The sequence below is a fragment of the Quercus robur genome, chromosome 8 (assembly GCF_932294415.1).
Source record: "Quercus robur chromosome 8, dhQueRobu3.1, whole genome shotgun sequence".
NCBI classification, from domain to species: domain Eukaryota; kingdom Viridiplantae; phylum Streptophyta; class Magnoliopsida; order Fagales; family Fagaceae; genus Quercus; species Quercus robur.
Window position 1 is genome coordinate 56,989,906 of NC_065541.1, and position 144,179 is coordinate 57,134,084.

The 144,179-nt window shown below is 34.9% G+C and overlaps 5 protein-coding genes, 1 long non-coding RNA gene and 1 other non-coding gene across 9 annotated transcripts; 4 read left to right on the forward strand and 3 right to left on the reverse strand.

Moving 5' to 3' along the window:
* Positions 1 to 1,774: 1,774 nt before the first annotated feature.
* Positions 1,775 to 71,783, reverse strand: LOC126697207 (U-box domain-containing protein 14). Of its 3 annotated transcripts, none has more exons than XM_050394097.1 (4): positions 71,210 to 71,749; positions 3,745 to 3,861; positions 3,104 to 3,517; positions 1,775 to 2,998 (listed from the first exon to the last, which is right to left on the reverse strand). In XM_050394097.1, the coding sequence occupies exons 1-4, from the start codon at positions 71,492 to 71,494 to the stop codon at positions 1,916 to 1,918; spliced, it is 1,899 nt and encodes a 632-aa protein (XP_050250054.1). In that variant the 5' UTR covers positions 71,495 to 71,749; the 3' UTR covers positions 1,775 to 1,915. The 3 variants fall into 3 exon arrangements, with proteins under 3 accessions (XP_050250054.1, XP_050250051.1, XP_050250053.1); XM_050394094.1 differs by lacking the exon at positions 71,210 to 71,749 and adding an exon at positions 4,970 to 5,519; XM_050394096.1 differs by lacking the exons at positions 1,775 to 2,998; positions 3,104 to 3,517; positions 3,745 to 3,861 and adding exons at positions 67,762 to 69,304; positions 69,409 to 69,822; positions 70,027 to 70,143 and having other exon boundaries at positions 71,210 to 71,783.
* Positions 24,544 to 27,352, forward strand: LOC126697209 (F-box protein At5g49610-like). Its single transcript, XM_050394099.1, has 2 exons — positions 24,544 to 24,649; positions 25,584 to 27,352. The coding sequence occupies exon 2, from the start codon at positions 25,625 to 25,627 to the stop codon at positions 27,008 to 27,010; it is 1,386 nt and encodes a 461-aa protein (XP_050250056.1). The 5' UTR covers positions 24,544 to 24,649; positions 25,584 to 25,624; the 3' UTR covers positions 27,011 to 27,352.
* On the reverse strand, positions 33,826 to 45,080 carry LOC126697212 (uncharacterized). Its single transcript, XR_007646164.1, has 4 exons — positions 44,401 to 45,080; positions 44,175 to 44,206; positions 42,981 to 43,031; positions 33,826 to 34,626 (listed from the first exon to the last, which is right to left on the reverse strand). It is a non-coding gene; the product is annotated as an uncharacterized LOC126697212 (long non-coding RNA).
* On the forward strand, positions 53,930 to 64,770 carry LOC126697208 (vacuolar protein-sorting-associated protein 33 homolog). The gene is made up of 22 exons (XM_050394098.1): positions 53,930 to 54,103; positions 54,194 to 54,233; positions 54,522 to 54,602; positions 54,868 to 55,062; positions 55,146 to 55,256; positions 55,389 to 55,454; positions 55,652 to 55,759; positions 55,875 to 55,919; positions 56,792 to 56,848; positions 57,282 to 57,376; positions 58,474 to 58,525; positions 58,676 to 58,732; positions 59,166 to 59,228; positions 59,319 to 59,425; positions 60,197 to 60,319; positions 60,472 to 60,553; positions 60,678 to 60,748; positions 61,565 to 61,645; positions 63,417 to 63,474; positions 63,561 to 63,619; positions 63,976 to 64,069; positions 64,416 to 64,770. The coding sequence occupies exons 1-22, from the start codon at positions 54,051 to 54,053 to the stop codon at positions 64,503 to 64,505; spliced, it is 1,788 nt and encodes a 595-aa protein (XP_050250055.1). The 5' UTR covers positions 53,930 to 54,050; the 3' UTR covers positions 64,506 to 64,770.
* A 19,112-nt stretch (positions 71,784 to 90,895) lies between the features above and the next one.
* Positions 90,896 to 91,484, forward strand: LOC126696522 (SKP1-like protein 1B). Its single transcript, XM_050393245.1, has one exon. The coding sequence runs from the start codon at positions 90,896 to 90,898 to the stop codon at positions 91,337 to 91,339; it is 444 nt and encodes a 147-aa protein (XP_050249202.1). The 3' UTR covers positions 91,340 to 91,484.
* Positions 91,485 to 105,289: 13,805 nt separating this feature from the next.
* Positions 105,290 to 110,887, reverse strand: LOC126697213 (ras-related protein RABF1). The gene is made up of 8 exons (XM_050394101.1): positions 110,508 to 110,887; positions 109,960 to 110,036; positions 108,929 to 109,012; positions 108,644 to 108,738; positions 108,368 to 108,473; positions 106,244 to 106,333; positions 106,065 to 106,151; positions 105,290 to 105,572 (listed from the first exon to the last, which is right to left on the reverse strand). Exons 1-8 carry the CDS (start codon positions 110,530 to 110,532, stop codon positions 105,534 to 105,536), a joined length of 603 nt encoding a protein of 200 aa, XP_050250058.1. The 5' UTR covers positions 110,533 to 110,887; the 3' UTR covers positions 105,290 to 105,533.
* Positions 110,888 to 128,411: 17,524 nt separating this feature from the next.
* On the forward strand, positions 128,412 to 128,538 carry LOC126697952 (U6atac minor spliceosomal RNA). Its single transcript, XR_007646324.1, has one exon. It is a non-coding gene; the product is annotated as a U6atac minor spliceosomal RNA (small nuclear RNA).
* Positions 128,539 to 144,179: the final 15,641 nt, after the last annotated feature.

A 144,179-nucleotide genomic window follows, 5' to 3' on the forward strand; every position in this document is an offset into this window, starting at 1 on the left:
AGCAAAACCAACTCGATTTTGTACTTGGAGATCTGAAGAAAAACAGAGGAAGAACGATTTTCAGAGGCACGATCTAAAGAGGAAGCATGATTTGATCTGAAGAACGAAGAGATGATTTGACTCTGATCTAAAGAGGAAGAACGAAGAGATGATTTGAAGAGGCACGATCTGGTCTTCAGATCTGCCGTCAAAGAACGAAGAAGAAGAACGAAGAATGAAGAAGAAGAACAAAGAATGATCTGAAGAAAAACAGAGGAAGAACGATTTGAAGAGTCACGATCTAAAGAGGAAGCACAATTTGATCTAAAGAACAAAGAGACGATTTGGAGAGGCACGATCTGGTCTTCAAAACAGCCGTCGAAGAACGAAGAACGATCTGACACTCCGAAGAACGCAAGGAAGAAGAAGTGAAACTCGAGTTTCAAAAACTCGATTTCCACAAATCGAGACTTTAAAACTCGATTTTTAACTTGAAACTCGAGTTTTAGACACTCGAGATGCTAGTTTTTAACATTATTTTGAAACGTGTCAACTAATTAAATTTTTTAATATTTAATGTTATTTAGAAATAAAATTCTCCTTGGAGAGTTTCACTATGACCAGGCCATCATGCAACAAACTTCCACGGGGAAGGATACAAAATGCAAACCGCCTGATGGAAGTAATATAAGGTGAAAGTGGACGAAGTCATTTTCAAACAACAAAGGGAGGTTGGTATAGGAGGTTTGTAAAACAGGTATAACATGCCTGTCACTTACCTGCAAAACGCTAAGAAAGTTTCAAATTAAGTAGCTTGGATTAAAGATTGTCCTAGTTCCATTTCTAGTGCAATTTCTCTTGATGTAACTAGTTTACAAATTTGATTGAAATTCATTTATAATAAATAAACAAAAACATCAATACTAGATGGAGTTTGAGAAATTTTTTTTTTTTTTTTTTTTTAAATTCTTGAAAATAAAAACCAAATTTGAAGCTCACTCTAATGTGAAGGCAATGGAAAAATTATTTGGTATTTGTAGTTGGCTTCTTGGTCTAGGTTTGTAACATGTTCAAAATAATTTTCTTGGATTTTTGAGTGTTGAAATTTTAGAGATATTATAGCAATACTAATTATGTACCCCCAAAAAATGAGATGGAAAAAAGAATTTAGTGTTCTGGCGTCACCATAACCCACAACAAAGTAAACCTTGCAAGTTGCAATAGAAAATTTAGCTTTTCTAATATTTTCTCACCGTAATAAACAGACACTGCTACCATAAAGTAACATTTTATTTGGTCATTATGAATAGGGTCCAGTTAATGTGTGCCCTATAAAAACTTTTCCAAAATAGATGGTTAATGTGTGTCCTTACACATATTAACCATCCATTTTGGAAAAGTTTTTATAGGGAATAGAAAAAGCTGTCAAAACAGTTAATTACTTATTCGTTTTTCCATACAAAATTTCTTAAAATGATTTACTAATATATGCCCTAAGGGCACATGTTAGTAAATCCTATAACCAAATATGAAACTTAACTCTTTCTACAACATATACAACAGAAAATTGACGAGGCATATAGGTAAGAGTTACAAATGTACACCTGACCACCCGTATGCTATGAAAGTTCTGTGAAAATGTTCATGCCTTGCTGCCCTTTGTTGCAAAAGGCTGGGTCTTGAACATGCTGGTCAGATTTATAAGTGTTCCAGTCGACAATCTTTTCTGCTTTTCATTCCCATATAACTGATACATGCCATTCTTAAGCATATTTCTTTGTAGATAAACACCAACTGCAACGCTAAATTGAACTTTCTTCTAGCATAAATTCTTATATAACAAGATTTCCTGCACAGCTTTCTGAAACATATCTATGAATTAAACTTTCTTCATGCAAAAGATGGCCCCAACAAACTCCTAAATACAGCTAGAATTTTATGTATTAACAGTAGCACCCTCTTCAATTCGGTTGAGGAGCTCTAAAATATTTCCAGCTTTTCTCTTCGCTCTGTCGGTGCCATTCTCTAACAGTTCCTTCAATGCCTCCTCTGCACCAAGCTCCTTTGATAGTTTCAACTGCTTAAAATCACCTGTGCATAATGACCACAATACTGCTGCAGAATTCTCCCGGTTGCGTGGGGAACCAGTTCTTATAACCTCCACTAAGACTGGAATTGGCTCCGCTTGACCAATTGCGGTCTTCCCTTCTGGATGGCTGGCAAGAATGGCCAGAATTGCAAGTGCTTCATCCACCATCCCACCTCCAGCATCCTTCAACAATCTCATCAATGGGGTCACGATACCAGCCTTTACAGCCCTTGCCTTGTTTCCCTGATAGATCGAAAGATTGAAAATAGCGGTGGCAGCATCCTTTTTCCCTCTTGGAGTCCCCTCACAAAGCAATGTTATAAGAGCTGGGATAGCCCCGGCTGCTCCTATTGCCACCTTGTTCTCATCTATTACAGATAAGCTGAAAAGAGTGGCAGCAGCATTTTCTCTAGCTTCCATGCTGCCATTTTTCAATACATCTACAATATCAGGTATTGCTCCTGCATTCACAATAGTTCCCTTGTTACTCTCATTGATGGAAAGGTTGAGGAGTGCTGTAACAGCATGTTCCTGTGTCCGGGGATCTGGAGAGGACAATAATTCTACAAGAAGTGGTATGGCTCCTGCCTCAGCAATGCATACTCTATTATCTGCATTCCTCTTAGCAAGCAACCTGAGCTCACCAGCAGCTGCTCTTTGCTGTTCTGTATTCCCATTTGCTAGTTTTTCCAATAAGGCATCAATAGCAGCAGGATCACAGTCTGAAACACTGCCTCCTCCTGATTTCTTGCTTCTACAATTCACTTGCTTTTTTGGAAGCTCAACACCATTGCTTTCACACCATAAAGCAATCAGACTCTTCAAAACGTAGTTAGGAGTTAGGGCTGTGTGCAACAGTGTCTGCTGTGTCTTAGGACAGGTTTTATGTCCTGCATCAAGCCATTTTTGAATGCAAGACCTTTCATAAGTCTGCCAAAAAAAAAGGCAAATATTTCTTTAGTAATGACTACTGATAGTCTGATACAAATAAACTGTTGTAAACTTAAAACTGTGAAGGCAGCTGCCAGTTTATACCTGTCCAGTAGAGACAATCACAGGATCTTTCATCAATTCAAGAGATATTGGACATCTGAAATCATCTGGGATAACAGGAGATCTGTGCTTAATCAAGCCCTTTTCACCCTCAGAGGTCTCCACTATAGGATTTTCAGTCAGAACCCAGTCCTTAATCTTCTTAAAGAGGGATGACATTTTTTCAAAGCAGTCCCCTGGATCTCCATTGCTTGAGATAATCATATCATGGAACGCAAGTGACTCTTTCTTTATATCATCGATAGTCTTGAGATGCAGCTTTTCAGAAAGTCTTTTAAGTACTGCTGGGTCAGGTTCTTTTTCTTTCTGTGCTGTGGCTAAATCAATGTCCAGTTGTAAATCAAGTGTGTCAATTCTTCCCTTGGCTCTTTGGAATTGAGCATGTACTAGTTCAATCTGAAAGAAATAGAAAAATGTCCCACCAATTGTTAAGACTTTCAAATCAACTAAATGTTACTTTTCGTTAAAATTCATTTATGAACGGTATTTTAGACAACATTTTGACTATTTACTCTTTAAAATTGAAATTAAAAGGGTAATGACTACTGCTGAATTATATGCTGTTGCTTGTAAAAATTATATGCTGTTAATTCTCTTCAAAGTAAGTTGGGTTGTAAAAGTACCTGTTCGCGAACCTCCTCAGATAAATTAAGTTTATCATAGTGAATCTCACTCAATGCTGCTTCAATTTGTTCTGTCACCAGGTGGAACTTTTGAGCAATCTTTTCCCTTTGAAGAGCCTGTGACAAGTAAGACATTTCATACCTCAAAACTAATGATTTAAAATCAACTTGTTGAGAAACAAGAATAGAAATTAAGCCAAATTACACACAGTAAAAGTAAGTATCATACGCCTGGGTGGAAAATGTATTTAACAGTTTGTAGTATTGATGGTTATATTAGTTTGTACTAGACGACTTGAAAAAAAACAAAAATGCCCACATCTAGTTCTAGCTAAGCAAATCACGGTTCAAGTACAGAAGCAACTGTAATCACCATCTCATACCTTTTTCACTGAAATGCAGAACTCATTCATCTAAGAAAAGAAGAATTCATTTCTCATTTCTCAAAGCACCCCACCCACACCCCCACCACCCCCCCCACCACCAAAAAAAAAAAAAAAAAAAACCAAGCTTTGTGGAATTCATTTCTTAACATGCATATGCAAATCCGACTTGATATGACAACATTCTTGTAGATTAAACAGAAAAGGAACTCCAAAATCTATAACCATATCAGTTCTTATTAAAAACAAGGTCTTCCTCCAACCAATTACATGGTGGTTCATAAGACCATCCATGTGTATAAAACTCATTAAATCATTTATACAAGTCACATAACTATTAAATGGGTCATGTGACTAAAAGTATACGCGGATGCTATCACCTAGTGGCTGAGAGGAGATTATTCTAAACTGGTTCATAAGAAACTTAGGTCCTATTTTTAATCTCTTCCTAAATTCAATGGGCACACATGGATTCTTATTTTTAACTCTCTGATCTCCCATATACCAAAATCACACTTTGAACAAGAATATAGACATAAATATCCAACTTTTATTTATGCAATTCAATTCCTCATAAACCACAAACTATAACATATACTCAACTTTTATTTCTGTTCAACAATTCCTTGTGTGTGTGTGTGTGTGTGTTTTGACTTTTGAGTTAAAAACCAAATATAAAATAGAATGATGATTTCTTTGAGGTTGCCTTTAAAAAAAAGTCAAATTCTTCACCATTTTAGCCCAAACAAAGAAATCTCACTTTCCCTCCTCTTTTTCTCAGCAATCAAACAGAAATCAATTCATTTTATTTTTTTTAAAGAGAAAAGGCAAAGAAAAAGTACCAGATAGAGCTTGCTGCCACCGTTGACCGAGTTGAGAAGTTCGGTAGCGGAATCCAAACCGAGTCTGAGCGATTCAAAAGCCTTAACCACGTCATCGTCAAGCCCTTCATCGCTGTCCCTCAATTCCTCAAACAAAGGACTCAGCAGCTTCGCTCTCCGAACCAAGTTCCCATACATCTTCTTAAACACGTTTCGGCAATCCGATAACTCAGAGATCGCCTTCGTCGACTCACTGAGCCGACTCAGCAACAACTCGCCCTCCTGAGAATCCTCCGTCGGACCCATCTGGGTCGCCCCGATTCAATAAGAAGAAAACAAAAAATTATTATTAAAAAAAAAAAAGTTTAGAGCTTGGGAGAATTGGATTGGTTGGGAATATGTTAAGGAATTGAAGGGCAATTGGAAAGAGAAAAAAACACGTGAATTTTTGCAGAGGTTGTCTGAGAATTCTGAAACTGAAAGAAAGATAGGTGTTAAGGTTGTCAAGACTTGAGGTTTAAGAAAGAATGGAACAAAGATTTATTGATTCTTTTTAATAGTAATATATAAATAAATGGAAGTATTTTTAACATGTAATCATAGCCTTTTAGGAAAGTTTTATATAATTAATTATGGGATTATTAGAAAATTTTAGAAACACAAGTTGGGTGATGGTACCAATTTGGTGAGGAAGTTGGAATGGAGGGAGATGGTACCAATTTTTTATTATATTTTTGACAATATTGTCCTCTGCATATATGGTTTTTTTTTTTTTTTAATTTTTTTTTTCACATGTGTATGTTTTTGTTGGTTTGTTTGTCTTTTATTTTGGGAAAAAAACATAGTTTTGGAAACAATAATTTGGACACCATGTATAGAACCTTTTAATTTTTTTTTTCTTTCTATTTTTACCTTTTAATATTAAAAGTACTAGATCTCCATTAAAAATGATAAAAACAAAACTCTACTATCTTTGAGATATATTAAAATTTCCTAAAGTACACAAAGGGTTTCTTTTTGTCAAGGTCATAACTCATCATTCAGAACTAGAACCTTCTAGAATTGATTTTTGTGTTATTTCAATGGAAAGTAGTTATTTGAATTTTTCTAAAAAAGTATATAATAATAATAATAATAATTCTAAAGTTTTCCGATATTCGAGTGATTGGTTCATTGGTTTGAAGTGAGTCGTAAATTTAAATGTTCTAAAATTCAATTCATTACATTACCGGTCCATAGAATTTTTGTGATGTTTCATAAGTAGGAAATAGATTAATCTGATTAAAAAAATGAGACCCACTTCCTTTACACACACACATGTGCACTTAGCTTCTTAATCTAGGTTTGTAACTCTTTTGGACCATGTTCAAAATAATTTTAAATGATATTTTTGGGAGATTTTACAAATATAGCTCTACCAATAATATAGTAAAATAGTTTTTTTACGATCACACATTTTGTCACAATTTAATGATATGTGCAATTATGATTAATGAATTATTATTTTCACATAAATCTACTATTTTTTTAACTATTCACAATCACACAAATAAAGTTGTGACATAAGTTGTGCTCACGTTATTTCTCTTAACCAACAAAAAAAAAAATATAAAGGTTTAAGGATTTAAGCAAAACAAAAGGCAAGAGAAAAAGAAAAAAAGAAGGGTATAATGGACCATATGAGGAAAGCCAATGTTGTGGACCAGGAAGCTTTTGCGTGTTATCATCAGAGTAGTTGCCTTTTCTTCCCGCGCAGAATTGTCAATTGGACGGCTAGGATCTTTCCAGGTACCAACCACAAAAGACTTGGCTACAATCGACTTGAATTTAAGCCAGACCATATTAACCAATAGCAAATTGCCAACTGGACCATATTTTTATCGTGTGGTCTATAATATAATATAATGATGGTCAAAGATACATTTAAAAAGTTAACGGTCATGTTTCTTGCAATATTTAGTTGGGTCCATAGAAAAAGATGAGACTTTATTGTTCATGACCCATTACTCATTATTGTTTAAATTTATTCATCATAAAAATAATTGTGGCGGAAATATTATGCATTGATTAAAAACTAAAACGTAAACAATGAGAGTTTCAAAAAAAAAAAAAAAAACGTAAACAATGAGGGGGTAGTAATTAAATGAATTAATATTGGTTCAACTCTTGACTTGATCAAATGTATATAATATATATCAATGCCGCAAAACAGCCATCAGATAATTTAAAAACTATTTAATTAAACATTTCTGAATTGTTCCAACCATACAAAACATATTAGAGTGTCTTTCTTGTTTTTTTCACAAAATATAAGATATATACAATGAGAATTTAAATACTTGTAACATTGAAAACATAGTATTGTCCTAAACTTGTGGAAAGGTAATTGGTATAATCATTTTATGTAATGTTAACGTAACATGAAATCTAAGGAAATATGATCTAATTACTCATTGTTTATAAATTTCTTTTACTAACCCCACAATTTGAACTATTTTTTCTTTTAAATCTTCAAGAACTTTGTACATTGTAATATGTCAATTAAACTACAAGACTGCTACAAGTAAGTAATATCTCTTTACATTTTTGTTTACAAATACTCCCTCCGTCCCATTTTGTTTGTCCTGTTTGAAAAGTCAAACTTTTTAAGAGAACATCATTTATTGTCCTGTCTACGGTCTACCTTTTAAAAATGTATAAGTTTCCAAAACTACCTTTAAATAAATTTATAAAAAAATTGAATTATTAATAAAGTAGAGGTATAATAGGAACATTAGTAAATTAATGACTTTTATTTTTAGAAACAGGACAATATTTTGAAACATTTCAAAATAGAATAGAAGATAAACAAAATAGGACGGAGGTAATATTTCTTAAGTTTCAGCTTTCATTTATCTTGTCACTTTATAAATGTAAAAGTGAACTTGAATCTTTAAAGTAAAAAATCAAAACGAAAACAAGCAAAAGATTTAGGTGAAAAACAGTATTATAAGTTAAGATAACATATTTGATGCGTGTAAAATGAAAACAATAACACCAAATGATTAAATAAAAAAATAAAATAAAATAAAAATGTGGAGATACGTTAGGTGAGATATTGATCTTTGTAAACAACGACCGACTAGATGGAGCTACAAAAGCCAGGAAGTTCAAACGTGTCAAGATGGGTTTGGTCAACAACGCGTTAAAACTAGCCTTGTTGGCAATGAGGTGGGTGCGCCGGCAAAACTTAACATGCCTGATGCCATACAGACAAACCACAATATGTCAATGTCATGTCAACAGTTAACACACTATCTCACACTTGATTCATTTCTTTTTTTTTTTTGTTTTTTGAGAAGACACTAGATTCATTTCGAAGGAGCCATGCATCTTGCCCAAAAAACTAGCCGTGACGTGGACGGCATATCGGGCATATGGGCCCATGTATATCATCCACCTTGGCGTCTTTTGTTTTAACTTTAAGTAACGTTATTTTATCTAATAACCTTTTATTTGATAAATATTTAAAAAATTTAAGCGTCAAATTATATCTATATGTTTATTACGTTCTTAATACGCACGTCAAGTTTTGTGTCAATTGTTCCTCAAAAAAAGTTTTGTGTCAATTATCACCACTATGATAAAGCTTCTTTTCCTCAGATTATCACCAGTAAGTATCCTCCTCAACACTGTCATCCAAACAAAAGAGGAAACCCACAGGGGTTGAAGTGTTTTTACATAAAATTCTTATAGAAATCATTTTCCTTTACATATTTATTTTGTCCTTTTCTCTACAAATTGCAAAAGGATAATTGAAGGTTCGTTTGGCTGGGAGGATAAAAAAGTGAGGGATAGAAAATAAGGTGAGGATGGAAAAAAATTTAGTTTTCCCTTATGTTGTTTGGTTGGAGGGGTGAAAATGTGGAGTAATGAAAATTTGCATCCAATAAATAAATATAGAGTGATGTAACATAACTTAAAATTATACAAAGTTTAACTTGAATTCAACCACGTATATATATTTTTGAGAAAATATGAGGGTAAAAAAAAATGCTGAATATTCGTGGGGTCTTGGTAATGGCTTGATATGGATAGTAAGTTATAAGTTATATAAATTTCTCAGAAAAAAAATAGTTATATAAAATCTTCACAAAATATTTAATGATAAGTCCTTTTAATAATAGATGATAGATAGGATAGGGCCAAGCCAAGTTTCATGTCGGACACCAAATGGACCAAGATGAGATCTAGTAAAATCTGCTAGATTTAAGTGTTATATTGTTAGAGATATATTAATTATTCAATAATACATGATCAAACCCAATTTTACCTTGTGTACAAGTCAAATTTTTTATTTGTGTTACAAATCTATTAACCATAGTTAGTATATAGATAGTTTAAAGTTTAGGCTTTTATAGATTTGTACTTCAAATATTGCTCTTAAAGGTTTATTTATTGGATGTTGATCATTAGATTGAATTACATAACCCTCGTATTTTTGTGTTACTCTATGATATGATTTCACTTTGGCATCTATTTTAGAATATTTAGTTTAACATATATATATATATATATATATAAATTTATGAAAATTATTATGTTTTTGAAGCATTGGCATTGCTTATATGCACCGTCCAAACATCAATCTGCATTTTTTTATTTGTTTTGGTTGAAAAACAATATCAAAGTCTCAACCATAATCATTGTATGTGTAGACTTTCCGCGTGATGGTATGAATGATTGGACTTGGGAGCCATAGGACAATGTTCGTGCAACGATGGTGGTTGGCAATGGATTAGGATCTGATCATCCGGTGGACGGGGTGCAATTCACCCATCTCTTCTTACAATTTTTTTTCACTTTTTACCTTTTTAATTTTCACTTTTTACTTTTAAATTTTTTTTTTTTTTTGAATCAATGGTTAAAATTGAAAGTTGCTTTTTACAACTATTAATCTTAACCATTCATAAGAATTATATCAGGTGCAATACCTTGATCTCAATCCATCGGCAAACACTTGTTTTGGTTCAGCCTTTTCTTTTGAGCGTAAAAAGATGAAGATGAAGCTATTTCTAAAATAAATAAAAATAAAAATAAAAACCTCTGATGCCTTTATTTAAGAGAATTTGGTGGCAGTTTTTACAACTATTAATCTTAACCATTCATAAGAATTATATCAGGTGCAATACCTTGATCTCAATCCATCGGCAAACACTTGTTTTGGTTCAGCCTTTTCTTTTGAGCGTAAAAAGATGAAGATGAAGCTATTTCTAAAATAAATAAAAATAAAAATAAAAACCTCTGATGCCTTTATTTAAGAGAATTTGGTGGCAGTTTTTGGTCCATGTGCACTGCAAGAAGTATTGGGTTGGTAAGATAGCAATAAATAGTTAATCAATATATGTATCTTAAATTTTTTAGTTTGATTATTTTAGTTTTTGAGTCTTAGTCTAAATTTGTTAGTTAGATTTAATTTGGTATATTGAGACTTTGTTTTGATGAATATAAAAAAGTAGGCCAACCGTACATATAAATTTCAATCATTTGTTGAATAGTGAATGATTGAATTAAAGCCTAATTGTTTTATTAGACCTAATTGAATGGTCCCAATAACTCAGATTTAGACATGTTATCTTATGTAGGTTTTTTGAGCTATAATGTGATTTCTCAACTTGAGTAGGTCATGTTGTTTGTTTGATGGACAAATGTGCTTTGAGGTTGTGTCCGTTTGAGAATTTCTTAACTCATTTGATAATGTGAGACAAAAAATTAAAAACTAGTTTATTTTTAACAAACTGAAAGTTGGATTATTTAAAATAAAATTGAAACAAAAAATAGTGTAAGATTATCTAAAGATGACTTTATCAAGGCGTAATTGCATATAACATAAATTCAATGTTGTGAGAGGTGGCGTGTGGAACTAAATTTTATGAAGTTAAGTTTACTATAACCATGTTAATCGAGGCCAAGTGCAAAATTTTGATTAAAGATAATAGAGGATGAATAAATAATATCCACACTACTTTGAAGTAATACATAATTGTCACTCATTCCTTGATTTTTGGGATAGTTATTCAATTAGGCTCCAATTTCCAATTTACTCAAAATCTTGTCTTCTTTGTAATTGCTTGGTGAGCTGATATATAGCTACCATATAATTCTACACATGCTAAATGTGCATTAGTTTCTCTCTAAAAAACTTGGACACTTCTTGTAGCCCTCACGTCCCATGTATCAGATTGAGTTGAAAAATACCTCAAACTCAACTCAATTTGACCCATACACACTTCTAGTAAAGTACCCAATTTTTATTCACAAGTACGAGCCTCCATAAATAAATGTCTTCTTACAAAATATATAAAAGATATGACAAAGTTCTTGATTATATATGTTTATTTACCTATTTGTAGTTGAGATTTTTTGAAGTCTCGGCATGCTTCACAAACAAGAAGCCATCTTCATTTGAGTCTTGGGGGCCAACAAAATGGGAGTGTTAGTTTGTAAAATGTGATTCGTGGGGAGAAAACTTATAAGTTCTAGAGTTTACACTTCAAAATGATTTTTTTTTTTTTTTTTTTTTTTAAGAATACTAATTATTTTAACACACACATAAGGGAAGAAGGTCTTAAAGAAACTGATAGTAGTGTTTATTCAAAGTGAGATTTTTTGTGAGTATGAAAGGATTGGTTTTGACCAGAAAATCAATATGCAGCAGATTAACAAATTAATTACCAATTAATTAAGATATGTGGTCACAATTGTAACATGTTAATTAATGAAACTAGGAAATCGCCAAATTTGTAAAGCATGCAAAGAAAGCAATAAACAAATAACACAGTGATATGATGGAGAAGTGGAAAACTAATGGAGTCTTCAAAGAAAAAACTACTATAAGAGTAACCTACCCCAATCAAAGGAAATCCACAATAAGAAAAAAAATTATAGATCTAGTACATAATCAAAACTTAAAGAAAACCATTCAACAAATACTACAAATTGTTCAAAACAAAAAATTGACAACACTCATTTCAAAAGAGAAGTCTAGTGACATATCTTTTGTGACACAAATTTGATGTAATTAATTGTGAGCTAGTGATGAAAAAAAAGTGATAGGTTCATGTAAAAATGCTCTTCTACCACTCACAATCAACCAAATTGTTATAAAAATTATGACAAATAATGCGGTCCTTAATGAACTATGTTGAAAGAGAATACATGCAAGCTTCATCAATCACTTAATTCTAAAATTTCAAAAGTCATTTCTCTCACTTTACCGACTTAAACTATTAACTAAAAGCAACTGATCAACTCTCCATAATTCCAAATAAATAAAATGGCAGTACCAAAGTTTGAAGAATAATTTCAACCTCCATTAGCATAAGATCAAAGATCGTGACTATACCTCCATCTGCACCACCCTCTTTATTTATCTTCCTCTTGACCACTTTGAAGGTATTAAGAATTCTAGAAGAATCAAAAAAGATTACTCAAAAATATAATCAAATATCAAATATTATGTACATGTAATTTAGATCTTCTATTTCATATTGAAATCAAAATAATATTGGAAAATAAGAATAGGTTGATGTTATAAATTTAACGAGAGAAACATCTGTTGGAGTGGGTGTGTTTTAAACACCAATAAGCCTTTGCTTTGTGTGGAGTGAACCTTGTTATTATTATTATTATTATATGACAAAATACAAATATTTATGGTAAATCTAGATGTTGGGGGTATCGATAGCAAGGGGAGTTGTTGTGGGTGCTTCCTAGTTGGCTGGAGGATTAGTGGGCGGGGGGTCTGAGGTGACTACAAGCTACGCGGCGTTTGGATTTGATGTGGTTGTAGCGGTTCTGGGGTTGTCATAATCCAGCACTGCTACATAGGAATTGATCTACTTTGATAGCTCCCTGGCCTCCAAACTCTCAGTGCCCTCCTCTTCATCGCTGCTGTCCTTGCCCTGATCTGTAGCCTAGGTTTTGACCTCAGGGTCCTCAGGTAGCAGGACTCAGTTAGCACTCTTGAAAGGGGAATCCTCTTGGAGGCTGACGGCGTTAACTATAGCCATCAAACCCTCCATGAACCTGAACTTCTGGGCCTGGAAGATCAAGGGACCAGCTGAGTTTTCGACGTCCTTGAAACCCTTATTGTAGTAGGTCTGCTTTCGAGATTTCTCTACGCCTTTGAGGTCGGTAAGTTCCTTGTCTCGAGCAGAGAGGATGCTAGCTGTCTTCGCTAGCTTAAGCTCGGTCTCCCCAAGCCTACCTTGAAGATCACTAGCATTCCGCTCAACGAACTCCAATGCCTTCTCGGCGGTAGTTGCCCGCCGCTCCATCACATTTAGCCCTAGAGTTTTCTCTTGCAGATTGGCCTCGGCTACCTATTTGAGGGCTTTTTCTTTGTTAATCTCTTCTTGTGCCTCCTTCAGCCGAACCTCCACCACGTGACTCAATTGGGCAGCCTGAGACAACAGAAAAGCAAAGCGGGATTATTCAAGCCCAATTGGTAACACTTGTAAATTGAGAGGTATGTGAAGGAAATGAAAGGGACCGAGACAAAAAAAATAGTAATAATTCGGACAAATAAAAAGCTTACCGCTATAGTGTGCCACTTTAATTTTAGCATAAGGTCCTTATCTTTGCAACCAGAGTAATGCTTTAGATCGGTAGGCAGCAGTAAGGCCTATCTGAGACTGTCCGATACCAACCCTCCTTCGTTGCTCCTCTATGTCTAGACATAGGAGTCTGAGGGTAGGACCTTATCCCCCAAATGGAAGGAGCACTCCCATCCGGTACCAGAACCCGAGGAAGAAGCTGCTACTTGAAAGCCGATTATGACAGGCTGGCTCATAAGCTGTGTAATACCCCACATATCTTTATTTTAGGTTGTTATATATATATATATATATATATATACATAATTGATGGGCCATAAATACTTTTTGTTAGTAATTACAGCCCACATCTCTGATGTGTTAAATATAAGGTAGAGGAAGAGATAAATTAGAGTTTTCATAGGAAGGGTTTTATCAAAGAGGTTAAGAGGTGTTTTTCCTTGGAGTTTAGAGCACATACAGTTGAAGAGGCAATCAAATTGTTCAAGGTATGATTTCTCACCATTAGAAACAAAGAATTAAGGAGTTAGAATTTTATCATGGAAAATTTTAGTGATGTGTAGATTGTTGAATTGGCAGTTTCTTAGATGACAATTTACAGTATTTCAATAATTCTTGAATCCTAGGTTGCCACTGTTTGGATTCTAGAACAAAAGCCGAAATTATTAAATCCATGAATAAGGCTTGCATCGTTTTCCTAGGACTATAACAGCTTTTAAGTTGCTGATTTATACCATAATGTTAATTTTGAGTTGCTGGACAATTTGCACCCGACCCCACACATGTTTCACTAGCTAGCTCTCATTTTGTCAAAGTCCTATTTTCTCTTATTGATAGCTTTGATAGTCTATGCCTAGGTGTTGACTATTCCCAAACACAATGAACCATTTAGGTTCAACACGTCTAGAAAAAAAGGGTTCAACACGTCTACAATTTTTTAAAAGGATAATGACAGATTTGAGATTTCATACCAAAATTCTTATATTTAATCTGTAGGGTCAATGAATGTTAAATTCATAAACAAAATCATATTGGTTTTGGCCCACCATTTGCATTGGGGTTATATATTAAATCCTTAAGTGTTGGCTACTGCGTTCCTCATGGTAAAATGAGTTTCAATTAATGCAAGGATGTATTATTGATTAGAATACCATTGGTTAGAGAAATGTAAATTTAGTGTTAAAAGTGTTATTAGTTCAGCAAAGCATAATCTTAGTGAGTCTATTTGTATAGTTCTATAAACTTTATGTTTTGTGGAGGATATTAAGTATATTTCCATGATTGATTATAGGTTCTATTTAAGAGTATTTTGAGACTATTTGAAGGGTGTTTTAGTTGGACTTTCAAAGTGATTCAAGTACTGTAAGTAATTATGCATAATATGCACAATTTTGTCCATTCAGTTCCTAGAAGTCAAAGGTTTTCAAAAGTTATGTTTTTGAGCTTGCATTTTTAAAAGTTTATCAAAAGTATTTTTACACCATTGCAAGAGAAATTTTGACTTTTAAATGATGTTTTAAAGGGAAACTTTGAATTTTAAATAATGTTTTGAACATCCAAATCTCCTTTAAAAGATGATTTCTAAACTAAACCATTTTTAGAAAAGAATTGAGTTTCAAGATAAGTTTTCTAAAAAGGTTCTTGATCTTTAAATTTGTTTAAAGCCAAGTGATTTCAAATTCATATTCCTATTTTTCCAATTATGTTTAAAATGTTTCTTTTAGCAAATTGAATTTTCAGACTTACTCAAGAATTGTAAAAATATTTATATAAACTCCTAAGTTCCTATTTGTTCCCCAAGAGAGTCAAACATCCTTTGATTTATGTTTCAATTTGATATTGTGATGTTCAATATGCCTCTATAATGGGAATAATTGTTAATCTTAAGAAATTATTCTATTTTGTATAAACCTTGCTTTTGTGATATGTGACTCGAAATTAGTGTTTTTAGAATTGATTAGGTATATGTGTAAGCCCGTTCACAGGGTTGTATGTGAGAATATGTGTTGATCCTTCACCAGTAGGGGTTAGATGTTGGTATCCACTCATAGAATTGTATGTGAGAATATGTGATATGTTTATATGTGACACTGTGCTCTAATCAATTATTTGTATGTGTTTTCATATGATTTTAAGATTTGATTACATATGTATTAAGTGGTTCACTATATGTTTTGGAATAATTATATTTGATATCATGGAATGAATTTGTGAAAAATCAAAATAATCGTGCTTTGCTTGACTCTATTCTGTTGTGTGTTGTGTATTGTGTATAATTACTTACTGGATGTGTGGCTCATCCCATCAATTACAATTTTTAGATTAAAGTTTAGTTGGGGAAGAGAACTTTGGGATTACTTTGTAAGATGCAAGGTAGAGCGTGGGAGTTTTTAGGCGATGTCAATAATACTTGAAGCCTTAAAGGATTATTAAGTTATTTTTGTTCTGCTTTAGATTTTATAGTATTAGAGATTATTTCTAAATTGTGGATTTTAGTTATTGTAAGAGATTTATTAAGAGCATTTTTTATTTGGAGGTTACTGAATTATGTTTATTGAGTTATGTAAGATCAGTAAGTTAGTCATGCATCTAAATTCATGTTCCATGGATTTGGGTCATGATAGGCTATGTCTCCTGAGGGGTCTTGCCGGTCGGTTGAGTGGTTGCCTGACCCGAGGCCAAAGTGGGGAGGTGGGCAGCAGGGGGAGTACTGCTCTCGACTGTAGTGCCGTCGTCACCCTTTTGCCACTTCCTCCACTGTTTGGAAGCAAGGGGCGTAGTTTGTTGGGGAGTAGGCCGAGTGGCAGCCTGACCTCTTGAGGCCTGCGTAGCTGGAAACCAATGGTCCAAAGCTATAGAGCACTTTTGGACCATTTCTTCTGCCGAGTTGGGTTGAACGGGCTCATCAGGAATTGCCTCCTTGACAACTAGACCATCTTCTGCAAGATCTCCTAAAATGGGGTTCTCCAAAGGAACGTGTACAGCCCGACCTTGGAAGACGGTATCTCCTGAACCGTCTTATATAGGTTCAAGGGAATTCATGTCTAACTAGTCGAGGACCTAAATGCTTAGCTTCCCTAGAAGTAAGCCCTTGTGGCAGGAATCCAGGCAGTCGAACGTCCAGGTACAACAATAGTGGGTTGTCGACTGTCAAGACGTTTGACAAATCCTGGTAGCTTGTGTAGGAGGGCACGTAACCCAAGATCAGGTGATAAGCTTTTAACTGTCCGTCGTAGTGCACAAATATCTCCGAGCGAAGGACGAAGTTGAGCTCTTGGACATGCACTACGTTTATATCTGGCCAAAATTTCTTGGAAACTACAGTTAAGGGGGGGTATGAGTTAGTGAGATGCAGAGAAAGTAATAAAAGAAAAGGAGAGACATATGTACATAAAATAGATGAGAAGTAAATGAAAATGAGCATGCTAATAAAACAAAAGGGAGGGAGACACGATTTATGTATGTTAAGGAATCGGGGAAAAGAAAAGTATCGACCTATCTAACAAGGATAGGTCGAGCGAGTTAGCTCACCATTCAACCAATTCTCGCTCACCCTCACATACTCCCCCGCTGAGTTCCTATTGGAGTCGGGGTGGCAGGATATCAACCTAACCATTGTGCTTCGGGTCTGAAGATATACCCGAGCTTTAAACCCTCCCCCCCCCCCCTCCCCCTCCCCCCTCGAATGGCGTACAAGTAGTTGATGCCATGGTGGGTAAGGCTAAGGCCACACAATCAGTTGAGATACCCCACACAGCTAACTACCCTATAAAAATTAAGCAAACATTGGTTGGCTGTAAAAACTAAGGGTCCTAAGTAACAAGGGATCCACTAGGAACCTAACCCCGCCCTCAAGTATGGACATTAAAGGGAAAAATACTACATGGGGGAGCCTCTGGTCCTCTATATCTCCCTCGTGACAATACGAAATTTCAACGTCACGAGGAATGTTGTATCTAACTCTGAAAGATTCTATGTCTGCTCTAGTTTTCAAAAGGTAAAAAAAAAAACATGTTTTTGAATCTAACTAAGTTACGAGAAGATAGTTCAAGAGAAAAAGACTTACTGAGTGACTTCTCGAAGAGGAGAGTGATCTTGTAGGGAGATTAAGGGCTCGGGAACAGGAAGAAGGCAATATTCTGAACTTAGAAGAAACTAAAGAAAATGGAAAACATGAATTAAGGGAGGTATTTATAGAAACAATGGTCATTAATTTTAATTGCCCAAATACAATTAATGGGTACCATAATGTCACCTTATGCGCGCCTCATTAAGTGAAGCGGCAGGCCATCTGAACCGTCCTATACTTCAAATTCTACCACGTATTTGAAAGGAGCAAGTTGTCTTGTCTGTTACATTAAATGGTAGACAGTTGATCTTCCCAAGGTGTAATTGTCATTTTTCCTGGAAAGGGTAAAGCAAAGGCCCCAACCACGGGGCAGGAAAACCCCGATCCTATCTCTATTTTGCGGAAACAAGATCGTGAGGGGCCTATTTTGGGGGGAATTGGGCCCAAGCAAACCATGTTTACCCACTTGATCAAAACCCAACATAAGGCCCAAGGCCTAACAGACGAGTTAAGCTTGGTACACAAAGAGAGAGTTGACCTTGGGCCCTATCACAATGGGCCCAATCCTGAGGTCAGGATTATGGCTGAGGAGACGACCACTTGAGGGAGTCTTAAGTGGTCGGCTAAACACTGACCAAGAACGAAGGAAGTTAGGGTGAAGCACGAACCTAGCGAGGTCAGTAGCTGAGGACTAATAATGCCATTGGGGAACCACCACCGAACACTATTTGGCATCTGGAACAAGTTCCAAGGGAATCCTTGATGTGCATGAAATATATACAATAAAGTACTCACATATCTACATATTTAGTCTTACTTTTATGTTATTTTGTGACTGATTATATAACATCTTTGTGTTGTAGGTAACAAGGGCTTTACATGCAAAGTGGGGCTAGGCCAATTGAATCAAGCCAACTTACATCCAGCCAGGCATGAATTCAAGAAAAGACCAATCCAATTAAATTTAAGTCCAATTGGAGCAAGGAATCAAAGGAAATATGCACCAAATCCAAGTCCAATTCAGATTAGGATTCCAGACTGCACATCAGTTAGTATTTTTGGCCTAACTTTCAGTTCAGATGTCCAATTGAGATGATTCAAATTGGGCTGGAATGTTAACTTAAAGGGCTACAACTTTGTAGTTTAGAAAAAGTCTGAATTCTGAAGTTAAGTGGGCCAAAATAGTCGGTTAAGTGAAGCCTAAAAATCTGGGATTTTCTCCAAACGGGAATTCAACTTGTAATAGGATTCCTTGACCTATTTAAAGGCTCTTTAGGGCAAAATTCAGGGGGCTGAGGCTAGTGTTAGGGCTGGGGGCTATACATAGAGAGTGCAGCTACTTCTTTGGTTTTCTTCCATGACAGTTAGTTCTATTTTATTTGTCTAGTTTAATGTTTAGTATTTTATTTTTGTGTTTTCTTTCAATTACTATGAGTAGCTAAATTTATAATTAGGGTTGAGGATGAAAACTTATTAAGGATTAACAGTAATATATATGTGATTTGATTTTTCCCACAATAGTTGTTCTTTATTGATTTAAATTGTTCTTACTTCATTTCAATTGACTAAGATGGGATTCTAGATATGAGTTCAATCATGTTTTTCTCATGATTTAGGATTTGTCTTAATTAATTCAATGCTTGGTTTATTAATTCTTGATTATAAAATTGGATATCGCTTGTGATTTGTTTGTCAATGGATACAATTTATGATTTGATTTTTAGAATTGGATATATCTTGTGATTTATTTGGCTACGGATACAATTGATGATTTGATTTTATACTTAAGAAACGAAGAAGAACATGCTTTTGATTTTTAAAATAAGGGTTTAAATGATGATATTTTCCATGATAGCAAGATTGATTTCTAGATTATCATGTAGTGAGTTGGGAAAAATTAATGATCATAAATATATGCTGATATGACTTACAAGGTGGATTCCAAAACCTTAATTCTTTTCTCTTGATTGTTTACATCTTTTTATTGCTTTATATCTTTTGCTTAGTTTAACTATTTGCTTAGTTTTATTATTTGTTTCATATATTTAATTGCAAACAACCAATTTTTATTAAACTAGATTAGGATTAATTTGGTTAAGGTTTAATTAATTTTCCTACGTTCATACAAGTCCCTGTGGGTTCGACCTCGTTCTTGTCCAACTATACTTCGGTACGATTCGTACACTTGCGAGTATTTTAAAATTTCACAACAATCCTCTAAAGTTATGAAGATCCCTTGGAATTCTAATGAACATAGGAATACGTGTGAGGTGGGAAAATAATAATGATCACCTCACTAACAAGAGACTATAAAAAGGGGAAGAGGGTAGATGCTTGGGGGTTGGAAAAACTGGGGAAGTGAAAGATAGAGAGCAAAAACACCAGGAAACACTGGGAAGTTAGGAGAAATCAGGTGAAGTTTCAGGCCTAATCTGTAGGATTAGACTTAACCCATAAACAAATAAATTGTGTCCCAAACACTATCGTGGAATCAGTCTTGGGTTACTACACCTTTAATAAACTCATTTGAGTGAGAGCAAAGACTTGGTTTTAAAGAAATTTATACAATTGTGTCTGCCTTTAAGTTTTGTTTTCGTTCAATTATAGGGCCAAAAAGATCTCTATTTTGGCATTTCCTTCTACTAATTAGGCATTTTTTTTCAATAGAGGAAGACTTCTTTTTTGGATAACAAGCAAGAAAAGTTCATGATTAGATTGTTTTGTCTTAACAAAATTTGGGAACTATTTCCCTGCCATATAGACCAACTAGGAACTTTCAACTAGAACAAAATGAAGGACTGATAAATTACAATCGAGGTTGTTGACTTGTGACGTATTTATTTATTTATTTTTAATGGAGGAAGACCTACAATAACATTAGTGGTAGTAAAAAATGGATTGAGATCAGGTGTACTACCCTAGATGTAATTAACTCAATTTTTCTCACAAATTATTTTACATTTTTAACTTTTTTAACTTTAACTTTTTATTTCCTTTTAATATATTTAATTTAATAGTTGAGATTGAGTATATATACCCTAAGTATTGCACTTGAAAAATGACATCTATCTAATCTAATTTAATCTAATATATTAGAGCAAAGCCTTTACTGGGACTCTGCCATGTGTCATATATGAAGGTCTTAACGCTTGACACGTGGTGGACTATTTTGTACACATGTCAATTTTATTGGCTATCTAAAGGTGTCAACAATAATTTTGTAAGATTCGAATGAAATAGAGGAGCAAATGGTTGCCCGTTCCTTGAGTGTGGGTTGAAAATCCAAATATAAGATTTTGCTAAGTCTGTACACTTGCTTGATTGTGTTTTGAGGCATACAACCAAGTTGTTCATGTGGAGAAATATCATGCAAGAAAGGTGCAAACAGCTTCTTTGACAGCAAGTAGTGATAACACATGTTGAGGATATTACACAAAATAATAATAGAAGAACAAGGTTAACACAAAAGACAAATAGAAAATAGATAACTTAGAGATACAATATCATTTTCCTTAGACAATATTTGCCCCCCACACTATTGTTGCTAAAGGATTATCACAAATTTATCTCTACGATACAACCAAGATGTTGGATTCTACAGATAGCAATTCTGGATAGCAATTCTTGTGTTTCAAGTAGTGTATATTCTGAATAAAAAAACCAAAAAAGAGTTTGTGTTTGATTTCAGGCCATAACAAAAAGAAATAGTCCTTACCAATATTCTTTCTCAAGTTGCCAGTTTAAGCATAAACTCATTTTTTAAATTTCTAAGTTAGCCACAGGTAATAAGCAACTGTCAAACACCCTTGAATTCCTAATCACATTCACCCAAAAGTAAATACTCCTCAAACTATGAATGCTTGGTAGCTATGTCAGGTAAGAATTCAAAGAAAGTCAATAATAAACAAAAGAAAAGAAAAGAAAAGAAAGGGGAACTTGCAAAAGATAGAACCTAAAAAGCCGTTGGAGCCTTTGACAATATTTGTTTAAATTGTTTAGAAACCAAATTTGAAAGTAGAAGAAGAAGAAAGAAGAGGATGTAGAGCTAAATTGAATGTCTTCAATTTGAAGAAGAATGAGAGAAATTGGCGAGTTTGTGGGTCTTAAAGTATAGGAGTTTTGATTTACATATTTATCTCCGTTAGTTGAAAACTTAAAAATGAGTATGATGAGGGTAGTTTAGGTATCAAAATTGAGAAATCCAAATAAGGAAGTCTCTTAAATAGTAGTATAGAAAAAATGATATGAGTAGAGACAATGGGCCCATAAATAATTTGGGCTTTATTTTGTGCAGGGTTGTAGAATACTCCAAAAAAATGACCTTAAAAAATAAAAATTCCGAAATTCTTAAGAGCCTAGAACACATGGGGCTTTCAAAGTCCAGCTGGATTACTCTTAAGGACCCAAATTATCCAACCTTTTAAAAACCGCATTTCTAAACGGCCCGCCCCTTAGAATGTATAAGGGTGAATTGGTAAATCAACACAATAACCTTTAGTATTTTTTAATTTTTCCTTCTCCGCGTCTAAGGCGTAGCCGGAGATCTCATGTCATGTGTGTTTTGCCTCCTTCTTCTTCTTCTTCTTCTTCTTCTTCTTTTCTCTCTTTTTATGGTTATGATTTAATTTGATCAGTATTGCTTAGATTATGGACAATACATTATTTGATTGACTGGGCATGTTTATACAATGTGTTTCAAAGATTTTAAGGGTTGATTTATTTATTTATTTATTATTAATAATCATTGATAAACAGTTTGATTGCTTAGATTATGTAATATTTTTTTTTTGTTATGTATTTGCGATTTTGGGCGTTTTGATTTGCTAAACGGGTATTAGAGTAAGAAGTTAAATACGTTTGATTTTAGACATGAGTTTGATTAAATTTGATGAATAATTCATTAAAAGAAGCTTTAAGGTATGGGGGTACAAATACAATGGCTCTTGTTCATGTTTCATCTGTGTATCTTGATATTAGATTTAAAGTTACTTATTCAGCTTTTTCAAGCCTTTTTTTTTTCCCACTGTGTAAAATTCCAGATTTTGTTTAGGATTAGTGTATGACTCCTTGTGTTAACACTTCACAAGTTGTTTATATTTATGTTCATTTATGTGTGTATGTTTATATATGTTTATATTTATAAACATAAATATAAACAACATACAGATAAACATACATGGACACAAACACAAACAAACATACACAAAAACAAATAAACAAACATAAACATACATACACATAAATACGCATAAACAAATATAAACAAAAACAAACAAATATAAACATACATACACATAAACACACACACACACACACATAAACATAAACATACATAGACATAAACACAAATACAGACTGAGAAAAATTAAACCCTCATATAGACTCGAAAAAATTGCAAACTAACATCAATCCTTAAACAATTTCGTTAGTTACTTTGGTGTGCTAAATTGAGCTTTTATGTGTGATTATATTTAAGTTTATGTGTGTGTATGTTTACATTTATGTGAGTTTGTACGTGTTTATGTGTATGTGTGTTTATGTTTATGTATATGTATATTTATGTGTATGTGTATGTATGTTTATGTGTATTTGTATATATATGTGTATGTGTATGTGTATGTGTATGTTTATGTATGTGTTGATTTTGGTTGGGTTTTGGCCGTGGAGGTGGTCGTGATTTGATTTTGGCTGGGTTTCGGCAGTGGTGTGTGGTTGGAGGTAATGAGCTTGAAAAGCTCCGACCATGGAGGTTTAGAAGGAGAGCTTGGTGGTCAGCCATGGAGCACAGTGTGACGTGGGTTGAGGCAGAGAGAGGATGAGAAGGAAACAAGAACGGCCTTAGACATTTTGAGACCTAAAGCGAGAATTAAAAATGGGGCCCTTTTTATACTTATATATTAATTAAATTAATGTTTATTTAATATTTTTATATTATATTTTTCATCATTATTTTCATTTTCTTCTAAATTATTTTGAAATTCATTATCAAGATTTGTTGTATTGCAAAATTGAACATCATTTTCTTCTAAATTATTTTGGTGAATTTTTTGCTCATTTGTGATATTTTCATCTAAATTTTGTGTTATATTTTGTTTATTACTAATAACAAATTTATCCATTGATCATTTTTGAGACTCAATTAATTTTTCTTTTTTTAAGTTTTTCATATCCAGATGCATATTTTATGGTAAACATTTCTAATCAAACAATACATTTATAAAGACTAAAATAAAAAATAACTTTCAAGTGTAGAGCAAATGATAAATAGAACTTAATTTATATAAAAAGTATTATTGTAGTTTCACTGAACAATAACAAGTTTTTAGCAATCTCAACCTGCATAAATTAAAAAAAAAAAAAATTTAAGCACAAGCATAACAAAAATTTAAGCACAACCATAACACTAACACAAGACTTATTAATAAGACCCACCAAAAAAAAAAAAAAAAAAAAAAAAAAAAAAAAAAACACAAAACAAATCCTATCTATAACAAATTTGTCCCTAGCTCTACATGGGCATATTCTCCCGGATGTTAAATGTTTGTCAAATGCTCTCCAATTTGTTAGATATTCTCATGTATATCGTCAAGGGAATAATGTAGCACACGCATTAGCAAGAAGAGCTCTGAGTGAGCCAAATCTAACTGTCTGGATGGAAGATGTACCACCAGACATTCACCATATTGTGCAGATTGATTTAGCCAATTTTGAAGAATAATAGTAGCAAGCTTCATTCTCTAAAAAAAAAAAAAAAAAAAAAAAAAAAAAAAAAAATGCAGGCTTTTAAAAAAAAAAAAAAAACTTGAAGGCCCAAACTTAACGCCCAGTCCAGGGAGGGTCCAGGCAGCCACTGATAAGTGATAAACAAAGTAACAAAACCAGCCAGGGAGGGCCCAAATAAACAAAGTTCTTAACAAATAAAAGCCCAAATATTTATAATTTTATACCTGATTCCTTCCTGAACCTCAGAACCTGATACGGTGAGGTGAGCAGTTGAGACTAGAGAGAGGCGGAGAGCAGAGACTAGAGAGAAAGGTAAAATTTTTAGGGTTTTGATTTGTGATTGTTTTGTGGTTAATCTCTTAGACCGGATTTGTAGTTTATCTGGTCAATGATTTTGTTTAGAACCAATGTTTAATAGGATTTACCAAAATTTTTGTTTATTTGGTTAAAAGGATGTGCCAGATTATTTTTGAAACTAAATTTTCTACTACCCGGTTGGTTCTTTTCTAAATTCCAGATTTTGTTTAGGATTAGTGTATGACTCCTTGTGTTAACACTTCACAAGTTATAAAATTTCTTTGCAATGTTGTCTACCTTGTAATTCCTTCTCTGTGTTATGATTAAAAATGTGTTACAGATATCAAAGCCTAGTTTTGGAATAATAAACAACAGAGTGTTTTTTGGAAGCCTAGGACTTTTAGATTGAAAGTTAACATCCATAGCTTTAATATTGAATTATGTTTCAATATAAATGGACTTCTCTAAGTAAAGTTACTGTGAGAATTTTTCTTTACAGATATCTTTCTATTACAGATTTGAGTTTGTCACCTTAATAGAATTTTGGTAAATTATGGAGAACTACTTTTGAGCTGAATTTTCAGTGCTAAATGATTTAAATGTAAGAGTCCTCTCTATGAAAATTATAACCTACCTGGATAGCCCTAAATGAATCAAACGAATTCTACAAAAGGGCTGACCTCTACTCAATTCAATTGACCTCGGATCAGCCTGAAAGATGTAGGAACCTGATGGATTTTTAAAATGTTAATTTGGAGCAAATCAAATCATAGACACTATCACACACAAATCAACAGCGATTGACATATGGTCCATTAGCGTTGTCCCCATTCATCTCACCTCACTAAGTCAATTAGTTTTATTTCTATTCTTCATTAATATTTTTGACAGAAGATTGTAGTGACAATTTATCTTATTAGTAAAATTTTCTTATTTATATCTTTTGCAGAAGCTTTCCTGTGGTGACTCTAGTCTTTGATCTAAAGAAAGATGGAAGCCATCTTTTCAAATGATGATCTTGCAATGGAAATATTATCCCGATTTTCAGCTTTGCAACTTTCGCGTTTCAAGTGTGTCTCCAAGAGGTGGAAGAACCTTATATCTGATCCATCCTTCTTACGTCTTCACCACCAAAGGTCCCAACTCAGGGGCATCACAACCCTCCTTATTCAGCAGCGTAGTGATATTACTGGTGATCGTTTAAGATGTAGGATGTCGTTTTTTACTACCTGTGGATCTTTTTTTGAAGACGACCGTCGTGTTCCAATTATGATACGAGATAGTTTTCCTGCATATGGAGTTGTCATAATGGGTTCCAGTAATGGACTCGTTTGTTGTAGAAGTCGTCAAACTTTGGAACAACGAATGCTAGTGATCTTCATTTGCAACCCAATTACAAGGGAATGGATTTCCCTTAGACCCACTAATTGTCATGTTGGTCACATCTTTGCATTTGCTTTCTACCCATTTGGCTCTTCATCAAACAAGGCCTCTTGTTTTAAAGTGGTGAGCATTCAGCGTCAAAAATATGACCAGAATTCTTATTCCTTCGTTATTTACTCCTCAGAAACTGGAAAATGGAAAACCTCCATGGAAGTCTGCCACTGCGAGGACGATCTTAACGAGAACAAATATATTCATATCAAAGGAAGGTTTTATTGGTTGACCAAGAAACAGAGAATAATCGCTTTTGATCTGGAAGAAGAGCTGTCTGGAGTGATCATAGCACCAGGTCCGATGTTGAGATATGGCGTTCGAAATAGCGATTGCGTTGGGGATTCAGATGGGTATCTTCATTACGCGTGTGTTGATGAGTCTGATCTTAGAGTATGGATGTTAAAAGATTGTCAAAAACTTGATTGGGTCCTTAAGCACCAGTTGAATTTAGATCAGTTTCGTGTGGAAGGTCAAGTAATGACTGACTATCTTCAGTTCAGTATACGTCGTGTTGGGTGCCTTCCTAAGGATGATATTTTTGCACCTGGTTATTTAGCACTAGGAATTTTGACTTTCTATGATGAGGTTATTTATATGATGAGATGGGGCAGGTTGGAGTCATATAATTTTAGGAACGGAGTCCTAAAACGTCATTATATGTTACATGCCCCTTTTTTGGACCATTATAATTATGTACCTGCGACTGTGCTCCCATACTCGGCTACCTTGGCAGCAAATGGTGTTCTAAAGGTGAAACAGAACTCCATTGATGATTTGATTTCAGTCCCAGCAACTGTGCTCCCATGTTCAGCTACCTCAGCAATGAGTGGCCTTCTCGGGCTAATACGTTCCTGTGGTTTTGTTGCTTCAAATTCTAGTTCTTATCAAGGAAGGCAAAAAAGAAAAAGAATCAAACCCGTAAGGGCACCACATTTCTAAACAGGTGCCCATTGAATTGGAATTATCTGTATTTCTTTTGCTTGAATTGGCAGCATCAGCCTACCAACTTAATGAAGCCTTTGGTTTTTTGGCATGTACAAAGATATTTGACCTCCTTAATCCTTACCATCTTAACTGTTCAGGCATATTTGTGTTTGTTGCATCAAGTGCTATAGGTGAAGACCCACGCTCGGCCGCCGACCTGACCCGTTTCGGCCTCTCTTCTCTATTTTTGGTGTTTCGGCTTTGTGTTTAGGGCTGTGCTTGTGTTTCGGGCTGTGTTTTGGTTTGGGTGTGTTGATTTTTTTACTTTCTTTTTTTGTTCTTATTCACTGGTTTTGATGGGTAGGACGGGGTTGTGGTTGTGCAGTGATTTTTATGGGTTTGATGGTGGTTGTGGTTGTGTGTTGGTGATTGAATGAAACTTTTTTTTTTTTTTTTTAGTGTTTATATTATTTTATTGTGTTAAAAAGCTAAAATAGCTCCACTGCTATAAGATGTGAGAAGGTAAAATAGATAAAGTGACTTTTTGTGTAGCTAAAAAGCTAAAAATTTAGCTCCACTGTTGTGGATGCTCTAAGAGAGTAAAGTGTGTGATGTGTTAATCCTAGAGGTCGACCCTTCTAAGGGAGGATTTCTAGTTCTGTCCCTAGCTAAGTCCCAAAAATTAAATTTAGAATTAAAACTTTGTTGTTGTTTTCAAGCTCATAATGTTCTCTCAACAGTGCATTTGACTGATGAATGCGTATGAATTTCATGCATACCCCTTGGTGGGCTTTTATGACTGAATTCTTTTAGGTGATATCACAGATTCACAATATCATTCACGTTTGTATGGCCCACAATATCTTTTTCTGTTTAGATATTTCGCGTTTACCAAGAAATATATATTTTTTTGGATAGGACATTAAATTAAAAAATGAAATCCCAATATGCAAGGAAAGAGTAAAAATAATAATCATAATAATTATAAATAAATAAATAAAAATAAAAACATAAGCTAGAGAAAGCTAGCCAATGTACAAGGAATTTAACAAATCCGGCAGTCCCTCTATCGAAAAGGATACAAATGGTGAAGTCCACCCGTATAGGGTCTTCAAGATTAAAAACTTAAATTTTACAATACTAATTTCTCGATCATCAAATGCATTACATGAGCCACAATACTAATTGCTCCAGAACTTTTCCTGCCAAACCATCCTTCCAAAACTCCCCTAGCCCCAACACTAAAGAAACCAAGGAAGAGAATCTGTATCATACCGGCCGGTATAAACGGTATGTACCGTACTAGTACGTGCACAAGTATAGAAATGCCAACGTTTTGTACCAGTTTAAATACCGAACATATCGGTCTTGTACCAAGTGTACTAGCTGATTTTAGGTGTTTCAGCCGATACCCGACATAGGATGGAGCAAAAAAAAAATGATTTTTTATGTTTTGTAATTTAAGGGCAAAACTACTCTCTTTTTCTCACAATCTCACGCTGTCTCTCTCAGTCTCTCGGTCTTTTTTTTGGCTAAATCACTCTCTCAATCTCTTGGTCTTTCTTTCTCTCACAGTCTCTCTTTCTCTCTCAATCCACGTCAATATGAGATTTGGTTTCTCAAATCTCATCTAAGTCGAAGCTAGAAGTTGCAGGGCATGTAAAATTTTGTATTTTGTTTTCTTAATATGCAATGAACAATTAAGTTTTTTGTTTTTTATTATTATTTTTTTTTTTAAGTTGATGCTAAACTCTAAACCCATGAATAATTTGTTTTGAATTAAGGTAATGTTTTATGGTAAACTTTTATTTTTATTATTTATATATTTATTTATATTTATAAATATAAAAAATAGTGGTAAACCCGAAATATTACACTGGTACTGAAATATATCGTTCCATTGGCCAAACCGGTACAGCCTCCAGTACAAGATTGACTCCCTTGGAAGAAACTCCCAACAAGGAAAAAAATCATCTACCATGACTCCCTAGCAAGTAGCAACATCTTAATGGAGAAACAAATGGTTACTGCCCTCCCTATAACACTAGCCCCATAACACACGACTCACATTTAGTGATTCTTTCCCTTATTTCCTTTGTTCTCTCCGTTTTTGTAATTGATTTTCTTCTTTGTTCTTTCTTTTATTTATAATTTTTGGTTTGCTTTGTGCTCTTTATGCATAAAGTAGCCTTTTGAATATACATCTTTCTTACTTATAAAAAATAATAAATAAACAAAATAACACTAACACATCTCTTTTTTTTTTTTTAGCATTACTTGTTGGTGCGTCCACGAAGAAATACTTGCTACATAAAAATAAAATAAATAAATAAATAAAAGATTATACCAACCCACCACAATTCAAAATAAAATGTTCTTAGATTTTGTTATAGTCAAAAGAACTCTAAAAATAAATAATTTTTGTTAACATAGAACAATAAATTTTCTAGAATTGTTATAATTTTATTTGTAAATTTTTTTTAAAAGGCAAATCTAAGAAAAATCTCCCCACCCCCCACCTTCTCTCTCTCTCTCTCTCTAAAAAAAAGTGAATCAGGATGCTTTCCACAAGCTAGCAAGCCCCTCTAACCCTCTTTATCATAAAATTATAAAATAAAATAAAATAAAATAAAATAAAACCTTTATCCCACCTGAAAGAACCCCAGAAAATAAAATAATTAAAATAAAAAATAAAAAATAAAAAAACCTTAAAACATGTTACAGTTGGGTTTGTCTATCCTGGATATGGAAGTTTGTTGAACAATTTCGAATTTTTTTTTTTTTTTAATATTCATATTGTCGAACGTTTTTGTTCTTATAGTTATTTAATATTATAGTTATAAATTTTCTTTTGAAAGGGAAAAAAAAAAAATAGAGCATAAATTCTTGCATAGATCCTTTGATTAGAATCTCTCCTTCCCTGTATTCAACAGTAACTTCTCATTCCAACCTGATTGTATTATGTTGATTTAAACCCTTTTTTTTTTTTAAGGAAGAGATAAACTTTCTTACAGTAGATTGTTTATTTAATATTTAAAGGAATAACCTAAAAATATATTCTGTGACTACAAGTGACAATGACTTACAATAATCTAATATTAATATATCGAAACGAAAGCTAAGAGAATATTCAATATTGAATTTTAGAGTGCCTCACATTGTGCCCAGTGGTGTAATTAACTTCACACATTACTGTGGTCCTATAATCATAAGACTTCGATTATGTTCAATTTTGAAAATTGTAGAGTGCATTACATTATGTCCATTGGAAGCATTACTGATTAAAACGTTTTTTAATTGGGTTCATACAACAAATTGTAACACACTTATAAATTTCACAAAATCGCCTGTATCCTATGCATAGTTTTTTGTATTCTTTTAGGTTAAGGAGTGCTCACAATAGTGAGCATGAAATAATATATTTTATTAATAAATTTTATTATTTATATAAAATAAAAAAAAGTTCTGCAACTAAAGTGAAATATATTACCTTTCCAAAATTGTAAACAGATGAATGTAAAAGGATTTAAAAATAGCAAACTGACCCAGAGAAAATAATCAACAATGGATGGCGAGAGATGCAGCCACACTTTGGAATTTTTTTAGTAATTTATAATAAAAGTACAAGTAAGAGATACAGCCAATAATGCAACGGTAGAGATTAGGGCAGGGTTTAGAGAAAGTGTAATAGTGCAAGATATTGGTTTCCTCTGGGTCCTAACTCGGAAATTTAAACGGGACTATTAACATCCCCTCAAGCCCTTTAATAACCTTGTGGCGATAAATGCAAAAAATTTCTAGTGTAAAAGGGGTCCGAAGAGTCTGTCAGTGTCACTGTTCATAAGTTTTTAAGTATGATTAGTGGCCAATCTAACTTGGGTATGATTGGTTGCCTATATTCTGTTTTCAAAGCTTTTTTTTTTTTTTTTTGGTGCAAATGATACAAAGTATATTTGCCGTATTTAATTATCATGATTTTTGAATAAAGTATGTTTGTGTTAGAACTTAGAACCTCTAGTTCTATTTTTCTTATGTGTATGTTTGTTTCTAAAAAAGAAAAAAAAAATAGTAAAAGACCCCTCCTTTTACCCTTGAGCTTAATCCCAAGGCCACTACCTACCAGCTTGAAGGAATGGATGTCTCAGCGGTTTTAAAAAGACGGTCTTGAAAATGCGCTTTTAATTAGCTCAATTCTTGTCATTCCTTAAATTTATTGTCAAGAACCTCATAGCTCCTTGGCATTTTTTTCTTTTTCCTTCCAATTTTCCCACCCACATTATTGTAATTGTTGAATAAAAAAATCTTATTATATCATATTTGTTTTTTTTTTTAATGAATATCTGTTCATTTTTTAAATTGCCTTGTAACATTGTGAGATTCTCTTTGTACCAATTCTTAATAATTTTTTATTGATCTTAATTTCATTTTCTTTTAGATTTCACGAAAGCATAGAGTTTCAAGTCCTAAGACGCTGGTTGTACTACTTACTTCCAACTAGAGAAGCAGAGACCAGAGCAATGTTTGCTGAGATCGTTTTGAGGTTCTTAACTTTTAAATCTACTTAAATTTTTAGTGTCATTTAAATGCTGAACTCTTTTACTGTTCGTTTTTAGAATGTTATGACCTAATTCCTCTTAAAAAAATTTAAGAAGAATATCTCTCATTAAAGGACCCTCTTTTATTAAATAATACAAATAAATGATAGGAGAACACACTAATTCTTTCTACTCTCATGTCATAGTTGAATGAAGAGTTTTTTTTTTTTTTTTTTCTTATAAATTTTTTTTAAAAAATTGTTGAAAAAAAAAAAGACTAACTCATGCAAAAAGAGGCATGAAGTAGCCAAAATAATTACAAACAAAAAATGACATACAAGAAAAAAGAGAATCTATAAACATTATAATGGAATTACTAAAAGTGAGTTTCCAAAGATGAGACTAATCAAACTAAGTGCCTAAAAACAAGGCTATAAGCTGGTCCAACTCTCCAAGTCCCCGAATGTTCGAGTATTAGCTCTCTCCAAATGATCCATGACACATACAAGGGTTCCAAGCTGACAAATGTTTCCCTATCCAAAAAAACAACCGCCCTCATCTGGTAAACCCAAGAAACACTGAAAGATCTAAAAATAACACTCCATAACCAATGTGCCCCCTCACAATGAATCAAAAGATGATCCATAGTTTCCTCGATACGCCGACACATACAATGCCATTCCACTATGATAAAGCTTCTTTTTCTCAGATTATCACTAGTAAGTATCCTCCTCAACACTGTCATCCAACAAAAGAGGAAACCCGCTAGGGTTGAAGTGTTTTTACATAAAATTATTACAAAAAGCATTTTCCTTTACATATTTATTTTGTCATTTTCTCTACAAATTGCAAAAGGATAACTAACGATTCGTTTGGCTGGGAGGATAAAAAAGTGAGGGATAGAAAATAAGGTGAGGATGGAAAAAAATTTTAGTTTTCCCTTATGTTGTTTGGTTTGGAGGGGTGAAAATGTGGAGTAATGAAAAACTCTTTTATTTGGTTGAGGAAAAAAAATGAGAGAATAGAAAATGTAAATTGTTTACATTTACTTTCATGTCCCTAGTAGATAATTTTTTTTTAAAGAAATATATTTTTATTAGGGGAAAAAACCGAAGTTGGGGTACATTGAATAAAGCCAAACATGTAAGAAAAAGATTTTTTTTTAAAAAAAGAATAAAAATTAAAAAAAAAAAAATCAACATTACATATATGTGAGGGAGGACTAGGGGTAGATGGGTAATTTCCATCAACCCCCCTCTTCTTCCCCATTTTCTCTCCATTTTGGGGGGTTGAGTTTTTGTGGGCCCAAGGAGAAAACTATCAAACCCCACCATTTTCTCTCCCCATTTCCTCTCCTAACTAAATACATCATTACCCATTTTTCCTCCCTCATTTCCTATCCCCTAGTTTTTTAAAATCTACATTGTTTCTTTGTTATTTTATTTCAGAGGTTAATTTTGAGATTCATAAAAATTGAAAACTGATTTTTTTTTTTTAATTTAATGATTCGATAGTTGGAGGATGAGGGATTTAAACTCTTGATGTTTTTATTGAAAGCACTAGAAGATGCTAATTAGGATTGGAACGCCAAACATTTCCATTGAAAATATTAAAAGATGTTTATGAAAGAATATTAGAACTTAGAAGAAGAAGAGTTCACATTATTTTAAAAATAATCCTACGGATCTACTTTATGGTTTATAAAGCCCATTCCTCCATCAATCTGCACATGTATATCATTGTTATTCATTCGGTTCATGAACAACAATTAGGGATGACTACCTCAACTTGCCGTCTAAAATCACGGTTAGCCTTGTTTGTGTTATTTGAGCGTTCTGTAAACTAGGGGCTTCATTTGTTGCACCACTAAGCAAAATGCTCCAGTAGGCAAGTAGCCTTAGGCAAACGCATTAACACACGAGACTATCATTCACCAACGTTTTATCTGTTGTGCATCATTTGTTTTCACATTTTGTCAACAAGCGCCATTGCTCTCAGTTTATACGTAATGTCCGATTCTGAGATGTTTGCCTTAGGCAAAACCACACCTTTTGACTGATGGCAAAATATTCAGCTCCAGTAAGATACCTAATAATCGTTAGATAGATTTGTCATCCCTACTGGATGTAATTGCATTCCCCTTATCCTAATTGCATAATTTGTATTTGCAAAGGTTGCTCATTCTCTTGTGGGATCTTTAAATATCCCAAGAACGTGTTCTGCAATACTTAGCGAATGTGTTCAAAATCACAAGATATATAACCTGTCAATACAAGCCATTCCCACAACAAGACATATTCACAACCTGTCAAAGGAAGGTACAACTCATTCACTAGGTGCCTGAATGTAAATCTATGCACATTCACGAGGCACAAGTAGCTTTTCAATTCCAAATGCATGTAATTTATCATGCTTCCTTACAAAATATGAGCTACACTAACCAATTGTAGCAAGCTGATCAAAAGCAAAATATATTAAAAGTGGTTTAAGTGCAGCCTAAGTACATACCCATAGCCTAGAAACAAGGAAAAATATCATCCTAGGGAGCAGCCCCACCACACATTACAACTAGCTCACAAAACCAGTTTCCAACAACATACATGAACCCAATAGATAAAAGAGAAATGAAGATCAAAGCAAGACATAGGTGGCATCACCGTTCAAGATTGCCTCATCTGGAATACTTTCTTGCAACTGAACCCTCTCTAACAGCATGAAAGCCAGATCTGCCTTCCACTTGGAAATCTGGTTCTTTAAGAACACTATCTGAGTCCAAATGAACCACTCCTTGGCAATATGACGAAGGTGAAGACGAAGGAATATAACAGCCATACCAAGCTTTATCAAGTCTCTGACCGTACCCCTCTATTCAAAGAGGCGTACCTTTGTCAAAGAGGCAACAGAGGTACTTTTCATATCCAAAATTACTGCAGCCAGCAAACTTAACAGAAAATTCCCTATTCCCAAGCCAACTTCAAGTTGACTAACAAAATCCTTGTGTTTAGACCTAAGTTGCTAGTATAGGGGCACTCTCCAAGGGAACCGAGAACCTTTGGATGCTTGTCTCTGAACTTGTAAATTTGAAGAAATGAGAAGCTGAAAATTAAGAGAATGAGAATTTGAATAAGAACTTTGAAACTTAGAAATTTTAATTCTACCAAAAGAAATTAAAAATATATAATGCATACTAACAATAGTTAGAAGAATATGGACCATTTCATAAAAAAATAATATCAATAAAAAACGATAAACTTATATATTTGTAAAAATAGAGTAATGAAAACTACTTTTTAAAATTGTTTAATTTTTAGAAACAACAAATTATCTACGATAAAATTTAGAGAATAAATTATACATACTCAGTATAAGTTTTTATTATCATAATAGACCGATACATATTCAGTATAAGTTTTTTAAACTTATAATTCAAATTATACATAAGTTTTTATCACAAATAATAAGAACATCAAAAGTATTAAGTATGTATAATTCAATTTAAGTCCCAATTCGTCCAAAATAGAACAAATGGGACAAAAAACCCGAAAGAACACAATTCGCCTATAACTACTTTCCCCCTTCTCTCTTGTAAGCTCACTACCAAACAACCAAAAAAAGGAATTTCCAGCTCCTGCTCTACCTGAACGTGGTAAGCTCCTCCGCTCAAACTAAGATAGCGATACCCAATGTAAGTTTAGTCGTTCCACACCATCCATCTCCTTTACAAAGATTGTTCTCAATATAGTTCTTCGTTGTTTTTGGCAAAGGAGTTGGCATTGTTTTTAACAGTGTGTAGACTCGCTATCTTTTCAGGTTGTAGGCATTCAAAACATGGGAAATTCTTGCTTTATGGTGGAAAAATTGCAAATGGTTGCTCACACGCAAGAAATTAGAGAGATAGTAGCACGGCATAAGTGTCGGTCTAGGGAATTTTGTTTGCCTTGTCTGCTTCGACAATTGTTGGATGCAATCCAAGATGAGCAAGTTGATGTACTTTCGTCGGTCAACCTTTATGAATTTTTACCTGGTTGTTTCCAATCTCTTTAACTTTTTTATAATTTTTTTAAATAAATTCGACTTAGGTTACCTGGTTGTTTCCAATCTTTTGCAGCTTTTGTTAGCACATATTCCCAAGGAGACCAATTTGGTATAGTGGAGTTTTTCCACTTTTTTGTTACTTAAATGGGAATGGATGTATCAGAGATTGAACCCCTTTTTGGATTGAACCTCTTTTTAGATTGAACCTCTGATATAGCCAATCCCATTTGAGTAACAAAAAATTGGAAAAACTTCACTGCATCAAATTGATCTCCCCAAAAATACGTGCTAACAAAAGCTACAAAAGATTGGAAACAACTAGGTAACCTAATTAGAATATATTTAAAAAAAAAATTATAAAAAAGTTAAAGAGATTGGAAGCAACTAGGTAAAAATTCATAAAGGTCGACTGGCGAAAATACATCAACTTGCTCATCTTGGATTGCATCCAACACTGGTCAAAGCTAACAAGGCAAACAAAATCTCCTAGACCAACACTTATGTTGTGCTACTATCTCTCTAATTTCTTGCAGGTGCTCAACCATTTGCAATGTTGCCAACATAAAGCAAGAATTTTCCATGTTTTAAATGCTTACAACTTGAAAAGACAGCAAGTCTACACACTATAGAAAACAGAACCAACTACTCTGCCAACAACAACAAAGAACTAGACTAAGAACAATCTTCATAAAGGAGATGGATGGTGTGGAACAACTAAACTTACATTGGGTATCACCATCTTAGTTTTGAGTGGAGGAGCTTTCCACGTTCAGGTAGAGAAGGAGGTGGAAATTCCTTTTTTTGGATGTTTGAGAGTGAGCTTACAAGAGAGAAATCGCCTATAACTACTTTCCCCTTTCTCTCTTGTAAGCTCACTACCAAACATCCAAAAAAAGGAATTTCCAGCTCCTCCTCTACCTGAACGTGGAAAGCTCCTCCGCTCAAACTAAGATGGCGATACCCAATGTAAGTTTAGTCATTCCACACCATCCATCTCCTTTACAAAGATTGTTCTCAATATAGTTCTTTGTTGTTTTTGGCAGAGGAGTTGGCTCTGGTTTTAACAATGTGTAGACTCCCTGTCTTTTCAGGTTATAGGCATTCAAAACATGGGAAGTTCTTGCTTTATGGTGACAAAATTGCATATGGTTGCTCACCCAAGAAATTAGAGAGATAGTAGCACGGCATAAGTGTCGGTCTAGGGAATTTTGTTTGCCTTGTCTGCTTCGACAATTGTTGGATGCAATCCAAGATGAGCAAATTGATGTATTTTCGTCGGTCGACCTTTATGAATTTTTACCTAGTCGTTTCCAATCTCTTTAACTTTTTTATAATTTTTTTAAATAAATTCTACTTAGGTTACCTGTTTGTTTCCAATCTTTTGGAGCTTTTGTTAGCACATATTCCCAAGGAGACCAATTTGATATAATGGAGTTTTTCCACTTTTTTGTTACTTAAATGGGAATGGATGTATCAGAGATTGAACCCCTTTTTGGATTGAACCTCTTTTTAGATTGAACCTCTGATATAGACAATCCCATTTGAGTAACAAAAAATTGGAAAAACTTCACTGCATCAAATTGATCTCCCCAGAAATACATGCTAACAAAAGCTACAAAAGATTGGAAACAACTAGGTAACCTAATTAGAATTTATTTTAAAAAAAAATTATAAAAAAGTTAAAGAGATTGGAAACAACTAGGTAAAAATTCCTAAAGGTCAACCGGTGAAAATACATCAACTTGCTCATCTTGGATTGCATCCAACACTGGTTGAAGCTAACAAGGCAAACAAAATCTCCTAGACCAACACTTATGTTGTGCTACTATCTCTCTAATTTCTTGCAGGTGCTCAACCATTTGCAATGTTGCCCACATAAAGCAAGAATTTTCCATGTTTTAAATGCTTACAACTTGAAAAGACAGCAAGTCTACACACTGTAGAAAACAGAACCAACTACTCTGCCAACAACAACAAAGAACTAGACTAAGAACAATCTTCATAAAGGAGATGGATGGTGTGGAACAACTAAACTTACATTGGGTATCACCATCTTAGTTTTGAGTGGAGGAGCTTTCCATGTTCAGGTAAAGAAGGAGGTGGAAATTCCTTTTTTTGGATGTTTGAGAGTGAGCTTACAAGAGAGAAATCGCCTATAACTACTTTCCCCTTTCTCTCACTTTTTTGTTACTTAAATGGGAATGGATGTATCAGAGATTGAACCCCTTTTTGGATTGAACCTCTTTTTAGATTGAACCTCTGATATAGACAATCTCATTTGAGTAACAAAAAATTGGAAAAACTTCACTGCATCAAATTGATCTCCCCAGAAATACGTGCTAACAAAAGCTACAAAAGATTGGAAACAACTAGGTAACCTAATTAGAATTTTTTTTTAAAAAAAATTATAAAAAAGTTAAAGAGATTGGAAACAACTAGGTAAAAATTCATAAAGGTCGACCGGTGAAAATACATCAACTTGCTCATCTTGGATTGTATCCAACACTGGTCGAAGCTAACAAGGCAAACAAAATCTCCTAGACCAACACTTATGTTGTGCTATTATCTCTCTAATTTCTTGCAGGTGCTCAACCATTTGCAATGTTGCCCACATAAAGCAAGAATTTTCCATGTTTTAAATGCTTACAACTTGAAAAGACAGCAAGTCTACACACCGTAGAAAACAGAACCAACTACTCTGCCAACAACAAAGAACTAGACTAAGAACAATCTTCATAAAGGATATGGATGGTGTGGAACGACTAAACTTACAGTGGGTATCACTATCTTAGTTTTGAGTGGAGGAGCTTTCCACGTTCAGGTAGAGGAGGAGGTGGAAATTCCTTTTTTTGGATGTTTGAGAGTGAGCTTACAAGAGAGAAATCACCTATAACTACTTTCCCCTTTCTCTCTTGTAAGCTCACTACCAAACATCCAAAAAAAGGAATTTCCAGCTCCTCCTCTACCTAAACGTGGAAAGCTCCTCCTCTCAAACTAAGATGACGATACCCAATGTAAGTTTAGTCGTTCCACATCATCCATCTCCTTTACAAAGATTGTTCTCAATATAGTTCTTTGTTGTTTTTGGCAAAGGAGTTGGCTCTGGTTTTAACAGTGTGTAGACTCGCTATCTTTTCAGGTTGTAGGCATTCAAAACATGGGAAATTCTTGCTTTATGGAGACAAAATTGCATATGGTTGCTCACACGCAAGAAATTAGAGAGATAGTAGCACAGCATAAGTGTCGGTCTAGGGAATTTTGTTTGCCTTTTCTGCTTCGACCATTGTTGGATGCAATCCAAGATGAGCAAGTGGATGTATTTTCGTCGGTCGACCTTTATGAATTTTTACCTGGTTGTTTCCAATCTCTTTTAACTTTTTTATAATTTTTTTAAATAAATTCTACTTAGGTTACCTGATTGTTTCCAATCTTTTGCAGCTTTTGTTAGCACATATTCCCAAGGAGACCAATTTGATATAGTGGAGTTTTTCCACTTTTTTGTTACTTAAATGGGAATGGATGTATCAGAGATTGAACCCCTTTTTGGATTGAACCTCTTTTTAGATTGAACCTCTGATATAGACAATCTCATTTGAGTAACAAAAAATTTGAAAAACTTCACTACATCAAATTGATCTCCCCAGAAATACGTGCTAACAAAAGCTACAAAAGATTGGAAACAACTAGGTAACCTAATTAGAATTTTTTTGAAAAGAAAATTATAAAAAAGTTAAAAGAGATTGGAAACAACTAGGTAAAAATTCCTAAAGGTCGACCGGTGAAAATACATCAACTTGCTCATCTTGGATTGCATCCAACACTGGTCGAAGCTAACAAGGCAAACAAAATCTCCTAGACCAACACTTATGTTGTGCTACTATCTCTCTAATTTCTTGCAGGTGCTCAACCATTTGCAATGTTGCCTACATAAAGCAAGAATTTTCCATGTTTTAAATGCTTACAACTTGAAAAGACAGTAAGTCTACACACTATAGAAAACAAAACCAACTACTCTGCCAACAACAACAAAGAACTAGACTAAGAACAATCTTCATAAAGGAGATGGATGGTGTGGAACGACTAAACTTACATTGGGTATCACCATCTTAGTTTTGAGTGGAGGAGCTTTCCACGTTCAGGTAGAGAAGGAGGTGGAAATTCCTTTTTTTGGATGTTTGAGAGTGAGCTTACAAGAGAGAAATCGCCTATAACTACTTTCCCCTTTCTCTCTTGTAAGCTCACTACCAAACATCCAAAAAAAGGAATTTCCAGCTCCTCCTCTACCTGAACGTGGAAAGCTCCTCCGCTCAAACTAAGATGGCGATACCCAATGTAAGTTTAGTCGTTCCACACCATCCATCTCCTTTACAAAGATTGTTCTCAATATAGTTCTTTGTTGTTTTTGGCAAAGGAGTTGGCTCTGGTTTTAACAGTGTGTAGACTCGCTGTCTTTTCAGGTTGTAGGCATTCAAAACATGGGAAATTCTTGCTTTATGGTGACAAAATTGCATATGGTTGCTCACCCAGGAAATTAGAGAGATAGTAGCACGGCATAAGTGTCGGTCTAGGGAATTTTGTTTGCCTTGTCTGCTTTGACCATTGTTGGATGCAATCCAAGATGAGCAAGTGGATGTATTTTCGTCGGTCGACCTTTATGAATTTTTACCTGGTTGTTTCCAATCCCTTTAACTTTTTTATAATTTTTTTAAATAAAGTCTACTTAGGTTACCTGGTTGTTTCCAATCTTTTGTAGCTTTTGTTAGCACATATTCCCAAGGAGACCAATTTGATATAGTGGAGTTTTTCCACTTTTTTGTTATTTAAATGGGAATGGATGTATCAGAGATTGAACCCCTTTTTGGATTGAACCTCTTTTTAGATTGAACCTCTGATATAGACAATCCCATTTGAGTAACAAAAAATTGGAAAAACTTCACTGCATCAAAGTGATCTCCCCAGAAATACGTGCTAACAAAAGCTACAAAAGATTGGAAACAACTAGGTAACCTAATTAAAATTTATTTAAAAAAAATTATAAAAAAGTTAAAGAAATTGGAAACAACTAGGTAAAAATTCATAAAGGACGACCGGCAAAAATACATCAACTTGCGCATCTTGGATTGCATCCAACACTAGTCGAAGCTAACAAGGCAAACAAAATCTCCTAGACCAACACTTATGTTGTGCTACTATCTCTCTAATTTCTTGCGGGTGGTCAATCATTTGCAATGTTACCCACATAAAGCAAGAATTTTCCATGCTTTAAATGCTTACAACCTGAAAAGATAGCAAGTCTACACACTATTAAAAACAGAACCAACTCCTTTGCCAACAACAACTAAGAACTAGACTAAGAACAATCTTCATAAAGGAGATGGATGTTGTGGAACGACTAAACTTACATTGGATATCACCATCTTAGTTTGAGTGGAGGAGATTTCCACGTTCAGGTAGAGAAGGAGGTGGAAATTCCTTTTTTTGGATGTTTGAGAGTGAGCTTACAAGAGAGAAAGGGGAAAGTAGTTATAGGCGAATTATGTTCTTTAGGTTTTTTGTCTCATTCGGTCCATTTTGGACTAATTGAGACTTAAATTGAATTATACATACTTAATGGCTGAAAAGGTTTCAATGTTTTACGTTTTCCTCTTCTTTTTGTTTTTTTAAGAACCAGCGCCTCTTGCATTGTTCATGTCCCATGAACAGTGCAAATAGGCAAATGAACAGTACTTTCAATGTTAACCCGGGTCGGGTTTGTGCCCAACCCGGACTCAACCCGCTCGCTTAGATCGGGTGGAACAAAAACACACCCACAACCAATCGCCAACCACCACAGGTCGGGTCGGCCGGGCTCGGGGGGCGATCGGTCGGGTCGGTCGAGTTCAATGATGAGTGACGACGGGCGGAGGAGAAGTTCTTTCTTTGCCGATCTGAGTTGAAGGCGTCGGATTCAAGTAGATCGGAGTTTCGCCGATCTTAGTAAGAATAGCCAGATTTAATCAAATATCTGAGTCTATCTTCGCCGATCTAAGCCTATCTTCGCTAATCTGAATCAGATCTAACCATATATCGCCGGATTTGAGAAAATCTGACGAAGGAGGAGAGTAGATCTTGGCCAAATTTGAGTGAATCTGAGCAAATACCATCGGATCTGAGCGAAGGAGGACCAAGGGTGGCCGGATCGGAGCTAAGGAACACCAGAAACTCGCCGGATCTAGGAAATTTTGGCATTTTTTTAGCATTTGTCGGTCGGATCAGGTGGCTCGGGTTTGAAAGACTGAAACCCACCACTCAACCCGCCGAAGTCGGGTTTTAGAGACTGAAACCCACCACTCAACCCGCCGAAGTCGGGTTTTAGAGAATAGGAACCATCACCGACCGCCGGAGGTGTCAGATTTGGTCGTGACGGGTCGGGTCCGATCAGTTTGGTCGGTTTGGCCGGGTCTCCGGGTTGCTTGGACAGCCCTAGTTGTTATAGCAATTGTAAAAGTGATCTTCAATTGCATCACATTTCTAGGTCTTGGAAGTAATTTGTGTGTCTTGATATTCCTCCTCCAACAAATGACTTTTAAGGATTACGAGAAATTTTATCATTAGCAGAATCTATATTATATTTTAGTTAATCACTAGCAAAAAAAATTAACATATTTAGTGACTTTCTTGGTAAATTTCTATTGTGATTGTTTGGTCTAAGCTTACTTGATGCTTTTAGTGGCTTTTTACTAACAAATTGTAATCTGAAACACCAATAACTTAAATCATAGTTATTTTGCTAACATCCTATAAACCATTGTGTCTTTTTGAGGAGCTGCATTTGTGGCATTCTAACTAAGATTCTGGCTTTCTAGTTTCAACTGAATCAAATTATTGAGGAACATTGACAAAATGGCGGGCCGTAGTTATATAGTTGTTCCAAATCACAAAAAACTGTTGGCTGGGGTCAAAAATACGAGGAACCTTTGTTTCAACCTATATGCATTGATTCAAAGAATAAGACATACTCTTTCAAGTTTGTGTGTTATTTTTGTGTTCTATTACCTTTATGAAATTGTGTGTAGTACTTTATGTTTTTGTTAGTACAATGGGTTAAAAATGTGACAACATAAATGTGCAGAACTTTTGAACATTTGGATTTCTGTATTAAAACCATGCAAGTTTAATAAGTGTTTGAAATTTACAAGAGATGTGAAATAATTGCTTTTTTTTTTTTTTATAGGAATCAAATTTATTTCATAAAAAGGACATCATGTTCACGATGGTGAACACTCGACACTTAATATGAGTACAAGTACCTCAAGAAGAGATACGAATAGAAAGAAGAAAAGAATATATGAAAGTTCAAGAACATGACAGAAATAAATCAACTACAAGCAGTACTTATCAAAAAATAAATAAATCAATTACAAGCAGAGACTCACCCTCTTAGCAAAGTGAACAGCAGTTTCTTTTTCCTTCTTATCCAATGATACCTTCACACACATACACCCAAAAAAAAAAATTCACTTCTTAAGAACCAAAAAAAATACAAAAATCAACTTCACATGAGAAAATAAATAACACACACACACAAAAAATAAATAAATAAAAAGACAATAACATAACTTTCCAGTATTTTCCTTAAGTTTCTTAACGGAAACCCAAGAAGGCAAACAAAGAGAGAACATATAGGCCATGTTTGGTTTAGAGAGTACTCAATTTTCATATCTCAACACTCAAATCTCATCACTCAAACTCATTACCCAATTCTCATATTTCTAACTCATCACTAAAACTAACAAACCAATAGTAATAAATATGTTTCCTTAAAAAAAATATACAAGTATATAACTATATAACATATTTTTAAAGAATTTATCATAATAACATTACAAAACAATTATCTTTAACATAATAAACTTTCAACAAAACCAAGTAAATAAGTTCATTAGTCATTACATTTACATCCAAATGGCAAACAACTACTAAGTTTAACAACAAACAGAAAATAAAACACTAAACAAACAGTGGTCATTGATGATACTTAATGATTAACTTTAAAATCCAAACACAATTATGCAGGCAGGGTGTAAATAAATAAATAATACGGTGCTTAGAACAGAGCAAAACAAATTGAAATAAAGCATGTAAATCAATAAATAATAAGGTGCCTAAGCTCAGAAGAAACCATTATGCAGACAAAAAATTTCCAATCCTCAATTAACTTTCAAATAGAACCCAGATTTAGATTGAGCAAAACCCAACCGATATCAAAGTCAAAAACTTCAAAAATCAACTATAATAATGAAATTTACCCCAAAAAAAAAAAAAAATTATAGGATAAAATCAGAAATCAAAATCAAAGAATTACATCCATAATCTCATATTCCAGTCATCTAGATTACTATATGTTTAAGCAATACAAAAACAGATTAAGAATTAACAACCAAGCAAAACCCATCTCATATCAGAGTTAACAAGTCCAAACCAATCAAGTCTTTTAAAGAATTCTATCTGTGACTTATTAAAACCCAAGCAAAACCCATGAACATTACAGAATATTAAAACCCGTGACTTATTAAAGAATGACTTCACATGAACTGAGAATTCTATCTGTGAAGTCACGGAAGGAGAACCTGAGATGAAGTCGAGAACATGAACTGAGAATCTGAGATGAAGCCGAGGAAAAAAAAAAAAAAACAAACAAACACAGAGAGAAAATGATCAAAATAAAGTAATCAAAATCAAAATCAAAAGAAAAGAATATTAATTATTACATTACCCGATGAAGCCAAAAAAAAAAAAAAAAAAAACCAGAACCGAGAAAATCAAAATGAAGTAATCAAAAGAAAAGAATATTACCTTCAGACGCCGAGAAGCAGAGAGCAGAGAGGGCGAGGGCGAGAAAGATTATGCGAAGGAAAAAAAAAAAAAAAAAAACCCAGAATACAGCTTCAGACGCCGAGAGGAATGATGAGAAGGGAAAAAAAAATTCAGAGGTGAGACCGTGAGAGTGAGGCAGAGAGAGCGAGGGATATTCAAGATTTCAGAGAGGGTGAGCTTGAGAGAGCTTGCTTTCAGAGAGTGAGGCGTGAGATGACAGATGAGAGTGACGGTGAGGATGGAGGCTCAAGTGAGAGAGAGAGTGAGTGAAAGTGAGAGAGTTAGGGTTTTTTTTTTTATATATGGGTTGGGTATGGATATTGGTGAGAGAAAGTGAGAGAGTGACTAGGCCTGTTCAGCCACCGCCCGCCACCGACGGAACCGCCCCTCACCGCACCGAGCCGCCCATCTCAGAGCTCCACCGCAGGTGTCCGGTGTAGTGATCGGCAGCGTTTTCCAAGTACCGAAGCCACCAGGTACAACGAGCGGTGGTGGGTTTCGCCAACCGATGAAAACCGCACCACACCGCTTTTTTTTTTATGAACTGCCTATATACATATATGTATATGTATGTGTGTGTGTTTCAATGGCATAGAGAGGTCTGAGAAGAAGAGGACGAGAGAGAGGGAGCGGCGACTGATCTGAAGGAAGAAGAAAAATAAATTGAAGTTAGGGTTAAGTTGTTTTACACGTAATAAAACGAAGTCGTTTTGGGTTTTGTTTTTTAAAATTTCTGATACTAAAACGACGTCGTTTTGGAATTAAAAAAAAATAAAATTAAAAACTATGGAACGACTTCGTTTTCTGTTAGGTTAAATTTCTTATTTCCCCCCATTTATATCAAACAGCCTCTCGTTCTCTCTCTCCTCACAGGTCACAGCCTCTCTCTCTCTCTCTCTCCCCCCTTAGCCTTCACCACTTACAACCACCATCCTCTACTGCTCAATGCCTCCATTCGGACCACTCTCCAAGCATCTTCCTCTCCTCTCTCCTATTTCTCATAGCTATTCTTTGGAAGTTTTAAGAGAAGGTTTTGGTAGTTAATACCTAGGCTACTATGCTTCTCCTTGCTATTAGGTATGTAATTTAGTTGATGCTCGAGACCTAAGATACTAACTAGTAACTATGCCTTGCCTAACTATGCTTTTTAGAAAGATTTTAAATTTATTTGAGATATTTTGTGTGGGAATTTGAGAAATATTGTGAATATGTTTGTTTGTTTGTTTTTTTTTTTTTTTTAATGAATATTTGGATTGTTTGATAATTTTGTATGGGTTGTTTGATGTGAATTGAGATTTTTTTTTTTAATATTTGGGTTGCTTTTTAACCGAACTAACCGCACCTTGTGTAGACTGGTTTCGACCTCCCTACAAGTGAGGTGCAGTCAGGGTTGAGGGGAAACCGCACCCTATAGGTGTGGTACAAAAAGCCCCCAAAAACCGGCCACACCGCACCGTGTACAGCCCTAAGAGTGACGATGAGGATGGAGGCTCAAGTGAGAGAGAGAGTTAGGGTTTTTTTTTTATATATATATGAGTTGGGTATGGATAATATCCATACCCTACCCGAAATATTCGGATAATATCCATACCCCACCCGATTAAGTTTTACTCATAAAGAATCGGGTATTACCCAAAACATTTGGATCGGGTAGGGTAAGATATCCATTACCCAATGGGTATGGCCATCCCTATAAGAGTGTTTAGGAGTTAGGTGTGAGTCTTTAGAGTTAATTTTGAGAAGCAAAAAGCCAAAAACGACGTTGTTTATTTTGAGGAGCAAAATCGGTTTGACCACGCCGGTTTTCGGTTCTCAGGTTGAACAGGTCGATTTGCATTATTTATCGGTTTTTAAGCTATTTTGATTTTTTGCCATAATCGAACCGGATTGAAAGTCAGTTCTAAGTTGAACCAGTCGGTTCAGTCCGGTTTTTAAAACTATGGAAAACACCAAAAACTGATTTGTTTGTTTGAAGACTTTCATTTTCTTTTTAAAATTTTTTTTCGCTGTATGTGGACTGTGTCATAGTGTCAGTGGTGGTGGGATTTTCTTTATTTATTTGTTTGGTTATCGAGAAAATTTTATGTTTTTGTATATTGTTGTAACGTGCTGTACATGGGGATTTCTAAATTCTCTCTATTCTTCTTTTTCCACGATTTTTTGAATCTGCTTTTTTCATTTTAATATTGATATTATTTTGAAGTTATTTTGGAAATCTAATGTATTTATTAAAGGCTTGTTTGGTAGTAGATTCTAAACATCATTGTTAAAATGATGTAAAAATGATAGTTTCAAAAATGTTATTGAAACATGTGTTTTAGTGTTCATAAAACAAAAAATGTGTTTGATACCATGGTTTAAATAACATGTTTCAGTATTTGAAAAACATAAAATATGTGTTTGGTATGTGTGTTTGATTTTTAAAAAAGTTGACACCATAGGTCTGTATGGATACTGCTTATTGTTGAAAACTAAAAACTAAAAATATTGTAACAAAATAATTTTTAAATGTGTAAATAGTGCTATGGGACCCAATTTTAAAGTTGTTTTTGCTAAATTCCATACTTGCGGGTTCCGTGAACAGTGCACAAGACCCACAAAAAATGCTAAACACAAAGAAAAATTCAGTTTTCAGTGCAATCCAAACATACACCATGTACAAAATAATATTTTTTATTTGAGGAGAGAGAAGAAATCCATTTTATCCCGTTGCCTTCTTTTCTCATCATTGTTCCATCTTTTTCCCTTCTCTTCCCTAATAGCAAAAAACCAAACCCACACCATCGTAGAGTAGCTATGGGCGGAGTGAAATCCATACAAGACGAGAGTCTTAGATTGGGTTGGTGATAGTTGGGGATCTTTATGAGGGGCAGTTGGGCGAAGAATCCTATTTCTGAGCAAGGATTTAAATGGGTTTGACTTCTTTTGCTGATGCGTTGTGAGGGAGAGAGCTTTTACAAGAAGCCATTGATGGGTCGGTGAGTTATGGTGCTGATGGGTTTGAGATGACTTTTGAATTCTAATCCGTTGTGAAGAAGAGAGTTTCGTTGAGTTTTGTGAGATGGGTCGATGAGAGTTGTTGATGGGTGAGAGTTAATGCTTTGCTGCTGATGGGTAAGAGTTGTTGATTAGTGAGAGTTAATACTCTGCGGTTTAATGAGAAGAAGAGAAGAGAGAGAAGGTTTGTCATATCAGGTGGGACCCACGGGTTTGAAGGTATTTACGATGCTACCACTGGAAAGCGTTGTTTGTTGTTTAAAAATAGGTCCCAAGTGATTTCAAAACACATTGTTTAAAAACCATATTTTCAACAACATTGTTCAAACAACACTGAACATAGATACCCTACCAAATACATGTTTTTTTTTTTTAACAAGTGTTCAGTGTTTAAACACTAAACACTGGTGTTTAAAATCGGTGACCAAACGGGTTTTAAAATATTGCAACACTTAAAATCGTGTTTTTTAAAGACAAACTAGATTCTTCAAAACAATGTCAATAATAATGATAACTAGTCGCTACCTATTTGTGAGGTAAATTAAAATAATTTTATAAAAATCTTAAATTGACTAAAAAACTATATCATTGCATGATTTGCTATTGTATGACTTCAATATATGTTACAATTTGAAGAAGAAGTCATTACTTGAACATGTAATGGCTTACAAAAAATAAGGCAAAAGTACACAAACCCACACTAAAAAATGTTGAGCAAGAGCCCACGTTGAAATAATGAAAGTCATACCTCCTCTTAATATACTTTCATATCGTGAGGTGAAGTAAGGACATATACAGTAACAGTAACCTTAAGGCCTCATTTGGAAGGAGAGGAGAGAATGGAATGGAAATAAATGAAAAGAATAATTTTAAAATATTATTCCCTTTTTTTTTGTTTGGGAATTAAGAATTTTAATGGAGCGAATGAAAAATCTATTATCTTATTTGGGAGTTTAAATGGAAGGGAATAGAATGAGTAGGAAAAAACACCCATTCCTCTCTATTCTCTTAAAATTTCAAATTTTCATTCCTCCCAAAATTGGGAGGAATGGGGGAAATGAAATTAGATTTAATGAATTTTTTACTAAAACTCCCAAAACCCCTATATATTTAACCATTTATTTTAAAATATGGGTCTAATAGTAATATTATTATAAAATTATTCCATTCGATTCCCTTCATATTATTTCCAAATAAGATTACTTACATTCCATTCATTTTCATTTAATTCCATTTCTTAATTTTAAAACATCCAATTAAGGTTACTTAATTCTATTTCATTTCAATTCATTTCCCTTACTTAAATACATTTCATTCCATTCTATTCATTTTCATTTCCTTGTGATAATTCCATTCCATTCCCTTATGAACTCCCAAACGAAGCCTAAATTTTAATTATTACAAGCTTTTTTATCTTGCAAAAAAAAAACCTAAGGAGAGTTTGGTGGTTCATGTACGAAAATTACTTTTAAAAAAAAAAAAACTTGAAAAACCATAAAATAAATTTTTTTTTTAACAAAGTAGAGGAAAAGAAAATAATAGAAGAAGAGCTTATACCTCTATTTGGCTTTTTTTTAAAAAAAATATTGGGATTTGCACTGTTTTTATAGTGTTCATGATTAACCTCGCAAAAATCTGAAGCCATGTGGTTTTATCGAACAAAAAACTTGTCTAATATTCTAAATCTATGCTCCATCTACTGTATTATGCGAGATGAGTGATTTTTTTTTTTTCCTTTTAAACTTGATATTAAAAAAAAAAAGTTAAAGTAAGTCATTTTTTTTTTGGAGAAATTATAATAAATCATGGCGGAACATAAAAAAAAGAACACAACATAGAGACGGGAGACATAAATTTAATTGAGTTTATCATAGGAAATGGTAATTGATCAATTATCTATGAAGAATGGCAATACACCAAAATAAGAAATTTATGTACTTTGAGTTCGAGTTTAAGTTAGATTTGTTAGAGAGATAGAGTTTCACTCCTTGTTAAATTATCAACGTTTGAATTTGAATTTAAGTTGAATTTGTTAGAAAGGTAGAATTTCATTTCTTATTAAGTTTGGACTAAACAAAAATAATTGTAGTGAAACATTAAAACTAAACAAAAAAAATTGTGGTGAAACGTTAAAAAGAAAAAAAAGAAGGTGACGTGGAAAATTTTGAGTTACATGTTAGAGTGTTGTAACATTGAACTAATTTTTGGTCAAAATTATGCCTTCAGTATCAAAATTTTTTTTTCTTCAATATGAAAAACCAACTGCCATGTATGCATTCTCAGCATATATAGAGAAAACTATAATAAGAAATAAGGTTATATGGGAATACGAGGTCTTCATTGATGAGGTAACAATCAAGCTGGTCGTCCCAGTCGTCATGGAGGTTCTTCTCCTTGACCAAATCTCCGACGATGATGCGGCAGAGCTGGGTAGCCTTCGTTAATGCAGATGATGTCGTTGCCTTGCCTGTCCCGGGTGTCCCTGTCACCAAAATGTTCGGCTTGCACTTTCTCACACTACCGTTTTGTGCCATGGAATTAGCCCTCTACTACTTTGGTTATCTTAGTCTCTTTCAGGCTGTTCTGCCGGATCTTATTCTACTTCTGTCTCCCTAGCTAATACCTGTGCCATGCACAGAACAGTATTAGATCAACTACTATTACAACAAAAAATGTCTATTACATCAAGTGTTAATACAACAAAATATTTATATATTAGTTTTAGACAAAATATCACATCTACAAGTTAAAATGGTTGTAATAATAACTTAAAAGTGTTAAATTATTGCATCAACAATAATAAGTTGCAATAACTTATAATTTTTAGCTGCAACAGAAACTTTAATATATTAGGAAAAATTGTTACAACAACTTAAAATGAAAGAATCGTTGCAATAAATTGATACCAATTGTTTTTGCAATCTATTGCAACGAAAATTTCGAATTAATAACTATTGCATCGAAGTTACCATTGTAATAATTTGATATTAATTATTTTACAATCTATTGTAACGACAAACACGTAACTGCAATGAATATATCGTTGCAATAACTTTGTATCAATTATTTAATAGTCAATCGCAGTGACAAAATGAATTAATTATCTATTACAATGAAGATATCATTGCAGTAATTTAATTTGACTTATTTTGTTCTATTACAACAAGTTTCGTGAAGTAATAGCCTATACTTACAAGATATTCGAAATAGTAAATTTTTTATTGCAACAATATATATATATATATATCATTGCATCAAAGTTATTATTAAAATATTTGGAGTTTATTGCAACAAAATTTTTTATTGCATAAACCTATTACCTCAAATTTTATTGCAACATCTTGTATCAACTATTGTAATGACTCTAATGTTATTGTAATGGTTTTCTTCGTTGCAATAAACATTTTTTCTTGTAGAGTACATAAATGCATACATAATATCAGTTCATTTTTATATATATAAAAAGAGGAAATTAAAATAGTTTTTTTTGATAGGTAGGTGACTTATTCACTAAAACTTCATATTGTTCAGAATTTCAGCTCTTCTTAAACAAAGCCAACCCACAAAACCACAACATGGTAAAGCCCAAAACATGCATTTCCCTTTATTACTTCTTCCCTCCAGTTTCTCGGCAACCAAACATCAATCGAAACGTAAAACAAGTCAATTCCCTTTCAGCTCAACCTAACATATCTAGATTTATGCAAAATTAGTATATTTCTATTCAAACTTTCTCCCTCTTCCCAAAAAACCCACAACAGTATAAAACACAAAACTTCAACTTTCCATTCTCCATCCATTTCCTCCACACTCTCAGCAACCAAACATAAATTTAAACAAATAAATAAATATATTTTTTTTCTAAAGCTAATTATGTTTTCAAATCATGCCCCAAGACACCAATATTTTTTTTTTTTGGTAGGTAACAAATGTTTTTCAGAGAAAAGATTGCACCCAGTGTACAGGACCTATACTAGATGTACATCATAACTAAGCTTTGAGATTACAAAGATCTTCCAAACAAAACAAAACAAAAAATCCCTCCCCTAAAAAAAGAAAAAAAGAAAAATCCAAACACCAACCATCTTGTACCAATACTGATTCCAACTATACAAAATACAATACAAACCACCAATACAAATTACATCAGCTAAGCAAACCGTCTATAGTGCTAACAAATTAGGAATACAGAGCAAAGCAACCATCACAAATTAATGGAATCTAAAAAAACTTAGGATTTCATGTTTTCATATGAGGTTAAATGGAATACAAATATGGTACTGATTACACAGGTTGCGTTTGGAACTAGTTCCTGCATTAGAAATTTCATAGTTAGATGGCATAACCAAAAATAAACAAATATTTAATTCATAACAAAAAAAATGTCATTTATATTCCATATGAAAGATATTTTGGTGGTAGTGGCGGGTCACAGACTGAAGAAAAGTAGAGAGAAAAGATAAGAAAAGAAAAGAAAAAAGAAGCAAAAACAAAATGAAGAGCGAAAACGTACTTGCGAGCTGCAAAGAGTGAAGTGTGTTGGAGGGAAATTTGGGGGTTTGTTTGGGGTGCTCTAATTTTGTTTGATTTGGAGCACCGATTGGATTTTTGGCCAAATTTGGGACATTAGGAAAGGTTGGGTGGCTGCAGAGTCAGTTGTGAGAGTTATAGGAGGTGTTTGGTACATACACTTAAAAACTGAAAACATGTATAAAAATACGTGTGGATGAAAAAGTGTATGAAATACATGTAATATTGTTTAAAAATAGAAAACATGTGTTTGAGTAGGTGTACGAAACGGGACATAATAGTTGTCTAGAAAAACAAACTAAAATGAATCAAGAGAGAAACACTGACTCATGGAATTGTACTTTGTACGGTTTTGTCTGTTGCAAGATTATTTTACCTTAAATTTTTATTTTTTTTAAAAAATTCCTTATATAGTTGGCCGTCTTTTTTTTTTTTTTTTTTTAAATAAAGTTTTAACCTATGAATTAAGATTATTACTTGATTTTTGGTGTAAGCAGAGACTAAATTCTAAATAATTTCTTATTTAACCATTAAAGGCTTTTATTAGTTGAATTAACCGGAACTCACAGCCTTATATAATATTTGCAAATATGCTAATAACTATATCACATTTATCGGTAATTTTTATGAATAGCTCAAACAAATTTATTGTCTGCTTAAGGTTGTAAAAGAACAATGTTATTTAGGAACAACTCGAGTTTAGCTACTCATCAAAAAAACAAAAAAAAAACAAAAATTTTGAGTTTGGCTTAAGAAAAAGCTTGTTAATGTATATTTGTTTAACAAAAAATTCAAATTCAAACCTAAACAAGTCAAGCTCAAACAAAATGATAACTTCTTGAACAAACTCGTCAACATAAATATAAACTTGATTTAGCTTATATATAATATTATATTTTAATATCTATACTTGTCTCAAAATATTCTTCGATAGACTTAAAATTGAATTGTGTAAGTTTGTAAATATATTCATACGATATCAAATTACTATTATTTATCATTTATTAAAAATATAAATAGTCTATTCGTAGTTAAAATTTATAAAAACAATTTTAAGGACCTATTTGGAATCCGCTTATTTTTCTAAAACTGAAAATACTTTGTCGAAAATACTGTAGATAAAGGTAAATATTGGTTGAAATAGTATAGTGAGACCCATAAATAGTATAAAAAAGTATAGTGAGACCCATGAATAGTAGAAAAAATAAACTAAATAGTAAAATAAATTAGCAAAAATAATCATGCCAAACATACACTTAGTCATGAGTTTTTTGTGAGCTTATTTGATAAAAGATGTACCGATTTTTTTTTTTCAAAATAACACAAAATTTCAAACAATTTTGTTAGTTAGCATAGTTTCCAAACTATTTAGGAAACTAACATCTCAAGTATTAGAGACTCAGTTTTACTGTAGCAACTCGAGTATCACAAAGTCAATTTCTATGAAAATTCACATGAAAATCGAGTATGTGAGACTTGAGTTCCACAAAAACACAAAGACAAAAAAACAGCAAAAGATCAAACAGAGAGATCAAACCAAAGAGATCTTTCTAACGAAACCCAAACCATGAAGACAAAAAAACAACAAACTAGAGAGATCAAAACCAGGTGGTGGCGGCGGCGATTGAAATCAAGCTCTCGGCGTCTTTGGGTGAGTTTCTTCGTTCTTCTTGTTGATTTTCTCTCTGGGTCTTGATCTATCACCAAAGTTCTCCATTTGAGCTTCCCTAAGTTTTGATTTCTTTTGTGAAACTTTAGTTTGTAAGACTCGATTTCCACGTGATTTTTCATAGAAATTGAGTCTGTGATGCTTCAGTTGCTACAGTAAAATTGAGTTCTAAATATTCGAGATATTAGTTTCTTAAATAGTTTGAAAATAATGTTAACTAACAAAATTGTTTAAAAATTGGTGTTATTTTGAAAAAAAAATCCAAAGATGTACCAAGCTTTAATATTGTTCAGCTCGGTTCGTTCCAAAGCCCAAATCATGAAAGCCCAGGAAACAGGGTCCAGGCCCATTCGAAGCTTTCAACTTCTGCGATCGTCTTCTTGTGCCAGCGAAGAAAAGAGAAATTCCCTGCACAGAGAGAAACTTCGCTCCAATGGCTCAGATTCCGAACCTAGATAATGCTCCTCTCAATCTCACATCTCTAAGGTACGCTAAACCCTAATTTTTCCACAGCAATCAACTTCTATAACAACAATTCAATTCTCGTTTGCTAATTGGTCTTTGGTTCATATTCAGAGAACAGTCACAGAAGGAGCTCCTAAACATTCTCAAGAATGTGAGTCTCTCTTTCTCTCTATCTCTTTATCATTTCTCTGTTTGGTTCCCGAGAAAAAATTATATAGTTAGTAGAAGTCTCTGGCTGTTTTTCAGTTATAAGTGGAATCTATGCTTTCCTGGCTCCCAAACATTGAGGAACATCGGATTTAGGATTCTAATTCAGTTCGCATTGCTTGTTTATCACTAGGAACATTCTAGTGTTTGAAATTTTGTTGAAATTGATGATAAACATTGATTGATTTATTTATTTATTTATGTATGTATTTAAATTTTCATGGATTTATAGATTCGAGGGAAAAAGTGCTTGGTTATTGATCCGAAGCTCGGGAGTTCTCTCTCATCGATCATACAAACATCGCTTCTTAAGGCATTTTCTCTCAAACTCTACTTACATCTTCAATGGAATTTAGATTATATGAAGAAAAGTACACTTAGTCATTACAACGTGCACTTGATTTTAGATTTTTTTGGAATCATTATAAATAGCTTTGTTTAGATTCAGTATTTTATCTTCGAAAATATTTTGCTGGTGAAAAGTATAGCCCAGCTGAAACTAGCAGAGCTCTAATGAATGGGAATTATTGATAATAAGTAGCTGCTATTTTTGAGAAATTTCTGCTAATTACAAACAGGAACATGGGGTTGAGTTGCGGCATCTTTCAGCTGACCCCCTTCAAACTGACTGCATCAAAGTGGTTTTCCTTGTTCGTTCTCAGCTCGATTTAATGAAATTCATATGTTCGAATGTTCACGATGATGTATCAAAGGGATTTCAAAGGGAATACTTTGTTTATTTTGTCCCTCGCCGCACAGTTGTATGTGAGAAGGTAAATGTTTGTTGGCAGTCTTTCTGTTTGTAAAACCCATGCTATGTGTATGTATTTATGGTGAGTAGCCTTTGGTTTTACAGATCCTTGAAGAGGAAAATGTTTATAGTTTGATGACTATAGGGGAGTACCCATTGTACATAGTTCCATTGGACGAGGATGTATTATCATTTGAACTCGACCTTGCTTATAAAGTACGTAAAAATTTGTTTTTGTCCGTTCTGCTGATTTATATTAATTATTTCTCTTTGTGCTTCTGATGTCTTATTTTATTTTTTGTTTTTTTTTTTTTTTTTTTTTTTTTTTTTTTTTTCCGTACATCTTAGGAAAGCCAAGTTGATGGTGATACAAGCTCTCTTTGGCATATCGCTAAAGCAATTCACAAGCTTGAGGTCGTGAGATTTTACTAATGTAATTTAGTTAATTCATATAAGGGATGAAGCCTTAAAATAATTTGACCTATAAAGAGAGAATACTTATTAGAAATATAATAAATCTTTTATGAATGCAGATATTTAATATGGTTATATGCTCTTCTTGTATATTTTTGCATTTACCTGAAAGGTTTGCATTGATTTATGTATTATAGTTTTCTTTTGGAGTGATACCAAACGTGAGAGCCAAAGGCAAAGCATCAGTGCGTGTTGCAGACATTCTAAACCGTATGCAAGCAGAGGAACCTGTTAACTCACCTGATGTAATTATCTACAGCTTCAAGCTCCTTTTTATGCAAACTAAGTTGAAAAAAATGCATTTTTATAAAATGATGCACACTTCACTGCCTCCCACTAATGTTTTGTTCGTTACTACAGATGGTTGTGCCAGAGATAAATACACTCATCCTTTTAGATAGGGAGGTAACCTTTTCTTCGTTCCCTCTATTTTACCGTATGTTCTCTAATGTGAAGTCATGCTAGTTGCAAATGATATGCAACCATGTGTTTAAAAATTGTGTATTTTCTTAACCTACCTTATGCCTGGAGGACAAGCAAATTTTAAAACCTTTTCGAATTGGAGAACAAGCCATGTATGGTTGGTCCTAGAATTAATCCAATAGAGAGATTAAAAATGACATGAAATATAAGCCAAAAGTTTACTAAAGACAACTCAGTGCACTACATGTCGAAAAAAAAGGGACCAAAAATGACATTAAATTGAAAAACCTATATTCCAAAAGATGACTAAGTGCGAGAGAGAGAGAGAGAGAAGAAGATGACTAAGCACAACTAACTGCACTATAAGCCCAAAATGAAAATGAATAAAAATACCCTTTACATTAAATTAAAAAAACCAATACTTTTATACTTACTAATCTAACTTCATTAAAATATTGACTTGTGGGTTTGGTTTTAATTTGTTTTAGAGTTGAATCTGTATTGTTATTAAAAATGAATCAATTTCCAAATAATTTATTTCCGTAGGCTCTTGTCAAGAATTTCAGATTTAAATGCTTACTCTGTTCTGTAATACCACAAATCCAGTTTCTTATCGGAAGAAGAATGTAGAGAAATATAGAGAAGTTGATAATAAAGAAAGGAGTTATAAGTTCTTATTAAGAGCTGGCAGTTTGGCACACTTCAAAATCTGAGTCACATATTAAAAAAAAGAGAAGGTTTTAAACTAGTTCTCATTTTTGAGCTACTTTTGCAATGCTTAGTTGTAGATTCATAATGTCTATGATATTATAGATCCTTGCTGTTGCTTAAAGTTGACTATTCCTCGGCTGCAGGTGGACATGGTTACTCCTATGTTGTCTCAATTAACATATGAGGGGCTAATTGATGAGGTAAGCAGAGGAAGTTGGCCCATACTTATGCAATGCATAATTGTTACCTGGCATGATAGTTATGACCCTGGAATGATGTGATTGACAAGTTTAATGATTTATAGTCCTCATATTGTTCTTATACAAATTCAATTAGCTTGGTGAAAACTCCTCCTCCATTAAGAATTTGACTTTGTTTTTAACATTGTGTTTTTCCTTTATCTTATATCCATTCTGGTCAAAATTACATTACATGGACTTGTGAGACTACTGAACCTCTAATTGCATGACCATCAGATTGTTTTAGTTTTATTTATGCTCAAGCTAAATCATTAAAGCTCAATCTTTTAGGAGAAATTATTTTTGTTACTTTCTTGCATGGGCCTGAAATGGGATACCTATTGGTTCTGGTTATATCAATTTTGTTATAACCTCTCTAATACGTTTACTGCAGTGTCTGCATGTCAATAATGGTTCTGTGGAGCTGGATGCATCTATCATGGGTCTCCAACAAGAGGGAAAAAAGATAAAAGTTCCACTTAATTCAAGGTAAATTATTGTCTCTGCTTGATATATCTTGCTGCTCTTGACAACAACGACCAAGCTTTAGTTCCAAAATTTTGGGGTTAGCCACAGATCCTCCATAAACTAATCATGGTCAGTGACATGATTCTTTTCCTCCGTCTATTCAATCCAAAGTCATGTTCTTTTTTCTTTTTAATTTTTGTTTCTAGTTATACTGATTTTTTTCCTAAGATATGGCTAAATATTACGTTCAATTTGGTGGCTAAGCCTCAAATTCTCCATGAAGCTATGTATGTGTGTGTATGTAGTGATGTATACTGTTCGAAAATTGTTTCTAAACTTATCGTACTTATGGATCAAATAATTGTATTAGAATATGATATGCATAATTTACTAGAAAGGCATACAAATGAGGGAACAAAGAGTACAAAATTCTGCAGATCCTATGAGGATAGCAATAAAGAAACCTTTGGTTTCACATGAGCATATCACAAAGCATCTTAAGAATTCCAAAAATTGAGTTTCAAAATGTTTATGCTCTTTCTGTTGTCTCTCTCTCTCTTTTATTTTTTATGAAATGCTTATTTTCCAGAATAACCTAAAGGATGAAAAAGCTAATATCTCTGTACTATATCTAATCACTAATACTCATGAAATTTTACCCCGGGGGGGGTGGGGGGTTGGTTGTTAAATTGTGGCGGCTAAGCCTTGGATGTTCTAATGTTGTGTGGAGTGTCCTTTTTGGTAGATTCACTTCCACAGTTCCACAAAGCCCTTTTGTCCTAAGATAGTTATTATATTACTTCCCTAGTTTTTACAGATGCACCTTAGAATGTTAGATGCTCCAACTGTTTAATGTTGTTGATATCATGCATACCATCTGTTAGTTGTAGGTACATAAGGGAAAACATCAATTTGGTGCCAAACTATTATTTATTTACTAATTCTATTTTTCTTGGATTATTTGTTGATGCAAGAATTGCCAGTTGTCCCAAATGCTTTCACTAAATATATCTTTTCCTTCTTGGTTTTTTAGTTCCTTTCCACTTCTTTATTTCCACCTTATTTCTCTTCTTCCTTCTTGTCACATTCACTTACTGCTGATGGTCTAAATTTGTTAGTGACAAGCTGTTTAAGGAGATACGGGATCTCAACTTCGAAGTTGTTGTCCAGGTTGATCTATTTAAACCAGTTTACATTACTTGCAATCATAGCTTATACTTCAATTTCCAAATCTGTCTCTTGTCAGTTGTTTAAAAAAAAAATCCCATTATTCTTCTTGGAGTTCTATTTTCTTAATTGCCATCTGCAGTATGATTGCAGATTCTACGTCAGAAAGCAACATCCATGAAGCAGGACTACACAGAAGTGACAACAACTGTAAGTGAATGGTTTAACATCTGAACATTGCAGTCTCTTTTGTGTTTATGATTGATGCAAACTTGAATATTTCCTTGAAACTGATGTTAGTGCTACAATACATTTGTCCAACTTCGCTGCTATAAAATTCAAGTACCTTAGTAAAATATGTATTAGCTATAGTTGTTACTTACTTGTTTGGATGTAATTGCATGCATGGTTGAATAGTTCAACCCATAATTGAGGGATTAACATGATTGTTATGTGATCGTTTACTTATGAACAAAAAGAAGAAGATTATTTATGTATCAGATGATGTGCACTTTCAACTTCTTGTATCATACCACACATACAGTTCTCTCCACAAAACACAATCAGTATCTCAATACCTTCCTTTCTAGACTGTTAAATGATTTTGTAAATGTTTTCTAACGGACTGCTATGTTGTGCACAGACACAGTCAGTTTCTGAATTAAAGGACTTTGTCAAAAAGCTGAACTCGTTGCCAGAAATGACTGTAAGTATTTTCCTACTTTTAATTTTTCATTTTCGAGATCAATATGTGTGTTTCCAATTGATTTTAATTTTCTGGAATTTGTTGCTTCAGAGGCACATAAATCTTGCTCAGCATCTGTCGACATTCACATCAAAGCCAGCCTTTCTTGGGCAACTTGACATGGAACACACAATTGTTGAGGCACAGAGTTATGACATGTGAGCACAATTTCTACTGTTATCTCCAACTTTTGAAGGCCTAATGTGTTGATTATATGCTTTTCGCTTTATAATATATGTGAATATACTCAATGCAAAAGCATGCTGATTGGGTAGTAAATGGTTTACTGAATTTCAGGACTAAGGGTTGATGCACTGCTTATGGCCATGTAGTTATGATGTTATTATCATGTTTACTCAATTTCAGGACTAAGGGTTGATGTGCTGCCTATGGCCATGTAGTTATGATGTTATTATCGTGTTTGTTTGTTTAACAATCAGCTTATGGTCTTTCTGTTCCTGACACACATTTGACTTTTCAGAAGCGCCAATTGTTCTTAACCTAAAACCAGATTATTGTTTGTCATCTTTGGAATGCATCAAAGCTATCCAACCACTCTACTCAAAGATTTTTTTTTTTTTTTTTTGTTGGATTAACGAACTGTGCTGGCATCTTTTAGGTGCAGCGCACTTCAAAATTCAATCAAGTATAAATAATAAATGTCCCCCCTTTTTGATTGGTGATAGTAGCTGTTCAGAGTCTTCTGACCTGTGCTACTTGTATCATATGGAATAACTGAAATGGCATTTTTTTTTTCCTTTTTCTTTTTAAGCAATTGTATTTATAATCTTTCTTTGGTTACTAAAATCTATGCATTTTTGGTATCTTCAAGTCATTTCTCAAGATCAACTCCTTTCAATTTGTCATAAATACTAATTATGGATTCTCAGTCCCCTATCCTAATTTCCAAAAGCATGAAACTAATGCAGATGCTTTGAGTACATTGAAGAATTGATCCATAAGCAGGAGCCTCTTGTCAATGTCCTACGCCTTCTCATCTTATTTTCCATTACAAGTTCTGGGTTGCCCAAAAAGCAGTTTGACTATTTGAGGCAAGACTTCATGCATATTATCATTACTGTTAATTCCTTGGGGTCTTCCATATTTTGATTTTGTTGGCAATTGAATTTTGTAGCAATTTTTACCTATGTACTATTGTGGATGTGTATTTTTATTGATTTATTAGTTTCAACTCTTGGTCTAGGAGAGAACTACTCCACAGCTATGGATTTGAGCACATGGCGACACTGAATAATTTAGAAAAAGCTGGGTTGCTCAGAAAGCAGGTTTGGTGTCATTTTGCCTTTATAATCTAGCATTTCCTATATTTGATTTTTATAGTCAACTGGCTATGTTAAGTGGATTTTATCAAATTATTGGATTCATGGTAACATCATCTTAACCTTGCAGGAGTCAAAAAGCAACTGGCTGACAATTAAACGTGCTCTACAACTTGTTGTTGAGGACACTGATACAGCCAAGTATTATTCTATTTGACCTTGTGATTTGGTTCTTCTTCATAATTGAAAATATTAAGAGTTTGGTCCACATTTACATCTAGGGTGGTGGGCTCATAGCTTGCATGTCTTACATTCCTCACACTGATTTGTGCCCTTTTAGCGTACCCAGATTTTGCAATATGGCACAAGTGAGCACCTACATTATTTACTCATCACTGGGGTGGCTCATTTGATAGAATTATATGACCTTATTGTTCATGGTGTGCAAAACCAAACACTATGGGGGGATGATGCACTGTACAGCGTCATAGAATTTTTATAAGCATAAGCTACTTCGGTAGATGCTGAAACACTTATTAGGTGGGCAGAAGCAAACTATAATAGCAAGATGGAATTGATTATAAGCTCGATATTCGCTTTTAAATTCTATATAGGTCTTTTCATGGTGGATTTCATATTCCAGTGCTTATATATTTAGAAGTTTTTCTCAGAAAGCTGTATGATGATGAATTATGGATATGGCTGCTCTTTCTTTAGCCAGTTTTACAATTCATATCTATTAAGGCTCTCATTCCCTCTCTCCCTTTATCTCTTTTGATTCTCATCTCTTGGTGTCACTAAAACAAATTCTGCAGTTTCTGGAACTACTTGCACCATATTTATGCATTCCAAGCTGTTCCTTATTACATAGGAAATTATAATACACTTAATTCTGAATCTAGCCATGTAAAATGTTTTTAGGTTATTTTATTTTATTTTATTTGTGTGGGTGTTTGTATTTCCCCATAGCACTGTTGTGTTTCTTCCTAACTTTTTATGTGCTTTCTTATGTAACAGCCCGAATGATATTGCCTACGTATTTTCTGGATATGCACCTCTTAGTATCCGTCTTGTTCAGCATGCTGTGCGGTCTGGATGGTCAGATTGATTCTTTATTTGCTATTTATTTATTTATTTTTTTGGGATAGGTCATTTTCTAAGTTTCTTACAAGTTCTTGTTGTCAGCAATACATATTATTGCCTTTAACCTAGGAAAAAAAAGATAGATTATTGCCTTAATTCATCAATTCTCTTTGGCCTAATTCTTGTTACAAATTGACTTTTGGGGCGAATAATGGAAAAAAAAAATTAAAAAAAAAAAATCCTGGTCTTATTTTAGTATTGTTGTTAATATTACTAAATTGAAAAAAGGAAAAAAGAGGAAACCTTATAATGTTCAAACCAAAGCAAATCCAATGTGACTGGCAGCAGCCTCTTGAAGTGGATCAGTGATCCCATCATGCTTTAATGATTTATATTAAATCATCATAGTTAGTTCTAGGTTCCTTAGAACCTTTCAATTCTAAAATTGCCACATTAAGTGATAAGACTCCAATAAGGGTCTTGGTATCAAAGCTCACGCATCATGTGCTACCTCAATTTCTGGGGGTGTCTTGATTGTCTTCATAAATAACATATGAAGGTTTTTTTCCCCCAAATTTTCACACGCACATTTAAACTCTGCCAAATTTTTTTATATTGAGAGCATTGCTATTATTTTGTTGACATTTGAAACATGATGGGCACAGCCTCTTCCTTGAAGACCTGTAACAGACAGGCTTATTATGCTATCATGTGTAGAGTAACTGAGCAAGGATGGCTCATTTGTATTTATATAATGTTTACACATGTTTGTTTCTGCAAAGAGTGATAGTTGTGATGAGATCTAAGGCTTTTTTTTTTTTTTTTTTTTTTTAAATAATAATTTTATAATTTTATGTTTTTATTCTTTTTTTGGCTAAAAGTTCTCTAATACTCATTTGAGAGTTCATAAAGGAATGTAATGGAATGAGTAAATAATGGAATGGAATGGAATAGATGGAATATAATGAATTTAAGTAATGGAAAGGAATGAAATGAAATTAAGTAAAGTTGTTAGGAAGTTTCAAAACAGAGCAATGAAAGGTAAGTAACCTTGTTTGAGAGTAACACAGAGAGAAATGAATGAAACCATTTTATCACAATATTACTATTAGACCCTTGTTTTAAAATAAATGGCTGAATATATAAGGGTATTTTGGGAGTTTTAGTGAAAAATTTCATTAAACTTCATTCCAATCCCTTTTATTCCTCCCAATTTTGGAGGGAATAAAAATTTGAAGTTATGAGGGAATAGAGAGGAATGAGTGTTCCATCTTTATCCATTTCATTCCCTCTCACTTAAACTTCCGAATAAGGGAATGAACTTCGTTAAAACTCCCGAACAAGGAAAAGAAAGGAATATTCTAAAATTATTCTTTTCATTCAATTCCATTCCATTCTTTCCCTCCTCCCAAACGAGGGTTAAGGCTATGTTATCTTTGTATGTGGCGTAGTAGCTAAAGTCTTTTGGTCTTAGGTGTCTGAGACAAGTTTCATTACCCGACAGGTGCCTAATATGTTGATCTCTTGATCCTATGGCATTGGAACATGGCCATAACATGGCCTTTGTTGAACCCCCTGAATACCCCACTTATTTTGTGGCCCATAGAAATGTCTTGGTTCCATTCATGGGATAGAAGTCAAGACACCATTGTGACAATATCTACAATTGTTCTAACTGGTCTTTTACAACAATTACCACAATTGATTCTCGCTGCTTTTGGATTATGAATTTGAACTTTTTAGGAAAATTTTATTTTCTCTTGAAAGTAACAATTTGACCCTTCAGGCGTCCTATAGAAGAAATCCTGAAGCTGCTACCAGGACCACATTCAGAAACAAAAAGGGTAAACTTCTCATGATCATGCACTCTTTGGATCTCTTTTCTATCCTCACAATTTAGGTGACTCTTGTATGCTGTACTATTTTACAGGGCAGATTCTCAAGCAGTCCATCATATGACACCTTGCAGGCTTCAGCTAATATAGACAAGTATGTTCAGCTCGTCCTAGTATCTAGGATTCTTCTTTATTGACTTTCTTATGTTGGGTCATTTTGTCTTTAGTGACAGCAAATCTTTTAATGATGATAAGCCTGTACAGATGAACATTAGACTTTGCTGATAATATAAGGAGCAGTATCACATTCCATTTCCATAGCTGAAGCAGTTGCCCCCTAATTTTTACTGTAGTTTTATTTTCAAATACAATAATGTCACTTAATATAAGTATGGGATTGAGGATGAGGTCATGATTTCAAAATCCATTGGTGCACGTGTAACTTACCAATAAAAAAGAAAAAAGAATGCTATACTCTCCTTTATTCTGACACTTCTTGACATAATTCAGAGTTGCTGATGGAAGGCGGTCTCTAGTTCTCGTTGTCTTCATTGGAGGCATAACATTTGCAGAGATTTCCGCTCTTCGATTTCTCAGTGCTCAGGTGTGTCAAATTTGTTGCATATATGGAATTTACTCATCTGTTTTAACAATTTTTTGAATTGTAACATACTGTAAAACCTGACCATTTTTCTTCCAAACTTCAAAGTTTTGAAATTTCTGAAGGTCATTACCAGCCCTGATTTGACTAACCGGTGATAATGGTCTTTTTGTTCTTGAAGTTATACTGTAAATGGCAAATCAAAGATTAATTTTGTTACAGATATGACAAGTTTCATGGAATTGTGCATCTTGCTTTAGTGTTCCAGACTGATTAACCAGTTGCAATGATGTCTATTTTCATCCTCATTTTTAGGTTTCTATAATGTTTGAGTAACTTGTTCTTGCAGGAAGGGATGGCATATGATTTGATTGTTGGGACAACCAAAATTGTCAGTGGGCATAGCTTAGCTGAAACATTTGTAGAGAGGTTGGGCTAAGGTGAAATTTTTGTTTGTTTTTTCTTTTTCTTTTTGTAAAGTTTTACTGGCTATGAGAGTAGAAACTGAGGGTTGTTGGCCTGACTTGAAGCCCTTGTAGGGCATGTTGAACTGATTATATATCTGTTAGCTTGTTGAGAGTAGCGTGTACGGTTTTCTGGCTTCACCTTTTCTGTATTGATTTTGCGAGGTCAAATCCCAGCAACCCTTGGAAGGAATTATTTGGTTTGAATTGGAAGAGAGTATTTCCACATTGTTGTGATTATTTTTTTATGGCTATTGACTTTCAGCATTGCATACATGAAATTGTGAAGAAAGTGTAGAGCATGGTATGCCTTAGGTGATGTTACCAGAAAAATGAAAATGGAGTCCATAATCGATGATCAGATTTAGAAGCAATCTTTCTTGCTTTTCATCTACAACCTATATAACACCTGATATACGCCATCCTTAAAAGATATTTCTTCGTACACAACAAGTCCAAAAGACAATGTTTAAATTTGGGTGAAATACATTGTTAATTTTTGAAGTTTCAAATGCATGCTATTAGTTCCTAAATTTTAACAAATAAGCAATAATAGTCCCTCTTACTGCTTATGTTAGTTTTCTTGTCTATGTGTCTAATAGAGTGATGACATGACATGACAATTTTTTATTATAAAAAAATCACACATGCTTGGATCTAACGGAGAAATCTGTTTAATTTGGGTCTTTCCCCAATTCAAACCCGTTAGAAGATAAACCCTTATTCACACACAGATTTGATAGAGAGAGAATGTGTTTGTGTGCTGGCTGATCAAGGCATTTGCATATATAGCTTGGGCTGTTTTTTGGACTTTATTTTTTTGCTATGAATGGTCTAATTAATGTAATAATGTTGTCCGTAATGGCTAGTTTGGATTAAGGGGGAGTAAAGTAAAGTTACCAGAAATTAGAGAATGCAATGGTAGAACAGCCTAAAGGTTGAACGTGGCATTTTTGAATCAATTAGAAAAGAAAAAAAGGAAAAGAAAAAAGAAAAAAACCCAAAATTATTTGCCAATAGCCCATCATCAGTGCAAGCCCGAGCCCAAATTTGGACCTAACTGACTAGGACCTATTGGACCCGAACCGGTTGGGACCAGTGGCCAATAGGTTAGGTTTGGTCAAGGGTTGTAATATACCAGTCCGGTCCTAAAAATTGCAAAAGATCAACTGGACCGGATTGTTTACATCCCTAAACGTGCAATTTGTGTAGAGTGCTAAAATTAATTTTTGTTACCATTTTACAAACTTACCAAAACTATTTATTGTCAAAATATATATATTCAATTAAGGCTAATCAAAGAGATTGCCCCAGTCAGCACATCAAAATTACATAAAGGATTATTTTAACATAAAGGTTTTTTGCTTGAAGATGTCTTGCTAAAACAAATATGATGAGCTTTCTATGAGATAGATTCTTATTATTTGTGTTTTTTTTAATAGAGGAATTCTTCTTCTTTTTTTATATACATATAATAAAATTTGAGTAAAAAATGTTAGGATCACAACTTTTGCCACAACTTACTCATTTGATAAGTTTGGAGTTGTGAATCCACCACTTTTACTTCACCACTTACAACTTGCCATGTGAGCAAGTTGTGGCAAAAATTGTGGGAAAAGTTGTGGTCCAAGAATTACTCAATTTGAATCTATGATGTCCCATTTTCGTTATAATTGTTTTTATGATTATGATCAAGGCAAGAAATTAATGTGTGTGTATATATATATTAATGAAGAAAACTAAAGTAAATATATTATATATAAGTAAAGTAAATAATAAAGTCAAGTCAAGTAAATAATAAAGTAATATTATAAAAAATAAAGTAAATAAGTCAATACTTAAACATAAACAAAATAAATTACAATATTGTCAAAAAATTTCTCCATAAAAAAAAATATTGGCAAAACAAATACTTACAGCCTACAGGAAATAGAGGTAGAAACAGGTTTTTCCAAGTAGGAAAGAAAGCTTACAAGATTAGATATTTGTATGAAAGCTAAAAATTAAGTTCTGGTTACAATTAAAGAGAAGCAGCCTTTTTATAGGCAAAATTAAGCATTATTTGAATAGTGAATAGTGAATAGTAAATTTGATTTTTTTACAATTCTGCAGGTTTTCATCAGCTTTGTTAGTATGTGCTGACAATAGTGATGTAAGCAATAGTTTCAACAATTTTGTTGGTATATGCAAACCATAGTGATGTAAGTAGTGACTTCAGCAATTTTGTTAGTATGTACTGATAGTATTGTCTTTTGCAATTATAGAGTTGAAGCAAGAAATTAGTCTTTAGCTAAGTCTGGAGTAGCAATTGAGTCATGTTCAACCAAAGTCTGATCATAGTGGTAATAGGGATTATCATCTTTTGCAACAGAGGCTCGGAGGATGCTATATATATATATTTGGTACAGGTGAAAGACTTTTACCTGTTGAGTTAAATCCAGTGAAAATGAATTCCATTAAACTAACTAACAACAACACTAGATGGAATGAAGTTAGACATAGGCGCAAGAAGCTGTCAAAATTAGAAGTGGTGAAGAGAGCTTCGAACATCCTTGCAGGGTTTCACTATGACCAGGCCATCACACAACTAACTTGCACTAGGGAGGATACAAAATGCAAACCACCTGATGGAAGTTATATAAGGTGGAAGTGGACGAAGTTATTTTCAAACAACAAAGGGAGGTTGGTATAGGAGGTTTGTAAAACAGGTCTCAAATGGAATGATAACATGCCTGTCACTTACCTGCAAAACACTAAGAATGTTTCAAATTATGTAGCTTGGATTGAAGATTGTCCTAGTTCCATTTCTAGTGCAATTTCTCTTGATGTATCCAGTTTACAAATTTGATTGAAATTCATTTTAAATAAATAAACAATAACATCAATACTAAATGGAGTCTGAGAAATAAAAAAAAAAAAAAAAAAATTCTTGAAAACAAAAACCAAATTTGAAACTCACTCTACTGTGAAGGCAATGGAAAAATTATTTGGTATTTGTAGTCAGCTTCTTGGTCTAGGTTTGTAACATGTTCAAAATAATTTTCTTGGATTTTTGAGTATTGAATTTTTAGAGATATTATAGCAGTATTAATGATGTACCCCCAAAAAAAGAGATGGAAAAAAGAATTTAGTGTTCTGGCGTCACCATAACCCACAACAAAGTAAAACTTGCAAGTTGAAACAGAAAATTTAGCTTTTTTAATATTTTCTCACCGTAATAAACACAGACACTGCACCATAAAGTAACATTTTATTTGGTCATTATGAATAAACGAATATGAGACATAACTCTTTCTACAACACCATATACAACAACAGAAAATTGATGAAGCATTTAGGTAGAGTTACAAATGTACACTTGACCACCCGCATGCTATGAAAGTTCTGTGAAAACGTTCATGCCATGCTGCCCTTCGTTGCAAAAGGCTGGGTCTTGAACATGCTGGTCAGATTTATAAGTGTTCCAGTCGACAATCTTTCCTGCTTTTCATTCCCACATAACCGATACATGCCATCCTTAAGCATATTTCTTTGTAGATAAACACCAACTGAAACGCTAAATTGAGTTTTCTTCACGTATAAATTCTTATATAACTAGATTTCCTGCACAGCTTTCTGAAACATATCTAGGAATTAAACTTTCTTCATGCAAAATATGGCTCCAACAAACTCCTAAAATACAGCTAGAATTTTATGTATTAACAGTAGCACCCACTTCAATTTGGTTGAGGAGCTCTAAAATATTTCCAGCTTTTCTCTTCGCTCTGTCCGTGCCATTCTCTGACAGTTCCTTCAATGCCTCCTCTGCACCAAACTCCTTTGATAGTTTCAACTGCTCAAAATCACCTGCGCATAATGACCACAATACTGCTGCAGAATTCTCCCGGTTGCGTGGGGAACCAGTTCTTATAACCTCCACTAAGACTGGAATTGGCTCCGCTTGACGAATTGCGGTCTTCCCTTCCTGATGGCTAGCAAGAATGGCCAGAATTGCAAGTGCTTCATCCACCATCCCACCTCCAGCATCCTTCAACAATCTCATCAATGGGGTCACAATACCAGCCTTTACAGCCCTTGCCTTGTTTCCCTGATAGATCGAAAGATTGAAAATAGCGGTAGCAGCATCCTTTTTCCCCCTTGGAGTCCCCTCACAAAGCAATGTTATAAGAGCTGGGATAGCCCCGGCTGCTCCTATCGCCACCTTGTTCTCATCTATTACAGATAAGCTGAAAAGAGTGGCAGCAGCATTTTCTCTAGCTTCCATGCTGCCATTTTTCAATACATCTACTATATCAGGTATTGCTCCTGCATTCACAATAGTTCCCTTGTTACTCTCATTGATGGAAAGGTTGAGGAGTGCTGTAACAGCATGTTCCTGTGTCCGGGGATCTGGAGAAGACAATAGTTCTACAAGAAGTGGTATGGCTCCTGCCTCAGCAATGCATACTCTATTATCTGCATTCCTCTTAGCAAGCAACCTGAGCTCACCAGCAGCTGCTCTTTGCTGTTCTGTATTCCCATTTGCTAGTTTTTCCAATAAGGCATCAATAGCAGCACGATCACAGTCTGAAACATTGCCTCCTCCTGATTTCTTGCTTCTACAATTCGCTTGCTTTTTTGGAAGCTCGACACCATTGCTTTCACACCATAAAGCAATCAGACTCTTCAAAACATAGTTAGGAGTTAGGGCTGTGTGCAACAGTGTCTGCTGTGTCTTAGGACAGGTTTTATGTCCTGCATCAAGCCATTTTTGAATGCAAGACCTTTCATAAGTCTGTCAAAAAAAAGGTAAATATTTCTTTAGTAATGACTACTGATAGTCTGATACAAATAAACTGTTGTAAACTTAAAACTGTGAAGGCAGCTGCCAGTTTATACCTGTCCAGTAGAGACAATCACAGGATCTTTCATCAATTCAAGAGATATTGGACATCTGAAATCATCTGGGATAACAGGAGATCTGTGCTTAATCAAGCCCTTTTCACCCTCAGAGGTCTCCACTTGAGAATTTTCAGTCAGAACCCAGTCCTTAATCTTCTTAAAGAGGGATGACATTTTTTCAAAGCAGTCCCCTGGATCTCCGTTGCTTGAGATAACCATTTCATGGAACGCAAGTGACTCTTTCTTTATATCATTGATAGTCTTGAGATGCAGCTTTTCAGAAAGTCTTTTAAGTACTGCTGGGTTGGGTTCTTTTTCTTTTTGTGCTGTGGCTAAATCAATGTCTAGTTGTAAATCAAGTGTGTCAATTCTTCCCTTGGCTCTTTGGAATTGAGCATGTACTAGTTCAATCTGAAAGAAATAGAAAAATGTCCCACCAATTGTTAAAACTTTCAAATCAACTAAATGTTACTTTCGTTAAAATTCATTTATGAACAGTATTTTAGACAACATTCAGGACTATTTACTCTTTAAAATTGAAATTAAAAGGGTAAAGACTACTGCTGAATTATATGCTGTTAATTCTCTTCAAAATAAGTTGGGTTGTAAAAGTACCTGTTCGCGAACCTCCTCAGATAAATTAAGTTTATCATAGTGAATCTCACTCAATGCTGCTTCAATTTGTTCTGTCACCAAGTGGAACTTTTGAGCAATCTTTTCCCTTTGAAGAGCCTGTGACAAGTAAGACATTTCATACCTCAAAACTAATGATTTAAAATCAACTTGTTGAGAAACAAGAATAGAAATTAAGCCAAATTACACAGTAAAAGTATCATACTGCTGGGTGGAAAATGTATTTAACAGTTTGTAGTATTGATGGTTACATTAGTTTGTACTAGACGACCTGAAAAAAAAAAAAAAAAAATGCCCATATCTAGTTCTAGCTAAGCAAATCACGGTTCAAGTACAGAAGCAACTGTAATCACCATCTCATACCTTTTTCACTGAAATGCAGAACTCATTCATCTAAGAAAAGAAGAATTCATTTCTCATTTCTCAAAGCACCCCGCCCCCTCCCCCCCCCACCAAAAAAAAAAAAAAATCCAAGCTTTGTGGAATTCATTTCTTAACATGCATATGCAAATCCGACTTGATAAGACAACATTCATGTACATTAAACAGAAAAGGAACTCCAAAATCTATAACCATATCAGTTTTTATTAAAAACAAGGTCTTCCTCCAACCAATTACATGGTGGTTCATAAGACCATCCATGTGTATTAAACTCATTAAATCATTTATACAAGTCACATATCTATTAAATGGATTGAGATTATTCTAAACTGGTTCATAAGAAACTTAGGTCCTAGTTTTAATCTCTTCCTAAATTCAATGGGCACACTTGGATTCTTATTTTAACTCTCTGATCTCATATACCAAAATCACACTTTGAACAAGAATATAGACAAAAATATCCAACTTTTATTTATGCGATTCAATTCCTCATAAACCACAAACTATAACATATACCCAACTTTTATTTCTGTTCAACAATTCCTTGTGTGTGTGTGTGTGTTTTGACTTTTGAGTTAAAAACCAAATATAAAATAGAATGATGATTTCTTTGGGGTTGCTTTTAAAAAAAAGGTCAAATTCTTCACCATTTTAGCCCAAACAAAGAAATCCCACTTTCCCTCCTCCTTTTCTCATTGTCAGCAATCAAACAGAAATCGATTCATTTAAAAAAAAAAAGAAAAAAAAGAAAAAAAAAGAAAGAGAAAAGGCAAAGAAAAAGTACCAGATAGAGCTTGCTGCCACCGTTGACCGAGTTGAGAAGTTGGGTAGCAGAATCCAAACCGAGTCTGAGCGATTCAAAAGCCTTAACCACGTCATCGTCAAGCCCTTCCTCGCTGTCCCTCAATTCCTCAAACAAAGGACTCAGCAGCTTCACTCTCCGAACCAAGTTCCCATACATCTTCTTGCAGACGTTTCGGCAATCCGATAACTCAGAGATCGCCTTCGTCGACTCACTGAGCCGACTCAGAACCAACTCGCCCTCCTGAGAATCCTCCATCGGACCCATCTGAGTCGCCCCGATTCAATAAGAAGAAAGCAAAAAATTATTATTAAAAAAAAAAAAGTTTTGAGCTTGAGAATTGGATTGGTTGGGAAATATGTTAAGGAATTGAAGGGTATAATTGGAAAGATAAAAAACACGTGAATTTTTGCAGAGGATGTCTGAGAATTCTGAAACTGAAAGAAAGATAGGTCTTAAGGTTGTAAAGACTTGAGGTTTAAGAAAGAATGGAACAAAGATTTATAAATTTTTTTAATAGTAATATATAAATAAATGGAAGTATTTTTAACATGTAATCATAGCCTTTGGAAAGTTTTATATAATTAATTATGGGATTATTAGAAATTTTTAGAAACACAAGTTGGGAAATTGGTTACTTAAGTCTTTTTGATTTACTGTTGACCAGTTTGGTGAGGAAGTTGGAATGGAGGGAGATGGTACCAATATATTATTTATTTATTTATTTATTATTTTTTGACAATATTGTCCTCTGCATATATGTTGTTTTTTTTTTTTTTTTTTAATTTCATTTTTCACATGTGGATGTTTTTGTTGGTTTGTTTGTCTTTTATTTTCGGAAAAAAACATAGTTTTGGAAACAATAATGTGGACACCATGTCTAGAACCTTTAATTTTTTTTCCCCCTATTTTTACCTTTTGATATTAAAAGTACGAGATCTCCATTAAAAACAATAAAAACAAAACAAAGTCATCTTGGAGAATCCAATTGATTTTTACTATCTTTGACATGTATTAAAATTTCCTAAAGTATACAAGGGTTTCTTTTCTTCAAGGTCATAACTCATGAGTCAGAACTAGAACCTTCTAGAATTGATTTTTCTTTGTTTTATTTCAATGGAAAGTAGTTATTTGAATTTTTATAAAAAGTATATAATAATAATAATAATAATAATAATTCTAAAGTTTCCCAAGATGTAAAAACAATTTTTGAAGCTCCCTACCGTGTGAAGCCAATGGGAGTATTAATTTGTATTTATCCCAGAGGGGATTCGAGTAATAGGTTTTTTGATTTGAAGTGCGACGTAAATTTGAAGGCTCTAAAGTTCAATTTACTACATTATTGGTCTATAGAATTTTTGTGATGTTTCATGAGTAGGGAATAGATTAATTTGGTAAAAACACGAGACCGACTTCCTTTTATATACACACACGTGCACTTAGCTTCTTAATCTAGGTTTGTAACTCTTTTGAATCGTGTTCAAAAGAATTTTCAACTATATTTTTGGGAGATTTTACAAATATAGCTCTACCAATAATATAGTAAAATATGGATTTCAGTTAGCTCAACTAGTAAAACCTCTGATAGTTGAATAAGAGATTTGAGGCTCAATTCTCGCTTACACCAAAAACTGATTGGTGTCTTGACTTGATAATAAAGAACTATTATTAGGAGTAAATGTCATGGGTTGAAAACCTTTAAAAAAAAGGGTTTGGCTTACCTCCAATACTTTTTTAACTAGATGCGTCTTTTTGTTTTAAATACACAATAACAAGTGGTGGTGGGTTTTAATTTCCACATTTTATTTAGTTAGTATGTGATGTGGCAATTTTTCATTAAAATAAAAGGAAATTTTAGTTAAAAAAATACTGAAGATGAACTAAAAAAATAAATGGTAAAATAGTTTTTCTATAATCACACATTTTGTCACAACTTAATGGCATGTACAATTGTGATTAATGAACTATTATTTTTACACAAGATCCTACTTTTTTTTTTTTTTTTCACTATTTACAATCACACGCATAAAGTTGTAACAAAAGTTGTGCCTATCTTATTTCTCTTGACCAACAAAAAAATATAAAGGTTTAAGGATTTAAGCAAAACAAAAGGAAAGAGAAAAAGAAAAAAGAAGGGTATATTGGACCATACGAGGAAAGCCAATGTTGTGGACCAGGCAGCTTTTGCTTGTTATCATCAGAGTAGTTGCCTTTCCTTCCCGCGCAGAATTGTCAATTGGACGGCCAGGATCTTTCCAGGTACCAACCTCGAAAGACTTGGCTACACTCGACTTGAATTTAACCCAGACCATACTAACCAATAGCTAATTGCCAACTGGACCATATTATTATTGTATGGTCTATAATATAATATAATGATGTGGAAATTTACATTTAAAAAGTTAACGGTCATGTTTGATGCAATATTTAGGACCGTTTGGTATATAAACTTAAACACATGTTTTAAGTTTTTAAACAATATTACATGTATTTTTATATATTTTTCACACACACGTATTTCTAAAAAAATTGAAAACTGTTATTTAAACACACGTATCAAACGGGCCTTTAGTTTTTTATTTTTTTTTCGCTGAATATGCAATATTTAGTTGGGTCCATAGAAAATAACGAGACTTTAATGTTCATGACCTATGACTCATTATTGTTTAAATTTAATTCACCACAAAAATAACTGGTGGAAAAATTATGCATTGATTAAAAACTAAAACGTAAACAATGAGGGGTATTTATTAAATTAATTAATATTGGTTCAATTCTTGGGGCAAAAAAAAATCTTAATGTTAGTTTCAAATTTGAACCAATAACAACTAACCACTTGTGATTTGTTGTAAAAATGTTATAGATGTAACATCTCTCTATATCAATGCTGCAAAGCAACCATCAAATAATTTAAAAACTATTTAATTAAACATTTCTGAATTGTTCCAACCATACAAAACATATTAGAATGTCTTTTTTGTTTTTTTTTTTCCCACAAAATATAAGATATATACAACGAGAATTTAAATACTTGTGACATTGAAAACATAGTAATGTCCTAAACTTGTGGAGAGGTAATTGGTATAATCATTTTATGTTATGTTAACGTAATATGAAAATCTAAGGAAATATGATCCAATTACTCATTGTTTATAAATTTTTTTATGCTAACCCCACAATTTGAACTATTTTTTCTTTTAGATCCACAAGAACTTTGTATATAGAAATATGTCAATTAAACTATAAGACTGCTACGAGTAAGTAATATCTCTTTACATTTTTGTTTACAAATATTTCCTAAGTTTCAACTTTCATTTATCTTGTCACATTATAAATGTGGAATTGAACTTGAATCTTTAAAGTAAAAAATCAAAATGAAAACAAGCCAAAGATTTAGGTGAAAAACAGTATTATAAGTTAAGATAACATCTTTGATGTGTGTAAAATGAAAACAATAACACCAAATGATTAAATAAAAAAATAAAATAAAAAGGTGGAGATATGTTAGGTGAGATATTGATCTTTGTAAACAACGACCGACTAGATGGAGCTACAAAAGCCACGAAGTGCAAACGTGTCAAGATGGGTTTGGTCAACAGCGCGTTAAAACTAGCTTTGTTGGCAATGAGGTGGTTGCGCCGGCAAAACATAACATGCCTGATGCCACACAGACAAACCACAAAATGTCATGTCAGCACATTATCTCACTCTTGATTCATTTCGAAGGAGCCACGCGTCTTGCCCAAAAGACTAGCCATGACGTGGACGGCATATCGGGCATATGGGCCATGTATATCATCCATCTTGGCGTCCTGTCTTTTGTTTTATAGTACTTTAGTACCACAAAAAAAAGTTACAAAAAAAGACACAACACTCGTTACATGGGCTAGTTGTGGTTTTTTTTTGTGATACAAGACTTTTCCCTTGTTTTAACTCTAATGTGGTGCTTTCTCACAACAAAAAAAAAAAAAAAAAAAAAAAAAAAAAAAAACTCTAATGTGGTGTTTGGTACGGTAGAATTCATATTATTTTTGACATCTAGATTTCTAAAAATATGATTCTTTACAAACTAGATGCTTAAGAATGTAGCTATTCCTATATTTGGTTTTATTGAGAATCTCTTAAAATTCCTAGGAATGTGAGATGATAATATTTGGTTTATTCTTAAGAATGTTAAATAAAATAATTTTTTTCCCATTCTATCCTTAGATTTGAATGTGAATTACCAAGTCCTTTTAAAAAAAAAAAATTCCTCTAAATAAAAAAAAATATTAATAATTTGTAGAGCAACATACACACAACAACAAAAGTGAATACCTGGTAATAATAGAGGGTCCCCTTCAAACTTTTTTTTTGGTCCACATGTGAAACCTAAATAGAACTATGTTAAAGAATACATCAACAGAGTTGTTTATCCTGTTTATGTTATTTTGGTGGGAAAAGATAAAGACAAAGGAAAATATATTAATAATTTGTTTTATATTTTATCTTAATTACTTAAATGATAAGGAAAAATGGTTAAAATTGTCAATTTATAAAAAATACAATTTCCTTTAAACTTGGAAATCTAGATACCCACATGTTTTAAAGGGAATCCACATTCCTCCTATTGAGAGGGGTTTAAAGGGTGAATTTAGATTCCCTTGGCATCTGATTCCCTAGCGTGATTTAAATCAAATATGAGAATCTTTAAACATTCCTGAGAATTTTAAAACATTATCCCATATCAAACGCCATATAAGTAATGTTATATTATCTAATAACTTTTTATCAAGTTTTGTGTCAATTAAATGCCACTTACTATTTGATCTAGAAGTCCATATTTTATGCAAATTTTTTAATGCAAAATCTTAAGATTTAAACACGACTGATGACATAGTTATTGATCTTAAACCATCTTAAAATTTTGCAAGCATGTAAACTATAAAAAGAGAATATAATTCAACGGTGGATTTGTTAAAATTTATATCTAATAAATAAATATAGAGTGATGTAACATGATGTTGCACAGAATCAGTAGGCTGAATGCTCCGGCTTCGGTGGGCTACTAGTGGCTGTGGAAGGCCTACAAGGATGAACACAATCAAAAGAGGACCGGAGTTGACCGGCCAAACACCCTCCGATGGCTAAGTTAATTTCTCACAAAAATGGAGTTCCAACTTTGTAGGAGTAAAATTTCAAAATGTACCTACCTTGGTTTGATTCAGACCGGTCCTTATAAAGAGAACCTTGGAGCGGTTATTAACTTAGTAACTTCCCTAAGATTCGTGGAAATTAATGAGTCCAGTCATAACTTCCTTAACTGCTACAGAAGTTACAACCGCTAATAGAAGTTAAGTATTTGAGGAATTTATGGCGATAATCATGGGTTTGGTAACCATTCCAAGATATTGAGAATTTCCCCAGTGTTGCACGTTCGTCTATCCATTTCATGGACGATTTGGTCGTTCTTGGACGTCTCATCATCGTCCATGGACGATTTCATTGTCCATGGACGATATTCTCGTCCATGGACATCCTTCTCATCCATGGGTGATTTCTGATCCCGCTTGCTCTCTGGGTCCTGGATGAGACCTTTGGATGAATTGGAGATAACTAATTTTTCTTTATCCCATCAGTTGCCTCCTTGTTCAAGGGGTCGTCCAGGATATTGTTGTGATTTAATATGTGTTTATATGATTTTAATCAAGTTTTTATTTTTTGTGTGCCATGTGTCGCGAAACTATTGGTTGACCTGTTGCGTCGATCTCGCTTCCCAAAGGAACTGCCACGTGTCACTTTTTGAATGGTGTGCGTCGCTTCGCTGACCCTGTTTCTGGGGCCTATAAATAGGTGCATTCCCTTTCTTACCCCTCATTTTTCTCTCAATTTCCTTTCTGCCATCTCGTCCAAGAGCCTCGTCTAGCTCTCCTCCTAGTTCTATCAGGTACTTCCTTTTCCTTTTTAGGTCTTCGTCTTAATCTTTCTTCATTTAAGCCATGTTTTCGTCTAGTAGTTTAGAGAGGGAGATAGACGAGTACTAGGACGATTTTTCTAGGAGTGAGGATAGTTATGAGAGTAGCGAAGGTAGCATAGCCTGTAGTGATTCTTCAGACGAGCATTATTTGTCTGGGGTTCTTGGCATTCCCTTCGAGGAATTTTAGGAACTACAACGTAGGATGGCTTCTGGATCTAGGGCTAGCTCGCCTAGACAGCCACTTAGCCCTCCTCAAGACGAGGAAGAGGATGATGAAAACGTCATTTATAGTTGTGCCCCAAAGGTAGCGTCCACCTTAGATACTGCCAAGTTAAAAACTCTTGTAGATAGATACTAGATTCCTAGGGAGCTTAACCCTCGTCTACCTGAGGTCGGAGAATGGTGCTGTTCTCCTTCCTCTGGTTTAGGGGTATACAATTCCTATCTTATAGCTGGCCTTAGGTTTCCTCTAAATCCCTTTTGCAGAGACCTCCTCCATAGGTTGGGTATTGGACCTAACCAGCTCAACCCCAATGGTTGGAGGACGATAGTTGCCATGCAAGTACTATGGCGTGAGGCACTGGAAGGGAATTGTCTAATTACAGTGGACGAGTTCCTTTACTATTATAAGCCTTCGGAGATAAAGAAGTCTGTTGGTTTTTACCAGTTCTCGTCCAGGGGCTCTTACTATAGTTTAATAAAGGGTTGTAGCTTGTCTGACAGGCTTTGGAAAAAAGAATTTTTTATTATTTATGGAAATTGTGCTGGGGACCCAGCTGCTGTGGGTAATGCCCCCTTCCCACCTTTTACCAACCTTCTAGGTCACATTCGTCTTGAGGGTATGTTTTCTTTCCATTTTATTTTGTTTTTGATGCTGCACAGGATCAGTAGGCTGAATGCTCCGGCTTCGGTGGGCTACTAGTGGTTGTGGAAGGCCTACAATGATGAACACACAATCAAAAGCGGACCAGAGTGGACCAGCCAAACACCCTCTGTTGGCTAAGTTAGTTTCTCACAAGAAATGGAATTCCAACTTTATCGGATGTAAAATCTCAGAAAGCACACTTACCTTGATTTGATTCATATCGGTCCTTATATAGAGAATCTTGGGGCGGTTATTGGATTAGTAACTTCCCCAAGATTTGTGGAAATTAGTGAGTCCAGACATAACTTCCTCAACGGCTATAGGAATTACAACCGTTGATGGAAGTTACGCACTTAGGAGGAATCTGTGGTGATGGATATGGCTTTGGTAACCGCTCTAAGATTTTGTGGCTCGAATCTTCCACACACGTGAGTGAATCTATACCTGAGGATTTCTAAGTGTCATGTGACTCTTTTGTTCACACAAAGTGTGTTATGTGAATCGCCCATGTGCTTTGCCTGTGGACGACTCCTTTGCTCAGACGGTCTATTTGAACATTTGGCTCAAGGCTCATGGACGAGCCATATGGACGAACATGAGATGTAATTTTCACTATCCCTATCCCATCATAAATAAATAAATAAATGGCAGTACCAAAGTTTGAAGAACAATCTCAACCTCCATTAGCATAAGATCAAGGATCATGACTCTTACCTCCATCTGCAGCACCCTCTCTATTTATCTTCCTCTTGGCCACTTTGAAGGTATTAAGAATTCTAGAAGAATAAAAAAAGATTACTCAAAAAGATTATAAAATATAAAATATTATGTAAATGTAATTAAGATCTTCTATTTCATATTGAAATCAAAATAATATTGGAAAATAAGAAAAGGTTGATGTTATAAATTTAATGAGAAAAACATATGTTGGAGTGGGTGTGTTTTAAATACTAAGGGTCCGTTTGATTGGAGGGATGAAAAAGTGGGAGGATAGAAAACATTTTAATTTCCCTCTTTTTTGTTTCGTTGAGAGTGAAAAAGTTGAGAGATGGAAAAAGTGAGTTTGCATAAATTTACTCATATACCATTGTTAAAAAATGATACACAATTAAAACAAAAAAAGTAACAAGAAACCAAAAAAAAAAAGAAAAAAAAGAAATGACCCAAATTATATTAAAAAATAAAAATCATGTCTAATTATAAAAAGAAAAAGAAAAAAGAAAAACAAAACAAAGCACCATGCCACAGCTCTAGGAAATTACACACCAAAAAAAAAAAAAAAAGGACATACGCCCAGTTAAGCAAAATGCTATTAAAGAAGCAGTAATGTGAAGCCAAAGGCTAACAAAACAAAAAAGAAAAAGAAAAAAAAGAAGTAGCAGCAATGTTAAGCCCATGTGCAAGTTGCACTTGGACATTTTTGTCATTCAACCATCATATTTCCCCTCCCAAGTTTTCTTTCCATTTTAGGGAGAAAACACCTGGGCTCCACCATTTATTTTCCTTCATCCCCACCTAACCAAATATACTTCAAAAAAGTTTTCATTCTCATTTTCTTTCCAAAGTTTTCCATCCACCTCATTTTACCTCCAAACAAACACACCATAAGCCTTTACTTTGTGTCTCACATTGGTTACAAGTGAACCTTATTATGTGTTTATAAGCCTTTGCACATTTAACATGATAACTTGAAAATAATGGGTTAGGTATTGGTCTTGGGCTTGGGCTTGGCTTGGTTCGTATCTTTATTGGGCTTTATCTTTTTTCCCTTTCTTTCCTTCTAGCCCAATTCTGGTCGGCTCAGCACCTGTTAAGCATTAACCAAGCAGCCTGTTAGAAGAATTTATTGTGTTGCCCGTTGGGCATGCATAGCGATTGTTGGAGCAGCCCATAAGCCCTTTACTCATTTGCTATAAAACCCTCGTTTTTACTCTTTTTCTCTTCAATTTTTTCAGCTCCACATAGTCACCTCTCTCCTCTGTTCTACTTTATTTTTTTTTGCTTATCTCCACAGAAATTTTAGTTTAATTTTTTGGTTTGGGCTTTATCTTTTTTCCCTTTCTTTCCTTCTAGCTCAATTCTGGTCAGCCTAACACTTGTTAGGCATTAACCAAGCAGCCTGTTAGGGGCATTTAATGTGTTGCCTGTTGTGCATGCATGGTGACTGTTGGAGTAGCCCATAAGTCCTTTGCTTCTTTGCTATAAAACCCTTGTTTTTACTCTTTTCTCTTCAGGTTTTTCAGCTCCACATAGTCGCCTCTCTCTTTCTCTTCTGCTCTTTTTTTTTTTTGCTTATCTCCACAGAAATTTCAGCTTAATTTTTTGGTTTTAAGGAAAGATGAATAAAGTTGTTCTTGGTTCTTCTTGTTTGGGTGTGTGTCCAACTTGAAGAAATTATTATAGTTTAATCCTGGGAGGTTGTTTGGCCAACAGAGCCAGGGATGGACTGAAGATTTCAAGCTAGAAGGGGCCAGAGTATAAGGAAAAAAAAAACTCCAAATAGGCATCCACATAGTATAAATATACAATCGTTGTTTCTTAATACATTAAGATGCAATATTAATCATCTACCAACAAAGATGATTTTTTTTTTTTTTTAAATACTAGGCTGGGTAGGATTTTGTTTTTTGAAACTAGAGCATTCACAGTCTAGTGCTAAAAAAGTTAGATTTTAGAACCCGAAAAAAACTAATTTATCTATTTTACCACCCCACTTTACAATACACCCAACATCAAATATTCTATTTTTTTTACCATTTTATTTAAAATAATATAAACAACTCATTAAAATAATAAAGGAAGAGAGAGAATTTGAGTTTTTTTATTAACGGTAAAGAGATAATCTTAATAAAATATTTTATTTTATTTTTAACAACTTGCTAAATACCAAGTTACTGTAGTTGCAAAAAAATTAGTTTTGGCTTCTCCAATAACACATGGTTTTTTTTTTTTTTTTTTTTTTTTTTGTGGTAAAATAGTTTTTTGTTGTTGTTGTTGTTGTTGCTAAAATACAATTATCATTGTGAATATTTTTAATGTTTTCGGCCGGGTTGGACAATTTCTAGTTGGAAGGGAGCCTAAGGTTTTGGAAGGGGCCAACTACAAAAATTATATATATATATATATATATATGTTGGACCGGGGGCATGGGCTCACTTGGGCGCCCACCTGGGTTCGTCTTTGAAGAGAGCCATTCACACCGAATTTTACTCCGGGTGGCACAAATCAACTTTTAAAGACAACACAATTTGCGTGATTCTATAGTTTGTGAGATCTTTCTAACTCTATCTATTTATTTTTTATCATTACTAATTTTTAGGATTTATATTATTGAACCAAAACTTGTTTTTCATAGCTATATTTTCCAACAACATCATATTACTTATGAAGATAAAGTAATACCTTTAGTTTGCAACAATGAGTCGACAAGAAGAACAAACATTTCAACATAATAAAGCTCCATTAGAGGCTTTTGTTTTTATGCTTTATAATAAGAAAACGTAGAGATAGATAAATAATAAAGAGTAAAATTATGGATTATATAAAAGAAAATGCAATGATACAGTATCTAACCTCCAAAGTGTGTGGTTATCTATCTCACAATGAATATGTACTTACTTCTTTCCTAACACTCCAAAATAATCCAGTACATGCTGTAGACATCAAAATTTTTATGATGTACCCACAACGGTCCAATTGATCATGGTCGAGTATCTTTGATCAAGTTAACTTTCAATTGATGATGTGGACAATCAGCAAATGAAATCAAGCCATGTGGCAACATCAAATGAAGAAAGGCATGTGGTAGCATCAAAAGAAAAGACTTATATGGAAGGTTCTTATTAAATGGAAAACCAAAATTAATTCATAATTAACTCTCAATAAATGCTGAGAGAAAATTCCAAATCAAATACTATTGAGTTGCCTATAAATAGAGGCTTCTTATATGAGAAAATGACAGAGACTTAGAGAGAAAACCCTACTGACACTCTGCCAAGATAGAGAGTCATCTCTAAGTCCACAAGTATTCTATTGTTCATCAAGGCTTATTCCTACTTCTTCAAATCAAAGTAGGGATTCTCCTTTAATCCAATTCGAGATTAAGCCAATGGCCCTCGCATCAAATCAAGTAAGTTCAACTATTCATTCAACTTGGAGACATCAAAGCACGATCCAAAATCAAGCTTCATAGCCCCCCTATGGATCGTAAAATTTCCTTGAGATCGAATCAAAGGAGTTTATTGTACTTTTTCGTTGTAAAGATTCATACAGAGGATTGTACTTACATATATACAAATCAATAAAAATTGAGTATTTGTTACACTATTTCATGATCGTGTGGTTTATCTTTTACGAAAATTGTGTGTACAAATTTCTAGCATGCCTGGTGGGACCTCTTTGCCTCTCATCTCTTTCTCCATCCTAGAAATATTAAAGTCTCCAATCTACCAAGATCAATGGTCTCAAAGAAGTTTCAGATGTCTAAGAATGCTACCAAAAGCGTTGGAGGTTCAACAAGCAGTAGTACTTCCATGGTTCCTGTAACTCGAAACAAAGCCAACACAATGAGATTTTTAATAGCAAAAGAAGTTGGTGGGAAAGTTCCTGTGACCAAGCTCACCAATGATCCACCTTAAACAAAAACGATTATCTCCTTAAGCACTCTGGGGGCAAGAAAACACCTTCACAAAGGCGAGAGATTCAACATTCATTTTAGAAAACTCAATGTTAGGGGGCAAGTCTCCCTACTCTACATCAAATGTTGAGTCAAGCACTACTTCGTGGTTGGGTTCTTCCTTAGGAACCTCTCAAGAGCAATCTTCTCGGGAAGCTCATCTCGTACGATATTCTTGTTGGCCATGATGACAGAGACTATTGCTGTTGATAAAAAGATTGCTGAAATGGGGCGTGCCATCGCTAAACTTACCAAGAATGTGGAGGAGAAAGACCTTCAAATTGCCACCCTTATGAACAAGCTTGAGGTTCAAAATCGAAGGGAGTCTAGTAATGGCCAATCTTAAAGTCATCAGCATATGTTGCAAGGGGCTCATACATCTTCTCCAAAAAAGGCTAACAACTAACAAGGAAGCTTTGCCTTCATCGAATCTCTATCAGTCTAGCAAATGGAAGACATGATAGCAAATACTATTCGAGCTCAGTATGGTGGCGCACCTCAAAGTTCTCTTATGTACTCAAAGCCGTAAACAAATAGGGTTGACAACTTACGAATGCCTGCAGGTTATCAACCTCCCAAGTTTCAACAATTTAACGGAAAGGGAAATTCCAAACAACATGTTATCCACTTTGTCGAAACTTGAAACAATGTTGGCACAAAAGGAGATCTCTTTGTGAAACATTTTGTTCGTTCCCTTCGAGGGAATGCCTTCGATTGGTACACTGATCTTGAACCTGAATCCATTGACAATTGGGAGCAAATGGAAAGAGAGTTTTTGAATCGTTATCACAGTACTCGTCACACAGTGAGCCTGATGGAACTAACAAATATGAGGCAATGGAAGGATGAGCCTGTCGTCAACTAAATTAATTGTTGGCACTCCTTAAGCCTTGATTACAAAGATCGCCTTTCAGAAGCATCTAGGGTGGGAATGTGCATCCAAGGTATGCATTGGGGACTGATGGTGTCAAAAAATAAACTCCATACTCGTCCATTAGGGCCGTCCAAGGAAAGACCAACAAGGGCGAACCAAGAGCATGTAACGTTCATCCAAGGCTTCCTTAAAAAGCTCGTTTGTCCTTAGAAGCATTTGGACAGATGAGCTCTACACTTTAACAAAGGAAATTAAGCCTCTTTGTCACGAATCGTTTCCAATGACAGTTATGGAAAATGAAGTCAAGAAATATAACTCCCACGGTAGTTATAGGCGTTAACTCCAAATCCTACGGACTCCTTAATAATAGGGGGAGTTATAAGATGAATAACCGCTTACATCGACCTATATAAACACTTTTACTCCCATGAAGAAAGGTAAGTTCATTCTAGACAATATTCCTAGAATCTTGAAATTTCAGATTTCCTGAAGAAAGAAACTAACTTCATCATCGGAGGATTTGTGGCTGGTCACCCCGATCTCCTCTGACTTTTGTCAATTCTTTTTCAGGTCTGACATTGGAATCTGTATCATCCAACTTACTGATTTTCCAAGAAATATCAGGGACTACTTTACATCCTCCAGGGGATCAAGCCTCATACCTTTGAAGAACTTGCTACTCGGACACATGACATGGAGTTTAGCTTGTCTAGTCGTGGAGAAAAAGGCCTACCCATTGATAAAGATACAAAGAAAGGTGACAAGCACTCCAAGTCTACTGCTGAGGAGTCTTTTGTCATCACTACAAAGCCTATTCATTACAAGAAGAACACAAGTCTACCACAAGAAAAGGAATGGCATCGACCCACCTTAAAAGAGATGGAAGAAAAGTCATATCATTTTCTGGACTCTGATGTTTCAGGAATATTTGATGACCTCCTAGAAAAGAAGATAATTAAGCTACCGGAATGCAAAAGACCAAAAGAAATGGGTCACACCAACGATCCAAAGTACTACAAATACCATTGAGTTGTAAGTCACCTGGTGGAGAAATGCTTTGTTTTGAAAGATATCACCGTAAGGCTTGCAAAGGAGGGCAAAATCTTCTTGAACCTGGATGAAATGGTTGATTTAAACTATACCACATTCATCACTACATCCCTAGCTTTAATGAAGTCACAAACTCCAACAAAGACACGGTCACCTTTAGCTTCAACACTGGGGGCATTTGGCAAGCATATTCAATTTGGAACAATTGGAAATTTTCACATGCCATGCTTAGGTCCACTAAATGTAGCTAAAATAAAAGGCAAGCCAATGAATGAAGATGGGAGTCGGCTCTCGTAACTCGAAAGAAATCTTGGAAGCAATGCAACCCGAAATCACAAGTGATCCACGCAAAAAAGCAATATCGAAAGAACAATCTAAGACAACCTCGCGAGAAGGTAAAAAGGAATCCAAGCATCCAAAATGAAGAAGTTCATGATGACAAATTGTTGCAACAAAGAAGCAACATCACCCTTCATGATTTTTTCCCCAAAAGTTATTTCAAGGCGAGAAATGATGGCTTGAGAGTTGAAGAGTCGAAAGCATGTGATGAAAAGCCTCAAACAAACTTCCAAAGCATTCAGCAAACGAGCTTGTCCATATACATCCCAAGTAGGATATTTGGCACTCGCAACATGACGACCATTTAATATGTTGTCCAAGAAGTCTGCATCAAAATCGGATGGTCCATAAGTCGTCCAAGAAGTTGACAAAGATGGGCAAATGGTTAGTCCCATAAAGGCAAAACGTCACTAAGTTTGAAAATATGATGTGCTCCTTGGTAAGAGCTTAAACTGCCCACCAAATAAAATTAAAAAAAAAAAAAAAATCCCACTAGGTTGAAAACCTAGAAGCGACCTAAGAAAAAGTTAGGGATAAAAAGAAAAAGAAAAAAATCCCGCTAGGTTGAAAACTTTAAAAGAGGTGACCTAGGCAAAAGTCAAGAACAAAAAAAAAATAATAATGAAAAAAAAAAAAAAAAAAACCCGCTAAGTTGAAAACCTTGAAAAATGCAACTTAGGCAAAAGTTGGAATAAAAAAAAAAACCCCTTAACTACATTATAACTTGATCTCTTATTGGGTATGTAGGCAATTTGGTATTACTTACTAAGTTTAGTCGCATATCTTTAAAAAAAAATATATAAAGTGCAAATCCAAAAATTTTCAAACCAATTGGTCATGCTAGCAAGTAGCAATGTTGAAGGAGCTAACCGGATGTGTAATTTACAAGGCGATACTCATGATCCATATGAGGACAAAGGCCTAAAGACCCACTTGATCACAATCGCTTGAAAAAAAAAAAAAAATCAAGCACGTAGAGATTGTGATCCAAGTGGAAGACAAAAATTGGCTGAATTGACTCCCGTTTCGTTGTAACCACTCCTTGAGAATGTGAAGATTACAACTAAGCTTGTGAGAGAAGAAACACAGCTCGACCATATCTTAGCATACACCTGTGAGCAAAGTCATACAAAAGCAGTTTCTCAAGTCACAAAATGTCAAGTTGTGTGTAAGTTGTAACCAAAAAAAACAAAGACAAAAAAGACACGTAGAGGTTTGCATGTACACTATCCAAATTTGAAAACCATGTTCATGGCTTATTAGTTATTAGGCATGGCGTTGAAATTCAAGGCTACAAGGAAGCCATGTGTTCGCGTGGGGCATTGAAGCATTAGGCATGTATTTAATGTGTACCTTAGTTGTCACATGAAGATGAAGGCTAGAACGCTATAGTCACGTATAGAAGCAAAAGGAGACAATTAACAAACCAGTGCTTGTTCTTAGGTGTCCACTTCGGGTGAATTCGAATCAACAAAAGTCGATTGCTTTTGGAGCTTCAAGGACAACGCAACTCCTCCTTTAACTCTGCGTATGCAAAGAATCAACATGATCGAAAACACGCGGCTAATAAGGACGTGGTTGGAGTGCCCAAAATCAAATGCAGTGCGTCACAAACTCGCGATGTGGAAACTAAAGAGCTTTAGATGACCTTTACTCTTGGGCATGGGTAAGGATAGGCAAACAAAGCTCACACGGATAGCCGGGGAGCGAGGGTAGTCCAATGTCAATGCGGGTGAAAGAGAGCGACTAGTTCTTGAACCCGTCGTTAAAAGAAGAAGAACTGAGCACTTCAACTTGCTTCTCTTGCGCTGACGCGTGAAAGAGGTTTGGAAACGAAGCGGAGATCTCACTACGATAGCGCCTCCAAGAGATGACAATTGGTGTTTGTATCCGGCAACAACAGCTGCGAAATTGAAGAAATAAACACACGAAGGAAGCTACATCGATAGTCTCAAGGTGAAAGCAGTGAGAGGGCTACGCGGACGAAGCTTACACGCAGATAGCCACAAGACGAAGGCGATGGCTACGCGGATGAAGCTCTCAGAGACAGCGAGAGGATCGTCGATGCTTGAATCCTTTGAATGTTGCGACGAAGATTATAACCCACAACTCGTTCTGGACAATGGCGCGGAGGACATTGACTCACAAAGCAGGGTAGCAGCAACAAGGTCTAAGATGAAGCAGCTGGTACTTCAATCGGCAAGACGATGAAAGAAGAAGAGTGTAGTTCAAAGATGGCAATTGGTGCTTGAATCTGATATGTGGCTGTCTCTATGCTCCGGCGCCAACAACTGCGAGGTGGAGTTGATGGATGCGTGAACAAAGCTATGCACCTATAGTTGTGGAACGAGGACAGTAAGTGCAACCCTTTGGATACTAAGACGAAAAGCTGAACATGACGACCCGCTCTGGATTTAGTGCCAACTTAAGAAGGTTGTTCAATGATGAAGTTGCCAATGCTCAAATCTGTTGGACGCCAAGACAAGAAGGACAGGAAGACGCAACTCACTTTGAACCTTCGCGCTGACTCTGAAGATAATTTAGAGACAACATGACGGAGGTAGTTCCAAGAGGAAGCAATTGACGCTTGGCCCACACCGTGCCAACTTCTATGTCCTGCACACCAAGCTCATAAAAAAAAAAATGTAAATAAAGAATGCTCAGAAGAAAGGAATAAAAAATGATAAGCGTAAGGACTAGATTTATACCCTCAGCCCAATGGAAATGAATGATGGCCCAACAAGCCCAAAACAATATATTTGTCAGAGGATGGATTTCATAGGAAAAAGACTCAGTAAATTATGTCTAGGTCACAATGGATTGGATTTGTGCTAAAAAGATAAGAAAATACAATTTTAATGTGGTGGCAGCAGCTCTTCTCAGATATTTCTTAATTTACTGTTGACTCATTTCTTTGAAACTTATCCTCAAAAGTATGGTTGCCTCTTACGATATTCTCTAGGCGGCTGGGTGCCAACCTTCAACAATGCTCCCCCCGAACATTTGGCTCCTCGGGAGATACCACTTGTTCGTTGTTATTTGTCCTTATCCTCGTCCCATTAACCAACATACTTATCTTATTGTTTGATTATTCTTAGGCTCCTCTACATCCTCGAGCATGGCCCATGGCCCAATACTCTTACTTGGTTCTTTTATACCCACAATAAGCATAAACTTCCTGCTATAGTAAAGAAGAGTCGACTCCAAGAGAGGCACTCACGGTTTACTCTCAATCGTTGAAGCATTAAGTCCTTTTATAGAGAAATGTTGGCAATAAACCCTAGTCAATCCATGAAAGCTGCGGCCAAGAAAAAAAGTTTTTGCCCCGCCTCTTGAATCCAAGCCTAAGAAGGGTTCTTCACTTCTTGCACAGTTGCACACCAATCGTGCCCCAAGTGATTTTGTCAATTTTGTGGCCCACGCCAGTCATTTTTGGAGGGCTCTTAGAAGGCCAATAGAACATGTTCATTGAGAACAGAAGCCCATTTTTCACATTCACATTGGTGAAGGCCTTGTCTACCCATAGACCATGTCCACTAAAAAAAAAAAACTAAAAAATACATCAGAAAGATGCAAAACCAAATCTTGAAGTGGGGGCATTTGTAGACATCAAAATTTTTATGATGTACCCACAATCGTCCAATTGATCATGATCGAGTATCTTTGATCAAGTTAACTTTCAATTGATGATGTGGACAATCAGCAAATGAAATCAAGTCATGTGGTAGCATCAAAAGAAAAGACTTATATGGAAGGTTCTTATTAAATGGAAAACCAAAATTAATTCATAATTCATAATTGACTCTCAATAAATGTTGAGAGAAAATTCCAAATCAAATGCTATTGAGTTGCCTATAAATAGAGACTTCTTATATGAGAAAAGAACAAATACTTAGAGAAAAAACTCTACTGACACTCAGCCCAAATAAAGAATCATCTCTAAGATCACAAATATTCTATTGTTCATCAAGGCTTATTCCTACTTCTTCAAATCAAAGTAGGGATTATTCTGTAATCCAGTTTGAGATTAAGCCAATGGCCCTCGCATCAAATCAAGTACATTCAACTATTCATTCAACTTGGAGACATCAAAGCACGATTCAAGATCAAACTTGATAGCCCCCCTTTGGATTGTAAAGTTTCTTGGAGATCGAATCAGAGGAGTTTATTGTACTTTTTCATTGTAAAGATTTATACAAAGGATTGTATTTACATATATATACAAATCAATACAAATTGATTATTTGTTACACTATTTTGTGACCGTGTAATTTATTTTTTACGAAAATTGTGCGTACACATGCATATATATATATATATATATAAAAGTCAATGTAACTATATTTACAATCTGCAATATTTTACCAATAAAAAATTACCACAATTTATATACCAAGTTCTCGTCACTTTGTGTGTTATGACTAAAATCTTGTTTACCTATTGAATATCAAAAAAAAAAATGTATACCTATGCATGCATATACTCGTTACTTTCTTAGGTTGGTTCAAATTCAATATTCGGGTAATACACGCATCAGTCTTTCATTTTGCTTGTTGCTAGCAAAAAGAAAAAATCTAAATGGACAGTGACTTGCTTCTTTAATTAGTTTGGTTTGTGGTTTATGATATTTACTTGTGTTACATTAAGTCTTGTAATTGTGTTTGACTCTTGTAATTATGTGATGTTTTGTCACAGAATTATAAAAGGGGGAGATTAATTATTATGGTTTAGATGTTGGCTAATTCCAGTTGACAAACATAGTGTTATAGAGGGTTGTGTCAAGAGCTGCTTAAGAATTTGAATACCAAAGAATTTCGATCAAGTGAAAATTGAACTCACTCAAGTGAAACATTAAAATAGGCAGAAAGTTTACACGACACTTGCTTCACTCTCACTCGAGCAAGATTGTTGAAATCTGAATTTGAATTCTACTCGAAGAGTGATTACTCTAGAGAGAGAGTAACCACAAAGTAGATCTGAAAATTTTTCTCCTTAAGCAAAAAATTATAATCCCTTTTTGTGTATTGGTCCTAAACAAAAACTAATTGTGTAATTACTTCATCTTGAGCTTTAAGCTATTTTTGAAACCACATAATTAATTCTCCAATGGTGGGTCACAATTGCTAAGTTCAAAAGCTCTGGGTCGCAAACGATATTAGTCAATAGATTATACGTAATTGTTTAACTGTTAGTGAATGAGCAATTTTCCATTGAAGAAATTCTTGATTGATTCTTTCTCCACTTCATTACTAAAATTTGGGTTCCTTTTAGTGCTTTCATTAATCCTGCTTTAGGTAAATATATGGTGATTAATTATTGAGGTTGAATTGTGTGTTGGATTATGTGTTTGAAACACTCGATTTGTTGAATTAATCCCCTGTATAAGTGTTTGGGGGGTCTAATAAAAACTTTTTCATTTACATAAACAATGATGTTTTTAAAAATCAATTCTAAATCACGGCTCCAAATTAGGTTTTCCAGTAGTCATACAAAACATTACCCTCAGTTTATTTTCTAAAAATTCATGGCAAAAAAGGTTATTATTATTATTATTATTATTTTTTATAAATTAAAAAATAAAATAAAAAAGTGATTCATGCCTACATTAACCGACAAGGCCACAAGGCTATACATATCAGTATCGGAAAACCCACCTCCCTTTTTTTATTTTTTCCTTCTCCTAATCGGCTAATACTAATAGAGAAAGAAGTCTTACATAGCTAGGAATCATAGAGAGAATAGGACTACTTTGTGACTAAGGCCTATACCTCTCTCTATATATACCATACTCGCCCACGCTTGTATTCTCTATACTTTGCATTCTCTAGCTGTAGGCAATACAATCTTCTAGATTCTCTTGCGTAGGGTTTCCTTTAGCATACATATTTCCAGCTTGTAAGAAGAAGAGTATGGCTTTGGAGTTGAAGAGCTCCGACAATAAAATTTTCGAGGTTGAAGAGCTTGTGGCTGTGCAGTCTGAAACCATCAAGAGCTTGGTTGAGGATGGATGCGCCGACAACGTTATTCCACTGCCAAACGTGGATAGCAAAACCCTAGAGTTGGTGCTAGACTGGTGCAAGAACCATGTGGACATGAAACTCGACGAGGAAAAACTGAAGGAATACGAGGACAAATTTATTGAGGTTGATCAGGCAGTTCTCTATGATCTTCTCTTGGCTGCAAACTATCTCAATATCAAGGACTTGCTGAACCGAGCATGTCAGAAAGTTGCGGACATGCTTAAAGGAAAAACACCCGAGCAAATTCGAGAGACGTTGAACATCGTGAATGATTTTAGTCCAGAAGAAGAGGAAGAAATCCGAAAGGAGAACCTCTGGGCCTTTGAAGAGTGATTGTTTTTTCTGTTTTTGATGTTTACTTGATTAGTAGTCTTTAAGGATCATGAAGATTTTTGTTTTCTTTTTTCTCTGTAGTAGTAGTATTTTCTTTGAATTTCCTTTGTTAGCAACTGATGAAACTTCTTAATTTCGTATAGCTTGTGGCCTTGTCGGTTAATGTTGGCATGAATCACTTTTTTTTTTTTTAATTTTAATTTATATAAAAAAATAATAACCTTTTTTGCCATGAATTTTAAGAAAATAAACTAAGAGTAATGTTTTGTATGACTACTGGGAAACCTAATTTGGAGCCGTGATTTAAAATTGATTTTTAAAAACATCATTGTTTATGTAAATGAAAAAGTTTTTTTAGACCCCCACACTTGTACAGGGGATTAATTTGATTAATTCAACAAATAGAGTGTTTCAAACACATAATCCAACACACAATTCAACCTCAATAATTAATCACCATATATATACCTAACCTTCTGTGGTATTTTTAGGTAATTTGTTAACATTAATCTCACCTCGTACAACTGGTAGTTGATGATCTATTGGTTGTCAGTGACTTGGTGCTTTTGTCTCAATTTTCATATTTGAAATTTGAAAAATACCAATTTAGTAGTTTTTTATTGATGAATTTTAGAAGAAATGGCGTTTGTAATAATTGGTTAAAGACATTATTAAGCACCGATTGAATCCTAAAAATTATCTCTTTATGGTTGCTTCATTTTAATTTTTTCACCAAGAATGTTATATTTAACATTTAAAGGATATTTTAATGCCATCAACGAGTAATCTTATTGGGTATCTACATGTGAGTAAAGTCTCACATTAAGTGTCTGTTTGGCAAGCTTATTTTTTGCCAACTTATTTTACTATTTAACTTATTTTTGTTAGGGTAAATTACATAAATAGTCCTTATCCTTTACACTATATTTTAATTTGGTCCCTAACCTTTTAATGCCGTGTCAACTTAACCCTTGCCGTTATCTCATGGATGGAAAAGTACAAACGGCTTAAATAAAAAATTAATTTATTGCCACATCAATGGACATATGTCCTGCCACGTTAGTTTTTTTTTTTTTTTTAACCCAAATTAATTTAACCCAAATCAAATCTTTTTTTTTTTTTTTTTTGGGTTTGATAAGAAAATTTGCAAATTTTATTAAAGAGGGGCAGACCCAAATTAAATCTAAAACAAATATCTCCCTAAAATTTAAAATCCCTAACGGTGAGGACGGCAGCGCCTTCTCCTTCCAGTAGCGCCTTCTCTCTTCTAGCAACACCTTCTTTACTCCAGCAACACCAAGTCTATCTCTTCTATGTGAATCTGGTACCTTTAGAATCATGTGACTTATCATGCAAAAGTTCATTTGAATGTGTTTTTCTGTATGTGTTTATTACTACAAGTGGGTCCAAGCATTTAAGGTAGAGATGGTATCAAACAGATTCACAGTGGACTATAACGAAGTTCCTTTTTTTTTTTTTCCCGAGCTACGACTATAACGAAGTTAAAGGGTTAAAAAAATGGAGTTTCTTTATTGCAGCAACCATAGGGTCAATCTCCACTGATGTGAGATTGAGCATAAAAATCAAGTAAAAAAAAGATTATATATGAGCAAAACACCAAAACGTGAAGTAGAAAAGTACGAAAAATACACAAAACTAAGCCAAATGAAAATACAAAATTAAGAGAGACACAACTAGTGCTGCTGGAGTAGAGAAGGTGCTGTTGGAAGAGAGAAGCTGTCGGAAGGAGAAGGCGTCGTCGTCCTCACGATTAGGGATTTTGGATTTTAGGGAGATATGTGTTTTTATTTGGGTCTGCCCAATTTAATAAAACCAGAAAACTTTCTTTGAAAAAAAAAAAAGAAAAAAGAAATTTGATTTGGGTTAAAAAAAAAAAAAAAGAACTAATGTGGCGAGACATGTGTCCAATAAATAAATTTTTTATTCAAGGTATTTGACATGTCAGACTTTTCCATCCATGAGATAACGATAGGGATTAAGTTGACACAGCACTAAAAGGTTAGAGACTAAATTGACACAATTGAAATGTTAGGGACCAAATTGAAATATGATGTAAAGGATAGGGACCATTTATGTAGTTTACCATTTTTGCTACTATTCATGGGTCCCACTGCACTTTTTGATACTATTCATGGGTCCTACTGTATTATTTCAATTAACATTTACTTTTATTTATAGTACTTTCAATAAAAAGTTTTCAGTTTCAATATAATAAGCGGATCCTAAACATAACCTAAGTATGTGTTTGGCTCCAGCTTAAAAAGCAAACTTATTTTACTATTCAGCTTATTTTTACTAGTATTTATGGATCTCACTGCACTTTTTGGTACTATTCATGAGTCTCACTATACTATTTCAGCTAATTTTTACCTTTATTGTTATCTACAGTACTTTCAGTAAAAAAATTTCAATTTCAGTAAAATAAGCGGATCTTAAATGGACACTAAGAGTCTGTTTGGGAACAAATTATTTAGCTGAAATTGAAAATTTTTTACTGAAAGTACTTTAAATAAAACTAAAATTTAGCTAAAATAGTATAGTAGAACTATGAATAGTAGCAAAAATAAGATAAATAGTAAAAAAATCTATATTTTTAAGCCAATGCTATACGCAACCTAAGTGTGTGATTGGGATGAGCTAAAATTTTCAACTTATCTCTACTTTCAGCTTATTTTTGCTGCTATTCATGAATCTCACTATACTTTTTGATATTATTCATGGGTCCCACTACACTATTTAGCTAACTTTTAACTTGATTTACAGTACTTTAGTAAAAAGTTTTCAGCTATATAAGATGTTCCCAAACGGACACTAAATACTAATGAGAAGAGTGGGTTATTAATATAACATATAGTTGGCCCAAACCAATAAGTTTAAACTTTGGATTAAGTAGTGTCTTTATATGTTATATTAACTACTCAAATTGAGACTCTCCAAAGAGTTACAAGGTGGCGAGGTGTTCGGCGTGGCAAAAAAATTGCTGTATTTCATCTACTGTCCTAGTATAGAAGGGCCTTGCTTTGTGATCTGGTTTGTGTTAATAATATTCTTTCTGATTCAATAAAAGAAAGAAAGAAAGAAAGAAAGAAAGAAGCATATTCTTATATGATATCAAATCTTACTCATTAAAGTATATCCTTGGAAGAATTCGTCCAAAGTCTTCATGAGTTCATGTAGTACAAGTTAGAAATACCATGGAAATTGGCTACCCATATATATTTTGCAAGCACATTGCTCCAGTAAACATAGAATGGATTGGAGTTGGAGTAGTTCATATTTATCAAAGTAAAGCAAACAGGCTGAAATCGATGATGAATATTGAATTAGTTTTTTAGTTTTCTGGTGGGAAATGGCAAACCAGGATCTTGGCTGTTTCTAACAATTATAACACAAGTATCTTTGCAGGCAGCTTCACATGCAGCAGGACCTACATTGGGATTATCTTTCAAGCACTGTGGCTTACATTGATTGGTACATTCTTTTAATAATTCTTCCTCTGTCTGGGCACACACCATCACAACCAGCAGGGAGACAATAAGTAGCATGGAAATGGTTTTCTTGGTGCCCATGTCTTAGTTATCCTTGATGTTTAAGAAAATATTATTGGAAAGGATGAAGAAAAGTTATGGTGACTTTGGATCATATATATATATAAGGGGCATACGGTTGCACCAGTAAAGGAAAGATCATATATACGTTCCTCCTCACTTGGAGGTTAAGCTAGATTTTCTAAATAAAGGTCATCCAGAGAAAGATGATGGTAAAACAAAGATGGTGGAAAATGATTTAGAATTGGTCACCAGTGTAATTTAGTTAATTAGTTATGGATGCCTAACCAAAACTATCTAAAAGTAAAAATTTCACTAAACAGAATAGTTTAAATTGAGCCTGAATTAATCTCCAAGGTGATCTAGTTAATCAGTTGAGTATGCCTAGCTAAGCAAAAGAATCTAAAGTAAATTAAAAATCTCTCGAATAGTTTGATAGTCTTTGAAAATTAAACATTGACCGTATTATTGTTTTGACCGTACAAATGTATTTGTAACGAAAGAAGAAAGAAAAAAGAATTGAAAGGAACATAAAGGAAAACAAAACCATAGGAATTATAGTTGATGATGCATGAAAAATCAATATGTCACTTGTTCCTTTGGAGGTGCTGGAAGACCTACAAAAAGGAAGAACGCTACTGGAGGGCACCGATAGGATGCCAACCTAAACTTCTTCAATATTGAAGTTAAAAACTCATATGAACCCAATAAAACTCAAATGGTAGTAGTGTATGGATTTTGTCAAATGCACCTCGAATTGAATGAGGTCTAGCCTTTATATAGGGGGATCCTAAGTGGGTCTCCTTGTTTTGTGTCACTCTCCTCATGGGAGACGGGTTGGTTAAGTGGAGTAAGTGGGAGCGAATTACAAGAAGATTTGCTCCCATGTTTTGAAGCAGTGGATTTGTAAAGTAAATTCCGTTTGTCGTACCAAAGTATGATTAAATTTTGTCTAAGTGTAGAATGATCATCATTGTGGACGACTATGCTGTGGACAAGCCTTATGACATGGATGTTTGTTTATGGTTGTCTATGTGAGTAGGTGACTTTCTCCGTATAGATAAACAAACATATGCTGCACGACAAGTTGGATGAGATTTTCATTTTATTTTGAATCAGATACAGAGTGTGATAAGTGTCAGATGATTAATATTGTATGTTGGATGAGTGTAAATTTATCGCCAGTGTGTCAAATGGGTTCTCATGAGTATGCTTTCGTCAGAGTTTTCATCATTTGGAGGGTTGGATGAGTGATTGGAGGAGTTGGATGACCTGTGTGGCGGATTGCCTATGTTGGGTGGCTTAAGGCAATTGTTGGACTATTCTTATTTATATTGGACGAGGTGGTTGCTTGCTGGGAAGAGTCTTAGTTGTTAAGTAGAGAGGTTATCACTTTTAGTTTCCTTTGGAAGAGCCTAGTTTAGAAGAGTCATCTTTGAAAGTCTCTCCTCTGGAAGAGCTAACATATGTTGGACAAGGTCATTTGGGAGACTTTCCCTTTTCAGATGGATGGTAGCATGGTTGTCCATGGGGTTAGAAAAATCACTTTGGGTGGTGATGATGGAAGGCCGACTTGGTGGACATGTCAGATGAGTCTATTGTAGAGTGGCAGGCAGTTCGTTTAAGGAGTGAAAAGACTATTCGTACTCTTGTCATGGAATGCTCTGGTGCTCTCTCTAAGGAGGAACAGGAGGAGCTTTTGCGTAGTAAGAAAAAAGTTAAAGACGTTAGCCATGCAGGATTCCAAGAAGGGTTGGATTCAGCTGCTTCATCTCCGAGGAACAATGGAGGTGTTTGGAGTAGTACCACGTCTTTCAAAGACAAATTAGTCGGTGAAATTCCTGGTGCTTTCATGCAAGCTTTTAGTTTTGGAAATCTAATGGAAGACGATGCTGATTTTGATGAAGAGGTTGAAGGCCTAAGGGCCAGATTGGTAGCAGTGAAGTTTTCTAAGGAGTTGAAACAGAAGATTCGTAGCCCTTGGTATAAAGCTCTCATTGTTAAGGTATATGGGAGGTCCGTTGGCTTGAGTTTTATACAAAATAGGTTGCTATCTTTGTGGAGACCGGCTAGAAGATTGGATTGCGTTGATCTAAGCAATGGATTTTTCCTTACAAGATTTTCATTGAGAGAGGATTATGAAGCCATGCTGAAAAAGGGTCCTTGGTTTATTGGAGAGCACTTTCTATCCATAAGACCGTGGGAACCAGATTTCTCTCCGACGACTGCAAATGTGTCTTCAATGGCAGTGTGGATAAGGTTGAATGAACTCCCAATAGAGTATTATCATGTGGAGGCTTTACTTCAAATAGGCAAAGTGATTGGGAACGTGTTGAGGATTGACACTCACGCGGCATTTGAGTCTAGAGGTAGATTTGCCCGGCTCTGCGTTCAGGTGGATGTCGAGAAACCACTTGTTACAGCCATTTTGATAGGGAAACGGGAGCAGCCGGTGTGCTATGAGGGAATCCACAAGATGTGCTTTGAGTGTGGAAGAATCGGACACCGCAAGGAGCATTGTCCGTATACCATCCGGCAGCCATCAACGCCGAGCACGGAGATGAACCAAACGGATGGTACAACTGAGGCACAGACATGCACCTTGCATGACTATGCAAACGCCAAACAAAATGTGGGGCCCAGCTTGAATGTGCATGGTAGTGCGCAAGATGATGTACCCGAGAGTACATACGGTCCGTGGATAATGGTAATGCGCAAGAAGCCAGGGACAAAATAGTAGAGGGGTGATGGGACCACAATGAACTTGCATGGACAGCCACGAGCTGGGAAGGAAACACGCTCTTACATGCCGTTAGGATCAGAATTTTTGAACATTGGGCCGAGTAGGGATGTTAAAAGGAAGCTCTCACCCCAGAGAGCTTTTAATGAGCTTCAAGTGGCTAATGCAGTTCAGTGCTTGGTGAAGGAGAGTCCGAAGCCATTAAATGAAGTCAAAGTAGCAGGCCCAAGTGTGAGGTATGTTGAGAAAGATCATCCCAGGCCTGGGAAGGAGATAAAATCTCTTAAGCCCAAGCCCATTGTGAGAAGTAGATCAGCAGATGTTGGTGTCAAGCCAAATTCGTCTAGTGCTATTGTTTCAGTTAAGGCCAAAAAAGGTGTTGCCCGAAACAGGGCAGCTCTCTCTAATCGCTCTAGCACTGTTGGGGAAGCTAGTGCAGCTGGTGCGCCGTTTCCCTTGAATGCACAGGGAAAAATCTTGATCGGAGATCGGAATGATAATGGGAAAAATTTTCTGGGTACTGATTCTCAGGATCGGTTCGCTATCGGGGCAAATTTTGGTGTGGGTTTCCAGTTTGGAGGTGGAGCCGGCGGTGATCAAGGTGCGTGTAGCTCAGAGTATGGTCGGGGTCAACAAGGAGTTAATGGTTTTTTGGAACGGCATCCTTACTCTAACGGAGAGGAGTGTGATGGTAGGCGGCTTGCCGCTCCTAAAGCCGGCATGGATAATAATGAGGAGGATTTGTTGGGTTCTCATGGTGGTTCGGTTGAAGGTGGAAGGGATGAAAGGTCTGGGTTGGAATGTGTTGACTCGGAAAACACTAATGGAGTGGTTAGTCATGCGGCGGTTTATGTTTCCAGAGGAGAGGCAGCCGTTAGAGATGGTGACTTGGATCGAATGGAGCTTGAAGGTGGAGATGAAGCCACTCCTGCTTGCTGATACAAGTCCTTTCTTAGAGTTCTTATCATCATGAATATGATAGTTTGGAATTGTAGGGGCGCTCTGAAGCCCTCTTTTCAGAGACATGTTAGGGAGTTGGTTCGGTGCCATAACCCAGCAATTTTGGTAGTAATGGAAACTAGAATTGGAGGTGAGAGAGCTAGGGAGATTACAGATAGGTTACCTTTTGATGGTGCTATCCACATGGAGACAATTGGTTATGCGGGAGGATTATGGTTGCTGTGGAATTCCGATCGGGTGGAGATTACAGCATTAGCCAACACTGAACAGGAGATTCATTCTGTGGTTAAGGTACGAAATTCTAACTCTAGCTGGTTGTTAACTGCAATTTATGCTAGTCCTAGAATTGCAGAAAGACATATTTTATGGGAAAATTTAATTAAAGTTGCTGAGTTGCATAATTTGCCATGGGTGTTAGCTGGAGATTTTAATGAGCCCCTTTTGGAGGGTGATAAATTTGGGGGAAGGGCTGTCAGTGTTAGTAGATCTTTACTTTTTAGGGAGTGCTTAGATAAATGTAGTATGATTGACATTGGTTTCTCTAGCCCGCGTTTCACGTGGACAAATAAAAGGAATGTTCAAGCTCTAATCCAAGAGAGGATTGACAGATTTTTTGTTAACCCTAGTTGGTGTCTTATGTACCCTGAAGCAAAAGTAGTTCACTTGACTAGATGCCACTCTGACCACTGTCCTGTCCTGTTGGATATGCAGCCGAGAGTTGCAGTTAAGAAGAAGAAACCTTTTAAGTTCCAAACTTGTTGGTTGTCTGACCCAACATTTACCAACATAGTTTCTCAAGCGTGGAGACATTATCCCATGCTTGCGGATGCTATAGATTCTTTCACAAAAGAGGCAGAGAAGTGGAATAGAACGAAGTTTGGAAATGTATTTGCTAGAAAAAACAATATTATGGCCCTCTTGAATGGTATTCAACGAGCTGTAGCGATTAGACCGTCAAATTTCCTCCTTAATCTTGAAAGTGAGTTGCTTAAAGAGCTTGATACTGTGCTGAATCAGGAGGAAGAGATTTGGGCGTTAAAGTCTAGAGTTAATTGGATGATTCAAGGCGATAGAAATACTGCCTTCTATCATGTGTCTACCTTGGTTAGGAGAAAAATGAATAAGATTTTGGCTATTAAAGATTCAGTAGGAGAGTGGTTGTATGAGGAAGAGGCAATTAAAAATGTCATTTGGAGTGGTTTCAATGAAGTGTACTCCTCTCTCTCTAGTGCATCTTGGTCGATTCCTTTTAATACTCTTTGGCAAGGCAAATTAGCTGATGAGGAAAAGGTGAGTATTAGTGGGGCTGCCTCAGTGGAGGAGGTTAAAAATGCCTTGTGGTCTCTTAAGGCGTATAAGGCTCTTGGGCCGGATGGTTTGCATGCGGGATTCTTTCATAGATTTTGGTTGATTGTTGGCAATTCTGTGATTGATTTGGTAAAGAAAGTTTTTGTTGAGAGGAAAGTTCCGGAGTTTTTGAATAGGACTCATATTGTCCTTATTCCTAAGATTCAAGGCCCGGAGACGTTGGGTAACTATAGGCCTATTAGTTTATGCAATACAGTCTATAAAGTGATTACTAAGATTATTGTTGCTAGACTTAGACCTTTTTTGGAGAAGCTCATATCCCCTCTTCAAACTGCCTTTGTTTCGAGGAGGAAAGGCATTGACAATGCAATCATCGTGCAGGAAATTGTCCACACCCTTAGCAAAAAGAAGGGGAAAGTGGGGTATATGGCTATTAAAGTGGATTTAGAGAAAGTTTATGATAAGCTTGAGTGGAGCTTTATAAGAAGCATGCTTATTAGAGCTAATTTGCCCACTGATCTGATTGAGATCATTATGAGCTGTGTTTCTACTGTGTCGACCTCAATATTGGTGAATGGAGAAGCTCTGGAACCCATTTATCCTTCGAGAGGGATTAGGCAAGGAGACCCGCTCTCCCCTTACTTGTTTATTTTGTGTATGGACTTCCTAGGACAACTTATACAAGATAAATGCGAGGCAAAATTGTGGCAGCCTGTAAAGGCTTCTCAAAGTGGGCCTTCCTTCTTGCATTTATTTTTTGCGGATGATTTGGTGCTATTTGGGAAGGCAGATGGAAGGGGGTGTGCAGTTATTAGAGATGTTCTGGATGAATTCTGTAGCATGTCGAGGCAATCAGTGAGTATTACTAAATCTAGAGTGTATTTTTCTCCAAATGTGGATAGGGATACAAGAGAATCGCTTTGTGATATACTTGGTTTTGCTTCCACGACCTCTCTTGGTAAATACCTTGGTTTTCCCATCAAGCATCCGGGTGCCACCACTCAAGAGTTTAATCCTGGATAGAGTTAAGCAAAAATTATCCGGTTGGAAAGCTAACATGCTTTCTTTGGCTGGCCGGGCTGTTTTGATTCAAGCTTCCTCATCAACAATTCCTTCTTATGTCATGCAAGGCACGTATTTACCAGGAAGAATCCTGGATGGCTTAGACCGGGTTAATAGAAATTTCCTATGGGGTTCTTCGGAGACCAAAAGGAAATTACATTGGGTTGGCTGGCAGAAAGTTACTAATTCTAAAGAAGATGGTGGGCTGGGTTTGCAAGAAGCGAAGGGTAGAAACACTGCTCTCCTTGCTAAGTTGAACTGGACGTTCCATACGGAGGAAGATGCTTTGTGGGTGAGAGTGCTAAAAAGAAAATATTGCAACAATAGAAGATTAAATGCTGTTAACATGGACAGACTGCCTTGCTATCAGATTTGGAGAGCCATTAAGAAGGGTAGGGAAACATTTAACAAAGGTAGTATGTGGGTGGTTCATAGAGGCATCACTCTCAGCTTTTGGCTGGATAATTGGACTTGTAAAGGTCCTATCCGCAACCTCATTCATGGTTCTTTAACCCGTGAAGCAAGCCAATGGAAAATTAAAGATGTTTGGGTAAATGGAGGTTGGGATTGGAATCGAATCCCCTTTGAGCTTACTCTTGAAATTAAAGCGATCATTCAAGCCATTCCTATTTCCTTAGGGGATGGTGGAAGGGACAGGTTAGGTTGGAGAGGTAATGCTAGGGGTTGTTTTGACCTCAAGAGTGCCTATTCCTTTGCTAGGGAGGTGGTTGATGTGGAAGATGTTAGATACTCTCCCTAGAATTAAGACTTTCCTTTGGAGATGCCTTCATAATAGCATAGGAGTTAAAACTTGCCTTGGTAAAAGAGGTTTTGTGGAGGATGAAGGGTGTCCTGTGTGCCAAAGAGAACCGGAAACTATATTACATGCCCTTAGAGATTGTCCAAGGGTAAAGCAAATATGGAGTCAGCTGGGTGTAAAGGGAAATAATAGTGACTTTTGGAGGAGCAATCTGCATAAGTGGCTGCATAACAATGGGAAAGAGAGAGGTAGTCTTATTCAAGGGAAGCCACCTTGGAGAATCTTGTTTAACTTTGCTGTGTGGTGCATTTGGAAGAGCAAGAACTCTTTTGTTTTCAATAGGAAGAGCCCTAATCCGAACTTGTATAGGGAGATTTCCAATCAAGCAGCAGAGTTTATGTTTTGTGTCTCTTCTCCACGCAATCCAGTCTGAAGATTTAACAAGAGAATTAAGTGGGAGAAGCCGCCAATAGGATGGAAAAAATTGAACACTGATGGCTCAACTATTGGAGGTATGGAGCGGGCGGGCTGTGGAGGGGTAGTGAGGGATGAGCATGGGAAGTGGGTTGCTGGTTTCACTAGGCATATAGGTATAACTAATATCTTTGCTGCTGAATTGTGGGGACTGAGGGATGGTCTTCTACTGTGTAGAAGTTTGAATATATCTTGTCTTATTGTTGAGATAGATGCCAAGTGATTGTGGATGTCATGAAGAATTCTGCTTATGTAAATCAGATTATATCTCCCATTTTGGACGACTGCAGGCAGCTGATGACTGGATTTCAGCAAGTTCAGTTGAAGCATTGCTACCGCCAAGCTAACCGTTGCGCTGATTTGATGGCTAGACTAGGAACTAATCAAGAGCAAGATTACATGTTGTTTTCAAGTCCACCTGTGAACTTAGCTAAAACCTTGGAGGATGATTGTTTAGGTGTTGCTTTTAACAGATCTTGTACTGTTCTAGATGTAATTTGTTGAGTTTTATGAAATCGTCTTTTTACCAAAAAAAAAGAAAGAAAAGACTATTCTTATCAATAGTATTAAAAAACATTCACCAACCCAATCACAAATTTAGAATCGCTAGTTGCTAGTAAATTAAAAGAAAAAAAAAAATCTTCATCAATCCTAAACCATAATGAACATCAATGATACTAGTACTAACTCATTAATCAAGTCTAACATCAAAAATAGAAATTAAATCATTCTCTAGCAAACAGAGGGTATGGTATAACATATTAAAACTGACTATCTCACACTACGTACCTATCACACACTGATTGTACACACTTTAATTGAATAGGTTGTGGCATTGTCAGTGTACCAAGTCCGTGTTTCAGTAGGAATCAAATCACTAATGGAATACAACTAGCTCAAAAAGATTTTTAAAAAAAAAATTAAAAAATTTGGCAAGAGATACACTTCATGCATCTATTAAATAAGTTTATTAAATAAATAAATAAATAAAGTTTTAAGTTTTCAGTTATTATACACCCCCCCCCCCCCCACATTTACTTTTCTAAAATTACAAACAATTTACATTGATATCTTGGATGACAAAAAATAAAATTTTGAAAATCTTTTAATTTTCTATTTTATCATCCACTTAAGCTATCATCCACATCCCATCTAATAGAAAATTTGGTATTTACAAAAGCTTTTTATCTTTTGTGATTATTTAAAACATTTTTTCAATCATCTAAAGGAGGTTAGCGTAAATAGTTTACATTTTAGAGAAAATTGGTGTCTTATTCCAAACTAGAGAAGAGATCAATATTGTAATATTTTCATAGGAGGTGAGTGCAATTTCCCAATCCAATACACACTTATTCTTGGCCATGAGGCCCATAACCAATTTAGGGCATATAAGTATGACGTTTAGTGCCTGTTTATTTCAACTTTCCCAACCCAAAAAGCCCGTTTTGAAGAAAGCTGAACCACAAAGCCCGTTTTGAAGAAAGCTGAATCACAAAACCCGTTTGGTTAGGTATAAAATGCAACTTTTTGGAAAAAGTTGCAATTTGGGTTTGTGAAGAGAACACGCAAGCCATAAAGGAGCTCAGAGGTGCATTTTGGAAAAAGGCCATGCGCGTTGATTTATATCCGTTGGACACACATGAGCAATTACCAAATTACCCTTCACATTTTACTGAAAATCTAACTTTACCCTTTGATGCATCAAAAGATGTTCTCACGCTAGATTCATCATTCCTCTCATCTCTCTGCTCTGCCCTCTGCCCTCTGCCCTCTCTGAAGCTCACTCACACCAAATTCCTCATTCCTCTTATCCCTTTGTTTATAACACAATTTTACAAAGGAACCTAATAATGAAATTAGAACAAAAAAAAAAAAAAAAAAAAATCGATCTTACCCATTTCTACCACATGTTGTTGGCAGTGGGGAAGAGATCAAGCAACGATGGGGAGGAAGACAGGTGGCGGTGAAGGCAGAGATCAATCACCGATCTGACCCATTCCTCCCTCTTGGATTTCCCCCTCTATCTTCGTTTGATGAGAATCAAATGGTGTGGTGTGTGTGACCTTTATGTTTGTGTGTTTTGATGGGATAGAGGGAAAGAAACTTGCAAACGAAGTGGTAAGAGAAAAGGGAAAAAGGAAGAAGAAGAAAAAAAAAAAAAAAAAGAGCTTTGCGGCAACTGGAACATTCTGGAGGAACTAGTAGGGAAAAAGGGGAAGGAAGGAACAAAAAAAGTTAATTGGAATGTTTTGGAGGAAGTGGTAGGGAAAAAGGGAAAAGAAGGAAAAAAAGAAAAAGAAAAAAGAGAAGGGTGCATGTGTGGAGGAGAAAAAAAGAGGGGAAAAAAAGAAGAAGGAAATACGGATGGAAAAAAGAGAGAGTAAAGAATTAAAGAAAAAATAAAATAAAGAATGAGAAATTAAAATTGAGAAACACTATCACAATATTTTCATAATAAATTTTAAATGGTAGGTTATTATTAGTTAATATTGGTGAGAGAAAAAATTTAGAAATTTAGAAAGTTCTTTTTAGAATAATTTTTTAGAAAGTATTTTCACAATACTTTATACATACTTTGTCATTTTTGATAATTTATCACTCAAACCGCAATTTTTATAAATGCTAGTCAAACACTCAGCTTTTTCAAAAAACACTTTTTAACAATTTTTACTAAACACTCAGCTTTTTTAAAATAAAAAACACTTTTTCATATTGCACTTTTTGAAAACTCCATTTTTTCAAAAAGCCCAATTTTAAAAAACTGAACCAAACTCACCCTTAAGCTTGGGCTAGACTAGAGGTTTCAGTTGTAAACGTGAATTGTGGAGGGGTATCATCTAAATGTAGTGGCAACCTCTCATGTCTACCAGACTGGTACATTGTCCCCGTTAGCAAGTATAAATTCTTTGCTACATTAAGAGGGATTTTGCCTCAGGTGGGCTTCAAAACTGAGCTCCCCCGCACCTATTAGCTGGATGTGCCAGTCGACCTAAAGGCCATTGGAAATAAATATGATATCTTCTTAGGTATGAATTGCTGAATTCTCTCTCTCTACCACTGAAAGCAAACAATAAATGTGTTACTTCAAGTATCAACTATATTGTTGTAAGTTTTAACTTCAAGTTTCAGTCATTGTGTCCAACTAAAAGGATTGATTGAGAACCATAAACAATTAATAAGAAGGTATTACATATCTTGCGAACAGAAAGAAAGAGTATTATGTATCTATAACACAATATACACAAGCTGAATATTACAGGCAGATAAATGGTTCCCACAACTTGAGCAGCTATAAGTTAATTCAGTTTCAAAGGTTCTGCATCATGAAGAGGCCGGGCGGGGTAGTCGCTTGGCAATTTCCTGCCAAAAGAAGGAACAAGCATTCAGTATTCCAAGTACATAGGAATTTCTTTTTATGTGACAGCTAGAAATAGTGGGGGTGGGGGAGGTGGGGTTCAAACCACAGACATAAAGCACCACAGAAGATGCAACTATCATTGGGCTATCACTTGAACCCCAATAAATAGGAATTGCACAACTATAGATTCCACAGACAAGCCTATTTGCAGGCCCAACTAATAGCCTTGACGATAGCAACATAATCTGTCAACAAAATGTTTCATTCAAAGCAAGTGCTCCACGATGAAATGGTGCATATAGTCTCACAGAGTACCAAATTACAATTGACTTGTATTTAGTGTACCCTGTTCATAACACCAATAATGAGAGAGCGCTTCTAAAAACCACTGTCAGTCTCAATCATTTAGATTTGTAGATGGTGTATATTGTTAGTACTAGCAATAACAGCTGCTGACAGAAACATATATTCTAAAATTTCAATGTCAATAGTACCTCAAACAGCTGATTTATATTATCTGCTGTCTTTGCAGATGTCTCAATAAAAAACATTCCATTCTTCTCCGCATAGTCAATGCCATCCTGCAAGCCAAATAATGCATGCGTTATATCTAGAAAATGGATATAAATTTGTGGTAGACAGAATGCATCAAACTGAGGAGAATTTCACTCACCTGAACTGGTACTTCGCGCTTCTCATTAAGATCAGCTTTGTTACCGACTAAGGCCATGACTATATCAGGACTACCATGTTTTTGTAGCTCCTGTAAAATGCCAAATCCATCAATTGGTTGGAAAAGCATATTAAACTGCAACCATAGGAACTAAATTACCAAACTTAATGAGAAATGCAGTTTCTATAACCACACGTCTTTCTGAGTAAAAAGATCCCATCTATAAGCAATGAGCACTTGAACCACACAACTATATAACAATCCAACCATCTCAAAGTAAGTTAAAGTTTTTCTCAAAGTAAGTTAAAGTTTTTCCTTTTTCACCACAGCTCTTGGAACTCCAAGAGAATCTGTAAGTCAAAAAATTTCAATTGATTAAAAATTTAAAAGAACGATTTATATTCATCCAAATCTAGATATTTGTTGCCAGCAAGTCAATCTCTAGATTCTCTACAGTGTAGAGATTAGACAAGAATTAATTAAAGGGCACATGCACATGAGTACAACAGTACACACATAAAGGTAAGCTCACTTCCTTTTAATGAACTTTGTGATAGACAAACCCAAGCTGTTATGTACAATTTTCATATAATTACAACCACTTGAGTCCTCGTAAACACAATTAGTAATATTATTGAACTTGAAAAACCTGCAATCTGTTTTAATTGGAAAAAGGAGAACATGAAATTGTTAAGAAGAAAAGAAATAGATATTATAAGTTAATTCAGTAATGACTACTGACCAACTATAACTCTATCAACTTCCTGATAGGATGTAATTGCAAACTGCAGGATAAATGATACACCCTTTAAGCAGCTCATATTCTCTATTAATGACACTGTCAGCATGAGTCAGACATGCAACCTAGGTTATTGAAAAGCATGTTGATGATGCATTACAAGCAAGGTTTGGTGTCATCTTTGAAATGAATTACTTTTTTAATACAAAATATCACAACAGAATTCCTCCCACTGTCATAATTGTACTGAGAACAATTCTGTACAAATTTGATTTTAGGTATGTAGCCCATTAGATGAATTTTACTTAGAGCATTGTTTCAGAGTAATTAGAGGTTCTAAAAGAAAATTACTAAAATAAATATTCCAAAATGAAAAGTCATAACCTGCAAGAATAAAATATTATGGCACATAGGTGAACACACATATTCATCCAACCAACTGATGAACAAACCTAATTGGCCGTCAGTCTGATTTCCCAACTTAAACTATTGCCAACCAAGACAATGCAACCATATCATGATTAAATTAGCAAATTTAAGTACTACACAGCGAGAACTAAGATGTCAAGATCTTATTCAGGCAGTACAAGAAGCATTGATGGGGTTTTCCCTCTAAGGAACTCCTATTATCAAAAGTTTATGCACTGCTATGTTCCAGTAAAATTAGACTTATTCCATTCACATAACATTAGTGCATACACTGCATTTGATCTTTTTTTTTTTTTTTTTTTTGATGACATAGGGAACCTTTCTAAAGAAGAGCCCTTTGGACTTGCCTCTAGCCAGTAAAACTTATGGGCAACTAACCCCACCCACCAAAACCAATTGTCACGAAATTCAGGGGCATTCACCCCCTGCATTAAATCTTTGTTACCAGCCCAAGCCGCCACTTAAAACATATCTGTAAACAAAGTTTACCAGATAAGAATACCTCAACCAGATTCTTTTGTTTAACACTTTATGCAATAAAGAATATTAGATTAGAAGCTGTGTTGCACCAACACATTTTCTTTATACTGGTCTGACTCAAAGCTGAGCACCTTCCAATGTTTTTAGTTTCAAGGGGACAAAGGGGGGCGGGGGCAAGAAGAATATTAGGAATAAACTTGGAATTTCTTTCTCATGTCAAGCCATTAAGAAAATTATTGATAATTAGAAGTTTTAAAAAGGTTTGACCATCGATACAAAAAAAATTATGGCTCAAACTTCAATTCTATATTAGGTGCTCAATCATCAATGTACAACCCCATGATCATAGTAGTTTTGTACCCTCATAAAAAGGTTATTATATGGCTTTATCCTTTCCATAATTAAATGTTGCAGGGAAAAAGAAAACAAACAAACAATAAAATAACTAACACTAAGCAATCCCTGAAAAAATCTACCTTAACCCAATATTGTGCCTTGGCAAATGATTCTGGGCTTGTTATATCATATACAACAACTGCAACTGCAGCACCTCGGTAGTAAAGTGGCGCCAATGCAGCATACCTGAATAATACAAAATCAACAATTAATTTTCTCGTGCAAAAAGTGGCATGCATGGGCAAGGGAGACGGGGTAGACGTCCAATAGAAACAAGGACCTTATAAGATGAGCTTGTGCTATGATATATAAATCTTAAACTTTTTATATATTGAAGCATGATTTGACCACCATACCTCTCTTGGCCAGCAGTGTCCCATATTTCAAACTTAACTGTTGTAGAGTCTTGTAAAGCTATTGTCTGTGATAAGAATGAAGCTCCAACAGTAACCTGAAATTATTTAAACCACCAATTGTAAGTGTATCATAAATTAACCTCTGGGGCTAGGAGGAAGGATAGACACCCATATCCATTCACATAGATCATTATAAATAAATAAAGCTAACCATTTTTTTATGTAGTTTACTACAATACAAATTTACTTTAACATATTTTACTTATCAAAAAAAAATTTGCTTACCTTGGAAGTTGGGTCAAACTGACCACGAACAAAGCGAAGAACAATACAGCTTTTACCAACACCAGAATCACCTAACAAGACCAGCTGCACACAGCAACAGATGCAAAGGTGAGTTGCATTTACTCATAACAGGATGAATACAATAAAATCATTATCAATTTCACAAAGACCTGTAGGTTTTATCTCAACCTCTTTCTCCTAAGCCCCAGCATGGAAAAAATTAAAATAAAAAAGCCTTTCAGTTGGCAAATTAATTTTGTCTACTACTATACTACATTGTGAATCAACTGGAAGCAATAAAGCTGAAATATGGTACCAACTGCAAATAGCCCAATCTTTACAGTTAAAAAAAAAAAAAAATTATTTTTATAAATGCAAATAGTCCAATCTTTACACATTTTTTGCACAAGTAATTTTAAAGATCAATTTTGTTCTCAGTTCAACTAAACTAAGCTTTCATCCCAACTAACTAATTCAACAGCATATATCCTTTTCCAACAATATTGTGTCCAGCAACATATATCTTTTTTCATATAATTAGATCTTTGACCATGGATCCTAAGGGACATTGATAATAACCACTTCTAGGGAAATTTAAAACTAGCCATTATCACTTAAGTAGCTAAGTCAACTTACTTCCACAAATCACACATCAATTCTATTTCAATTGGACTTTGTCAATACAAAAAATAACAAAAATGAATAAATTGCCCCACGATGTCCGTCTCATTTCATTTACTCAACCAATTGCAAAGTTTCTTGAAAGGGCAAGACTTTTTTTTGAGAAGTTAATTTTTCCATGTAAATTTTAAGATTCTGCCATGTAAATTTTTTTCATGGTATGGAAGTTAAGTTTTTAGTTAAGAAGTCACGTGGCTGAATCTTAAGAGAAAAACCTAATAAACCGCACCTAAGTCTTGTCCTTCGTGAAAATATAAAAAACGTATAAAAGCCACAAGTCGATATCAACTGAACCCAAAGATTTGACTAAAACAGTAGCCTTTGAAAACACTTTTCCGCTAAAAAAGTACCTTCACACGGAGATTTTTGGCGTCAGACACTCCGCCATTCTCTGAATTCAGCCCGGCCAACTGCCCGGAAGACCTGTCTGCAAACATTAAAACCCCAAACAATCAGACTCACCATAATCGCCATTAAGAGTCAGTAGCAACCAAATCCACAAAATGACAACCACTCTCATGAAAATCCCATTTCCCCAGCTCTTCACTAAATCAATCTCGTTCAGCTCAGATATTCAATAAATCAACCAAATTCTCAAGACCCAGATGATAATCTACAAATTTGTATACAAAGATTCCATATTTCAAAGAGAATATTCAGTTCAACCAATCTGATCCAAGAAAAAACCCTAGAAACACATGACTCCTAGCTCTTCATCAAATAAGTCCTTTTTCAGCTCAGAAATTCAACAAATCAATCAAATTCTAAAAACCCATATAGAAATCCACGTATTTGGGTACAAATCCCCAAATTTCGAAGAGAAATCTCGGTTTTGACCAAATCTGAACCAGTATAAGAAACCCTAAAAATTTCAACACAGGACAAAATTAAGTATTACCTGGAAGAGAAGAGGAGCAACCCATGGCTACCAGAGACTGTAGGCTTGTACGTATAGTTGTATTTCTATAGTATATGATTAGGGTTTATGGTGAAAAGGGTATTGTCAATTGTGAGAGAGTGAATGTGCAGAAAGAGAAAATGGCTATATGGGTTTGTGTGGAATTTTAAGGTCGTTAATGGCTGATACACTATAAATTTTTAGAGACCCCATTAACCCATTTTATACGTATCGTGCCACAAAAGTATGTACTCACCACCGAATTAAAAACCAAAATAACCGAAAAAAACTAAAAAAGAGAAATTTCCCTCAAAAAAAACTAAAAGAGAGAAGATGGTGACGATGAAAGACAAGATTTTATTGGAAACTTACAATGCTCGTATAGGCTTATATCTACGTACAGGTGTCTAAGTGTCTTTGTATGTAAGCTTTATAATTTGATAAAGTTGGTCAATATATTCTTTTCTTTCTCCTAAATACTTATCCAAAAATAAATTTAACCGATTGTATGGAAGTAATGGATCAATTCAAATTTTCATCCATTAAAAATATGGGGGTGGTAGACAAGATTTGAGATTCAAGTATTGTGGAGTGCATAAATTATTTACCAATTATCAATATTGTTAATATTAATAAGTTTGCTAAACTGTCAAGAGTCTTGTAGTTTAATTAGTTGATACTCCATGATGTTTTTAAAGGAGATATAAAATAAAATAAAAATAAAATAAAATAAAATAAAGCTTAAACCTTTCAAACAAAGGAGAACATAACCCCTGTTTGGCTCGTAGCTTTGGGGAAAGTAGAATTCTCTAATGGTTTGCATGTAGGTATTTTACTGAGGAAATAAGCATTGCTTAAATTACAAGTTGTTAAGAGAGATGGTTACGACTTATGATAAGCCCTTAACTAGATTGGCCCAACTTGTCAAAAGCCCAAACAATTGCTAAACCTGGATAAGGCCTAAATCAAAACTATTAATGGGACATTTGAAAACTCTGGTTTTAATGTTTATTTACACATTATTAAGGACAATTGGCAGATTGTTATTAAAGGAAAAATTATTTATATTTTTGGGATTTAAAGGGAAAAAATATAGATATGAAGATCTGAAACCCTTTTGTTCTCCAAAAAAAAAAAAAAAAAAATTCCTTTGTTTTTTTTTTGGGTACAAATGCAGCTCCAACTTTTTTTTTTATCCAAAGTAAATCCTAAAGTTGAACATCCATACCCAATTTTTTATTTTGTCTTTCCCAATGTGATTTAGATGTTCACCATTTTTTTTTCCTCCACTCTCTGCATTTTTTCCTTCCATATTTTATTCCCCCTCCCCCCCCCCCCCCCACCCCTTTCCATTCTCTCCAAGAAGCCCATATAAATCACCAAAGCCCACTGCACCCCTAACATCACCAAAGCCCATATAGCCCAAAACCCAATTGTTCACGAGTCCACGCCAAAGATCCACCAATCTGATGATGACCAACCACACCCAATTATTGCAGCCCCTTGATCGGCTTTTGCTAATTATTTATTAAATTTTTTTTTTTTTCAAATTATGACCGACAACAATCTTTGAGGAATTAATGATTATGGCTTTAGGACTGTCAATGAGATTTTTTTTTTAGTCTACAAAGGAATTTGAGTTGGTACTTGGTTGATTTCAAGGGTTTTTTTTTTTTTTTTTTTTGGAAGTTTCTTCAATTTCTTTAATTTGTGTGGCAAATTGTTTGTGCATAATTCTGAAAATTGTAGATAAATTATTGATTTTTCTTTTTTATATAATAAGAGAAATTGTTACTACCTCTAATTATTAGTTTTATTATTATTATTATGCCAAAAGGTTTGTAACTCAATTAGTTGGCACTTTTTAGTATTTTTAACGAAAATATTCAGGATTCAAAAATTTTCTCCCCTATTGTAATTATTATATTTTAAAAAAAAATTCCCCTATACAACATTATTTGAATAAAAATAAAAATTTTGTGCATTGATATAATAATTTCATCTCTATTTGAATTTTTTGTGCCAGGTTATTATTTTTGAAAATTATTAATGCATAATATTTTAGTAGCAATAAATTACTTTTTAAAAGGGAAAAATGCATTTTACAAATCAATTACAATTTCATTTAGCGTAAATATTTTTAAGTAAGTGTGGGGCCAGAAAATTTGTGATCCCGGTCCACTTTCCATTAGGGCCCAAGGCCCACGCCGAGGAGAGGTGTTGCCGAGGACATGCAACGAAAGTTCAAATGGCTTAGAGATATAGCTGAGGACGATCCTGTCCTTGGCGTTCCAAAACCTAGAAGGAAGGGACGGCACGCCATCAAAGGCGGCCCCCAGAGCTCTCCCAGAAGAAAGGGTGAGTACATTGTAGGAGCAGTTAAAGGAAAACTGTCACCTCCGCATTGAATGCGCCAACAAACGTCCTGGCTACCTTAATGGAGAAAGGACCCTTGAACAGTGTGGCGACAAAAAACAAGGGAAATGCTGCCATTACTGCAATTAAATACTCTGCGCCTGACAGAGCCATGCTCTTCAGCTTTTACAACCACCCCCAACCACTTTGGGTATGGGCTGATAAGATAAGTATCAGCCCTATAAAGTTGAACCTACACGTGGACGTTCGAGGGAAGGGAAAAGCTAGTATAAAAGGAAAATGATGTATCGCCAAAAAGGCCAGCACAAAAGGGGTAATAAGAACATAAAATTCCTCGGACGAGGGCCAAGAATGGGAGCTACTCAGGTCGTGCCGAGGAGAATGTTTTCTTGGATACGCTTAGTTCACCTCTGTGCGATCATCTTGAACACTATGACTAACAACCGTCCGGTGACCAAGGCCTAGCCTTTTAGCCCACTATCTACAAATTTATTGTTTGGACCTTTAACGTTCATACCCAATACACCAATTTGAGATCGTTACAAATTGAGTCCTTACAGTAAGAATTTGAGGAATGATACCAAAAGCACTATTTCTTAGAAGATATATATTCTACCAAATTTCATTTCATAATTCCTTTTTGCGACAAATCAAAATTTAAAGGCTATAGTCACCGTGGGTTCCAATTAACTCAATTGGTAAAATCTCTAATAGTTGAATAATAGATTTGGGGTTCAATCCCCGTCTACACAAAAAATTGGTTGGTGTCTTAATATAATATTAAAGAGTTATCATCAGAAACAGACGTTGACTATGGCTCCATCAGGTAAAAAAACAACTTCAAGCTAAAACTGTGAATTCAATACATATTTTTTTTTTAGGATAAAATATTGTTTTGATTCCTAAACTTAATTAAAAAATTATTTTTCATCCCTTAACTTTAAATAGCTTTTTTTTTTATTTTTTTTATTTATTTTTTTTTATTTAAAACATTGTAAACAGTTTTTTTAATAGTTTAGAGATAAAAATATGGATAAAAAAAAGAACTCACTTCAATAGTTTATAGTTGAAAATTTTATTTAAAAAAAAAATATTTTAAGGACATAAATTAAGTAAAATATTTTTAATAGTTTAAGGATAAAAGACAAACTTTTCAATAGTTTAAGGAAAGAAAAATGAACTTTTTAAAGTTTAGGGATGAAAAACAAATTTTGGTAAAATTTAAGGACTAAAATAGTATTTACCCTATTTTTTCAATATAATATTCAGTACCCACCCATTTTAAGAAAGAAAGGGAGATGATGCCTAATAATAACAATAACAATAAAATTAACACTAATCATTAATTTGATTCAAATATGAAAATACTATTATATACTCCTTACTCGTTTCTCACATTTAAATGTTATTTATCCCTTCTAAAAATATGCTATTTATCATATTGATTACTAAATGAGTATAATAATTTCAAGGCATTTTATCACTATGTTTGCTGTTGTGTTGTGGGTTAGATTCATGGTGGTGGTGGTGGTGGAGGGTTAACATGTTGGTTGTGGTTGTTGGTTGGAGAGAGAGAGAGAGAGAGAGAGAGTATTTAAATAAAATGGCAAAAAAAAAAAAAAAAAGAGTTTGAGATGTTGGGTGTATTGTAAAGTGGTATGGTATAATAAATAAAGTAACTTTTGAGATGGAAAAATGAGATCATTTTTAGAAACTGAATGCTAATGCTCTTAGAGTAATCGATAAATTCTTTAGAGAGAAGAATCTGCCAATGTACTAGTTAAGAGACTCAAATCTGGGACCTCGAGACGCATGAAGCACGAAAAGCACAATCAATTAACATTGGATTTTAATTAAAAAAAAAAAAAAAGAAGAAAAAGGAAGAAGAACAAGAAGAAGTGTGGGGGCGAGATTTGCGGTCTTCCCTATCTCTTGATAGGATATGTCGATAGAGAAATTGGTGGTGGTCATAGCCCATAGCAGTGGAGATCTAAAAGAGACCTTGATATAATTAAGAAAGTTGCTATTGGTCAAGTCAAACATACCATCATAACTAATAATTTCGCATTGCAATTTCATACATACAAAATTATGGCGAGCATGAGTGCACGATGCAGCATATTTTATGTGCTTTACAATTTTCATGTATGTTAAATTACATAATTCACCTTATTGATTTTTTTTTTGTCAACTTAAATATTAAATTTTAAAGGTTTTCAAATAAAATCCGAAATTATTTTGAGTGTTTTAATTCATCCCCTCAATGAATCATTATGCAAAAACTATACGTGATGGAAATTCTTTTATATATATACACACATTTTGTTATGGTGACATTTTAAGGGAAGTATCACTAGTGGATTTCTAGTTGAAGAGGAGTTGCCATTTAAACTTTAATGGCAATGTATAATAATGTGATTATGAAAGCACCCAATTGAGTTTTATAACCACATAATTTCATAATCTACCACACCGAAAAAGGTAGTGCAAATCGTTTTGGAAGAAAAAAGTTTTCATGATTTGAATTTAGTGTATGCAAGTTGTACACTTCATCAAAGCTTCCTACCCAACTTTAGAGGGGTGTTGGAAAGTAGGAGTATTTATTTTCCATATTAACAAGACTAAGTCATGAATGAAAGGATATGAGACAATTATAGGATTTGAATTAATCAATAATATTGATTTGTAATTTAAATGCAAAATGGGTAGCTAATTTATAGTTAATTAAATTCCTTTATAATTTATTGTAAACTTTTTTTTAAGAGACAATTTATTGTAAATTGAGCTAAATGAAAATACAGCCTTTTTGAATTTTTTACTTTTGAGGGTATAGACATAAATCTTAGTGGCATCTCTAGATACATGTTTATTATTTACTAAACATGTATACAATTGTGTCTAGGAAAAATAAAAGTTTTAAAAAACCTTGTATAAATAAATAAATTAACATTTTTCTATACTTTTATATATATATATATATATATTGGCTTTTATTAACATTAATTAACAAATGAGAAAATTAACACCCCACCTTCTTCTAAGGGAGCCCTTAGAGCATAACTAAAACAACAAAGGAAATTGGGATATTTCCCGTAATATCATGATTAGAAGCCCAACTAGTAAGAGAATTTGAGGCTCTAAATATCATTAACTTATGATTTGATATAATATGTTATTCCAAATTAAGATTCGGTGGTATTTTCTATAACTCTATGAACTTCAATTTTTTTTTTTTTTTTAATAATAATTTTGATTGAAAAGACATACGCGAGTCATACCAAATAAGTTTTAAGGAGTATTTTTGCCGAAGCTGAAGAAAGGTGTGCATTATATGCGAGAGAGATGGTGACTCACGTCGCATTAAGCAGAGGAGCCCAAAAATATTAAGGTAATCAAATGTAGACATGTTTAGGTGGTATCTGAAGCTGTTGATTGGACTATTAAACCTGCCAGGGGACATACCCACCTGAAGTTTGGAGATAATTGGGGTCCATCATTTTGGGCTATTTCACTAATTTCTAAGCAATTTGTTAGACATTTCTTTCCTTCAGTCCTTGTAATTCTTGATAACACCCCAATCTTTTCAACAAAAAAAAAATCTATCTTCAAACTGGTGTCACTCACGTCAAAGTCTAATAAAGGTCATGGAATCACTTGATTTGTTGAGTGTGTGTGCAAGTTTGAGTAAATCTTTTTCTTTTTTCTTTTTCCTTATCTTTTCCATATATGATTTTGCAAATTTTTGTACCAAATGATGTGATTTTTAGGCATAAGACGTAGCTTTAAGCAAGCATTGTCTTTTTGTGCAAGTACCAATTTGATTGTTTTTCCTTTTGTGAAATTTTCGTATCTTTTTTGGATTATTTTGTTTATTGTCAGTCAAAGCTTGAGTGATACAATCACCCAATAGCCTCCTTCACAAGTAAAGGCTCCTTCTCTATTGCAAATTTTTCTTTTTGTTATTGCTCTTGTAATGAACTCGGTCATATGTTAGCTTGTTAGGTTTCTTTTTCTTCAATTTAGGAATCTCAACCCATTTCTTCCATTCTTCGAAGAGTCTTTTATAAAGAAGTTGATAGGCCGGTTTCCCTATTTTGTCTTTGCCCTCTTTTGAACTTGGGCCTCCCGTTTTGTCTTAATAATAATTTTTTACTTATCAAAAAAAAAAAAAAAAAAAAAAAAGAAGTAAAGGCGGATGTGATAAAAATAAAATTAACAATAGAATTTTGTTTTAACTCAATTGTGTATCAAAGGGCATAATAAAAAAAAAGAAAAGAAATAAACTTACTTATCTGAAGTGACGTGTGAGTAAACGTAAGGATAAGGAAGAAAAAGAGTGGCTTGATGATTACTTGTTGGCAAGAAATGCTTGTAGGGATGGATTTGAAGTGTATGTATGAGCAGTTTTATAGTGACTAATTGCAAGAGTTATTGTTTGAGAGAGAGAGAGAGAGAGAGAGAGAGAGAGAGAGAGAGAGAGAGAGAGAGAGAGAGAGAGAGAGAGAGAGAGAGAGAGAGAGAGAGAGAAATGTATGGGTATCTTTCATTTCTAGCCAAAATTATTTTTATTTTTATATATATATTTTTTATAGTTCTTGGGGGGAGGGGGGTTTATGTTCAAATGAATATTCTCCAATTAGTGCCTTCCTAACAAAAAAAAAAAATTTTCCAATTAGTGTCAATGGAAATTGTTTAACCCATCTTTAAAGGCTTTATTTAGCCAAAGGTATTATTGTTAAACGATATTCCCGTGTTTTTATTTTTCATGAAGGAGAATTTGATTTCAAATCTCCCATCTCTTACTTGTTAGTATTAACAAAATAAAAAAGTTTTAATTAAAAGATAAGATATCACTTCTATTCTCCTTTTCGTCCTTTTCTTCCCACATTATTCTAATTTTGGTATATTATGTGATAAAATTGCTGCACCTAGACATGTTCCAAATAAGGCCCTCTTTAAATTCACCCCTATTTGGTACAACATCAAAGCTTATGTACCAAATTGAAAGGAAAAAATAGAAGATAAAAGGGGTCAAAATGTAAGCCTATAAAAGTTTGAGTTACTTTAGGATTACAACTAATTTCACAACCATTCTATGTACCCAGATGGTGATTGGTTGTTTGTTAGTTTCACATAGGTTCACTTCTTCTTCTTTTTGTCACTAACAATCAATCACATCGGATAAATGTAAAAAATATGTGTGGATTTGGTTGTGATTCTAGAATTTTTCTAAAAGTTCAAGTGGTCTAATTGCATTTTACCCAAAAAAAAAAAAAAAAAAAAAAAAAGAGAAGAAAAGTACACATATATACAACCAACTATCTTATGAAAAACACTGAAGGCCACAAAAATAAGATTCCGTTGATTTTGAGTTGAACATAAGGTTCATTTAGTTGGGGAGAAAAGTGGGGGGAGAGGAAAGGAGAAGAGAAAAGTGTGTTTGGCTGGGAGGGGGAGGGGGAGGGGGAGGGGGGGGGGGGGGGGGCAGAGTGAAATTGGTGGGGTTTAGAAGTTTTCTCATTGAATCTACATTAGGGGTGAAATGGTTTTCTCCCCAATCTGGGGAGAAAATGGGAGGGAAAGAGTGGGTTTGATGCAGTGGCGAAGCCATACACAAGGGTGGGGGGGGACAAGGCCCCCCAAAATTAAAAAAAAAATTATTTTATAGTATTTATATAATTTACATTTTAGAAAATGTAGCATGTAAAAATTGAAGTTGCCCTTCCCAAATTTGAGTCATTTCAAAGGTGCTCTTAAAAGAAAGATAAATTATATTAAAATCATATAATTTAAGAGGTTTAACAAATTAAACTATGTAAAAAATGATAAATTTTTGTACATGTCTAATAGAAGAAATACATGACTTTTGTACACTCATTAAAATTTAGAAGATGATAAATTATCTTAGTAAATTAATTTTTGTGTGTGTGTGTAGTGGTTTGTCTTAACTAATATATTAACATTACAACTTGGCCCCCCCAAACCTAAATTTCTAGCTCCGCCCTTGGTTTGATGGGAATTATCCATATGCCCTTTCCCTTCTATTCCACATTGTTTGCCTTTTTTTTTTTTTTTTTTTTTTTTTTTGACAAAGTTTAGTTACAAAATTAGTTGTAGCATAAGGTTACAACCTTACTTAATATCTTTTTACTAGAGGCGAATTTTGATAAATCTACCATTGGATAACATATTCTTTTTATATCCTTCAAGCTTACAAAATTTCTAGAAATTTAAATATCAATAGCTATGTCATCAATAAAATCTTTAAATTGCAAGTTTTTGTAGTTTAAAATTATGCATAAAATATAAGTTTATAGATCATATAGTAAATAATATTTGATTGACACAAAATTTGACATGTGTATTAAGAGTATAAAGAACATGTAATTCAACGGTTAGATTTTCAAGATATATAGTAATGGTTATTTTATGGTGTAAGGTTATAGCCTAAGGCTATAACCAATTTTGTAGTTAAACTTTGTTTTTTTTTTTTTTTTTTTTTTTTGGTTGAGAATATTACACAAAGTAATAATGAAAGAACAAGATTAACATAAAAGATAAAAAGAAAATAGATAACTTAGAGGCACTATATTGTTTTCCTTAGACAATATTTGCCCCCCACACTTTTGTTGCTAAAGGGTTATCGTAAATTTATTTTCAAGATACAATCAAGATGTTGGGTTCTACAAATAGCAATTCTGGAGAATGATCATAGGATTTCTTGTGTTTCTCTCCAACTTTTGATTTTGTGGAGTAGGTTTTTCAAGAGAACTTAAGTCTCTATTTATACCAATAGGGTTATGTTTCATGAAAAGGCACGTATGGAGAGTTAGTTATTTTTTTGCAGGTAAATATAAGCCTGTTTCATGAAAAGGCACATATGGAGAGTTAGTTATTTTTTCATAATACAATTATCAAAGATTGAAACCTCTTCAACCTTTCTGAAATAGTCACTAGAAAATTCAGATTTTCGTATTTTTCACTTAGAAAATTCCAGAACTTGAATTTTCACTTTATGAAACCATATTCTTCAAACTCAAACATCATTATTACAACATATCCTTGTATATACCTATATATACAATATTTTCACCTTCTATTACGTTTAGGTTCCTCCCCCCCCCCTCCCCCCCCTTCAAACTTTGATTTATTTATTTTTCCTTATATACTAGTATTTTTTTTCTTAGTATTAAGGACACGAGTAAATTTATAAAATTTACATTTTTTATTATTTTATTTTTCTTCTCAACTAAACAAAAATGTTTTCTATCTCTCTGTTTTTCCATCACCTCAACCAAACACCATGAGAGAAAACTAAAATCTCTTCTATTCCCTAACTTTTTCTTTTTAATTTTTTTTTAATCTCTTCTCCATTTTCTATCTTCCTATTTTTTCACCCCCAACAAAATGGACCCCAAGAGCGGTAGTCACTACATATTGCAAGGTAGGCCCAAAATTTTTAATTTTTCACTCGTGATTTTAAATGCAAATAAAGAAGATGGCCTAGGCCAAAAGAGAAACTAATAGGTCGCCCCACTTTTTCATATCTTCTCTATTTTCTATTTTTTCACTTTTTTACTTCTAACCAAACAGACTCTAAGAGCTGTAGTCGTAGTATATTGCAAGGTAGGCCTAAAATTTTAAAATTTTCATTCATGCTTTTAAAGGCAAGCAAAGAAAATGGCTATAGGTCAGAAGAAAATTTGAATTTTGAAACTCAAGCAAGAGGTCAGCATGTGGGGATCATTGGAATTGTTGAATATAGACTAAGCCAAGCCACTTTCCAGGGGACAACGAAACAATCCTATGTGAAGTTTGGAAGCAAATGGGTCCTTTGATTCCAATATTATTTTTTCGTGCACAATTTAGGCTTCTTAGTACCTTTGGTATTTGTACGTTCTCGGTGCCTAATCTCAATTTTTACAATGAGGTGTTTAGAGAGCGTTTAATAATGTTTGAGAAAATAAGGCTTAAGGATAGATTTGATCAAATTACACATGTTTTGGTCTTCGGGGCAATTGAGAACTCACCTGCTTGTCATATCCGGCGACACAAACTTTGGAATCACTAAAGGCGACTGAGCCCAATTCATTTTACAGTACCGTTTGGAGAAAGTGACATTAGAAAAAAGGAGAGTTCACCAGTGTGGCCATTGCTACCATCCACATAAACCCTGTCATAATTCGAGTAAAGTGGAGCTTATCACCATTCAACCTCTCAATTTTTGAACTCATAAATGTGATAGATCATAAGAACTTTCCACCTTAGAGTCTTAAGACTGCTCGGGATTCCTTCTTTCCAATTTCAATCAAAGAGTGCATAAAAATTCAACTGATTTGACACCATGTCATTCAGCCCTCTCACATCGCACGTGTCAAGAATGGATACTGGTCCCACGTCTAGGGAGTTGCCCATGACTTGTATTGATGGTCAATGAAGACATGAAGTTTAGATAATGATGAATTTATGAGGCGCTAACACGAATTAGTAGAATAAAAATAGAAAATTAGTCTAATAATATACTTAGACACTCAATTTTTTAACTTATTGAAGTAATCCATTGTGATTATTGGAAAAAAAAGTGATTAGCCCACGTAAAAGTAATTATCCACTATTGTTAGTCCAACTCCCTCCAAACGACTATGATCAATAGTACAATTGTGTTTGTCCAACTAATTTAAAAGGACTCAATTTACTTGTTAAAGCCACTCTATGTTTCGCAAAAAAATTAAAATAAATAAATAAGCAGACCGAATACTCAGTCAATGCACTACAAACTTTTGGCATATAGAAATATTGGAGGAACACAAATTCTAGTAATATAAACTTTACCACAATTTTTACCATAACTATCTCATGTGGTTGTCTGTTAATAGTTAAAAAAAAAAATTATGTGAAAATGATAGACAGTTTAGTCATAGTCTGCTAAATATAATATTAGTTGTTTGTACAAAAAAAAAAATGGCTAATTTATGGTTTGAGAATTAGAGCACTCACATTAATGAGTGTATAATAGAAAAATTTGTAAAATTGAAACATTTTTGCTTAAAATGACTTACATTAGTGAATATATAATTGTATAAATTTACAAGTATGCTATAATAGTTATGTAAATTTACAGAAATACTATTCATTTTGCATTTCATTTTTTATTAGTATTTTACGTATCTTGAAGATAAAGAAAGAAAATAAATGATTGTTGTTATGTGTGAAAAAAGATAAACAATTAAAAAAAATATGAAAATTTGACGTTTTAATAAAATATGGTACAAAAAAGATAATATGATGTGAAATGTTTTGAAAAACGATTATGAAAATTAAAAAAGTAGGTTCTTATATTAAAATAGACAAATACTTTTGCACAAGTTAATCCAAATACTCATAAAGATAAAACTCATTTGATAAATATATTTAAACACATGTTTTCAGTTTTTAAATAATATTATACGTATTTTTACATACTTTTTTATCCATATATTTTAAAAAATATAAATAACATTATTATAACAACTTTATCAAACTACCTATGATTTTAGAATAGTACAACAGTATACTTATCTCAACCAAAAAAAAAAAAAAAAAAAAAGTCTAACAGTATACGTGTGCGTTGGGTTGGGGCATAGGATAGGGAAAAGTGGGAAAGAACGAAACGCACGAGGGGGCAATCTAATCAGAGGTGTGGAACCGCGCATGGGAGTGAAAGTGAGTTAGCAGAGTGAGTGTACGTGTCACACTGTTTCGAGGGATTCTCGTTGTCGGCCTTTGCTTCCTTCAATTTTCTCTCTGTTTCCGATAACTTCAGATCATCATCATTATCATCATCGTAGGTTTTTAATTGTTTTTAACTTGTCGGCTCACTCAAGAAAACTGAAAACATGTGTTTAAACTTGCGTAACAAAAAACGGACAGGATCTTTAAAAGTAGATTTCACTTTCTTTCTTTTTTTTCTTTTTTATTTTATTTTATTTTATTATTTTATTTTTTTTAAGCATAAGAATCAATACCATTTACGACTTATTTTATTTCACTTTTTTTTACGAGTATAGATAGTTACTGATCAATGTGTGTGAATAATATAGGATTCGATTTGAGTCATATAAACACTATCAGATTCCACGGAGAGTGAAAATGAAAATGTATTTGCATTTTATTTACACCTTAATTTATACGATTTTCACAATGAGCACCAAGTTGTTACTAATCAATACACCATCACCAGATAAGGCAGGGAGTGAGTATATAATGGAGCTAGAATAGAATATTTCAAAATTCTAGCATATTGATCATGTGATAAGACTCACAAAAAGAACTGTTCAACCATGTGATGAGTAAGAAATCCATTACACTTAGCCAAAAAAAAAAAAAAGACTCACTGTTTGGTGGAATATCTGATTTTTTTAAACCACCATTTGCAAAATAAAATTTAGAGAAATCAGGTAAAACCCATGTATCAAAGCGTTTAGTTTTCAATTGCAAAACTAGGTAAGAATATAAATAATTTTCTAATTAAGCAGGCTTTCTGGACAAGGTGGAATATTAACCAAAATCCACCTATACTTGCATCATTCTGACCTTTCAATAATCATCAAACAACCAGCATATATACCAAAAGAAAAACAGAAAAATAATAATCAAATGTAAAACCCACTTCTTGAACTATCAAATATATTACAACAACTTCAAAATTTTAGGAATAATTTCTCTAAAGAACAAGAAACTTAGATATTCTTAACAAAACTCTCTCATAAGAACCAAAATTCGTGATTTAATTATAACAGATAGAACATTTCAATATGAGCTACAATTCTTTCTTTCTTCTAAGTAAAAATCCTCAGATTCATCCTCCTTTAATGTATATACTATCATATATACACACTCAAATAATAGATGGCTAAAAAATTATGAGTCATATATTAAGAATCACCACGCTCATGCCAACACACAAGCATGGTGATGCATCTCCTGAGTATATAGAACCTTGCTCTTTGCTCTTTCACCAACATACTGCATCTACGGCCAAAAGATTTACATGGGTCTCTCACATGCTTGCCACAGAAGCTTGTGTTTTCTTGCTTCATTCTTCTTCTTTCTTCTTCTTTTTGTGGCAATGATATTGCTAGAATTATTGCCTTGCTTCAAATTGAAAAAATGAAAAACATAGAGATGAGAGAGTATGTGAGAAAATTTATGATAGTTTGGTAGAGGAGTGAGGGGGTTTATGGCTTTATATAATAAGTTGGATTATTGGTCATGGATATAAGATAAAACGATGGCGATTGTATCTCACAAATACCATTTTGTCCCTATTGGTATTTTTAAGGCAAGGATAATAAGGTAATTAAGGTGTACAAATATGCTGCCCTGGCCTCCACTATAAACACGGTAGCTCCAATTTTGTGTTTTTTTTTTTTTTAATAAATTCTATATTACTTTTTATTGATGTCTTTTTTAAGTAATTGAGATGGCAGTTAGAGAATAACGAGGTTATCACTAACTGAAATTAATTACTATTATTTTTCTTGTTTTCTTCAAAGAACGAATCTGTATTATAGGTATCATTAAGATTTTCTTTCTTTTTCCTTATTGTTTTTTGTGAAGGGAGAGGTGCACGGTGTTGACTGATGACCCCGTTATCATTGAGTAGGAAGACTTCAGTATTCTGATGCTGGATTAATTTGATATTGACATATATCTTGCTCACATGTTCTTATTGCTATAATCATATAGAAATAAAATAAAATAAAATATTTCTCTGTTATTAATAATTACTTTGATTATAAGAAAGTTTAATGGAGTAATGAACCATGGTTTTTATTTTTATGGTAAAATAGATTCGTAAATAATAGAAGACAAACATGGAAACTAAATTCGATTAAATACATAGTGTATATAAAAAAGGTCACTTACTTTAATGCATACTGACTGTCTCTCCTTCTACCAAATTTTGGATTCTTTATAACTAATAAAAATATTTTACTAGCACAATAAATTTCATCACATTTTCAGTTATCACAACAAGTTCAGGTGCCGACTCACTACATTTTTTTTTTTTTTTTTTTTTTTTTTTTTAATACAATAAAAAAAAAAATTACACTCAAGTCCATTACAACTTGGGTAATAATCAATCTTTTTGATAAGTGAGATTCAATCCAAGAAGTGGGGGAATTTCTTGGAGGAATGGGAGACTCGAATTAGCAATCTTTGTACTATGTTGTGTGAACTTCAACTAATCATAATATTAAGTATTTATATTAAAAGGAAGCAACATATGTAGTAAACATTTTTTTTTTTTTCAATCTCATTTTTGTGTGTGATTATTTTATGATTAATGGAATTGCATGAGAAATGAAAGGATATGTTTAATTCTTCTTCTTTTTGGCAAGCAAATTATATACCTAGAGGGAGTATTGGTTTAGCTCATTTGTGGCCCATCAAGTTGCTAGTTGTAATATAAAGGGAACTCTCTCTCTCCAAAGATGAGGATGTTCTCCTTATGATTTTTTATCACTTTTTGTTTATGAATGTTCCTACAAGTTAGTGGATTAAGAAAAATGGAATTGCAATAAGAACAAATCAATGTGAATTTTTCTTGGTATATCAATGCCCTACTAAGAAAGAGCATCTTGGTAATGATTAAGTTAGTAAAATAGGTTAGAGAATGGATAATGACAAAGAAAAAGTAACTAGAAATTGCATATTTTTAATTAGTGGAGTGATGGAGTATTAATAGGGCATAGGGACTTAGACTTGGAAGGAATTATAAGCCGAAATCAAGCCTCTTGGCTTGTCATCTGGTAGCGCCCCCAAAATTGTAAGCACATGGAATACATCAAATGCAATTAATAGTTGGTGGAGGTGCTATAAATGTTGATGTTGATTTAAGTGAGAGATAATAACATTTAGCGGCTGCTCCTTCTGAGGAGAACCATACCAACTGATTAGCCATGGAGGACAGACATACTCACGCAAGTGAAGGCAAGTCATCTTGAGATGGATTAATTGACTGTTATGTTCGAGAAAGACTTAGTTACCAAGTGTTCGTTGTGGGGATCGATAGCCTTCCTTGAGGTTAAACTGACACTTACTTTGGGGTTGAGATGGGGTCCCATTGATCAAGTCCTAGTAGACTTGAGAAGATGAGTTTTACGATGAATCCAAAAGTTCCCGAGGTAGATTGATATCCCACCTTGAATAGACTCAACCTCATTTTACTTAAGAAAAAAAAATTATAAATTTAGAAAATTATTTTTTATACTATTATTTTTATTATATAAGTTTAAGCTATTAAATTTTCAGGGGAAAAAAAAGTATAAGCCAATGGTCTTTTTTTTTTGCACAATTATCTTAAAATATATACTTCATCAGCTTTACAAGATACTAGCGACTTCAGGGCTAGTCAATGGGACATTATGAATATAAGTGGGAGATTTTATGTAAGATGAATCTCTTGAATGCTGTGTTAAATGCCAGTTTGAATTCTGACCTTGGAGATCGAATCGTCTGGTCTGTCCAAAGTATGAACCTCATAGCCCGAATATTCTTTTTACATCATCTCCTGAAAAGAATGGAAAAAAAGCACAGCTCCTCTTGCTTGAAGAATAATTAAATTATTTGAATTTGCATGTGGGAATGCTTTCCCCAATACATGCAGAAAATACATGTCGAGAAATTCAGATGTCGAAGTTGGAACTCGGAACCTGATTCACAAACACAAAGACATAAACTTTGACAATTATTGGTAGGTTATCGAGGAACATCTGGGTGGGTCTGATCAATATTAACATTATTACTATTATTTTCTTCTTTTTATGAGATATGCATAATTTGATAGTAAATTAATTATCACATTATTTTATAAAAAAATATAAAACTTTTGTTATATCATATATGATATATCTAAGGTAAAGCAAAACGAACAAGCTGTGTAACAGTGTGAGTATCACCTGGCATTAGTTGAAGATCATGGACTTAAAAATTTAGATTAGTTATAGATAGTTAGTTTACTTTTTTTTTTTTTTTTTTTTAAGTTTTGATCTCTTAGTGCTTTTTAACTTCATTTTTAAAAAAAAAATAGTTTTGTTATGATTTGATTTCTAAGGAGAGATGGTGCTAAAAAAAAAAAAAAAAAAAAACTGTAATAAAATTAAAAGGAAAGACATGTATTTGGTGCAAAGGGATTTCTTTTTTTTCTTTTTTTTTTTTTTAAATGAGAATGTATCTACTTTTTTTTTTTTTTTTTTTTTTTTTGAGAGAGAGAATGTATCTACTTGACTCAAACAAAATGTATACTTTTGGAACAGAACTTATAATGTGTAAGATCTAACTTTTATTATATAAAATTGAATATTTCAATGCACTAATTATGAACCAGTGCGCTGTACAGTTTTGAACTTTTAATTAGTTAGTTAATTAGTTCAAAATAATTTTGTATAATTAATTAGAGAAAATTTGATATTGATATAATTTCTAATTAAATTGATATTAGGTTTGAAAGTGAGGTTCGGTTTCTTGAATGTTTTTTATTCTAAATATTTTATTTATCCATATCGATTTGGTTTTTGAAAACATAATTCCATTGTGATTTGATTTCTAAAGAGAGATTAAAACTCTAAAATAAAATAAACTATTATATATACTTAGTTTATATGATGTGCCCCTTTTTTTTCCACTTTTAGTTTTTCCAATACGTTCTTTTTATAATACTTAGTTTTGTTTATTTATTTGCTTTTCTTTTTCTTAAAGATTTTTTTAAAGATATTAAATTTGGTAAGGATGTGGTGTAAAACTCATGTTTTACTCCTCCAATCTCAATATGCTACATCATCTTATCACATATTTAAGAATAAGTATAACCACACCCAATCAATTCTAATACTCATATATAAATCCAACTAAATTGAGAGTTTATTGAGATGTTATTAAGTATCGTAGGATGTATTGAATTTTATGTAAAATGATGATATGAAAATCTCTCATTGGATAGTATAAAACATAAGTTTTACCGTCTGTTTTTACCAAATTCGAACTCTTTTTCAAATATGAGGTACTTAGAGAGTCTTTTCCATTTTTATCTCCCGCCAACACACGATCCGTAAAATCCCTTGGGTAAACAAAACAAAACCAGTCAATTTTCATCGGACATATAACCTGATCTCCGAAAAATATGATTCAAAATCATCAATTACTAGGCAGATTGAGTTGAAGCCCAATGCAATCATAAAGCAGCTCCATTCTTGTGGTTACAAAAATTCCAAGTAAATCAGGATGATCTTTCTGTGGTATGTTTTAAGCTAAAATCATTTCGTTTTTCTTCGAGGAATAAGTTAAGGAACGTGGTGGGTGGGTCTTGTCTCTATTAGGGTCTAATAGCCATTCAGTCAAGCCCACTCAATATCCAATGGGTCCAGCCTTCGTACTGACTACTAAGGCCTCTCCAGGATTGTTATTCACAAAAGTACCATTGTCCCACATCGCCAAAATACATAGAGAGCATTCTGTTTATAAGAACAATTCATATAATAGGAAGTTGTGTTCGTAAAAAGGAGAGATGGTTGGCATCTCCCCTGACAGGGACGGGAACGGTCTTCGGACTTACCTGTTACCACACACCCGGTTAAGGCTTCCCACTTCGGTGGATCTCTAACCCAATTTTTTTTTTCAATTCTTTTAGATATAATTCATGAAGCATTTTAAGCTCAACCAAGAGAATCTTTATAGATAGAATATAGATTTTTTTTTTCTTCATTATCGTTTTCAGATTAGAAAAATGTTTGAATTAATGCCAAATGAATAATAGTTCTATTCGGAAACAAGCATATTCTTCAAATTGCTAACAGAGTTCCTCATATTATTCACATTGTTTATTGGACAATTGCAATTCTATGAAGATGTTTCTTGGACAATTGCAATTCTATTCTCAGCAAAGATTGCAACTAGATAGAGCACATTCTTTCAGTACCATGAAAACTATAGGTCCCATACACAGATTCTAGAAAGAAAAAATTTCACATTTTAAGTACTTGCAGCATGTGAAAATTGATAATTTGAGCTGGTTTTTCTACAATAGCTTCTTGTCCCTACTAGATTTGAGTGAGAGAGCAAGTTTCTCTTTCTCTTTTTCAATTTTACAGATTTAATTTTGGTTTCTAGGTAATATAGATTGGGGGTAGTAAGGCTTGGGTCCATAGGTTGGTTGGTTACTGGTAAGGTCTTTTTCATTTTATATCATGTTCATTTACCTACTGCATCAATATCCTACGAACCTAGTTTTTTTGTTTCTGGATCAGCAAGTCCCAGACCACAAATTTAATTAATAATTACAACCTCAAAGCCATGCCAAAATTAATATTCTCTAGGGCTTTCTTTGGGTACAATATTTACAACCAAATAGAAATTTGCTAAACATGCCTTTTTTTTTAATTGATATAAAATTAACCTAATTTTGTAAATGTCAAAGTAAGATTATAAAGTTAGCAGATCAAGGAGTAATTTTTTTTTTTGCTGGATAATCAAGGAGTATTTATATCGATCATCTAAAACCAACTGCTATATCTTCTTATTTTTAGGCAATTAATCTAACCTGCCATCTAAACTCTAAACAACTAGTGTAGCCCGTTTAGTTGTTAACTCCTGGCCCAACCCAACCCTAAACAAAATTGCAAACTCTCAGGCTCTCAGCTACTATACTACAATCTACAACTTACAGAGTTGGTCCCGTGGACTTAACCTGAGGGGGAGGAAGTAGATTAAAATTGAATGATCAATTTATATTCATTGGTGTCTAAAATAGGGTTGATGGTTGGTTTTAGGGACATAATTATGTAATTGGCTAATCCAAAACATTTTTCTTTACTTCTTTTTTTTTTTTTTTTTTTTTTTTGATAATGAGATTGAACATTTATGGTTTAACAGCACTTTGGAATGTTTATAGACACTAGAACTTTTAGCATGGACAATTGTATGCGATTTTAGAAAGTATTTGCAACCAGAAATCATTGTAAAAGTTATGTTCTTTCAAAATTATTGTCCACAAAACTATAAGATTTATTTCCCCAAATGGTTAAGATTTATTTCTAAGATACTTTTAAATTTATAAAATTTTATCTTAAAAATAAAATAAATACATTTCAAATGGAGAGCACTGTTTTAAAAATCGGACCGAACTGGCCAGTTCAACTAGGAACTGGCCACTAGTCTGGTCTAATAAAATCTCTCAAAACCGGTCAAAAATTGGGTTGAACTGAGAACCGAAACACAAACCAGTTCTTTGAAGGTACCAGTTTTCGAAACCATGGAGAGGACCCTAAAAAGCATGATAAAATATTACATAAAACATCATCAAAATAGATGAAGTCTTCCTGTCACCTCTACAACTACATGTAGAGAACCTCCAGTTTTAAGCCTTTCTGGTGTCAACTGAAAATCAAAGCAAGCAGCCCAAGTAATGTGTTATGAATGGAGAGGATCCTAAAACTCATGATAAGCTATTACATAAACATCTTCATTGTTGATACCAGTCTTCCTGTTATACATTTGAAGAAACTATAACATCTATTCCTTTTTTGTGTCAAATGAAAATCAAAGCAAGTAAGCAACACAAATACTGTATTTGTAAAACACACTGTTGACAATTGATTGTAACTAAGGAGAGATTTTGTTTTAAGTTCCAATTATAACTGAACATTAACTTCATATAGATTATGACAAACAGAAACTTACATCTCCATTCTCCAATATTCTATTTCTTCCATAAAAACAACTGTAAAATAAAATTCATAGTAAACTTATAATGACATATAATAACAAAATAGTGACTAATCAATATTCATTTTTTTCTCTCATGGTCTAGCCGCCATGCGTTTGCCCGGAGAACACATTGTCGAGCCAAGAGTGTGATAATTCACATATCGACTAGGAGCAGATGAGTGTCGATACCCTTTTGGCAAGCAACTATTAACAGCCCGTTTTCGAAATCCACCATGACTTGTCTTGTGATTAAATGTCACGTGACTTGGAGGATTTGATTCCAATGGCTTCATAGCAACTGCGAACCTCGACATAGAATTCATTCTAGCCATGAGTAGAGGAGGATTCAGAAGGACAAGAAGGAGCAGAGCCATGAGGAAAGTGGTAGACATTTTGTATATATTATAGGTTGTTATGCAGAAGAAATTTGCTTAGGTTTATAAGGATTGATGAAGAGGAAGGGAAGCTTTAAATAGGCTCATGAGAAATAGAAGATGTAGAGTAGATATGACCAACTCATAGCTAGCTAGCAAAGCATGCATGCTGGTTCTAGACTAGTGCAGAGTGTTGGGTTCGCTTTTTGACAATGCAAGTGAGGATACTCGTGCATTTCATTACCATCACCCCAAGTTTCTTATGTCAAACAGTCAACCTAGTATTTTTACATTTTCTTCACAACAACATCATTTTTTTTATTATATGGAATTATGGATATTGATGCTTGGGGAGATAGGAAATTTCAATGACATATAATAACACCTTTTGATTCAAAATTTTAAGTCTATGAATTTATGCTCAATTATATTATATATATCATACTAATTTATCAATTAATTTTGTGAATTCCAATTAATCTAATTTACGAGTCTCAAATAAAAAACCCCAAACTAATAAAGCTTTGGTAAGGGACATATAGAAATTTTAGTTTTAATTAACTTAATTTTTTTCAAATAATTTATTTATTTATTTATTGGTGGTAAGAAGGGAGGTTTATTTATATAAAAGAAACTAGTACTTCTAATTTTTTCAAGAGTCACTTTTGAATGGTGTCCAATTACAGGAATAATTTATTTGTTGATAGCTAGCTTATATGCAATGAAAATTGAATTACTCTACTACCCTTAAATAGTGATTGAAGTTGTGATCTTAAACCCTAATTCAAATGAATGGGATATGGTTCCTCAAAAAAAAAAAAAAAATTGAATGGGATACGGATATGTGTTACCATCGAAACATTATCTAATTCTAGGTAATGGGGATGACTCTTTATGAGAAAATTTTGGCATTGTTGTCAATAATCAATTACGCAGAGTCAAATCCTATCACTCTCACTATTACAGATGGAAGCAGATCATTTGGCCACGTGGAAGTAGTAGCTTACCTGTTTGTCCAACTTATTGTCAGCTGCGACTCTTTACACATCATCCGTTCCACCAGTCAATTTAACGTAATGCCACGTGTTACTTTTGAACAAGCAAATCTACACATACTTTCGAAAGTGTATCTCAGCAACCTCAGTAAATCTGTGATAAAAAAGCTTGATTCAGCGACAGCAACACGTGTCCATCTTTCTTATGGTCAACAAGCTTAATCTGCTGAAAGATTTCTTTGTTTGAGTGGATGTTTTTTAAAAAAATAAAAAATTTTATCACCTCTAAAATAAAGAAAAATTCTAAATATATTAATATGTTTTTACTTAAGGATTTGCAAACCGAAATATTAGCGAATGGGATTGGAAATTTGATGAAACCATATTAATAGTATAATAAATAATCGTTTCAATTATTATTATTGTAGGGACACGATTTTAGTTGACCCGGTCCTGGATAATCAGGCCTTGGCTCAAAAGGTCTCACACAATGAATTTTTGTAGAGTGTGGGCTGAAGAACTTGGTTCCAGTTGGCTTAAACGGTTCATTGCATGGGCTTAGGAGATATAGAAACAAGAATGAAGAAAGTGGATATGAATGGGGGAATTTTATTCATGGGCATGCATTCGTACAATGAACCTTTGCTCCTCTATTCCTTCCCTCATTTTTTTCTCCGTCCCCTTCTCTTGGGGGACTCTTACATATTATATAGGCCATCTTTATCATCTGGGCCTTACACTTGTTGATCATCCAAACCCCTACTTGAGCACTTGTCCCATCAGACACCCTTATCAGTTCTTTGTGAGTTGCAGTGACCAAGGTAGCACTGTTCAGGGGTCTTCTCTTCATTAATGCGGCCAGGAGAGTAGCTGTGGTGCATTTAATGTGGTGGTGACAGCCTTTGCTGGGATATTTTGAGACTCCTTTCTTTTTACGTGCTTGGAGGGAGGACTACAGTAGCTGGAATGCACCTTTGACCTGGATTTTGGAACGTTCGAGGAGGAATTACTCCTCAGACGTGTTCTCTTTGCTCCAGTTGGCCTGAGCAAGAATTCTAGACCGCGACGTCTCCTCGGACAAAATGGTCCTCGGACGGGCCCAAGGCCCAGCCAACCTACTATTCTAGGCCGGTCCCCACAATAGCCCCTCAAAACTCCGGTTTTGATCTCCTTCCGAGGAGAAAAGCAGGGTTTTGACATTTACAAAGGAAGGAATTAAATGAGGTCTTGGTCTGCGCATGCGGGCGGTTACTTTTGACGCGCCACAATTTACGAGGCGCGGCCATTTACTCCAGGCAGCTTTATGTCTCCTTTATCCAACGGCGTGGTGTAGATTTGACGGTCAGCGTTTCTCCTTGAATTTTCGAGCGGGAGTGATTTTCTCTCTCCCTCTTGGTATATAAAGCGCTAGAGAGGTTTATTTTTTCTTTTTTATCTGCACATCAGAAGTCCAGAGAACTCCAGAGAGCTCCAGCGCCCAGAAACCTACGAGCACTTCCATTCTTCAAATTTCCATAATCATTTCCGTGAAGCATCCTTCCTAGAAGAGATTTTCAAGCATCTCACCTGTAAGGTTGAATTTATTCAACCATCTAATTGGCTTTATTCCGTGCCAAATTTGCTTGTAATTCAGCATTTAGTAACCCTGTATTTAGGTGGGTTTGTTGTAAGGGTAGTGAGTGAGATAGAGTGAAATTTGCTCAAGAGTGTGCAAGAAAACAGAGACTCGCGGCTGGGACTCGCGGGTGGACTCGCGGCTGCAAGCCGCCAAAAGCTGCACACGTGCCAAGCATGCTGGAAGATGAACAGTCATGCTAGCTGGAGCACTACAGGACAAAACAGGACAACTGGCCATATGGTTAACTCGCGACTGGATCTCGCGACTTGGTCAAGCCGCGAGGTCAAGCCGCGAGCCACCCCTGTTTTGTAAAACCTGACGTTTCACATTCCTTTCCCACTCCAGTATAAATACCCCTTTAACCCACGATTGAAAGAGAGCTTCCAGAGAGAATTTTGAGAGAGAAACCCTAAAGAAAAACCAGATTGCTTCACCCACAATCTCTACCTTAGAGCCTCTTCAAATTCCTCAACTCTCTTCCTCTCCATTGTCAAATCCTTGAGAGGCATAGTACCAAACTTGGTTCTCACCATTATCATCTCTGTGAGACAGTTGTTTGGATTTCTGGGAAGCAGTTAGGAAGGAACCAATCTTCATTAGTTGATACTATGGTCTAGTAGCGGAATCCGGGAAGCTAGAAAAGAAAAAGGTTCGGCGCAACCTCGTTGGAGCAAGAAGCTTGGAGGGCTTAGGTGCACTGGGTAGATTAGGCTTGGAGGGTCTATTCCTGTCCTTGTATCCCAACTGTATTTTCTAGTGGATTGATTACCGCTTGGAGGGCGGCGGAGAGGTTTTTCGCCGAGGACTTTGGTTTCCTCTTCGATAACACATCGCGTGTTGTCTTTGTGTTTGCATCTTCCTTCCTCTCTATCTTTGCCTTTATATTATCTGCTGTGGTTTTATTCTGTTATGGCTTAGATAATATTTAACCAATTTCGTATTATAGCATGTGTTAAGTTTCCGCACACTAGTTGTTTGACATATTGCTTGTATTGGTTAAGTTGTATTTTTGGGGGTCTAAACGTTCAAAGGTGTTTTGTACACGTTTTTGAACTTTCAATTCGTATCAGAGCAGGTACACTTGTTGTGGTTTAAATACCTAAGTGTGATCCTTGACCCCTTGTGTTTATTTGCCATGGATTGTGCTTTGTATGACTCTTTGCATGATTTGGTTGGTAATGAATGTAACATGCCACGTGTTTGTGAAATTGCTTCTATGAGTGTTAATCCTCATAAGTGTGATGACATGTTATGTGAATCTATGGGTGGTGTTGACAAACTCTTAAAGAAAAATGCTAAGAAGTTTCAAAAGAATTTGAGCAAGTTATTTTGTGAAAAGGATGATTTGATTGCTAAGCTCAATGAATCCAACAAATTGGTTGAGAAATATAAAAAACTTGCTGAAATTTCTCATGAAAAGCTGAAAGAGTTTGAATGTTTGAATGTTTGAATATGGACTTGGATGCTAAACTTGTTTTGTCTAACAAACTTGTTAATGATCTTAAATGTGAAAATGAATCTCTTAAGATGCATGCCAAGTGTTTGATTGCTGAACCTATTGTTAAAAAGGATGAAAATATTTGTTGCAATCATGTTATAGTACCCGATTTTGTGCCTAGTGTGTGTTCTACCTTAAAGGACAAATCGGTGTACATTCCTCCACATAAGAGAAATCAAAATGTGGAGAGAAAGGCTGTTAAGTCAAATCCTCCGTTTAGGTCTCAACCTAAGGTTTTGAATGGATCTAAGTTTGTTCCAACTTGCCACCATTGTGGTGTGATCGGTCATATAAGACCTCAATGCTCCAAGTTGAAAAGGGAACAAAACAATGTTGCTAGATCTCTTTCTAAAAAGCCTAGTAGACCTAAACGCATTGTTTGCCACCATTGTGGTGCCTTTGGTCATCTAAGACCTCAATGCTCTAAGTTTCATGCTTTTAAAAGAATCAAAAGAAAAGAGAAACTTGAGCTTTTTGGAAGTGCTAAAAAGAGTAAACCGGTTTTGAGTGAAAATAGCATGTTGTTAAAGAAAATGTTTAATGCTCTTAACTCCTTGACTATGTGCATCTCCGGTTCTCATTCTTCCAACCCTCGTCTCGCTTCTCTTGAGACACTCATTCCAAACAATCGTTCCTTTTGGATGAGGAAGGGTTCATATGGTTGAGCTTGTGCTCTTTTTGGTCCTTGATCTAATTCTTTCGATCTTTGTAGGACCCTTCTTGCATTATATGTCATATCATCATGCATTTTGTGCATCTTGCATTTATTTGTATGCATTGTTTTGTTTTTTATCTTACTTTTATATTTCAGTTTTGTGTGAGTAAAAAATCCAAAACCACATAAAAAGTGAAAAATTCAAAAAGTTTGATCGTATATGTTTGAGCACATATCACATGTGAGTTTGGCCTTGTACCTTTGTACAAATGGCTTTGTGCATTTACGAGCTTAGCTTGTTAGTTTTTGCACTTATATCTTTGTGGGAAAAATCTTGACATCTTTGTGTGATTGTTGTAAATCGATCTTCAAGCTTGTCATGAATGATTTGTCAATAGTCATGTTGGTTTTGATACATGCGTAGACTTGTGCTTATATCTCTTCCCACTCTTTTATTTTTATTACTTAAAGAGCTCAATAAATGTAAATCTCAAAATGAAAAGAGATAATGAGCTGCAAAAACCGTCGCACATACTAGTATTCGACTAGGAAAAAGGGAAAGCGACTTAAATGAAATTGTATGATGCCCAAAAAGCCAAAGGCTTGTTCATCAAATTGAAATATCACAAATTTCAGGCATCAATCTCAAAATGATATGTTTTGATTCAAAATGATCAAATGTTATGAATTGTAAAGAAGCCAAATGAAAAGCTTCATCATATGTAATCATTTTCTTGTAGGAGGTCATATATGCTCATTTCTATAATTGAGATAGACCACTTGACTTAGCACTAGTTGTGTATGACTTGATTGAATTGATCATTGAAGCTTCACTCTAGACTAAGGACTATTCCACATTTGATACACACACACAACACACATGCCTAATGTTCAATGAATGTCTTATTCATTTGTTAGATTGTACTTGTCTAAATGTGATGTGTGTGTGCTCAATCTTATATGGATTAATCCAAAAAGATTTTTGATCATTTTATATGTTTTTGGAAGTGATTTTTATCACTTTTTGTGTTTATGTTTAGTGCTTACTTTGTTTTTCAATGTTTAAACATGTTCTGAATTGAAAAACAGGTGTCAGAGTTTTTCGCGGCTCAGTTGGCGACTTGCCAGTCGCGAAACCCCTGTCGCGAGCTCATCCAGAAGCTTTTGGCGACTCACTCGCGGCTCACTCGCGACTCGCGAAAATTTTCGCGGCTGAAACTCGCGGCTCGCGGCTGAAACTCGCGGCTCGCGGCTTGCTCGCGACTGAACCTCGCAACTCGCCCAGTCGCGAAATGCCCAGAAACAGCTTTTTAAAGGGCTTTTTGTGGGAAACTTGTTTTAAACCTCTCCCATCCTCTTTAAAACCCCTCTTTCAATATTTTTACATCAAAATCCAACCAATTTGAATGGTTTTTCATTCCATTAACATTTCTAAGGTAATTATAAATTCTTTTCATTATTTTTGATCCTTGGATTATGTTTTGTAGAGTTTTGTGCTCTTGGTTGGGATTTTTATCATAGGGGTTGGGAAAACTTAATTTTTGTCAAATTTTTTTCATGGGATTGGTTTATTTTGTTGATTTGCATTGGATGTTGGCCCCTTGTGGCAATTTGAACATGTATTAAGGGTGAATTTCATGATGTTCATGAATTGTTTCACATTATTGTTCATAGTGTGCATGCTAGGTGTTTGATAAAATGTCTCTTAGGCATTTTCTCGCTTGTTTGGACTCCGATGAGTACCAAACTTTGGGGTTTTTCATGTTTCCTCATTAGGAACATGTTTGGTTCATTGGTTGTGTATTTAACACACCTTGCCCCACATGTACATTTTTCATGCATTGGTCATGCATTGCACTTAGCCACCTCTTGCACACACCTTTGCTACCCTTGTCATGCATTGGTCTTGACCTTGCTGTTTCATCCTAGCTTGTCATATCTACCTTATGCTTTGTAGCATGTTACTTTGTCTTAGGTTTGAGCTTCATTTTCTCATTCATCTCACATTCCTCATGCATCATTATCATTGTTCATTACTTCATCTCTTGCCCTCGTTTCTTCTTGACCCTTTGTCTATTCCTGACAAAAAGGGGGAGAGTATACTCTAGAGAATGTTTCGGAGTATTTTGTCATTTCTATATGACTCTTGTGCACATACTTAGGGGGAGAAATTCTATTTCTCATGCACATTTGTAGGGGGAGAGATATTCCATAGGGGAGATGCATATACCAAGGGGGAGAAGACATTGTGTTAACTAGAAAACCTTGTTCTGTTTGTTTTCTTGTTGGTTTTATGGTGCTTTGTGTTATGCTTTGGTGTTCTCATTGCATCATGTTTGTGCTTTGGACATGCATATATCCCTATGTTATTATGCTTCATTGAATGCATGTTCAGATGATCATTTGCTTTGCTATGTGATCATTGTAGTCATTTCTATACTTGTTATATTATACTTGTCATTTATTACTTGCTTTACCTTGAGAGTCTAATGTGTTTTGTGCAAGTGTTTTAGGGTACAAGTATATATATGATTCCAAGTGCATCACAGCTTCTCATCACTTTGAAGGGGAGAAATTTTAAGCACTTTTAGTTTATATTGTTTAAGTTTTTATTCAATATAATGTGTTTGTACCCATGTGCTTTTGTAAGCTTTTAGGGTTAATGTTTTATGCATAGTTTGTAGGCTTTATGGTATGTACCTTGCTTAGTGCAGCCTTTATGCTATGTTGAAATCAGTACTTTAATCTAAATGTTCTGCATTTTGGTTTATGTACTGTCACTCTTGTGCCTTTATAGGATTGTTCCTAGATGCATATGCCTTGTGTGTTATGCATTGGTTGAGTGTTGAGCATACAAGTGTCTTGCCTTGTGCTTGTTAACTTGTATGTTCTTGTGTTCATTCCAAGTGTGAATGAGCACTGTGATCACTACCTTGTGGTGTTCACTTGGTTGATCAAGCCATGGTTTGTTTATTAACTCCATCTTTGCTTGATCTCATATTTGCCTGTTTCATATGCATTTATAATTTTCTGCTTACAATGATCATGGTGTATTGTTGTGTTTCAGGAGTATTATGTTCATATGATTTAAGTGCTTCACAGCTTCTAGAGTTAGGTGTGAGTGAGTTTTGTTCAACTGTTCCCAACTCACATGTTAAGTCTAGAGTCTGTTTTAGGGTTTTGTCACGGAATAGCCAAAGGGGGAGATTGTAAGGTTGAATTTATTCAACCATCTAATTGGCTTTATTCCGTGCCAAATTTGCTTGTAATTCAGCATTTAGTAACCCTGTATTTAGGTGGGTTTGTTGTAAGGGTAGTGAGTGAGATAGAGTGAAGTTTGCTCAAGAGTGTGCAAGAAAACAGAGACTCGCGGCTGGGACTCGCGGGTGGACTCGTGGCTGCAAGCCGCCAGAAGCTGCACACGTGCCAAGCATGCTGGAAGATGAACAGTCATGCTAGCTGGAGCACTACAGGACAAAACAGGACAACTGGCCATATGGTTAACTCGCGACTGGATCTCGCGACTTGGTCAAGCCGCGAGGTCAAGCCGCGAGCCACCCCTGTTTTGTAAAACCTGACGTTTCACATTCCTCTCCCACTCCAGTATAAATACCCCTTTAACCCACGATTGAAAGAGAGCTTCCAGAGAGAATTTTGAGAGAGAAACCCTAAAGAAAAACCAGATTGCTTCACCCACAATCTCTACCTTAGAGCCTCTTCAAATTCCTCAACTCTCTTCCTCTCCATTGTCAAATCCTTGAGAGGCATAGTACCAAACCTGGTTCTCACCATTATCATCTCTGTGAGACAGTTGTTTGGATTTCTGGGAAGCAGTTAGGAAGGAACCAATCTTCATTGGTTGATGTTATGGTCTAGTAGCGGAATCCGGGAAGTTAGAAAAGAAAAAGGTTCAGCGCAACCTCGTTGGAGCAAGAAGCTTGGAGGGCTTAGGTGTACTGGGTAGATTAGGCTTGGAGGGTCTATTGCTGTCCTTGTATCCCAACTGTATTTTCTAGTGGATTGATTACCGCTTGGAGGGCGGCGGAGAGGTTTTTCGCCGAGGACTTCGGTTTCCTCTTCGATAACACATCGCGTGTTGTCTTTGTGTTTGCATCTTCCTTCCTCTCTATCTTTGCCTTTATATTATCTGCCGTGGTTTTATTCTGTTATGGCTTAGATAGTATTTAACCAATTTCGTATTATAGCATGTGTTAAGTTTCCGCACACTAGTTGTTTGACATATTGCTTGTATTGGTTAAGTTGTATTTTTGGGGGTCTAAACGTTCAAAGGTGTTTTGTACACGTTTTTGAACTTTCATCACCGGTCGTTTGTGAAGATACCCGTAAGTTCCGTTTGTTGCGTCGCTTCGAATTTCTCCTCGGATTTTACTTTTTTCCTCGGTTTTTATTTCCGTCCCTCCAGTTCAGCCTAGATGGGTAGATTCAAAGACCTAGTAGACACTCCGGCTGCCATGGAGGCCTTTAGGGCAAAATACCACATCCCGCAGGGGGTGGTTCTGCGGTACTGTCCCCTAGAAGGAGTATTGCTAGATAGAGACATGGGTGAAGTGGTCATTCCTATGATTGCCTTTATACAAGGAGGAATGACACTTCCCATGCGTAGGATTACCCGGGACTACTTGTTCCACCATAGGCTGACACCACACCAGTGCGCTCCAAACATGTTCAGGGTATTAGGCTACATAGATGTCTTGAATGACGAATGGGTCTAGGTCTGACCTGGCATGATGTGGTTCATATGTACGAGTGCCACTATCTCGAGAAGGGAGGGTATTACCTTAAATCTCGATCCAAGGTGGTTAGGCTAATCTCCTGCCTCCCCATATCCAATAAAACTATGAAGGATGGCTTCCTCATTGCCTCAGGAGAATGGAGCGATGATTTTCATTGTCCAACTTGGGCAGGAATTGCAAGTGTGGCGCCTTTAGGGCCAATCCTTTAGGGAGGGGGTTTAGCTCTTCGGATTCACTCCCTTTTTTGCTTGAGTCATAAATTTTGTAGTTTAACTCTAATTTCCTTCTCGGCTGTATTGCAGATAGAGCTTTGGTTGCTCCTAGGCTGAGCCACGTGAATGTTCCGGCCTTGAACTATCTTCTAAGGTCAGAAATCTACGTTGCCGAGGACGGGCAGCTACACGCGTGTCATTTGGTTTTGGGCTATCAACCACTAACCCGTTCTTTCCAAGCCATTTGCCACGCCATCAGAGCTGGTAGTCCCAGGTTGGCTAGGATTAACGTATCCAAGCCTAAGTTTCTGGCCCGAGAAGATCTTAAGCCAGTCGTGCTACCTGGTGTTCGGGATCCTCCACCGGCCACGCAACTGCCTCCACCAGACAACCTTGAAGTTGCTGCACCAGTTGAAGGAAAGACCGAATCATCTCGTCTTTCCCTTGAGGAGGAAATAGACGAGTTCTATTTTGAAGAGGAGGTTGATAAAGCCCCCTTAATTGAGCTCTCGGACCCTGAAGGAGAGCAGGATTGAAACTCCGTGGTCGGCGCTCTGATTATTATAGCCTGCTCGGATGACTCTTCGGACGAGGAAGTAGACAACATGGTTGGCAAGGGAAAAACCTTACGAGAATTGATGTCCAACCGAGGAAAGGGTCAATCTTCGAGAGTGCCTGCTCAGTCGCAGGCCCAGGACCTTCCTCCAGCTACCCCTCAGGTTCCTTCCGACCTTGGCCTCAAGGTTAACCCGGACCTAAAAAAGAAAAGGCCGGTTGACGTTCCTGAGGAAGGTGAAGTGGCCCCCCGCCTGGCCAAGCAGCAAAAAACCACTCGGGGGCAGAGGAGTAAAAGGGCCAATTCCGTGGAAAGCCGAGATGAGGAGAATCGGCTGAAGTGCGCGTTAATCCACGCGATTGGAGTCCGAAGCTGGAGTTAGACGGGGTCGCTATCCCCTATACTGCCTCGGTTCGAGAATACAACAGGGGCAGAGCAGGTTACATAGTTGAGGCCCTGGAGCAGCCAATGCTCCTTCCTCGTGACATGGAGGCCTACAAGCAATTCTCCCAGCCCAAGCTCTTTCTATCCCTTAAGAGGGACCTTGTGATGGTAAGTCATTCTTCTACCCTTTCATTAAGTCATCGTACATTGTTGCATTCTAACACAATCTTGGTTTTGTTTTGTTGGCAGATCATTCAGCAGGTGTTTGTGGCTGAGGAGTTCTGTTGCAGCAATCGCAGCTTGGCTGAAGCTGAGGTCCAGTCTCGGACAGAGGTGGAGAAGACCGTGGGGTCCCTCAAGCAAGAGAACCTTGAACTTGCGAAGAAGTTCAAAGAGTCGGAGAAACAGCGCCGGAGCGAGGAGGCTGGCCTAAAGAGTGCTGAAACTCAAGCGGAGGATCAGCGCCAACAGTTGTTCGTAATCGAGACCAGTCTCGCCACTGAAAAGCAGATGGTACTAGATCTTAAGGCCGCTCTGCAGAAAGCTGAGGAGGAGATATGGCGGGTTAAAGAAGAGAATCAGCTAATCCGGGAGGCTGTAGAGGCTAAAAAGAAAGCTGCTCATCAGCTTGAGATTCAAGAAACTGAGGCCAGGCTCTCCGAGGAAATTCCCGAGGTGTGCAGGGATTACTGTAGCATCTCATGGGCTCATGCCCTTGATGCTGCAGGAATTCCTGCAGATTCGGCGCTGAAATTGCCTGAGAAGGTCTTCTACCCTCAGGAGATCCGAGAGAATCCTGATGGCGCTCAAGCAGCTTCTGAGCAGGGCTTGGCTATGCCTGATGCCATCCTTTTGCTTGATAAAGCCAAGGATCCTGCCAAGGACTCCATCTCCGAGGTTCCTCCTCCTCAGCCAGAGCAGAAAAAGGATCCTCCTGCTGAGGCTTAGCTTTTAGGTTTTTAATTATTGTACTCTTTTTTTTTTTTGAATGAGAGCTGTCTTATTTTTGTTCTTTTGTAAAGACCTCTCTTTGTATTGACCTCGGAATATTAGTATAGAATGTTCTCTTCGTTTTCTACGGATGTTTACTAACGCTATCCCTCTATTTAACATTCGCAATGATATAAATAAATATAAACGAATAAGAAAGAAGAATGTCGTGCAGCGAATTTGAATAATGGTTGTAATAATGCTAGACTACGCACGTACCTTGAAATTGCATGAGAGTTCTAAGTAATAATTTCTCCTAAGTCTGTGGTCCGAGGAGCCATGCAGGACTTAGGTTCTGTTTAAAACTTGAATAGATGTCATAAGTAATAATTTCCCTTAAGTCTGTGGTTCGAGGAGCCATGCAGAACTTAGGTTCTGTTTAAAACTTGTATAGATGTCATAAGTAATAATTTCCCCTAAGTCTGTGGTCCGAAGAGCCATACAGGACTCAGGTTCTGTTTAAAATTTGTATAGATGTCATAAGTAATAATTTCCCCTAAGTCTGTGGTCCGAGGAGCCATGCAGAACTCAGGTTCTGTTTAAAACTTGTATAGATGGAAATGGACCTGATCACGGAACAAAACACAGGCAAAGCCATTTTCATTAATAATAATATCTTCTTAGGTTATTTACATTCCACGGGTGAGGTACAGTTTTTTCATCTAAATCTTCTAGATAATAAGCACCTATTCCGGCCACAGATGTGATGCGATACGGTCCTTCCCAATTGGGCCCCAGCTTGCCCCAAGAGGGGTTTTTTGCACTGCCGAGAATCTTTCTCATCACGAGATCACCTGGACCTAAAGGTCGCAGTTTAACATTAGCATCATATCCTTGTCTTAGTTTCTGATGATAATGGGCCATATGGATCATTGCTTTTTCCCTTCTTTCTTCGGCTAAGTCTAGACTTCTCCCCAATAACTCGTCGTTGTTGTTTGGGGTAAAGGTGTTAGACTTCAGTGTGGGGAAGCTGTTCTCGATTGGGAGCACGGCCTCAGCCCCATAGGTCATTGAAAAGGGGGTTTCACCGGTTGACCGTCGCGGCGTCATCCGATAGGTCCATAAGACGTGTGGGAGCTCTTCCACCCATCTCCCCTTGGCCTCGTCCAACCTCTTTTTCAGTCCATTCACTATGACCTTGTTCACGGCCTCAGCTTGTCCGTTTCCTTGGGGGTAGGCAGGAGTGGAGTACCGGTTAGTGATCCCAAACTCGCAGCAATACTCCTTGAAGTTCTTGCTATCAAACTGGAGACCGTTGTCCGAGATGAGTGTGTGTGGAGTTCCGAAGCGGGTAATAATGTTTTTCCAGATGAATTTCTGGGCATCCACGTCCCGTATGTTGGCTAAAGGTTCAGCTTCCACCCATTTAGTGAAGTAATCAGTCCCAATTATTATGTATCGCTTATTCCCTGCAGCTTTAGGGAAAGGACCGACAATATCAAGATCCCACTGAGCAAACGGCCAGGGGCTGGAGAGGGGGTTAAGGACTCTTCTGGGTTGGTGGATATTTGGGGC

Bases quoted from the DNA above. Each gene is read 5' to 3' on its own strand.
- LOC126697207 (XM_050394097.1), bottom strand. From the start codon at position 71,494: ATGGGTCCGATGGAGGATTCTCAGGAGGGCGAGTTGGTTCTGAGTCGG. The intron at 3,518-3,744 runs GTACTTTTACAA...TATTTCTTTCAG, and splicing joins CTGAGGAGGTTCGCGAACAG to ATTGAACTAGTACATGCTCA. The intron at 2,999-3,103 runs GTATAAACTGGC...TTTTTTTGGCAG, and splicing joins TGATTGTCTCTACTGGACAG to ACTTATGAAAGGTCTTGCAT.
- LOC126696522 (XM_050393245.1), top strand. From the start codon at position 90,896: ATGGCTTTGGAGTTGAAGAGCTCCGACAATAAAATTTTCGAGGTTGAA.
- LOC126697209 (XM_050394099.1), top strand. From the start codon at position 25,625: ATGGAAGCCATCTTTTCAAATGATGATCTTGCAATGGAAATATTATCC.
- LOC126697208 (XM_050394098.1), top strand. From the start codon at position 54,051: ATGGCTCAGATTCCGAACCTAGATAATGCTCCTCTCAATCTCACATCT. The intron at 54,104-54,193 runs GTACGCTAAACC...GTTCATATTCAG, and splicing joins CTCAATCTCACATCTCTAAG to AGAACAGTCACAGAAGGAGC. The intron at 54,603-54,867 runs GCATTTTCTCTC...AATTACAAACAG, and splicing joins TACAAACATCGCTTCTTAAG to GAACATGGGGTTGAGTTGCG.
- LOC126697213 (XM_050394101.1), bottom strand. From the start codon at position 110,532: ATGGGTTGCTCCTCTTCTCTTCCAG. The intron at 110,037-110,507 runs GTAATACTTAAT...TAATGTTTGCAG, and splicing joins TTGCTCCTCTTCTCTTCCAG to ACAGGTCTTCCGGGCAGTTG. The intron at 105,573-106,064 runs GTACTATTGACA...TTCTTTTGGCAG, and splicing joins ATATAAATCAGCTGTTTGAG to GAAATTGCCAAGCGACTACC.